At 38.8% G+C, this 136,975-nt stretch overlaps 3 protein-coding genes, 1 long non-coding RNA gene and 2 other non-coding genes across 9 annotated transcripts; 3 read left to right on the top strand and 3 right to left on the bottom strand.

The window, feature by feature from the left end:
* The first annotated feature begins 1,429 nt into the window (after positions 1 to 1,429).
* On the top strand, positions 1,430 to 15,892 carry kmt5c (lysine methyltransferase 5C). The gene is made up of 9 exons (XM_055051719.1): positions 1,430 to 1,741; positions 2,107 to 2,239; positions 3,344 to 3,509; positions 5,592 to 5,701; positions 5,792 to 5,955; positions 7,509 to 7,528; positions 7,658 to 7,794; positions 7,874 to 8,046; positions 8,787 to 15,892. Exons 2-9 carry the CDS (start codon positions 2,127 to 2,129, stop codon positions 13,409 to 13,411), a joined length of 5,508 nt encoding a protein of 1,835 aa, XP_054907694.1. The 5' UTR covers positions 1,430 to 1,741; positions 2,107 to 2,126; the 3' UTR covers positions 13,412 to 15,892.
* A 24,464-nt stretch (positions 15,893 to 40,356) lies between these two features.
* shank1 (SH3 and multiple ankyrin repeat domains 1) lies at positions 40,357 to 98,758 on the top strand. Its single transcript, XM_055051718.1, is given in 28 exon segments — positions 40,357 to 40,374; positions 42,597 to 43,139; positions 52,440 to 52,643; positions 53,495 to 53,566; positions 53,650 to 53,758; positions 56,072 to 56,226; positions 57,249 to 57,416; positions 58,167 to 58,283; positions 58,584 to 58,661; positions 59,582 to 59,648; positions 59,944 to 60,113; positions 60,890 to 61,011; positions 61,979 to 62,142; positions 63,230 to 63,343; positions 64,114 to 64,189; positions 75,827 to 75,909; positions 76,008 to 76,132; positions 78,894 to 79,029; positions 79,115 to 79,195; positions 84,948 to 84,956; positions 85,164 to 85,190; positions 85,289 to 85,345; positions 85,492 to 85,607; positions 86,068 to 86,188; positions 87,292 to 89,397; positions 89,400 to 90,741; positions 91,364 to 92,254; positions 93,775 to 98,758. Coding segments are annotated over 28 exon segments (7,359 nt in total). The 3' UTR covers positions 93,863 to 98,758.
* A 608-nt stretch (positions 98,759 to 99,366) lies between these two features.
* On the bottom strand, positions 99,367 to 100,496 carry LOC129373993 (uncharacterized). Its single transcript, XR_008607441.1, has 4 exons — positions 100,405 to 100,496; positions 99,796 to 99,835; positions 99,570 to 99,603; positions 99,367 to 99,478 (listed from the first exon to the last, which is right to left on the bottom strand). It is a non-coding gene; the product is annotated as an uncharacterized LOC129373993 (long non-coding RNA).
* Positions 99,668 to 99,758, bottom strand: LOC129374051 (small nucleolar RNA SNORD88). Its single transcript, XR_008607451.1, has one exon. It is a non-coding gene; the product is annotated as a small nucleolar RNA SNORD88 (small nucleolar RNA).
* LOC129374052 (small nucleolar RNA SNORD88) lies at positions 99,907 to 99,997 on the bottom strand. Its single transcript, XR_008607452.1, has one exon. It is a non-coding gene; the product is annotated as a small nucleolar RNA SNORD88 (small nucleolar RNA).
* Positions 100,497 to 103,326: 2,830 nt separating the features above from the next.
* Positions 103,327 to 119,230, top strand: si:ch211-51c14.1 (protein kinase C and casein kinase substrate in neurons protein 3). 4 transcript variants are annotated; one of them, XM_055051905.1, is made up of 10 exons: positions 103,327 to 103,503; positions 107,742 to 107,809; positions 111,825 to 111,981; positions 112,053 to 112,288; positions 113,744 to 113,899; positions 114,850 to 115,025; positions 115,885 to 116,005; positions 116,093 to 116,163; positions 116,498 to 116,577; positions 117,184 to 119,230. In XM_055051905.1, the coding sequence occupies exons 2-10, from the start codon at positions 107,750 to 107,752 to the stop codon at positions 117,291 to 117,293; spliced, it is 1,167 nt and encodes a 388-aa protein (XP_054907880.1). In that variant the 5' UTR covers positions 103,327 to 103,503; positions 107,742 to 107,749; the 3' UTR covers positions 117,294 to 119,230. The 4 variants fall into 4 exon arrangements, with proteins under 4 accessions (XP_054907880.1, XP_054907882.1, XP_054907881.1 ...); XM_055051907.1 differs by lacking the exon at positions 103,327 to 103,503 and adding an exon at positions 103,542 to 103,857; XM_055051906.1 differs by lacking the exon at positions 103,327 to 103,503 and adding an exon at positions 106,190 to 106,371.
* Positions 119,231 to 136,975: the final 17,745 nt, after the last annotated feature.

Here is a 136,975-nt window from a genome sequence, read left to right as displayed (position 1 = left end):
TTCTTAAAGTTTCATGAGATTTTTTGTTGAAAGAAATTGATTTGGAAAATTTGATTTTCACTAATTTTGTTATTTTCTTCTTTCTTATATAAATTGTTGTAATTTTGGTTCTTAAAATACCAAAATTTCCACTTAACTTTATATTTTGGTCCATCTGAAGATGTAATTTTTAAATAGTAAAGGATTGGTAATCTCTACTTCAGCAGAGGTTTTACCAAATACTTTTTACTCTATATGTTGAAGTAGCACTTCTCTTACTTGAGTATAATTTTTGATATTCTGTCCTCCAGTCCAAATGAATGTACAACAGGGTGGATTCATTTTCAAAATGTTTTGGTGTATTTAATATTTGCATGTATGTCAACATTTAACAGATGCCAGGAGGAAGGAGTTCCTGTGACACTCTTTTGTGCACCTTGGATGCGGAAAATTAATGCAGCATTGAATGGAAATAAATCTGGTGAGGTCAAAGCCGTTCGTGTTTATAAAGAGATAAAATTCCAGGATGTGAGTTCATTAACTTGTTTATCCTGGGAAAACTGCTTAGCTTCGTGAGACACTTTCTCTTTAAAAAAAATTAAACTATTCTGAACAGAAACTGCTCTGCTGCCAACACAAACTTTCTCCTCCTTCACAATTGCTGATTGATTAAAGGGAATCATCAATCATTCGGTTCATAAAAACATTACTGATAGATCTTCCCTGCAGCTTTCTGGCCATGGAAACTCAAATACTTGAAATACTTTAGGATTCGCAGAGCCGCTACTTTGGTTTTCCAGTTCAAACTTGTTCACAGTATTGAAAAGTGACTTCCTGGCAAACATCCAGATCACAGCAAGTGCTTTTAAAGTTAAACTGTGACTCTACTGAAGGTTAAATCAGCCAAATGACTCAGTATTTATTGGCTTATTGTCAATGTAGGTTTTAAATATGTGATCTGACTGATCCGTTTCCCTGTTTGTGATTATTTGGAACAGGAGTGATGTGTCAGTCATGATTGAGGCAGCTGGATCTGCCGGCTCATTTTGAATGAACAGTCAAAGCTGATTCAGACGGGTTTTCATTTTGTGTCAGGAGTGAGTTCATTTTTAAAATAATAAATAATAATAAAAGCACCTGCTTTCGTAAAAGAAATAAATTAATTAGTTAATTAACGCGCGTCTTGTGAAGAGACGTTTAGGAGCCGACCGATTCAGTTATTTTTAACAAATGAAGCCAAATAATTCGAATCTCAGTAAACATACTGAATTCCCATCACTACAGCTCACTGTACTACAAGAGGTTCTCACCGTTCTCACCGTTCCCCCCACCCCCCAGCATGGGTGGCAACGCCCACTAACCAGCTGGCCAATCAGAGAGCTTGGAACGCTTTCCTTGGGTTACTGAAGTTGGCCTCAGCCAATAGGGAAATCCGTGGGCGTGACCATGAGTAGTTTGGTTGTGCTGGAGGTTTCTCATCAACTTTCGGCGATCTTTACAAAGCTAATTTACGACACATTTGAAACATTTTCCTCCCGTTTTACTGGAATGTCGTGCGTTTGTACTTTTCGGGATTCACACCGGGATTTGTTCGTTTATCGCCATCCAACCAGCCAGGACACGGAGTGACGAGCAGACTCCATTTTCGTTTGCAGCTGATCGGCGGAGAGCTAGCTACTTTATGTTGCTAGGCTAACTTTCGCTTCCAGGCGTTAACTTGTCTACCTGGCGGCACTTTCGTCGACTACAAAAAGACTCCCAGGTGGGTTTCAATTCCCGCATCTTCTATTGAGGAGGCAGTTTTAAATATTATACCGCATGGCGTGTATTTCATCAGCTAAATGATGCAATAATGTTCCGTTAGCTGCAGGCCGCTGAACGTACAGCCTCCTCCCTCCTCTGGTCAGAACACAGCGGGCTTAAACCCTACAGAACTTCATTGGATCTTGTTTTTATTCCACTATTGAACATGCAAATTAAAGATGAACAACATGCTGCATGAAGAGATTGTGTGCTGCTGATCTGAGCACCTAAACCAAGCTCTTCAGCCTGTTCTCTGCAGACTGGTTGTGCAGAAATGCTTCAAATCCCTGTAACGTTTCGTTATTTTGACCCCTGTGATTGCAGCATGCTGATGGTGGGAGGCAATGGACGGCTACACTAGAATGAGTGTGAAGGAGTTGTGTGAGACCGATGACCTGGCCACCAGTTTGGTGCTGGACCCTCTTCTGGGCTTCAGCACCCATAAAATGAACATCAGGTAATCCAAAACACTGACAACTAGTGTGTTAGCAGCACATGTGAAAGACCTGGACCTCAGATAAAAACATAAGGAAACTGAAATGTCTTCGAAATCATGTATAATTAAGATTTCTACGACTGTAATCAGTGAAAAGTCGTTGCTACTGATCATGTCTCTTATCACGACAAGAATATATGGAGATTCAAAAGCTGCAAAATCTGTTATTTTGCAGCAAATTTATTTCCTATCAATAAATTTGAATATATTGTTAACTGTATGCAGGTTAGTGACAAAAATAAAACATTTTATGCAGCTGGTGTCGTGAAGAGCATTATTATTTGTCACATAAAACAACTTGAAAAAGAAGCAAAGAAGAAATAAATTGCTTTTTATTATTATTAAAACAATACCAGTTTCAGATTTCATAGTTAAGATTAAATATCAGCGTTGTTGAATATATTACCTTTTAACTGTATGTAGAATAAAAGCAATTTAATCAATTGTAACAGTTTACTAAGCCAAAAATGTTACTGCATAGTCATTATTTTTACAGCTACAGGTTTGAATGTTATTTTTGCCAACAAAAACACTTACTTGCTCCAGATCTGATTTTATTACTTAACCTCAATTTCTTTTCTAAAAATGAAGGTATAAATGACAGAAAATTTTCTCAAAAAGTGACTTTTATGGCCAAGATACAATAATTTTTGCTTAATTTTGAGAAAAAAGTTGTTTTAGTGAGAAAAAGTTCCTGGAGTGAATTAAAAGGTGAAGTTGGTTAGACACATTTCTGCGACTGATAATAATTTGATGCTGATTTGTTAAGACTAAATATTTAGTATTTTCTGTAAAACTTCAAAAGACTCAACATTCTTCGTTTAATTTTATTGCTTTTACTATTTTATTATCCTAACATTACGACTTTATTCTTGTATTATTTTGCTCTCTGTTGTCATATGACTCGTGATATTTACTGTTGGAATACTTGTTTTTTTGCACTGTTAGCATCAATTCACAAACATTTCCCGCTGATTTTTAGTAAACATTGAAGATATTTAACGAAACAATTCCCTCTGTTTCTCTTCGTTTCTTTGCTTTAACCGGTCGTTATTTCCGTCCCAGTCCGGCACCAGAGATCAGACGGTGGGGCGTTCTCAAGGAGACGCTGCTGCGGTTTCAGCGAACGCACGACTTCAACGCCACGTTTGAGGCGCTGACGGTCGGGGAGCTCGCTGGCGACTACTTCAACGCTCTGGGGAGCCACCGGCAGGAGCTGCTGAGACAACATGTAGGCATCAGAACGGGGACCACACCCTAATTCTCTTTCTCTTATTATCTAGAAGAAAATATTTGTTAAAATCTGCTGTTTTATGTTTCCTTAAATTTACATGACTAACTTTATATTAGTTTTGCATCAACAGTTAGCTTATTTTTTGTGCAAAACCCAAAGACACAAGCTGTTTTTAAAAGAAAATGTCAATTTTAGATGCCAAATATAAATCACAAATTGTGCTTTAAAGAATCTCTATTTAGTGCAGGAGGCATCCTGGATGATTTCTGCAAATCATCAAAATCATAAACAACAAATGAAATCAATTATGAAGTTTATGTAAACAACATTGTCCCTCAAAAACAAAAGAACCAAACTGAAGTCATCCAGTTTTTTGTAGAAAGAGAAAAATAATGAATAATGTAAATAGAAGTTATTGTGCTCGTTCCAGTTTGTCATGTTTGATTCATTTATTGCGACAGGCCAACATATCGACTCAAATTAACAGAATATTTAAAATTTAGTGGAAAAAAATAAACTATTTTTGAGTCTTTAAAAATGTGGAAATCTGATGTTAGTTGTGTGAAAGAGTTTGTGACTGTAGCAGCTATTAAAGAGTCTTCACACATATATTCATGTTTTACACTCGGCTTTACAGATGTGACAGTTTTCACACCTAAACAGTAAAAATGGGTCGCGCGTCGAGTCGTTTTGCATGTTCATGTGGGGCTTCGTTCACACTGCCAGAGCCACAGAGACACATTGAGATAAAGTTTGTTTATTTCTGTTGTTACTACAAAGAGAAGCTGATTTGGTTGAAGCTAATTGGAAAAGGAAAGCAATAGAAAATGGCAACATGTGGCCAAACCTGCAGGTCAGGATGAACCAGCATGTTTGCAGGCTGATTCATGCATATGAACTTAATCATTCATCTTTATAAATGCTTAGTTATTAATGTCAACATAGAGCGGGGCGATGTGGCTTAAAAATAAACTCAAATCTTTTCATACCTCTTTGAAGTCTAATCTGTCAAGAACTGCAGTGTTCGTACCAAATTATGTAATTTGAGAACACCAGATAATATTTTTAAGCTAAATTTGACTGCAATTGGTACAAAATATCAAAGGACTACATCTTGGGATTGTAGGAAAAGGGACAAATTATACAAAATTCACATTTTTCATGTTTTTGTACTTCCACTTGGTTATGAACTGCTTCGAGAAATAGCAAAAGTCCTTAAGAAAAAAATAAATAAAAAACACCCGGCCAGTTTTTAGCAGTAAATTAATGTTTTTTGGAGACTGGAGAATGAGCCGTTTCAAAAACTTCAAGATTAAGTCACATTCTGTGGGCATTGCCCGTTACCTAGCAACCTCAGTGGAATTCCGTCCGTAACCTAGCAACCTCAGTGGAATTCCGTCCGTAACCTAGCAACCTCAGTGGAATTCCGTCTGTTACCTAGCAACCTCAGTGGAATTCCGTCTGTTACCTAGCAACCTCAGTGGAATTCCGTCCGTTACCTAGCAACCCAAGCTGAGCTCCAACACGTTTGCGTTAACCGGTCAAGTGTTTTGTTGTTTACTTAGTATTCAGAAACCACTTTCTGCATTCTTGTTGGGTGTGCAGGAGGTTCCACTTCTGCTTTTCAAAGATGTACGGTTGTGTAATTGTGCACCATTTTCAAACGTAAACAGCAGCTTTATGGAGGCCCTAAAACAGGGGTGTCAAACTCCAGTCCTCGAGGGCCGATGTCCTGCAGTTTTTCGATGTGCCACAGGAACAAAACACAGGAATGAAATGGCTTAATTACCTCCTCCTTGTGTAGGTCAGGTCTCCAGAGCCTTGATAATGACCTAATTATTCTGTTCAGGTGTGGTGCAGCAGAGGCACATCTAAAAGTTGCAGGACACCGAGGACTGGATGTTGACACCTCTGCCCTAAAACACCTAATTCTGAACAGAACAGACTGAAATTTTATTATCTAAGGATGATTTTGTCCAAAAATCTTGGCACACATGTTTTGTTTATTCCATAGAGCTCCGCTGACTCGTTCAAGGAAGCATAAAGGTCACTGTTATGTGTTGTTGGATGTGGCTGCAGGTGTATCGCTACCTCAGTGCCTTCCTGCTGGACAGTGGGATCAAAATAGAGTCGTGTGACAGATACTCATCGGAGACCAACGGAGCGAAGATAACAGCCACCAGGCATTGGTAATCCATCCCTCCTTCCCTCTTCTTCCAGCTGTCGGTTCCAGCCCTGCCCTGAGCTCTCACAGCTGCGTCTGTTCGTCTGTCCTGCAGGTTCGTTGGAGAGCGCGTGGAGGTCCTACTGGGCTGCATAGCAGAGCTGAACCCCGCCGACAGCGCCGTGCTGAGGGCAGGGGTCAACGACTTCAGCGTCATGTACTCCACACGTAAACGCTGCGCTCAGCTGTGGCTCGGGCCCGCAGCTTTCATCAACCATGGTCAGCGTCTTTTCTCTGCTTTTATCTTAGAATTAGTGCAATTAACTGGATTAATTGTGATCAATCGATTGCTGAAATAATCAACTAATTAAGTAATGGATTAATTGTTTACTGAAGACTCAAAAAAGGCAATTTACTGAAAGAACAACACACTCAGAGCAATAACAAAAATATAAACATTTTGTATTTAAGATTAAATCTATTTTTACCCAGATCTCCTCAAGTAGAAGTTTTAGCTTCACCCAATTCCCAGTCTGTAAATAAATCTCCTCTTAACCAGGTTTGGATCCAACTATTAATCAGCTGATTCAGAAAATAATCAATAGATCAGACCCACAATTTATTGAAATTAAGTCAAGCAAAAAGTGCTGAGCTTGGTATTTTTAGAAGTGTTTTTAGCATCTTTTGCTATTTTTGTTTACTAAAGAATTGCTGCTGTTGTACTTTAGACAAAATGCTTTTTGTCTTTGAAAAAGAAATTGAAATGTTTGCATATTTAAATGTATTTCTAATATGAAATGAAAATCCGCAAAAAGTGTCATTTTTTTCATCCGATTAATCGTCAGAATAATCGATTAATCGATTAGACATCAATACAGGATGATCTGGTGATTAAGAGTTGTGAGTTGGATTGATTTAGGCAAATATGTGTTTTTAAATGTATTTTAAATGCAATATTTATATCTATGATTCCTGAAATGTTTGTTTATTGCTATTTTAATCTTGTTGCAGAAATAATCTTATTTTAAAGAGTTGCACCTTTAACTGTGGTTTTAAAACTGCATTACCTGAATGAGACTGCTGGGGGCGCTCCTTTAGTTTTCACTGGAGATAAAGGATAAGGCAGTAAAATTGTAATTTGATATTTTGTGGGATTTCTTTTTATTAAGGTTTTGTTTTTGGGTTTTAAATCTGTCAGAGATTAAATTAAAATTTAGGGGAAAAATGATTTAGATGGCAAAACAAAATGGTAGATTTATTTTTATCAGTTTATGGGTTTTATTAATGAGTTTATTGTTTTTGTTAACATGATATTTTCCCCCATTATTCCTATAAACAATACAATTCTTATCCAGGCTATTTTTCACAGCCTGAAAGATTTACAAATTAATTAATTGATTATTGAAACAGTGATGAACTAAATCAATTAATTGTTTGTATACAGACTTAAAAATTGGTGAAAAGATGATCAGAATCAAAGCTGTAATTAAGCCCAAAACTGTTCAAAATATAGATAAGTTTTGCATTTAGGATGAAACAACATTCTTTGTCTGTGAAAATGTTTTATGCAGAACTTCAGCTGGTTAGCATGCATGAAAGAAATGCTGTTATTGCATTTTAGGCAGTAACATGTTTGTTTTTCTTAAAAAATAAAGAATTTATCAAATAAAAGGCTCACCAGGTTAAATGAAAATCGGTAGAATGCGGTGATTTCTTTATCCCATTAATCAAATACTAAAATAATCGTTATTTGTAACCCTAATTTCCATTTATATGGTGACTTAATTATTAACTGAAATCTTTTTCTTTTCCATTTCTCTCCTGGATTGAAGACTGCAAACCGAACTGCAAGGTGAAACATCGCCGACCTGCGTTATTATTACAGAAATCGCCTTTTATTTAATGTTTTCTGACACAGCTGTTGTTGTTGGACCCACCTTTTGTCTCATCGTTTTTCTCTCCTCTTTTTGCACCTGTCAAGTTTCTCCCCGGTGAGAAGAACATCGCCTGCGTGGAAGTGATCCGACCCATCTCGCCTGGGGAGGAAATCACCTGTTACTATGGCGCCAGCTTCTTCGGCGAAGGCAACGAAATGTGCGAATGCTGCACCTGCGAGAGGTGTGTCCGCCGCTCCGTCTGGCTTTGTCTCGGCGGCGGCTCGGGTGTCGCTCACGGCGCGTGTGTTTGATCCGATCAGGAACGGCGAGGGCCACTTCAGGCACAGGGGGAAGCAGCCGGACAGCGAGGAGGCCAAGGAGGCCGTGGGCCAGAAGTACCGGCTCCGGGAGCGATACCTGCGCCACCACAGGGAGCGAGGACACCTCACCGCCAGGCCCGGCGCCCCGGGAATCCACGCCGGGATCTTCACAGGTGAACAGAAACACAGGGAGAAAATCTAATCCAGAGATTTTACAGCTCTGGTATGAATGAAATAAAATCCGCCCAGAGTTTCATCTGTAAATCATATTTAATTGAACCTGAAATGTTTACAATAATTATTGCATCATCTGTCCGTTTTCATTCTTCTGTCCTTTCTTTATGTATTATTCCCTTTTTGGATCCTTCCCTCCCTCCTTTTGTTCCTGTTTTCAGTCCTTCCTTCCTCCTTCCCCTCTTTTCTTCATTTCTTCTTTCCTTTCTTTATCTTCCTTCTTTGCTTCCCTCCTCTTTTCCTTCCATTCTTCCTTCCTTGCTTCCTTCTTTTCTCCTTACCTTCCTATCTTTCCTTCTGTCTCTCCTTTATCTTTCTTTGTGTTTTTTTTTTTCTTTCTTAACTGATTTTTTTATCTTTGGTGCTTCAATGTCGTTTGCTCTGTGGTTGATAGAAAGATGGTTTTCAATTCAATGTTTGCACGAATGTTGAAGTAAAATGTTAAAATGTATATTTATTGAAAAAAATGTGTTAAAATCTTTCTTTCTTTTTTTCAGTTTCTTTCCTCTGACATTTATTTTGAAGGTTGTTTATTAAATAAATTGCACTCTAGAAAATGGTGTAAAATTAATGATGAAACCCAAAACTTCACATTAATCAAAACTTTTGGCCAGAGCTGTTTTTATTTTTCTTTGTTTTATATAATCCAGCTGCTTGTTTTGTCTCCTTTCACTGCCAGCGATCCCCTCCAGGAACTCCTTCACCCAGCAGATGAGGAGAAACGCTCTGAAGAACAAGAAGCTGAACGACACCAAGAGGTGGAGGCGGGAAAAGCAGAGGCGGTCGGGGAATTACCTGCTGAAACGCTGCCGGACCGCTCCGCTGCCATCGCAGGTCACTCTGAGGGACCTGCGCATCAGAGTGCGGCGCCACTCGGTGGATTTCCTGCTGCACTGCAGGGATCCCAAAAGCAAAGAGAGGGGCTTGCTGCAGGAACTAGAGGAAATGAAGCCAAGAAAAGCGACTGTCGAGGAAAACCCGAAATCTTTGACTTTGAATTCCTCCGCTCCGACCAATCTGAGAAGCAGATCCGCCGTCAATAGCGTGGCTTTGAACATGAAGATCTGCTCAAGAGCCAAAAGCGTGGCTCATAAAACGCAGGAGACAAAGACGGAGTCCAGTAGCACAAACACAGCTAACACTACTACAGTTTGTCCGCCTGTTGAAAGGGACAAAACCTGCAGCGCAATAAAGCAGGAGAACGTAAAAAAAGCAATCACTGAAAGTCAAAGCAGGAAAGTTGAAACCAGGATCGCTGCTCCGACTCTGACCGTGTTGGAGAAGGCTGCCAACAATCCAGTAATCACCCTGAAGCAATACGTTACCGTCAACCTTACCAGGTTATCAATCCCACAACCCCTCGAGACCGGAAAAACACAAGAAGAAGAGGAGAAGGGTGGCGTTTTAGAGAGAGGAAGGAGCCAACCGCCCCCCAAACCTGGGAACCTGCCAAGAAAACAGGTTTCCAGGTCAGACGTCTGCACAGCTACGAGCAAACGAGGAGGGAAGGAAACGCTCCTCAAGGCCACAGATGGAACAGATGCTCACAAAGAAGTCACAGGGAATCCATCTGGCTGCGAGAAAAAGGGGGTTGACAGAGTTGTGGAAATAAAAACGGTGCAAACGGAGCTCAAGGAAGAGAAGAGAGACACTAAGTCAACTGAAGCTGAGAAAGTGGGGAAGTCGAAAGCAGGGACTAATATCCAGAGTGTTAAAAATGCAGAGGCAGTGGAAGTTAAAGTGTCAGGACAGACGAAGAGATGCTTGAATGAGCGTCCTGAAGATGTGGTAATAAAACAGGCAAAGGTTTTGCTGTCGGACATTTTAAGAAAAGATAAATCTTTTTTAGATCAGAGGCTGCAGGGAGACATAAACAGAGGGAGTTACAATCGTTCAGTTAAGGGGCGGTTTATGAAAAAACGAAGTGTGCGGAAAACTAAATTAGAGAAATCACAAAATGAGATGGGAACCTCAAACGACGAGCAATTGGTTTCTGTTTGCACGGACTTGGGTGTACAAAGTACACAGGTCCAGTCCGAACCGAAGCGCAGTGAACTGCCGGCCTCCTCCATTAACTCTCTACCTCACAGGTCGGCCGTTTCTACAAAGGCTCAGCCGCACCCGGACGCCAACCCGCAGTCCAACATACCTCTGAAGAAACGCACTTTTCGGAGCTCCGTGGAGATCGACTCGCAGCGAGGTCCGACTTCCCCCTCCGATCGTGCTCAGAAAAACACGGCCCTGGTGACGTCGCCTCCAGCCCCACAACAGAACACGTCTGCTACCTCTGGAGAAGCCAAGAAAGATAATAAATCAGTTCCAAGGCGGATCCAAAAACAACCGGTAGCTACCAGAGTGCTTCGCTCCAGACCGAACGGATCTCCACGAGGCCACCTGCTGAGGAAAGTCCGGCAATGCAAACAAGAAAATCAGGAGGAGGAAATTTGTGAAGATATGAGTGATAATCCTGCAGCTGTCACACGTAGATCCCAAAAAAACTCCCAAAACAACCTGGAAACATCGTCCCCTAAAGAAAACAGCTCAGAGAAAACAAAAGACGGCTTTGATTTTAAGATCCGCCTCAAGCGGAGAAGAGGGAAAGTGTGGGATGTTCAGGGCGAGAACTTAGCACTGAAAACGGAAAAGCATGACGACTCGATGGCGTGCGATCCTTTCAAAGCAATCATGGATTCTGTGTCCATCTTAAACCGAGAGATGGAGGCTCACGTTCAAGCGAGTCAGAAGTCGAAGAGCAGACTGCATCGATTGAGACGAAGAAACGACAAAAAGAACAAAAAACAAGTTACGGACGTCCAGATGGATGGAGTTAGTGAAACTAAAGTTGGACGAAGTGAATCTGTTGACAAAAAAAGTGAAATTACAGAAAAGTTGGAAAGCCGGCCCCTGTTGAACCTGAACGGAACCACTGAGATGCTTTCAGAAACTAAAGTGGAGGATCGTCTTTTAAAAAGTTGCTGCCTGTTTGAGAGCGCGTCCCAACAAAAACTGGAACCAGAACTGGGTTCAAACGGCCTTCAGTTGCCGGTTCTGAAACTGCGGAGGAAGGTGGAGGATATCTGGGAGGTGGACAGCAAAAAGGGGCTTGTACTGCCTGACCTAATGGCCGAGGTTAATGTCAAAAGAGAGGTCAAGAGTCACGTTTTAGGGAGGCAGAAGAAAGAGGAGACTTGTCTGAGACTCAACAACAATCTTATGTCTCTAAAAACAGAACCACCTCCGTTTTCCCTCTCTCTTTCGCCGTTGTCACTGTCATCACCTCTTAACGAGGGCAAAACCGAAGCTGCACACTCAGCCGGAGAGCGAATCATAGAAAGGTTGGAGACGTACATGGGGGGAAGGAAACAGAGGCTCAAAGTTGACAAACAGCGTAAGAGTGTGCCAATGGAGACGCCCACCCCTTGTCTGAGTCATACACTCCAGCAGATTGACAACAGCCTCTCCAGGCTCTCCGAAGGCCTGTGTTCTTCTCAGACATTGGAGAAGCCCGCGGCGGCTTGCACCACCGCCTCCAGTTCTGTGATCCAGACCCCGTCCCAGTCCCCCCCGTTTGTGGATGCTGTCAATATGCTGTCCGCCGAGCCCAGCTTCACCAACTGCTGCGAAGACATCCTGGACTTCCAGTGCCTCGGCTTTGAGGGATACGACCAGCCGCAGAACATTCTCCCATCCTCCCCATCAGACCTGTGCTCCCTTGACCCACCCACCGACCCTTTTAGCAGTCCTCTCTCCCACAGTCCTACTGACACCTGGTCCACCGAAACACCCTACTTGGGCCCGCCAAGTCCGGGGAATAACTTCACCAGTGAGGATCTGCAGTTTTTCCCGGGCTTGGTTGCTTCCAAAAGTGACTCTGGGAGTGTTCAGAACTGTGAAGCCAAGGGCATCTCCAAAGATGGACTCAACTCTGGTTTTGGGTTTTCAGCTTCTGTAAATTCAGACGTGAGCAAGGAACGTATTATGAGCAAAAATATGGGAGCAAGGCTCTCCAAAGACGACCCCAAAACTCAACCAGCTTTGTCCGTTGCCAGCAAAACTCGTATTTTCACCGGAAATCCAGTTGTTTTAAGCCAGCCTTCCATCAACTTCAAGGCCACCACCAGCCAATCAAAAACGCAGCTCAGTCTCAAAACCCAAGGCCCGTTCCATCGCATGACCATTCCAAGTAAATCCCAGTCATTCCCAAGTAACCAGCCAACTGTGGTCAGAGGAACGCCAGCTCAAGTGTCCAACAGATTCCTTTCCCCTTCAGTCCTCTCAACAAAGCATCCCAACTCTTCTGAAGGTCCGTTCAGCTACCAGGAGAAGCCATCTACGGTAATCCACAGGGTTCTGAAGTACCAGGGGGGTAGCCAGACGCAGAACCTGTACAGCGCGCCGAGCGAGGACACAATAGCTGCTAGTGGCGGTACCCGGATCTCTGCCAAACAAAGTCAGAAATTTGTTCCTAATGTGTCTCAAAAAAGCAACGTATCTTTCCATGGATTTGGAAAGGACGTCGGCCATCTCAGTTCCTCCAGCAACCTCGCCAGCTCCAACCTTCACTTTAGCAGACCCAGTTCCTCTATTTCACAGTCTTTCGGTAAAAACAAAATGGCATCAGACAAACAGGAAGCGGCTGAAACTAACATGGGGTACAAAAACTTTTCCGAGATGCCAAGGCCCTTCTTCTTTCCTAGCAAAGTATCCGACTGCTACTCATCCCAGCAAGACAAAAAGCTGGATAAAACCGACAAACACCAGCCATGTTACACACAGCAGGATGCTTATGACTTTAGCTATTCCTCTCTCTCACCCATCTCTCAGCACAGCAGCCCTCAACTAGTCCACAGCACACCTCCAGGTACACCAGCACCCAAAATTCAGTCCACCGCCTCCTTCCCTTACGGCTACCAAGGTCCTCCCTATGTGCTGAACTTCAGTGGCGACCATTCACTCACTCTAGGCCTGAGGGATGGTTCTGATGGCTACCCCGGCCTGGGTGCTACAAACTACACCTACCACTGCTTGATGGAGCCCTCGGGCACTCAAGGACGATTGGTCCTTGAACCTTGCGGACCCCAACTGTCCAACCCGTCCTCGTTGGGCGGGTTCGCTGGCCTCAGAAGTCAGGATGAACACTGCCGAAAGGACATGCAGCAGCAGTGCCAGCCAGGGGAAAACCAAGGTGCTTCACACTACGTTGGGGTTCCTACATCGCACCCAATGGGCGCCACAAAACCCAAACGGGTGCGACTGGTGGTGACGGACGGTACGGTGGATTTAGACTTGCAGTACTCGGACTGAAAGTGACTGGATCTCTTGAAATCTTTTAGATGTTGGTTGTTTTTCTAAACATTTCCGTTCATTATCTGGTTTTCTAATGAATTATCTTGATGTAGAAATGACTCATGCAGGGTTTGAAATAGCAGAAATGTCCACTACAGTTTGTTCAGAATACCAAATATTAAAGCATTACCTTTGAACCTGCAGGTCAAGTGGAATTCTTTGGAAAAAATTATTCATAGGTCTTAAAGTTTTTCACATTTCTTCACATTAAAACCACAAAACTATTTTTTATCTTCAAGACTTAGTTGGGTTTAAGTCTGTACTTTGATTAGACCATTTCAGTGGCCTGACCACCCATCTTTCAGTGTTCGTTTCAGTTTATCTGGATATAGTTGAGGGATGCAGTATTAGACGGAGAACTTAACAGAAAGATTAACTAATGTAGTAAAATAGTACTTCTTTCACCAACTTACAATCCAATATGGCCACCTTACTTTTAAAATTTTGTAGTAATCAGTGACTATATAAACATTTGAGCTTCAGGGAAAATATAGCAGAGTAAATTGATAATTAACTGAGCTACGTCATCTGTTAATTGCTGGTTTTGCTTATAGCAGTTAGCCTGATCAGTTAGCAAATCTCTTTGTTGAAGTTTAGCTTGAATCTTCCATCCAAACTTTGAATCGAGAATGGAAGTATTATATTATCCACAGCTACCAGCACTTGCTCCTGGTTCACTGTACCACGTAAAGGCAGCTGAAGTGCCACGAGTTGTATGTGTACCACAGTTTGAGAACCATATGTCTTAGTCTGCAGCTTAACTCCCAGAGTTTGGCTCCATCCATCTTTCTGTTAACTCGGGGAAAGATTCTGTGTCCCTGTGTCCCCACAGCATGATGTTGCCACCACTATGTTTTAAAGTGGGGATTATGTTTTCTTGTATGTAGGTCCACAGTTTTAAAATATTTTTTAAAGGCCAGATTTGTTCTCAAGTAAGCATTGGCAGACTTTATCACCTTACTTTGACTAGGCCCTTCTAGAATAATGCACTTTGATTGTAGCTGTTATTTTTATCCTTTTGCAGCTTAGTATATTTCTACTAATAAGTTAGTAGAAACATTTCCCCACAGCATTACACTGTCACTGCCATGTTTAAAGTGTTTTCTTGTGTGTTTGCCAAAATGTTTCACTGATCTTCCCACTTTTGTTTTTATTTTTTGCATCTTTTACAAACCAGATTTGTAGATTGCTCCATTAAGCATTGTCCTGCTGTCCAACTTTACTTTGACTAGGCTGTACTAACACATAAATGTGCTACAATTGTAGTTTTTGTCATATGTTTAGCCTCATCTCTACCCTGCAGCTTTTTCATCATCTAATACATTTGTAGAAATGTACCCCCACAGCATATTGCAGCCACCACCATGTATCATGGTGTTAGTTTTCTGCTATTAAGTCTAAATCATTTTATGTAGAACAGAAACATGCATCAGTATTATATCAAATTTGAAGTTTGTGGTTGTAAAATGACAAAATGTGAGAAACTCAAAGGGGTTTGAAGAGGTTTTTGTGACCCGCTGCACACATTGAAGCCCTTCTTACTGTACTGTAACATAGATGTATGAATTTTTCCATCCCATAAATGGTAGAAGAGCCAGAGTCCACCACAACTGTTTGCCGGTGGAGCTTAAAGAGGCGGTTTGGTGCCTCTTTTTGAAATTCTCGTGATGTTTTCAAGCACCCGTAGAAACTTTTTATTTTTTATTTTATTTATTTTTTTCTTAATACCCACGTTAAGCTCTTGTCTCACTTCGGCGTGTAAACTCCTGAGTTGTGTGCATGTGTCGGATGCGGCTGGAGGTGTGTTTGCATGATCGGTGCAGTGAAAGACTTCCTCTACGAATCCAGGACCAGATCCGCTTTCCTCCATGTTGTTGCATCAGCAGTGTGACAATCCTCTCATCTGCGTTGGTAATTTCTAATCCCTCAGATTAGAAATTCTTTTATAATGTTTCCATGTTTGTAGTGCTTGTTGATGAAGCTACTCATGTACAGATGTATTTTATATTATTTTATTTTGGTTGAGATTGAGAACATTTCGTGCTGGAAGTTGAATCGGTTTGACTTCGTGCGGTGGGAGCGTTCTCGTGCTTACCGTGACGACGTACTGTCTTGGTATGACGAAGAAAAAAAGGCCAATTATTTATTTTAATATCCTCACTTCCGGAAAAGGTGCTTTCGATGTAATTTATATTTCACGTTGATTGTTCAAACTATTAAATGTGTGAGTTTTTTAAAAATGTTATTATTATTATTATTATTGTTGTTATTTAATGGGACATGACGATATTTACATGATGTATTTAATTTTAAAGATCGGTTTTTTTAACTGTTGCAGATGAAACTAGATTGTTTTTTTCTAATTGGCTGTTAGTCCTACTGGAAGTTGTAGAAATGTACAAATGTAGCCTATATCATTAAAGATGATTCTTTTTTCTATGTTTGCCTCTACCTTTTTCTTTTGAATATTTATTTTTCATTAAATGAAAAATAAATATGGTGGTAAAAGTCTGGAAAATGAGCAGTTTCAAAAACCTCCAGATTATCAAGTACATTGCGCTGTTACCTAGCAACCCAAGCATATCTCCAGTATGTTTGGTCAGCTAGTTTTACTGCAGTACAACGGCTGCTGGAAAAGTCAAGTGCTTTGTTGTTGACTTTGTGCAGGAAGCTCTACTTTTGCTTTTCAAAGTTGTAAGGTCGTATAACTGCGCTTTTGCTTGTAGCCATTTTCAAATTATTAGTCATTTAATATTTTAAAATTACATCATCAGATGAACCAAAATATAAAGTTAGTGGAAATTTTAAAGATGAAAATGATAAAAAAAAAAAAATCTAAATGAGTTTCAATAAAAAGCTTCTGAAACTCAAACTGCAGGTGTCTGTCTGGCGAATGTTTGGTTAAAACATGTTTGTTTTTAGTTCACTGGGTCAAAAATCTGGACATTTTCCTCAAGTAAGAGGAAAGATACTTCATATGATTAGTCAAGTAAAAGTAAAAAGTAGAGCGTAAAAAAAATATTTTTTTCAAAAAAGCTACACAAATGTCCGAGTTACTACCCAACAGAAAATCAGTTTCAGATCTTTTGTATTTTATTGGACTTTCGGTCCAGATGGCCGTGATATCTCATTACGAACATGAGATATTACCTTTCAACCTTAACCATGCTGAAACTTCACAACTTTCTTCCTCTCTGCTAATCAGAAATTAAACTGAAGTGTTCCTTTGTGGTTTTGTCTGATGGTGATTAAAGCGTGCAATAAAGGGTGATGATGCTACATCCTTTAGTGTTAAGCTGACTGTTCCCATCGCCTCTAAAATATTCATCTGCTTGATTTTAAAGCTGCTCTCCTTTCTCTTCTTCTGCTCCTTTCATCCTAAGAGCAGCATTTCTCTTTTTACAGCACATGACCCACTTCTGTCTTTTCTTTCTAGCTCTCAGCCAAGCTGCTATTTCCGTTGCCAAGTGTAACATATTTCCCATAATGACGGCAGTGAGGAGAATGAGAGGGAGACGATGCTTCTACAGTAGAGGGATGAAATAGTGGATTTTACAGTCAAGAGCTGGAAAGAGATGATGACAGACACTGATGTTGGAAGGCAGGAAAAACGTTTTTCCTGCTCGAATTAAAGCTGCTGCAATGCACGACAGAATCTAAAGAGTAAAATGATAGCTTCTCCTTCTAAAAACTTAATTTTTATTTATGTATTTATTTCAATACTTATTTATTTGGTTTTTAAAAACGAGAAATCATGCAGACACATAACTAGGAACAAAATAATTAGCTTGCACTGCAAAGACACAAAATCTTACCAAGTGTTATTGGTCTAGTTTCTAATGTGAATATCTTAGTTCACTTACAGTAACAACAAAACTAACTTAAAAGTAACTTACCCACAAGATAGGAGCTCATTTGTTGTAAATATTGAGAACAAAAAAAGAGTCCCACTAGCAGATTATTCCACTCGTAACGAGACATTTTCCCATGTTATAAGTGGAATAATCTGCTAATACTAGTACCTTTATTGTCAAGTCAATATTAAAGACACATTTACTTAAAACAAGCTCCTAACTTACTTATCTGTAAGTTAGTTTTCTTATTACAAGATATTTAGAAACTAGATCTAAAATACTCTTAAGATTTTGTGTTTTTGCTGAGTAAAAAGGAGTAAACATTTAATCTTACCACTTACCTCAGTTTAATTAAATATGACTGATTATTAGAGATCTGTAATTAAAACCATGTTAAGGCATTAATATTCCCTGTTCATTATACAAACAAATAATGTTACATAAGCAAAATGATTACAAGCCAAAATCTATGGACCCAAAATAATAATATTGACAATTATAAATAACAACCGGACCGAAAGATGATAAAAGACCAAATTTGTAATTGTCTTTGTGTTTTTCTGAATATATGAATGCATCACCATGTTCAGATTTTGAACCTGAGAAAAGCTAGAAAAATGATAAATCATGCAAATGAAAATTAAGCCTGTTTTAATTTATTATGCATTTAATTGATTTATTGTTGATTGCGGAAAGCTGACTTGATACAGGACTTTGCATAAATTACATATTTGCTTAAAAAACATGAAATATTAGTTTCACCTTCATCTTTTGGGCATCATCCTTCATCTTCTTCCTACACAGATAACAACTCCAGTAAATCCTTACATGAATACATGTGGCTGCATGTTGTCTGTTCTTCACTCAGGGGATCATAATACACCATAGTGGGGGATGTGCATTTCTCTCTGCAGCTGCTGCCCTGAAAAATGGCTGACTGCTGCATACGGTCGTTTTTTTCCCCATCAACGCTGAAGAAAATTACGTTTCAGAGACGCTGGAGGTTATTTCCCAGGTGAAAGGTGACTTTTCAACAGAGGAGGTGGAGTAACGAGCAGAAATGTCACAGCTTTATTATATAAGCCATCTGGTTATCCAAGCCACCGGTCAAAAGACAGACTTCAACTCCCAAACATCAAAGATACACAGATAAAAAGATCAAGAGGGGAAGGGTTGACGAATTTAGGCCAAATCCAATAAATCAACTGTCTGTCAGTGTTGTAGTTTGACCGCCATCCAGCAGAGGGCGCCGCTGGTTATCCTGAAGCCGCGCCGTGGACCCAAAGATGGCGGCCTCGGAAACAGAGGCAGCCGAACGGAGCCCGGATGTAAGACGGATTTTATGCGGTAATTTGAAAACCAAACACTCGATAAGTTCATTAAGTTTTTTTGTTTTGTTTTTATAAATCCAGCATATTATGAAAAATAAGTTCTTCCCTTTTCATACAAGAGAAAACTTAAGTTTGTAAGAAAATAGTTGATAGTTAATCAGAGAAGCTGTGATGAAACCAGTGGATCAGCAGCGGCTTTAACACCTGCAGACCGGAAGTTGCAGCTGTGAGTCAGAGAGCAGCGAGGTGGACAGAGGGTTTATTTATGTCACCCACATCTGCTGTGAACACGCAGCGTGGGGCTAATAGACGGTATGTTAATGCCACTGAATGTGTCGGAGGCTGGTTGGTATTAATATCGCTTTGAGGAGATGTTTTTATTTGCAGTGTAGGAGCACAGGATGCCTCATCATGCCTGGGATCTGGTGTGGGCACACACTCTGTTCATTTATACACTATATTCAGTCCTGTGGAAAAGTTTCAAACAGTTGGTGACTTTCTGACAGGGTTTCATTGTCATCAATATGTTTTTGCACCATAGCACTTCAGTGAGGTTGACGTCTAGACTTTGACTGTACCAGACGGGCTCACATTTTACTCCAGAGTTGTCAATTTGTCTGAAATGGTTGTTGTGATATAATGTTTATATTTCCATCAGTCTTTTCATGAATTCAGCAGTGAGTCAAGCCTTGGTGCTGTTGCTATGTTCTCTTTGAAGGGGGCCTATAGTTCAAAATTCTCATTTTGCAACTTTTTGTACTAACATTTGGGTTTCTGCTGCATTTAAAAAAACGACCCAAAAAACAAACATCCATCCGTTTTTTAAAAATTATTTTTCGGTGTCTGGAAAACAAGCCCTTTCAAAAACCGTCTGATTAAGTCACATTATATGGGCACTGCAGTGTTACCTTTGGTCAGCTATTTTTATGATGGTTGCTGGAAAAGACAAATATTTTGTTGTTGACTTATCATACAGAAACCAGTTGCTTCATTCTCTTTGGTTGTGCAGGAGGCTCTACTTCTGCTTTTCCAAGATGTATGGTTATATAATTGCGTTTCATTTTCTGTTTTCGCCCAAAACATTTTTTTAAACATGTTTTGTTTTGGCCACAGACCGATCCGAACCTGCTCAAGGAAGCATAATAGAGAAAAATAACAAGAGCTTCTCAAAAAAGAAAAATGCAGAACCTTTTATTTCCCATCACGATGATCTGACTGAAAGAACATCTGTTTTAGTGTTTGAAGGTGGATTTCCTGCACACAGTCGTCCTAACTCTCCTCGCTCGCCCCGGTTTGCAGCTATGAAAGCGAAGGTTAGCTCATCAAAGCGACTGTGGCCACTGATGGGATAATGGAGTTGATATCTCTTTGCTATTCAGTTCAGCTCGTCTGTAGGAAGCTCCTTCTCCTCCCACAGAGCTCCTCTCCTCCGTCTTCCTCTCTGTATGACAATAAGCGTTGCAGCAGCGGCGGCGGCTTCCCTCATCATCTCCTTATCCACATCTTTTCATTTCTAATTCATATTTCTGTGTGAGAGTTCCCTGTTTTTCCTGCACACCGTGCTTCGTTGATTGTGTGAGGAAGGTCTTTGTGTTGTGGTTGTTTTACATGGTGAACACAGGATTGTTTGATGCATCTGAAAGGTTGGGTGGATCCCTCTCTGTTCTTGTAAACGATGAGAAAACATAATATTCTTTTCACAGACTGAACTCCCAAACATCAAAGATACAGAGAGATAAAGGGGGGGTTCGGGTTGCCAGATCTGACTGAGGGTTTCCAGTCCAAAACATAACGTAAAACCCGTCCAAATCAAACTGATTAGCTGATAACACCGAGCTAATCTGTCGTCCATGGACCACTGCAGGCCCGGGACGTAAACAACCGTTTAATTACCGTGACGTCAGGTCAAAGTGCAGCGCTACAGTTAGCTTACCAAAGGATTGTGTTTAAAAATAATAATGGATGAGTGGCTTAAGAACTGAAGAGAAAAGGTGAAGAAACCGGTGGAAAGTTTCTCTGGTTGAGTTGGAAAAATGTTTTTTTTCAACATTATTATGACTTCTAGAAATATTCTGACTGTATCGCAGTAATATTGCGAATTTATTCTTGTAATACTTCTGGGAATATGATGATTTTATAAATACTTTATTGTAATAATAACTTTATTGTCCTTATTACGATTTTATTTTTGTACTATTTCTACTTCTCGTGATATTATGATTTTATTCTCAAAATATTCCGATTTCTTTGTCATTAACATTTTTTTCTCACATTTCAACTTTATTCTGATATTATTTTGACTCTATCCACTTGAATGACTTTATTTTTATACTTCTCATAAATAGTGATCACAGTTTTATTCTCGTATTATTATGACTTTCTTCTCATAACTTTACTGACATAATTTTCTAACTTTATTCTCAAAACATTATTTTGAGAATAAAATTACATTTTTATTTTGACTTTCTTCTTATACTTGCAAATTTTTTGACTTTATTCCTGTAATTTTATTAACTTTTTATGCTCTCTGTCGCACAATTATAGTAATTTGATTATGAACGCTTTATAAAAACCCCAAACTTTTAACAATTGCTGCCCACTGTGCTCAAAAGCAGCCAAACTGGGTGGAAACCCGCCCAACCTGGCAACCCAGGAGGGGGGTATGCTGACTGAAGGAGGGAGGGGTGAGCCCTGTATCCGGGTAACGGAGGAGAGGAGCGGGACAGCCAATCAGGACGAGGAGAGCTGGAGGAGGGGAGGGCCGTGCGGCGAAGGATGGGAGTGTGTCAGATAGAAGTGTTACTACAGAGCTGCTGCTGCAGGAGGAGGAGAGGCGAGGAGGAGCTGGTGATGAAGATGCTGCTCCGCTCCTCTGCGTCCAGGAGCGCCCGGGACTGACCGTGACCTCTTCAACGCCGCGGTCGTTGTTGAAGGAGGAAGGTTTTTAATGGTTGCATCTTCCTGCTGCTCCTCATTTCTCTGCAACTGGAAGCCGCTGGGTTCCCCTCCTCCTCTTCCTCCTCTTCCTCTCTTATCCCCACTTTCTTTCTTCCAGAGGGAATTCTCCATTTTCACCAGGAATTATAAAAGACAGTAAGAATCTTTTCTGTCTTTTTTTATGTGTTCTTCATCTCTGAGTTGCATGGAGACAGAGGAAGCATGGTTTTTGATGAGGGAGTCAGTAGGGGGTCTGTCTGTGTGCAGTAGGACCGAGAGAGAGAGAGAGAGAGAGGGGTTGGGGGGGAGGAGGGGGGTGTGAATGTTCAAGTTAACTGCAATGATGTGAAACATTGCCTCTCTGTGCATGCAGGACGTATACATGCAGGAAATGCGATTGCGGATCTGCTGAGGATGCAGAATATTTTCCCACATCTGCAAGGAGAAAGAAAATGTTTGCGCACCAGATAAAAAATTTAAAAATATCATAGCGCAGATTTACTGTTGTGACAATCTGATAATCCCACCCACATACGTTTGCATGCCTGTCAAAGGATGTGCTGCACAGAGCGTCTCATTGTTCGCGTTGAAACACCAAGCGGTGGATAAAATCACCCTGAATCACACGGAGATTCCCCTGACATGCAGACTGAGGCAGGATAAGGATGAATGAACATGAACACGGATACATGGCAGGAAATATGAGATGAAGCAGAAGTTTCTGCTGAGGATGTTTCTCACTTCAACGGCTTCATTCCTGCACAATGTTCTGACATGATCTCCACCTCTGCACTGTAAAAACACAAAGTCTTTTGTATTTATGTCTAGTTTCTACTGCAAATATCTTATAAGACAAAACTAACTCACAAGTAACTTTTCAACAAGATATAGGAGCTTGTTGTCAGTTAATTTTTTAATATTTGTAAAAAAAGACAATTAATTGCAAAGGTCAATAATTTCCATTTGCATCATTTATCATGTCTTCAGTCTGGTGCATTGGTTTTACTGGAGGATAATTTTGTTTAGAGACTTTTTAAATCATTTTATTTGTTACTTTGTTTATTATTTTTGGATATTTAAAATACCTACCAGTTCTACCGTTAAATTTAAAGTTTATTGATGTGTTCTTGCATTATTACACCATTATTACCATTATGTTACTTGAAAATTGTCTTAAAACAATCATATTAATTATACATTGCAATAACTTCTGGGACAACGTATCATCCAGCAATATTTGTTAAGGTAGTTATAAGTGAAATAATCTATTAGTGGAACAAAACATTTTAACTTATAATATTGGAAAAATGTCTTGTTCCACTGGTAGATTATTTCAGTTGTAACTAATACTTTTTAAATTAATGTTATTGCATTATTTTATTAAAACAAGCTCTTATATTGCTGAAAAGTTACCTGTAGGTTAGTTATGAATTATTTCATGTGTACTAATGTGTTTGCACTACAACTAGACCAAAAATATTTGGTTGGATTTTGTATTTTTGCAGTGTACAGATGCCATTGTCTCTGCTGAAGGTTTATATAATTACACACAAGTGCAGATTTTGCAGAACTTGTAGGTGTTTCGAACGTGACTGGGAGTTGAGTTGAGTTTTTGCAGAATAACGACAATGCAGGGACATCATCGCCCACGCCGACACCTGCTTTGCAGGCTCTGAATGTGAGGAGGGTAATGACAGAGGAGCGCTTCTTCAAACTGCAGAGCATCCAGCTCAATTTACAGCAGTGAAACTGTGAACTTCCAGCCACGCGCTGATGTGGAGACACCATTAGGCGATGGAGAGCTGATGTCGGCGTGGAGTGGAGATGAAGGAGAGTTCAAAAACTCTTTCCACTCACTGATGTCAAGCAGTCGTTACACTCCAGGCCGAGTTGCATACCAACTCAAATTGCTTTACATTTGGGCTTGAGAGAGCCGGGCTTTCTTATGATGTACCGTCTAACTCAGCTCAGCAGCACACAAACTAGATGCAGTACTGACGTAGGTTTGTTTGGAAAGTGGGAGGAAGCTGGAGAACTCGGAAAATCTCAGTGAGAACAAAAGCAAAATACATAAACTGATTAACGGTCGGGCACCAAGAAAAGTCAAATTCGGAGAGCTGAAGAACGAAGTATGTTTTTATACATGATAGTCGGGTAGACTCGGAAACAAAGCCTTTATGTTTGTTACATTTTCAGCTGCTGTGGTTCTCTTTCACTCTGCACTGTCAAATGAACCAATCCCTTTGAAAAACCTGTTCCCCTCCTTGCCTGTGGGGGCGCTGCACCAAGAACCATTGAAGGAAACAACACAAAAATCTCTGAAGAAGACAGTGAACGTAATTCCTTCTTTATAAAATGTAAACAACAGGGAGTAGCGTCAGATTTTAGGGTTGTAGGGTTTCTCTTTTGTCTTTGGTATAAAAAAAAAATACGACCAAAGCAAACACTCAGGTTTGCTTTGGTCGTATTTACCCAGAATGCCCTGTGCTGTAGTCCACTTCCTGCTTTTGGTTTGATTGGCGTTCGCATAGCCATCAGAGTTTAATTACGTGTTAAATCAAATGCAGGAAGTGGACTACGGTACAAGGAATTCTGGGTAATAAAACCTAAACAAATGTGAATCTAATAGTAATGGGAAAAATGTGTTGTGAAATCCTCCAACCACTAAAATCTGATGCCACTCCATTTTTGTTTACATTTCGTGAAGAAGAAAGTCGCGCTTTGCGTCTTTTTCAATGGTTTTTGTGTTGTTTCCTTCAGTGGCTCTTGCTGCAGCGCCCCCGCAGGCGAGTAGGGGAATAGGTTGCTCAAAGGATTTAGTTCCTTTGACACAATGCAGGGTGAAGGAGAACCACAGCAGCTGAAAAATTAACAAATGTTACAGTTTTGGTTCCCAACTGAACCAAGTGTCCCGGACTAGCAGGTGTGAAAACATGTTAAAAGAACGTTTTTGAGAATGGTCTGGAGTGGATGTACGCTTTAGGAGTAACGATGTGCAATTGAAAGCACGTGGCTTCTATTGGGAGTGCAGTGCACCCAATTGCATCCTACTTATCTTTTCTAGATGTGTCATCCTTACTGAACGAGACGCTTACAGGTGGTACAAATTTCTTCCAAACTGGAACCATTCCCTGTTGGTGGTTAAGTTGGTGCTCTGCCTTTTCGTCAGGAAGGGCAGCAACTCTTTTTGGAGCAATGGACTCCCACCTATTTGTATGTCAGTATTCTCAGGTTAACTGTGTTTCCTAAAGTCGAGTTCAGGCTCCAACTAGGGCGTTAGGAATCAGCATGTGTGAAGTTTGAAATTCTCTTCAAAATTAAACTAAATAGCAAAAATGTTGTATATTTATTCTGTAAATCTTAGAAGAGAGAAGATAGGGAATGGAGTTACATCGACTGCAACTTATTGAAAGATTTTTGTGGAACATAACTAAATTCTACATGGAAAGTTTATCTATTTGCAGTTCTTCTCGTATAAATTATCTAAAATATTGAAATGGAATTGCAACTTGGAAGCCAATCAAAGCGCCCCATTCTTTTTCCTTGCTGCTGATTGGCTGAACTGCCAAGAATGAGGAAGACGGTAGATTTGAGCTTCTAAGGTCATGCTAAGATGGTTTCCATTTTGTATATTGTTGCATATTAACGTATACTTAGTGTTCGAACTATTAAAATAGCCATTTCTAGATAATTTAAAGGGACTCTCAAGTATTCTCACATATTCCCTGTTTGTGTTCACCAGCTCTTATGGTAACTTAGGTTCCACTGTATATTTTTAAGGTAATTAAAAAATTTTTGGCTTTCTGATTATATTTTTAGAAAATTTTCTATTATTTGGCTGTTCTGCCTGACCATTTAACAGAAGTAAAGGGTAAAACACAATTTCTTCCTATTTCTTTAGCTGAATCTGTAAGGAATACCAAAGATGTGAACATAAAAAGGATTTGTATTACCTACAAAGTAATTTTCAGTGAGCTATATAATGAAGTTAAACTGAATGATGGTAACTTTTTGCCTGTTTCTTAAAGATGTAACTTTTCCAGACTATTTATCTGCTAGTCTTAGCAGGTATTGGGACACAAATCTTAGGGTTGTAGGGTTTCTCTTTTGTCTTTGGTAAGACAAAAATGCAGCCAAAGTTTGAAGAAAAACTTTGACAGACTTTCAAAAACCCTGGAGAGATTTTAAACAAAACCACTTTTATCGACTGAAATGAAATCTGGGAGTTTGAAATAAAACTAAAGTATCTGGCTGAAGCAAGAAGGAGCGTTTCGGTTCAAACCTAAATGTGAATTATTGAGTTTGAAAGGAGGCATCTTGAGTGGTGCCATCAAAGGTTTATCAAAGCGGCAGTTTAATAGTGATGCATTGTGGGTATGCACCAAGCTAAGTGGGTTATTGTGCAAATTCTCCAATGAGAAAGAAGACGTGATGTTTGAGCCGATATACTCCGGAGTTCAGGTACATGAACGTCTGACATGCAGCGATTTGCAGATGTCGTGCAACACCAACACGCATCCGACTTACGCCAACCAGCCAATCATAACGACTGATGACTTTTCTGTTCATAAATAAGAAGCAGGAAAAATGAGCAAGTTTCTGGATTTTAACTAAAGCTTAGTTAGATAAACACGGGTCAAATTGTGACGGCTCGACGTCAGAGCAGGTAATTTTTTGCTTAGCGCTTCAACTAACTTTAAAAACCTTCAGCTCAGCTTTGCTTCCCCTACATTATTTTTTCTGGATAAATTTTAAATCGTTTATGTAGCAGTTCAGTTTCTTCCTCTGATGTTTTTTCCACAATAACTTTATTTCAAGCATGAAACACAGTTATAGGTGTTACTTTCTTATAGAGTTCTTGCTTTCTGTAGCGCCTTTATTCATTGTCTTCCTAAAGTTTTACAGCCCTAATTTCTGCTTTCATTCCTTGGGAGATAATTTAGCCCAGGGAAGTCGCACTGATCTGGTTCAACAAACCAATTTAGCTGCAGCTGACAGCTGACTGCCATGTCATCTTTGCTTCAAGCATTTGGCAAAGAGACAGCGCCAAAGTCCAGCAAACAGCCCACGCTCGGTGCCAGTAGTTGGAATTGACATTCAAGTCCCATTAATATCAACTGGGTCAGCGAAGTTTAGCCCAGAATGAGAGGACTCTGCAGCGAATCAGCGTTTCCAGTCGTGCAGATCCCTCTATGGGAGTCAGGGACCCACAATCTCTGCAGAACACGCTCTCAGTTCTGGAGAGCACGACTCAAACAGGGCCTAAGAGCACACAGAAGGATTTACAGACATGGTTATTCTATTAAATTAATTAAAGAAGGGCAGGTTTGAAAAGAAAATGAACTGTTTCTTTCGGATTGGTCGTCCATCTGCTCGGTTGTTTCAGTGTTGAAACGTTGCCAGAGTTCGACTTTCTCTAAGGTTTATTATTTCCAGCCTCCCTCTTGGTTTATTTGCTCAACTGCATGGGAGTTTAGCTCGGCTTTCTTCCTGCAGCAAAGCTCGGGGGTGATGCAGTTCATACCTCCAGATTTAGGCTTCTCCATCTCTCACTCCTTTCAGTCTTTTTTCCTCTCTCTCTCACCTCTTCTCCAGCTCTTACTGGTGGTAAGTCTCTGAACTGGGACAGACAGACCTCCCCTGCGCTTTGTCCTACATCAGCCTTGTCCTCTCTCTCTTGTTTCTTCTGATTTCCTTCCCCTCTGTCACTCACCTGCAGCCACCTGTCTTTGAGCGACAGGAACTGTTAATCATATCACCGTCTGTGGGTTCTTCGTCACACCTGAGCGACGGTTCTGTCTGGCATTAATGGGCTGTTGGAGTGTTTTGCAGACACGGGTGATGCCATTACTTCCGGTAGAAAAAAAAACAGTTGAAATTGAAGCCTGTCAGCCTTGAAGCGTGATGGTTCTGAGATTTTTGGGACAAAACTTGGTGTCAGCGAGGAAGGAAATCACACATTGGTTTGGTGTCTCTTCTGAGACATTTGTCCAGTTGGCGCTTCCAAATTGTTGGTTAATACTGAGATAAGAAAGTCAGTGTCAGTAAGGATAGAAAGTGAAATAAGAGAAAACTGGAAACTTTAATTGCAGTAGCATAATTGAACGGCCGTCTTAAATCCCCTGATTTCCATTAAAATGGTGCTACGTTTTGTCCTAAAACATTTCAAAAGGGCAGCCTTTTATCCTCACTGTTTTTAAATCATCTATGTTCCCTTTTTTCAGCTAATGTCACTTGTTTTCTACAGAGTTCAGATTACCTTCAAAGTTGATTTTTTTCTCTATCGAACCATTTCTGGTTGATTTAAACCTCTTGTTGACTTGGTGAGTTCAAGGGATTTGAATACTTTTGCTGCGTATTTAATTAAATGTTGACATTTTTGGAAGTTGATTTGTAATATCGATCCATTCAGATGAATTATTGCTGCTCTTGACTCACTTTTTGTTCATGTAAATTTATTTATGCTGCACATAAAAGCAAGAGACGGTGGCCAAAGTGCTGTAGTTTAATAAAGGGAAGTACTTTTGTATTAATTTAGCGTTAAACGTGTGTAGGGAACAGATCTATCATTATTTTCCAAGTGCAACACCTATCAGCTCTATCACTCTCTCTCTCCGGCTATAACCATGCCAATGAGGAGTCGCAGCATTTTATGTGCTTATAAAAGTTTCAGCACCAGCGGTTTGCCTCAAGCCAACATTTGATCAGCACAAAGACTGTTCGGAGTGTGATTCTGTGTCTTCAGGCACTGCAACATGCTCAGTAATAACAACCCAGTAACACTCTTACTTGCACTCCAAACCAAATCCCATTTATCCCATTAAAACTGTCCACTGATGGCAATTGCAGGGAGTGGAGTGCAGAGAGGGAAGGCAGTGGAGCTTCGGCCAGACTCCTCCATGCATCAGGGATTCTCTCTCGGTTTATTTGGGCTGAATGTGCCACAGAGAGGTGCATGGGGGGATTTTTCCACCGCATCATCATCAACGTGGGGTTGCTATTTTTAGACGGAGATGAACGGCAGCGGTGCAGCGGCACCGACCCAGGGTGGCCGTGATGGGAGGATGGGATGAAGCGCCACATGGTTGTATTTGAGGCAGCAGGAAGGTCTAATGGTGCATTCAGGTGTGATCTATCCAACAGCAGTATAACTTAAAAATACATGTTAATCTTTAACAGTTTTAATGAATGAATTTGTAGTCATTAATACAGAGTAAGTTTCATCCATGAATTTAACTAGCCGGGCCATTTCTGGCTAATTTAAGGGATGCTAATTAGTTTAAAAGGCAGAGCAGGTATTGACTCTTTGCACTTGATCATCATGATCAGAAGTGAGGGATGTAACTACTAGATGGAGAAACTGTCATTGTTTTCCCAAGTTGTTTTGCCAGTGCATGTTTCCTACTCGTTGGAGTCAAGCTAACTTGTCAGTGGAAGTAGCAAACCTAGTTCTGCCTCATAGATGGAGGTATTTTCAAAAGTTGGACATAGAAAACATCTCACCTTCTACCACCTGATGTGTTGACTTTCCCTGATCTTTCTTACTTGTACAGTGAATGAACATTCATCTACTTACCTTGTAAATAGATATTAGCCGGCCAGCTCCCTGTTTTTTATATATTTTTTAAAAGATTTATAGAAGTTAATTTGTGCCTAGGTTATTCTGATGTCCCTCATGGCAGAGTGGACCGCTCTCTGAAGACCAATATGACGCCATCAGACTAATCTGGGTTTCCCCTGAGGGAGTCCCCCTCCTTACCTGTAGGGGGCGCTGCACCAAGAACTACTAGACAATACGAAACACAAAAAAAGACATGAGCAAATTAAAAATGGAGTGCATACAAAAATGGAGTGGCTTTAGATTTTAAGCGCTTGTAGGATTTGCCTTTTGTTTTTGGTGAAAAACCACGAACCATTTCTCCCACTAGCTGGACTCACGTTTGTTTTGGTTGTGTTTACCCAGAATGCCCTTCACTGTAGTCCACTTCCTGGTTTTTGGGTCTGCTTGGTGTTTGCATTCGAACCCTGCATATGTGGTCCATATCAGTGTTTAACTACACATTCACGTCTCCCCGAGTGAACCAGACTTTCGACAAACAGCCTCCAGTTGGATGAAAGTGGACTAAACATGGCTGGTGGTAACGCATCCTCAGTTTCCTGCTTCTGGCTGACAGCTGGGGTTCTTAGCGTTCAACTGGCATAGTATCAGCTGCAAGGTTGAGAATTAATGTGCTTGAAGAGATGGTCTTCCATGTACTACAGGGGATTATTTGAGCTCCTGTTTATTAGTCTCCTGACTTTCAACAAGGTGTTTTGTTGCACATCTGCAGCTCAATACTTTCTCTTTTTCTGAGGAAATGTGAGAGCAGCTTCTCACCATGTCTGGATGCCCAAATGCTGCTCTGTTATTGCCTGATTCATTATTTATTGTAGCAAGTAATTGAACTGGTGTACCCAATAAAGGTCTGGATGAACCAAACGATGCTCAGAGAGGAGAACGGATAAACTAGAGGTTCAAACACATTTATTTCCTTTCCAAACATGGAGTGTAGGTCTTTGTTGTTCCTGTTCTATCCAACAACAGCAGCAGCTTCATGTCCTCTTATTGCTAAGCGGCTAATATGATTGAGTTTCAGTTATAATTTCAGTTGTGCGTCTGTGTTTAGTGCAGTGAGTTTCTGTCGATGACGCTGCCACTCTGAGTGACACGGTGTTTTGTGTAGATTTCACCTGGTGTCAGGTTTGCTTGTGGTGATTGAAAGGTGTTTGAGCTGCTTGGTTTTGTTTCTGTCACAGTGGATCAGCCGTGTTCACGTTCACAGGCTCTGGACTGTTCACTCTTCATTTTCCAGGCCAGTGATTTGCTTTGACGCCACAAAAACTAATCGTTGCTCCTTCTTATGACCTCTTTAAGCAGCTTTTTTATCTCTCAGTTTGTTCTGCCTAATTTAAGTTTATGTAACCTCATTTTATTTACATTTTTGTTGGTCTTTAACCACAGAAATTACCTGGACTGGGAGTCTGGAATTTCCCGTTCAGGACAATGAGGACGAAATCAAAACAAATAGGAAGATAATGAGTGGATGTTTAAAGTGACGGTACAGCATTTTTAAGTTTTTGTAACTCAACAATATATTTGAGAAAATATTCGACTGTGACGCTACTGGTCAAATTGAAATTGCTGAACGTTACTTATGGTGTAAAAATAATAGTTCTAGCTAGACGAAGCTATCGCAGTAGCTAATCTACCCAGAATGCATTGCAGCATAAACAACAGGGCGACGTCCATGAGGCAATATTTTATTTATATTTATAAAAACTAAACAGCCTACTGTATTTTTACAGTTAATTTTAAACCTGAAATAAATGTTAAATCTGTTGTTACAACTAATTGTGGATCCCATCAAATATATTTTAAATTAATAATTTGTTCATGTATTGGTTTATCATTTTGCATTACAGTTTTTTTTGCCTCTCAGTGACAGATAACAGAAACACCTCCACTCATTATTAAGCTGTTATGTTCTAAAAATAAAATATTTAATTTTTTCTGTTTATTTATCTTCTACAAATCTCCAGCAAATTAAACATTTAGCGACGAGCTTTTCATATTCACATCGTGCTAAACGTTTGACCCATTTCTGCAGTTTTTCTTGAATCTTTTGTGTCGTTTTCTTATAGTTTCTTAATTTCATCATACTCTTGTTTCCTTGGATGCAGAGTACGAAGAAGCTGGAAAGCTTTGCACCGTTCTGCGTGATGTCGGTGTGCACCAGCAGTAGTGGGTGTTTGACAGTGCATGGGAGATGATGAGTCGGCAGTGTTCAGGGCCAGAGAAAAAGGTTTGGGGTGTCGTTCTGCATTAATAATGGAAAAACAGCTGGTTGTATTTATAGCCACAGCAGCATGAATGGGTGCATCCTGGCAGCTCGGCTGGACATCACACTGTCCGATCAACTTTAACCCACATCCTGGAAATAATGACAGAAATGACTGAAGTAACAGGGTTGATGTTTAGACCCTATAGGAGGAGGGTTGGTGGACAGAGGAGCACATTGATGCAGCTCGTGGGAGCTGCTTGGAGTCGTATCGATTGGCCTACATTGCAGACATGTGATAGATTTCTCTCACTGCTTAGAGTTTTAGTTCTCATTCTCTGCACTGAAGTCTTTTAACTGCTCATTTGTCACTGATATGCCTTTTTCTGGCCACTTAATTTGCAGAATTGATTTGGTTTCTAGTTCAAAACCTTATAGCGTAACTGTCAAATGAAAATTTGTAACCTTATTTATATTTCTAAAAGTCTTATATATCGTAAAATGCAAGAAAAAAAAATTACAATCCTTAAACGTTCCATCTATACATTCTCTGAAATGATAGCGTCTCCCAATTGTTAGCTTTATTTTGGTACCAACAGAGAAAACCTAAATTAGAATTGCATATGTTATTTTAAACACATACTACAGAAAACCCTGTGGGGCTTATTAGATGTTATGGAGGAGAAAGAGTAATGGTGTATTAGGATCAATGTAGATAGAAAAACGTTATTTTTTGGGCAGAAATTTTCAGGGTTTTTTTCTGTCAAAACCACACCTAAAATGCTGTCACAGAAACAGCTGTTTCGGTTAAATTTAAAGAGAAAAGCTCCTGATTGAGACAACGAGGTCAGACCTCCTTCACTTCTTAAGACAAGACTTACTCTCTCTGTGACAGCTCTGCCTGACCTTTGCCCTCATTCTGGGATCCTATAAAGTGAGTATGGATCCGTCTCCTGCTGTTGTGATTCACCCGCTCTTTAAACCGTCTCCTGAGCTCTGCTTTAATCAGCTCCCTGAAGGTGGGATCACAACCTGCTGGATTCTGACGAGGCTTTAAAGCCACTCAGGTGAAGTAAAATCCATGTAAAGTTGGCTGCAAGGAGGCTGTAAAATAAAAAACTGTTCCCTGGGGGATGGATACCACCATTAGGGCATTAGGGCCATTGTAAACAGAGAAAAAGAGGAGGAAATTTCTGCCCAAAAAAAACTCTGAAATGTTGACATTATTTTCAGAAATCCCGTAGAAAAAACAAGAAAATTTCTGAGCTCTGAAAGTAAAACAAATTCCAGAAAAAACTCAAGTTTTAGATTTAGCTAAAAATTTAGAAAAAAACTTGAGAATTTTTGAGATTCAAAAGTCAACATTTGTTTCTTTTGAAACTCCATTCCTACTTTTTATTTATTGAAAATCTCTGAGATAAATATTAAAATTCCTCAGTTTTTTTCTTGCAATTTTTTTACTTTTGGAGCTCAGAAATTTTCTTTCTTTTTCAAAAAATTTCTGAGTCTTTCTCTAGCAAATTTTTAGCTTTTCAAACCCAAACAATTAAATTTTTATTGTTATTTTTTAGAAAATTCCCAAGATTCTCAAAATTAGATTTTTTCTAGCAATTGTTTGACTTTTCAAAATCCAAAATGTCCCAGTTTTTTCTAAAATTTTTTTTTGGAAATTCATCTAAAATTTTGAGTTTTTTCAAGCAAATTTTTGACATTTAAAAATGTCTGTAGTTAATCTCAAAATTACTGAGTTTTTTTGGCGTAAATTTACTCCTGTTTTCCATCCGCAGTGGTCCTAACACGCCTTTGTATATTTGGTGCTGAGCCTCTTGTTTGCTGCCTGGAGCGATGGAGCAGCATCCACTCTCAATATTTCACAGCTCGTCATATGTTCAGCCGGTCTCCACCCTGCAGCCTCTCCCATTGTGGTTCTTTTATTCATAAACCTCTCCACGTGCTGCCAACTGTTTGCCCCAGCTTGGCCTTGATGCAGCCTCTTCTGGTTCTGCCACTTCGCCCGCCCCGCTGGTCGAGACCGACGGGTCTGAGTGTGATTCGGGATGTTTCTGTGCGAGCAGAGCAGCAGAGCGGGCTCTGTGTCGGCCCGCAGAGATTCGATGATGAATAAAGCTAATTAATTAGCAGACTATTTGAATGTGTTCTCTGTTCTCTGCTGCTCCCCAGATGATTGATTTTCCTCCTCTCCTGTTCTGTAGAGAAAAGACGAGCTTGAGCAAACACTGCAAAAACACAAAGTCTTACCAAGTGATTTTGGTTCAGTTTTTAGTGCAAATATCTTAGTTCACTTGAAATAAGACTAAACTAACTTACAACTTTACAGCTTGTTTAAAATAAATAATTCCTTTATACTGATGTAAAAGTTCTAGTTCCGCTGGCAGATTGTTTCACTTGTAACAAGACATTTTTCTCCCGCCTTAAGTGAAACAATCTGCCAGAGGAACTAGTACTTTTACTAGTAATCTATAATTCCTTAATTTCAATTAAGGAATTAATTTATATTAAGGAATTATTGACATAAAAAAAAGCTTCTATCTTGCTGCAAAGTTACTTATAAGTCAGTTTTGTCTTATTTTTGGTCCACCAGAAACTGGACCAAAAATACTTGGTAAGATTGTGTTTTTTTGCAATGTATATTTTTCTAATGCACCAAGAATGAATGTGAGCTCAAATTATTCAGAAAATGAACTTCTTTTTCAGTCCATTCCTATTTATTCCGCTTTGATCCAACTGTAGTTAATTTGTCTAGACAGTCTGGTTCGTGTGGGGAGGTGTGAACGCACAATTGCACTCTGATCCACTTACAAACATGGAAAAATCATCTCAGTTTTGTTTTGTCTCGAGTGTGCACTGCAAAAACACAAAATCTTACCAAGTATTTCTGATGGAACTGGTGAAACCGTTTCAAGCTGCGCCCCTCCACGGGCCTCGTTCTGGTGTAATATCACAATGCCTGGTTACTTAAGAACATGTGTAGTTCAGGTGGTGACCGTTGGGTCGGATTTCGTCCGGAGAGGTTTGGGTTTTTAATCTGCGCGTGTTGACTCTTTCCAGAGGGACAGCTGTTGAGCCTCAGAGTCTTTGTTTGCATTCGCGGACAGAGCGATGGGACGATTTGTGTCCATTTGTGAGTCGATGTCTAACAAGGAGGGAAGGGAAATCGGCCGTTCCAGTTTCGTGGCACAAAACTGGGGCGGTGTGTTCTTTGGAAGTTTCCCAGTGAAATTTCCTGGGGACTGAGACACTGAAAATATCCGTCTATATACACGCTATGTCCTACATAAAGGAGAGGGTGAAGCAGAGAGACGGAGCATACGGAGATCCGGGTGTGTTACGGAGAGATAAAAAGATGAGCATGGAGGAAGGTTGAATGTCGCTGTGCTGGCTGCTTTTTTTAATTTATTTTGTTAATCTGTTGATGGCATCACACAGACTTCACACTGACTGAAGATCAGTGGAACCGGGTCAAGACTCTGGAAGGAAACCAGGAAAGTTATTGCTCCCTGCTGTCTCACAAAAAGTAAAAGAAAGGCATGAATGCTGCCTCATAACCCTGTTTTAGACACTCAGGAACTGACATTACTAATGAAAAGTGCAGTTTAATGAGGCTAAGTTTGCATGCAGATTTGATATTAATATCTGCATCTGTCCCGATATAAAAATATCTATTCAATCTAATTCTATGATTTGTGCTTTGAGCGATGTCATGATTTATCTATTTCACATTACATTTATAATTTCTATGCAAGCTCTCTGAACCATTTGACGTTTTTACTCTGTTGAAGTTTTAAACTTTGCTAATGTTTATCCATTGCCTTCCTTCGCTTTTCTCCCATTGAAGTGGATTGCTCCAGTTGAATTTCAAAAGGGCTGATTGGCAAACAGAAGGAGATGCTGTAACGCAAAGCACAGAAAAGCCTTGACTTTGAGACCAATAAAAAGAAGGCATTTCAACCAATGCACAAGAGAAATTGATAGAAACAAAAACGCTGATGACGAGATCGATCTGAATGAGACAGAAAACGTGGATGATTTATTGTTGTCAGCAACTGTCATGACGGTTAGTTACGGATGCCTACCAAGATGGCTGTCGGCTACAGACATCTGAGAAGTATGACGTTACATGAAAACGTCACACTTTCAGTTGAAGCTAAGCTTAATTTAGCATTAGCTTATAAACCAACAATTCATATTGTTTTAGTTTAGCTACCAGGCAGAAGCAATAAGAGTTGAGTTTTCATTTTGGAGTTGCATTTTAAACCATAAAACATTCCCTCCTTTGTGACCGCTTTTAACTTGAAATGTAATTTAGTCAAGCTGGCCTGTGATGCTCTTGGTCTCCGTGCGAGGCTCGTCTCTGGTCGCTCGGTGAGGTGAAGGTTGGCCGGGTTAATGCAGTTTGAAGCTGGTAAGAAGACCGAACAGGTTAATGATCTGACCTGGAGCAGAAGCCGTTCTCCAAGGGGAGTAGTCGCGCTTTTATTCCCCTGCCGAGATGTAAAGATGAGCAGATGATTATCATTTGTTGGTGTGATTCAGTGTCTAATCGCTTCATCACCCTCTTCATCGTCGCTCCAAGAGGCACACAAAAACCCTCACGTGAAATGAAGGTCTTTCATGCATGACTCACTACTTTTCTCTTGGGAACTGATTATCACTCTAATTTTCTGACCTGTTCCGGCTTAATGAATGATGAGTGAATCTCTCCTAAGTTTAGTTTTAGGCCTTTTAGCGGCACCTTCATTTTCTCTTCTACATCCCCTGGGATCAGACTAATATCTGCCATGAAAATGTGAATAAAGAGCCAAAAAGGCATAACCAACAGGACTGTCACGCCAGCACCTTTCAGGTGATTATTTTTTCTGAGGTGACGATCTAATCGGTGTGGACGTGAATGGATTTCACTCTGTAAAAACAGAGTTCTGTTTGCTACACTCAAAAATAACAGAAATAATATTACTTATTCAGCTTCTCATAAGAAAAAAATGGAGGTTCAATTTCTCAAAGTTCTGTTTTCACCTGTGATTTAGTCATTACAAATGTAACACTTTCAACTAAATATTCAATTAGCAAGGTAAATATTTAGCTATAAACTAAAAATAGTATTGCTGATTAGATATTTAGATAGTGAGCTAAATAGTTTAAAATTAAATATCAAGTTTGATAACTAATTAATCAACATAGAGCTAAATGTTAATATTTCGCTTCATCCTAATTGCTTAGCTTGCTACCTAAATATTTAGTTTGATGATGAAATATTAACTCACAAGCTAAATATTTAGTCAACAAACTAAATATTTAAGTTTCATAACTCTGTAATCAGCATGAAGCTAAATGTTTATATTTTACTTTTTTTTAGCTCCCTAATTAAATATTTAGTTTGAAGATAAAATATTTGACTTGCTAACTAAATATTTAACCTGCTAATTAAATCTTGATGTTAGAGCTAAATATTTCATTTGCTTACTAAATATTTAGATTGAAGCTGAAATATTTAATTCCATAACTCTTTATCTTAAAACTAAATATTTCTCTTATTAAGTATTTTAAAACTGAAGCTTGATTTTCCTAACTAAATAATTAATTTTGAACTAAATCATTAGTTTGTAAGCTCAATATTTAGTCTGCTAATTAAACATTTAATTTGAAACTTACATTTATAAATTAATGAATAATATGTTAAAAATATGAATTTGAAATGATTAACATATTTTTTTTTAATGACAAGTGAAATAACCCAAATTATTGCTGCATATTTTTTTATTGTAAGGTCAGGATGGTGGAGCATTTGCTAGCAGTGACACCAAGTAGGTTCTTGGTTAAATTCCCAATCTGGCGCCTCTCTGCACGGAGTTTTCCTCCAGATTCTCTCGCGTTCGTCCGACTTCCTCCCAGAGTCCAAAACTTGCCTGTTTGGTGAAGTAGTTTCTAAATTTCCCTGATTGTGCATTTCTCTGTTTAGACTTCTATTTTCTGCCAGTCTATGACTTTCTGCTCATGTCTGATTTGTTTTTGTCTCTTTTTACTCCAGTACATTTGCTGTTGAATTCTTTCCGTTTATGGCACTTAGTCATTGTCTTTTCTTTGCTCCTTCCCTTTAGCTTGTATTTTTAGCCACAAGCAGCAGGACTGCAGGACTGTCTGTCTGTTCCTTAGTCGAACTCTGAAATATTTTTTAATATTAAACAACATCTGTGAGTGGTTTACAAATGGCAGTTTAACAGAAAAATCAGTGAGTATTTTTTAAATTTCAGATTTATCCTTTACAGCATTTTAGAAAAGAAAGTGCATATTTTTCTATTTAAGAAATGATTAGAATAATTGTTTTATTTGCTTCTTTTAATGTTTTTATAATATTGTATGTTAGAAGGCTTGTGGCTAAATTAAAAAATCTACATAATTTGACAATTTTTAAAATTTGATTAATCGATTAATTGTTAGAATGATCAATAAAATAATTGATTACTAAAATAGTTAGTGGAAGCATAATTTTCTTTCTTTTAATTTGATTCTAACAATGTATTTAAAAAAATACTTAAATAAAACATCTGCAGAATGTGACAGTTTTTTAAATCGATTAATCATCAGAATAATTGATTAATCGATAACTAAGTTAAGTTAAATTACTTCTTTTAATTCCCAATCAAAAGCATTTGCTGTCACAGCTCTAATTAGCATCCCAGGATTAACTCTGCCTGTGCTCAATAATGCAGTTTGTTGTTTTAATCCCTATGCAGTCTCTCTCATTGTGTTTGTCCTTCAAGTCTGGGACTGACTCTCCTCACTAGTTTCTGCTTTGCTCCGTCTGCTGGGTTTGTTCTGCTGCTCACCTTCTGCATCCCCCACCGCGCACGCCGCTTCCTCCAAAGCCTCTGCCTATCTCTGATTACTCAGCACTATGCAAAGCGCTGGCTTCTTCACATTATAATCATCTCTTGTGTGTGCACCGTTCTCCGGTTGGTCAGATTTCTGACAGGTCTGCAGAAACCTCCCGGCTTTCCCCCACATCCCCTTCAGTTCGCTCTGACTGCTCCCGTCTCCTTCATTCATTTAATCTCTGTTCTGTCTCTTCTCCCGTTATCTCTTCTCTGTTATGTTTTACAGGCTTGCTTTGGTTTTTATTGTGTTTTCTTATATTCCTCTGGTGGTATTCCTCAGAAACAGCTTGATACTGGAGGGCTCGTTAGCTTTGTTTCTTATTAAAGTCCTGACGACTTGTAATGTAATGGCTGACACTTATGTTTATGTTTTACTTAATTCCTGCAATTAAGGTGCTTCTATTGTGTGAATTTTAGGCCCATAATGTGCCCGAAACTCCAGAAAATCATCTAACTAAGCCTACAACTAATTAATTTGATTAATTAATTGATTAATCGGATTAAAACGTTTGCATATTTTGTGGATTCTTCATTTAACCAACTTGAATCTTTTTTATACAATATTTAAAATACATGAAAAAATACAAATAGTTAAATTATTTTTGTAATAAGAAAAGAAACATTTTGTCTAAAATGCAATAATATAACATTTATTCATTTTAATTCAGTATTTTTTTTTTTACTGAATTTGAACCAGGTGAAGCTAAAACTGGGCCACTTGAGGAGTTTTGTTGAAACATATTTACCAAAAATGATTATTTTTTAAATCTTGTATGCAGTATGTATTTTTTTAAAAATTTTAAACTCTTTTGGCTCTTGGAGTTTTGTTCTTTAAATTGCCTTTGTTTTTAGTCTGAATAATCTGGTTAACTATTAAACTGTTGCTAAAGGATGATTATTTTAATAATCGATTCATCACGATTAATCGTTGAAAATATATTCTGGATTTTCAGTTTTTTTTAAGGATCCTGTAGTTTTTACCATGATGGCCCAAATCGTTGCATTGAAAGAACTTTTGGTCACAAACAGAATTTTATCTGCTCAATCATAAGTAAAAATGAGTCAAATGTTTTATGATTTTAGATCAACGATTAACCTTTTGGGGTTGATTGTTTTCTTATTTGGCTGTTGCCTTGCATTTGAGTAAAAGTAGGTCGATGTTTGTGGTTCTAGTTACTTCAAATCCAAGACATTTGCAGAAAGATCTGTTTTTTGTACCTTAAAGTAGTATTTATTTCTTAACAATGAAAAAGTGTCTTGCATTGAGGACAGGGGGCCACACAAAATCCCTCAAAGGGCCGCAAATGGCCCCCGGGGCCACACTTTGGAGACCCCTGCTCTAGGATATATCTAACATGATGTAAATGCGTTATCTAATACAAAATAGAGACCAGAAATAATCTGAAGTAAGCCTAACAAACTTCTGAAACAGAAGTGACATTTCTCTGCATGTCTGCAGAGTAGATATAATGTCTTCCTTTAAAAAAATAAAATGAATAAATCATCCACTCAGAGCCAAAAAGCCACTTCAGAGTGAGTCAGATTACCGATCTGTCCCTGAGGGCCACTGCTTGGCTTGGCGCGGCGCGTCAAGATCCGCAGAACCGAACAGCTGAATAACAAACAGCCTCAATCCTTCACGGAGGTTCGACCAATCAGAAACGAGACATGTCAGAAATGTCTGCAGAGAAAAACTGAAAACGCAAACGAGGAAGGCTCTAATTTGTTGTAATTACACAAATTTATTCAAGTAGCTGTAATTACAAACCACTTTGCAGCTTTACGTTTTCCATGCAGATGTAAAAATGTCTCATCACTGATCTGGAACTGAGACATGACGGTTTCTCACTTAAACATTCAGGTTCCTCATTGTGAGCAATAATGAGGAGATTTTAAATTGAAATGGACTTTTGATGAGCCGTTTTGAAACATGAAATTGTGCCGATGCGAGATTTTGTTGTTAGAACTAAAGATTTAGCTACTGCTGAAAGAAAACCTTCTTTTGAGCCGATTTTTGGCGAGAAATGCCGTCTGACGGTTCATTTTCCAAAGTGCAGGAGGGGATTCTGCATGTCTGGGACGTTGAAGGTGAGAATTAGCGGCACAAAAGGTTCATTTATACATATGAGGCGTGAATAGTGTGTTATTATGTTGTCTGTTCACATGGAGACCAGAGTTTCTGCTCTGGTCTGGTGGTTGTCTGCATCACTAAAGGCTTTCTGAAGATGGAAGAGAGAAATCCTTTATTGTCCTTCAGTACGGAAATGTTGATACAACAGCATGAAAGTAACAGGCAATCAAGAAAATAAAAAAATCTGAGTTAAGTTACACCTATAGATTCAAACTTGAGATTAATGTCAGATGTCTTCTAGAAAAAACAAACAAAAAAATTCAGAGAACAAAAATTTTTGAGGTTAATTCAAAAAATTTGAAATTGTTAAACTTTTGAAACTGAATTTTTTTCCAAGACATTTTCTGAATCTAAGAAAATCAAGTTTTTCTAAATATCAAAATCTTCACCTTTACAACTTGAAACTTCCCTATGTTTTATAGAAAATTTGAGATCACAAAATTAAATTTTTTCTTTCATCAAAATTATTTTTTACTTTTCTAAATTTTCAAGTGTTTTCTAGAACATTTTTGAGATTAAAGTTTTGACTTTTACAACTCACAAAATTAACATGTTTTCTATCAAACTGAAGGTGATTTTTTTCATCAAATCTTTAAATTTTCAAATTCAAAGTTCAAAACTTCTCTATTTAGATTAATATTTAGATTAATCTCAAAGTTTTTTCTTCTTTCAAGAAAGAAGAAAGAAGATTAATCTAAATATTAATCTAAATATTTGTTTTTCTAGCAAATGTTTTACTTTTCAAACTCAAAATTTTTAAATTTCCTTTTAGAAAATTTATGAGATAAATCTCTTTTTTGCGAGCATTTTTTTTTTCAAACTCAGAAACTGACAAATTTTTCCTATAAGATTTTTTAGAATAATTTCGACATTTGAATTTTTTAATAGCGAGGCTTTTTAATAGTACTTGTTTTTTTCTAGAGGGTATCTGAGATTAACTTCAAACTTTTTTGTACAAATTAAATATTTTTTTTCTATCCATAATGTCTCTAATGTGCTGTTGTTTCACTCGACTGCCTGTTACCTTGATGCTCTCCAAGTCTTTGCCTCCCAGCTGCTTCCTCACTAATTTCGAGCTCAGTTTTGTTTCTGTGACAATGACAGCATATTGTCTTGTTTGTGTTCTCAAAATGAGAAAGAAAAGGAAGCCAGGAAACAGAACAACTGTCTAAAGCAGATGAAAAGCATTTATTTCAACACCTCCTCCGGCCTGACAGATATTGAAGTGATTCAGCTTCCGTCAGCTGCTCATCTGCTGCATTTCCAATCATTTTATCTGTCTGTTAAAATGCTTTGTTGGACTTTTATAGTTCATGCGAAAGAAAAGGGAACAAATCGTCTTTGTTTTAAAGTGCAGACACTGGTTTATACCTGGTGTTACCGCAGATAACGTTTATTTTTTATGAGTTTATGTGGTTTAGAAACACAAAGAAGAGCATAAATGTGAAGTAGAAGGAAAGTGAAACAGGATGAAAATCTGAAACGTGCATTGTTAAAAAGTGAAATGTGTGTTTCCTCTGGTAATTTGTAAAAATGACTTCCATCTGCCATAAAAATAGCCTTATGACTCTCCCACCTGAGCTGTGAATCTGTGCAGCTCCTCTACAGTTACCATTAGTTTGAACCTCTCAGACTTTAACGAAACAGCTGGATTTATTCTGAGAGTACATTAAATAAAGGTGAATTCAATATGTGGTTTAGGCACAGATATTAGCAACGAGCTACACTCTTGTTTGAAGAATTTGAGTGAACAGGGTTGAATATAAAATAGAGAGTGATTCTGAAATGTCTGGCTAAAATTGGTCAATTAATGTTAATGCTGATATTTAATTTATTCCTGCTTTGAGTAAACAAATTTTTTAGAGTCATCACACTTTAGAGCTCTGATTACATTTATGCTTTCTTTCAGTTTCAAAAGTTTTCAGTTTCAATAAATTTCTTCCAGCTTTAAAATTGTTGTTGCTTCAAAATTATTTTTCATTCTCAAATATATAGTTTTTCAGTTTCAAGATAATTTTTCGGTCCAAACTTTTTGGCTCTGATTTAGCTCCGTAGTGACTGGCTTGTTGGTGGAAACTTTTCAGATAATTCTTCACTCAAACCCTAAAGTCGTCGTTTCTGACTCTTCTTTCTTCCGTCTGAGAAACACAAACTTTTCTTTCTTCGTTTTCCCCGTCAGTGACTTTCTGGGAATGATGGTGTTGCCACTGGAACCGCCATCTTTGTCGCCATGACGATGCCATTCAGCCCCCTGTCCAGCGACGAGGAGCAACAAAGGATGCTGGGAAACAGCAGACATCTCTATCCTGGGGCAGAAGACGAGGAGGAGGAGGAAGACGAAGAAGAGGAGATGGAAGAGGATGAACGCGACGAGGACGGGGAGGAAGAGGAGAACGGCGAGCTGGAAGGGGAGGAAGACGATGATGACGAGGAGATGGTGGAGGAGGTCAGGCGAGGAGGCATTCCTCGGATCGGGAGAGGCGAGGGACACAGACAGTCGAGTAAACCGGCGGGACGATCCGGCGGGGATCGACAGATGAGACCAGGAAACCCGGGACACGCCGCCAACCCGTACTCGGCCAATCCCGGACCCACGCACCAAGCAGCAGCCAATCAGCAGCAGAGGAGGCTGAAGGAGCGCACTGCCAACTCGGTGCCATCTGAAGACGCCCACATCGCCATGATGGTGTTTCGCATCGGCATCCCAGACATAAAGCAAACGGTGAGTGCAGTCCACACACAGAACAGGATCACTCAAAACCAAGATGGAGTCCAAGTCATACAAAGCTGTATGATACACACAAACAAAATGTTGAAAATCTTCTGAAAGCTGCACCAAGTATTTCTTTGCATATCTGTTGAAACTGCTACATTGTCATAACAGTATGGTATGAGACAGATAGTCTGGGAAAAAATCGAGCTCCTCTGTCTCCCCAGTGCTAAATAGAAACAACCAATCAGAGCCAGGAGGCGGGTTTCAGTGCCATCAATCACTCTCTGTGTGGCACTGCTAATCAGGCTAATTAGCATAGCCACCGATGATGGTAGATAGACGGTTTTCCTCTAAAGGTAAGTTGTTTAACACATTTAGCAGCGAGAACATGGATTTGATTGACAGCGCAAAGATCTACCTCCTTGCTCTTGATTGGTTGTTTTTGGTCGGGAGCGGTTCTTTTCTTCAGACAACAGCAGGATCTCAAGAAGGAAGTGGAGGAGATTGATTTTTTCATATTTGTAGCCATAGGAAGCGTAGCCATATCTCGCAACCAAAACAAACTCGGTTGTATTTACCCAGAATGCTCTGCACTGGAGGCCACTTCCTGCTTTTGGAGCGGTCTCCGCTTGGTATTCGAACCACGCCAGAGTACACTTCAACCCAGTGCTTGAAAATAAATCGATAAGAATACACACTACGATATTATCTATTAATTAATATCAATAGATAACAGATCCGACTGAATATAACATAATTTCTTTTAACTCAAATCCAGAACTGCATAGCATTCTGGGAAATATAGACAGAGGAAATACTTTAGCTGCTCAAGCTAAGAAAGCTTGATGGAACTCACTCATTCTTTTGGTTACCTAGCAACTCACTCATTCTTTTGGTTACCTAGCAACTCACTCATTCTGTGGTTACCTAGCAACTCACTCATTCTGTGGTTACCTAGCAACAGCCTACCGAGTAACTGGCGCAGCAGCAGTTTAAAGTTCTGCCACTTAGTCTGATAACAATATTTCAGATATTTAAAACAAAACCCTAATCAATCATTTTTTTATATCAATGGATATGAAACGCTGATATTTTTTTAACTGTATTGCTCAGTCTTACGTCAACTGAAACCAAGGTTAGTAGGCGGACCAGAGTTCGATTGCGACTTCACGCCTCCCCAGACAAACTGACTGCAGTTGGATTAAAGCTGACTGAACAGGGCTGGTGAGAATGCACCCTAAAGTTACTGTGTTTCTGGCCCATTCCATCAAATGTGCAAAGAAAAAGTCAAAAGTAAGAGGATGTTTTTCATGAAACACATAAAAGACCTTTGAAGGTGACCTCGCTTCAGGGAGGAGAAGATGAAATGTTTAAAAGAGCCATCTGGATGGGAGGAAGTTGATCCTAAAAGTCTAGCAGAAGGGGAAGGAGTAAAAAACGAGAGAAGAGGGTGAAGGAGAGGAAGCGTAGCCACTTGGTTGATGTTGCCAAAGAGCTTTTAAACGTTCCAGTGAAAAGCCCTTCTTTTTGGGGAGTGACTGGCTTTCAGAGGCATGACATCACAGCGGAGCAAGTTGGAGATGCAGCTGCCTCCATGTTCACAGACACAAACGCTTCCTGCATTTCCCCACTGCTCTCGTCTCTGATGATGAGGGATTTCTTTTCGCTGAATTATGGCTGGAGGCAAACCTCCGCTCATAATTTAACCACAGAGAGCTGAGAATTGAAAAGAAGAATTGTGTTGCTCATCTGTAGATGAAAGCTGACCACCTTTGAGTTAGATGAGCTGAAGGTTACTTTCCTCTGTGATGTGTTCATCAGCTAACTTACAAAGAAGCAAAAGCATATTTTATATTTACCTTCCCGGTGCACCATAAATGCTTCACTGAACACCTCTTTCCTCTGGCTGCTGTGTGATTTATTATTGATCTGAGCGCTGGATGCCTGCAGCAGTGCATGGCTAGTTGTGTGTGTGTTCGACGTATGTAAACCCAGCCATAAAAATTGTACCTATCTCTGTCTATTGTAACAAATCAGCTTTAAATTTAAGTCATAAATATGAGGTTAACTCCAAGATGTGAGAGTTGGTTCGGGGTTGAACTCCAGAAATCAGATGAACTGTCACAAACAACGAGCTTCAGGTAAAGATGGATGGAAGCAGACGGCGTAAAAGACGGAGATAAAAGTTCTAAAAAGACAAAAGTAATAAATATCTCCTCAACTGCGGTTCATTCAGGAGCTTCACTGCAAAAACACAAAATCGTACCATGTAGCTTTGGTCTAGTTTATAGTGAAAATATCTTAGTACAGTAAAAATAAGACAAAACTAACTTACAAGTAACTTTTCAGCAAGAAATAGGAGTTTGTTTTAAGTAAATAATTCCTTAATATTGATGACAAGACATTTTTCCCATAAGTGGCCTAATAGAACTAGTAGTTTTGATCAATATTAAGGAATTATTGACTTAATATTGGTTTTAGCTCCTATTTCTTGCTGAAAAGTTATTTGTAAGTTAGTTTTGTCTTTTTTCAAGTGTACTGAGATATTTGCACTAGAAACTAGACAAAAATACTTGGTGAGATTTGTGTTTTTGCAGTGCTGTTTAAATTGGTGTTTTCCAAAGTGTGGTCTGCGGCCCCAGGTAGGGACTCCAGGGGGCGCTTTAGGGACTTCAGGAAGCTTCCCAAGAATTTGGAAAGAACTGTCAAAATATTATATAAATATTTATTTTAATATTTAAAATGTAAGTCAATCATCTATTTGCATATTTTAATAAATTTCTAATGTTGTATAAAAAGGATTAATTAAAAAATGTGCAGAATTTTTTCTGGTTCATTGATTAATCGTCACAATAATCGATTAATCGATGAATAAAATAATAATTTATTTCAGCTGCTACATTAAAACACCTGTTTATCAGACCCAGCTAAATAATCTAACAGCATGTTTCCTTGTCTGTCTTTGAATTTGAGGTAAACAAACTACTTCCCTTTCTCTCCGGTGTAATGGGAGTTACAACCAGATACCCTGATGTTTCCATTCTGGCTCCTTTGTCTGATTTTTCCCTCTTTTCTCTCTAAACCTGCACCGTTTCTCTTCCTCCTCCTGCTTTCCTTCAGTTGCTCTTTAATGTCTGCTAATACGCCCTCATCCTCCCAGTATATTTGCTCTGTTCTACATGTCAGCTAATTCACCCTCAATAAAATCTAATTGCTGCCTAATTGTGTCGTAATGAGACCAGGGAGCAACTGCAGATGTTATGAATTGAGGGAGGAAGAAAGCTTCAGATTCAGAAGGTAATTAGTGATGTTTTTGTTTTAGGGGCTGCAACTATTGATTATTTTTATCAATTAATCGATTAGTCAGATTTATTTATTTTTTTTAAACTGCCACATTCTACATATTTTTCATTTTACCAATTAAGCATTTTTTATAAAATATCAAAAATGCATAAAAAACAAACAATATTAGAAATATATTAAAATATGAAGGATTTTTAAAGTAAGAAATTAACTTTTAATTCACTAAAATGCAATAAAATGTAGTGAATTTGAACCAGATGGAGCTAAAATCATGCCAAAACCATGCCAGTTGAGGAGTTTTTTGAAATACATAATCAGACAAGTGTTTTTATCTAAGATACAAAATGTATATAATATATTAGTATAATATGAAATTGACTGGATTCTACATATATTTTGTACAGTTTAGGTTTAATTACTGTTCCGAATATTTTATTTTAACCATCAAATTATATTTTTTTGGGTCTGTATGCGCCCGTTAACGATTATTCGATTACTAAATTAGTTGATGATTATTTCAGTAACTGATTAATCCGATTAATCATTTAATTCCTAGTTTATTAAGCAAAAAACAAAACAAAAAAACAGTTGAAATGGTGGAAATTCACTAGAGCATTTTTCAAGTGAGTTATATTTTTTATGTGGATTTCAGAGATTTTTATGAGTAATCTCAAATGTCCAGGGCTGCATCTGTCCTCGTAAAAATACATTTGCCTTCAGTGCTTCGAAACGCTGCTAGTAAAGCTGCTGGAGGAGAGAGGAGGATGGGAAAGAGACCTGGAGGTCAGGGTTTTATGAAGGACATCATTTTGCACTGACAGTCATGTTAGAATGGATCTGAGGATCAGGGCTCTATGCTAACCCTCTAAAGCCAGAAAAAACATCTTCAACCTTCAGACAAAACTCCTTTAAAGCTGAAACTTCCTGATTTACCTGAGCAGAACCTCCTTTGCGGTCATTGGAATCGGTAGCGGATTTGTGTGATGTCCTATTTCACCACTGATCAAGAGGAAATGGGAACATTAACATCATCTGCAGACCCACCATTCTGAGTTATTATCGGATTGTTGGAAAACTCAGAAAAAGATTTTAAAAACATCATAATTGTTTTTAAAATTGATTTTAAGAAAAATTGTGCAACGCTAAATTGCTTGTGACAACACTTCATTCACTGAGCCACGTGTTATATGATATGCTTAATATCTATAGGAAATTTAAATATGAGCTATAAAATGTGATGTAGAGAAATATATTGCAAAATACAGTGAAACTTTTTGAACATATGTAACTTTTTATGTAATTAAGATCCAATAATGAAGCACAAACAAGCAAAAGTCCATCCGTCTGTCCATCCATCCAATTATCCATCCATTTGTCCGTCCATCCATCCGTCAGCCAAACTGTTAAGGTTTTGGACTGGTGGATTAAACCAGAGTCCCTAGAAAGACTCCAGGGCAGCAACGCAGCAGTGCCATTTTGTAGCTCAGTAAAAGTTTTGATATATTCAAATAACGGTTTGCAGTCTGGTCTAACTGGTAAATAATTTAGAAGTTATTTGTTTTCAGGTTGTATTTATGCTAACTCAAAACCACCATGAGGATCATCCATTCGCCATTTCTGAACCATTTCTGTGTTCAGCTCGATGCATTCTGACAAAACAACTTAGATACTCCTGCATCTTTACTGAAACGCCTGTGAGGCTCCAGAGAGGCATGACTCTGGTGTTACATCAGTCTGTATCTGATGACACTGACATGCATAATCATTGCTTTGCTGGGTTTGTGGGCCTCGATGCTCAGCACTAGTCCCTCCTCTTCAACTGGGTGTTCATGTAAAAAGCCAACAGTCCATTGAATCACTTGTTTGCAGAGCGACAGGCAAACGTTTGTGTGTGTCGCAACTTTGGTTCGTATGACTCTCCCACCTCAGCGGGGGGTAAACGCCGAACTGACTGCAGGTTTATTAGATTGTCAGAGTCACGAAGATGCAGCAGAGTCGGCATTTGGCTTCTGAGTGTATTAAACAGCATGAAGCAAATGGGTTTTTCTTTTCTGTGTGACTAGAGATGAAGTCTCTGCAGCAGTTGTAGAAGCTTCCAGCCACAATTTGTGCCCTGAAACAACAAACCTGTCCTCTAAAAATGGATTCTTGAGTAAGAAACGTGAAACGTAAAATTAATATTTACAGTTTCAGTCGAGAAAATTGTAAAACTAGTGATCGTAACACTATAGGCAGTTTTATGTGCTTTGAATGTCATTAATTGGAATTTATCATGACAACAATAAATTTAAATTATCATTCAGGAGATTTATTACGATAAATGATATTCGATGAATGATCAAGAGTTCACTAAATTAATGCTATTTTATAACATTTTTGGCAATAAAGTATCTATTTTCTCACATAGAAAAAGAATTAAATGATGATTTAATTTGCATATTTTAATTTATTAAATGGTTATTTGAAAAATCTGCAGAATGTGTCAATTTTTAAACCCAATTAGTCGATTAATTGTCAGAATAATCAACTATAGTTAGTTGAAGCATAATACGGCTTTAATAAAAGATCTGCAGAATGTGAATGTTTTTTTAAATCGATTAATCGTCAGAATAATCGATTACTAAAATAATACTGAGTTGAAGCATAATTTCCTTTTAATGTGATTCTAATACTGTAATTTAATAAGGCTTAAGTGAAAGATCTGCAGAATGTGACTCTTTTTGTAAATCAATAAATCATCGGTGTAATCAAATAATTGCAGAGTTTGGTTGTTTTTTTAAATCGATTAATCGTCAGAATAATCTAATAATCGATTACTAAAATAATGGCGAGTTGCAGCCCTAATTTCTTGGTGTATTTGATAGGAATATATTTCCCAGCAGAGCTCATTAAAAGCCTCGGGTCCCCCGGCACTCGACCTGCAGGAAAACGGGCCACGGGGACGGAGATGGTGGCAGAGAGGGGCAGCCACTCTTTATTTCAGCACAGATAAGCGGCGGAGCCTCTCCGGGAAGGAGGACGGAGACAGGCAGAGGAAGATGAAGTGCAGCACGGACAGAGAGAGTGGGCGTTTGTGAGTGGGAAAGTGTGATCACGGCTTCAGGAGGCAAGACAGGATTTCACATCTGAGTGATATTAAAAACCCACCGGGGGAAAAGAACTGGGATTAATGCAGCATCAACTTGTTAATGTGAAGCTAGAAATCATATGAAATTCGTACACAAATGCTGAAAACATTATGCACAGTCGAATGTGTGAGTTTTAATGTATGATTTCTTCTATACATACAACTTGTCATACTTACTTGGGTCAAATTTAGTAGAACCCACCTCAGGATTTCAACACTGGAATCATTTTTAAAGCCTTTATACATTTAATTAAAGTGAGAAAAATGATGTATAAATATATTAATTATATTCTAGGACTGCAACTAACGACTGTTTTAGTAATTGATTAATCTGTGAATTATTCTGACGTTTAATCAATATTCTGACAATCGCCTTCCCTAAAATTACCTAAAACTTCAGTTAACCACTTTTACAATAGAAATACCTTAAAATATGCACATTATTGCTTAAAATTATGAGCTAACAACATTGCATACATTCAGTGTATGCTTAATGGTTAGTAGCGAGAGATGCATGTGCAACTGATTAATGATGGATGCAAAAGGTGCTTAAAATGAGAATTTCACAAAATTTGAAGTTGGAACGATCCCACTTAAATTCTGGGTAGAACATATTGACTGATAAAGACTTTTATTTTCATCTTAAATACAACATTTTTGACTTAATTTATGCTCTGATTATGTTGCTCTGTCAGAAAATGGCTTTTTATAGTCTATATATGCAAGTTAGGGATTAATCGATTACTAAATTAGTTGACGGTCACTTCAATAATCGATTAATCACGATAATTGCTTCAGCTCTAAAATATGTACATTTACGTTCAATTAAAGTTGTGCTTCAAACTCATTGGTTTAGCTCAGAAAACCTGAATAATTTGCATCTAAAATACTATAATCCTAATGAACTCCTCTGTTCTTCTCATGTTTTTAATTTGTGAGAACATTAAAGTTGTAATTTTATCATAGATAAGAGAAAGTCTCGGTTCTGACCGTTGCAGAGGAGCATTGCTTTGTCTGTCCACCAGAGGGCGGTCGAGTTGTTTAATTAAGAGCTTGTGTGGCAGCTTAGAAACGGGCTGTAGTGTGAGAAAAATCCAATTTAGCCGCAGAATAAATCAAATTTTCCTGGAGGTATGTTCACCAGAAAGTTTGATGCTTCATTAAGTGCAGATATCTCAACTTTCAGGCGCCGCTATTAGCTTGTATTAGCTTGAGTAGCGTCCCAGTGTGACAGCTGAATCCTCAGCGTTCATCCCCTCCTGCTGGGCCTGACTCACTCCAGCTTCTTTGATGCTACTGTAAATACGCCTGTGTGTGTATTTGATGAAAACCTCGTGTAATACAAACATTAGGATTAAATCTGCGGTGCTGTAAATGGTAAAAAAGGAAAGAAACACACACACACACACACACACCCATTCACACAATAAAACCCATGCACGTGCTCACACAGGCGCACCATCGCCGTACCACATCCCAGGGAACACAGGGAGGTTTCTATGGCAACAAGCATCCTGCTCCGCTAATGAACCGGTTGCCGTGGCGACCGTGTCGGCTGTGCTCAATCGAAGTGGAGAAGATGCACAGAAAAAAAAGAAACAAATAATAAACTGGGAGCATTCCTTTCTCTCTCTCTCTCTCTTTCTCTCTCTCTCTCTCTCTCTCTCTCTCTCTCTCTCTCTCTCTGTGTGTGTGTGTGTGTGTGTGTGTGTGTGTGTGTGTGTGTGTGTGTGTGTGTGTGTGTGATGCTGAGATAAATGACACACTCAATGAGCGTTGCGTGAGAGAGGAAAGTGCGATCCCAGCATCTGACTGCACTCTGCGTGGGCCAGATTCGTCTCGCTGCTGCCTGAAGGTCAGAGGTGGACCGGACCGGACCGGAAGAGACGGAGCAGAACACAGAACTCAAACAGCCGGGCTGCAGCTCCAGAAACCTCCTGAGCCCACCAAGCTGCAGCTCTTCAGCTGCATTTTGCTGACTGAACTCCAGAATCGCCGGGTGTTTTAGCTTGAGCTCAATGAACCAAACGACAGTGGAGTTTTAGGGCCACACTGACAAAACCATAAAAATAAATCACATTACAAGCCTTCAACATTACAAAAAAAATTGTAAAATGATGGGAATAAGGTTGAAATAATGCAAGAATAAAGTCGTAGCATTACGAGAATAAATCATATTACCATTTTATTCACGTTACTTTATTAGGACACCAAAGTAAAGTTGTAATATTTTTTATTCTCATTTTATTTTGACTTTCATTTCATATTATGATTTTATTCTCAACATTTCGACTTTATCCTCGTACAACAATAATCTCATTTTGACTTTATTGTCATAATATTATTTTATTCTTATAATATTTTGACTTTATATTAAGACTTTATTCTTGCAATTTTATTTAATTCTTTCTAATAGTTGTGCGGAACTAAGTAAGTGCGACAGAGTTTAATATAAAAACATGAACTAAAGCTAATCAAATTTTTGGTTTTTGGACATTTAATTTCTATTTGTACAACAAAATATAAAGGCCAGACTGTGATTTTTCTTTTCTTTTTCCTAATACAAGAATAAGATCATAATGGAAGAATGAAGCAGTAATTTAATGAGAACTTCAACACAAAAAAATTATTTAAAACTAAAATGAGGAATGGTGAGCATCTTGTGAAGTTATACTTTTATCAGTAAGGAAAGGAAGGAATCTTTTCACAGATCTTTTAATAAGTCGGGTTTAGATTAAGGTTTTTAATAAAAATGTTTTTATTAGTTCAAAGTTTTTCCATTCATAAAACGATGCTTCACTGTTTTCCATTAAGCAGAACTATTGATCACTGTCTTAATTAATTAGAATATTAAAGCATTTCTGTTGTCTATCCCATAGAAATGTCTGCGGTTCAACCCCGACGCCACTGTGTGGAAGGCCAAGCAGCAGGTGCTTTGCTCTCTGACCGAATCGCTGCGAGACGTGCTGAACTACGGCCTCTTCCAGCCCGCCACAGATGGACACGACGCCAAGTTCCTGGAGGAGGAGAGGCTGCTCAGAGAGTACCCACAATCCTTTGAGAAAGGGGTGCCATATTTGGAGGTACTTCTTCTCCCTGATGTGCAGTACGCTGTGCTTCCTGAAGATGGCACTGCTGTTCTTTAGTACAGCAAAAACAGATTGGATTAAAGCAGTATGTAGCTTGTATGAGGAGTTTGTCAAAACTGTCACCATGTCATGACAGAGGAATATGAAACAGAACATCTCTGAAAATACTGATTTCCCCCACTTCCTCCATGAGCTGCTATTATCATCTGAAGAAATGAACCGCTCCCGTTCAAAAACACCCAATCAGAGCCAGGAGGATGGACTTAGCGCTGTCAATCATCCTCGTATACAACTAATCATTAAAGAAAAAATATTTATCTGTTACTATCAGCAGCTATGCTAAGTAGCCTAGCATTCACAACATGCTATGCTACCAGCAGTGTAGCAGAAAACAAGTGGGGGAGAGAGGATGAGCTGTTACTCAAGACTGCGATATGAGGCATATTCCTAACCAGTTAAGAGTTTCTCTGTTGAAGCTACAATTATCTGCTTAAGAAATATATAAAACGCCTCCATCTTTAAAGGAGTTCATCAGCTAATGAACTGTTCATTGTCTGTGGGGCAAATTTTGACTTATATAATTTAAAATGTAATTTGAATACTGGCTTTATAAAGAAGTATAGCTGAACTATTCAAATATTCTGGTATTTGCATTATGCACAGTTGAGGCAGGGTTTTTTCACATTTCTTATCTTACATAGACAATAAATAAAACAATTGGCTTTACAATAAACTTGTGAAGCCAATTGTTGTGCATGTGGGTCAAAAGTTGGACAAAGGTAAGAATGCTAATGCTAACAGAGGCTCTCCTGTTTGTTTTTCTCTTGTTTCTGTCGCCGGTTTAGTTCCGCTATAAAACCAGGGTTTACAAACAGACCAATCTGGATGAGAAGCAACTGGCCAAGTTGCACACCAAGGTTAGAAATCCTTTATTTCTCATATCTGATATCAGAACAGAACATTAGATCTGACAGTCTTATCACTCCCTCTGCTAACACAGGCTAGTCTGAAGAAATTCATGGATTATATCCAAACCAGCGCTGTGGACAAGATGGCCAAGTTCATAGACAAGGGCCTGGATCCAAACTACCAGGATCCTGACACTGGTGGTGAGGAGAGCTGCACAGCAGATGTTTACTTTATCGTCTTTCTAACAGTTACACTGGATGTAGTGACAGCCTATCCAGAGAGAAAGAGGTCCAGTTAGCCGCCAAGAGTGTTTAATGTGGCAGAGGCAACATATTTACAATTTTTCTAACCTTTTTTTTTTTTTACTTTTTATCATAATGTCGCCACAATTCTTCCTTTTGCCCTCCTGAGACTGAGTCTTGAAATCAAATAGAAAGCTGCTTCAGTGAAGGATTAGTTGCTATTCAACCTTATTATTCCACTTTTTAAACATTTTTGTGTTCACAGTTGTTTCACTTTTAACTTAATTTTACAGGATACTTTTAGAATATGATTTATTGTCGATGAATGATTTATTAGGTTGAAATTAGTTCCAATAGATTAACTAAAAACATCCATGAAGACCTTCGATCAATATTGCAGTTTGGCCTCCGTCCAGTAGAGGGCGCCGATGGTAGTCTTCCTGAACCGGAACGACAGAAACAAAGATGGCGAAGTCTTCGCTGTGTAGCAAAGTGTAACGGTTCAAACCGAGTCCTTTTTAATTCACAAAAGAACTTTTGCGATTCTTTTGTGAATGAAAACACTCGATAAGCTCTTTAAGTTACCGCTTACATCGCGCTGGAGGACGTGATGACAGAAAAGTGGAGTGGATAACTCAGAAATACGGTGACATGTTACAAAAAGAAAAAAAAAATATTTAAAAAAAAATATTTAAAAACTAAACCTTTAAGCCCGGCTAATTTACAGGACTCGTTAAGTTTAACAAGGTGAGAAAACCATAATTTTCTATTTATTTACTCAGTATTTCACTCAGTCGACACACAAACATGTTCAATTTAATGCGTTTTTTTAGATGCAACGCATGAGAAGTTTAGAAAAGGCGACTTCGATACAAAGTTTTTAAAGAAAATGGCCGCTTATTAGTCAACAGTTAGTTGATTAACTTTAGATTAACTCATTAATGATGACTGAATAATCCCTAATGTGGGACGTTTTAACATAAAAAATTGAACATTTTGAGAGCCACTAAAGCAGTGAAGCTGCAGTTGTCTTTCCTTTTTAAAAGGATAGCTTTAAGCCCCTTTGTGACCTGACGCCTCGGCTGTTAAATCTCGACCTTTAGTTTTTCCAAGCAGAAATAAAACCTTCTGTTTTCTGCCCTCGGCTCTGTCGGCTGTTGTCCCAACAGTTGGTTGGAGATCAGAGCCAGGCCAGCTAACTAGTGGCTTTTCCCGGATCCTGCCGGTGTTTAAGGGCCGCGGCAGACGGCTCGTTTACAGCCGAGCCGTGTTGCTCGGAGTCGCTCCAGCCGCTTTGGGAACGGGTGTCAAAACACCGAGAGAGGCCTGCAATCAGGGGTGTGAAACGTGCTGCCGCTGCTGGACACATGGGGGCAGCAGAGAGTTGCGATTCAGAGCTGTTCTTGAAGTCCAGCACAGAGCTTAGTGAGGAACTGACGGATAAAAATGCTTTACTCTACCGACTCGTGACATCCAGATGCCACAGAATGAGTCTTTAATTAGAGATAATTAATTTCTGTCGGTTTCAGTCTGGTTGGTGGCGGAGGCGCCTCATTTCCATCGATGAGAAGAAGAAGAAAAGACGTTCTGAAGGAGAAACACCTGAAGAAGTCTAGTTAATACACGCCAGCTATTAGATTTTTACATGAGATCCACAGAAGATGAGCAAAGACAAAGATTCAGCAATTTTTCTGCTTATCTGATAGCAAAACCTGAAACTTACTGTTACCATGACAACCACATTTCTGCTGGAAATACTTTAAATATTTTCTTTCCTCAAAGTGTAAGTAAAATATATCAATCTTTCCATCTGTTCATATGTTCATCCACCCATCCATCCGTTCATCAATAAATAGGTTCATCCATCCATCCATCCATCCATCCATCCATCCATCCATCCATCCATCATTAAATAGGTCCATCCATCCATTCATTCGTTCATCCATCCATCACCAGTCATTCCTGTTGAACAACAAACTCAGAAAATCAGGTTTCAGCTGTCATCTTCTGCTGCTGGACTGTTTGTTAATGAATGAATGTGATCGATTCGTCGTCCTATCAAACTTCTACATTTATTGCTGTGAAAAAGGGAAGGAAAAACAAAAAGGGAGAAAGAATAGAAACATTTATTGCCTTTAAAGGACGTTACAACTTACTTTTATCCTGCTTCTTGGCAGCAAGTTGAGATCATTCTGATTGAAATCCTTAAAGTGGAAGCCAACAGGTTGATTCGGCTCCTGTGACTGAATGTGCCTCCTGTGTTGTGTTCAGAGACTCCTCTGTCGCTGGCAGTGCAGTGCGAGCCAGGTGGAGGAGAGGCCATCCGGGTGCTGGTGGACGGAGGCGCTCACATCGACTTCCGTGCCAAAGATGGACTCACGCCGCTTCACAAGGCTGTTCGAGGCCACCGCCATACAGCCCTGCTGGTAAACACTCACAACGTCTCCATCCTGCTCTCAGCAAACTGCCACATCACAGAGGCATGGTGCAGTTACACTGTAAAAATAAGAACAATGATATTTATGATTTAACATGTTATTCATGCATTTATAGCTGTTAGCATTCCAGATTAAATATTTGAACTGAGCATTTACTTTTAAAATTAAATATTTAGTTAGGAGGCAAAATCATTTTTCTATTTAACAATATACTTAGCGATTAAGCTAAATATGTAGCTTACTCATGTTGTTAGCTAGCTATTTAACTTACTGACTAAATATTTAGTCTGAAAACTATATTTAACTTTCAGTTCTAGCTCACAAACAAAATATATAGCTTATTTGCTAGCTATTTGTTAGCAAGCTAAATATTTGATATGAATATTAAATATATTAATTTGGAATAGTTTGCAAAACAAACAAAATATTTATTTTTCATACCAAATATTTAGCTTCCCAGCCTAATATTTACCAGAAAAGGTAAATATTAGCTTTGCTACCTAAATATTTAGCTAGCAGCTTAAATATTTAGTTTGCAAGCTAAATACTTGTTTTTTGCTAAATGTTTAGTTTGCAAAATAAACAAACTAAACATTTTATTTTCAAACATTTGGATGGGAATTAAGGTTTTAGTTTACAAGTTTAATATTTAGCTTGTGAATTAAGTTTTGTAATTTGGGGCTCAGACATTACAAATGTAAGAACAACATGATGAAAATATGAACAAAATGAACACTTGTTTTTTCTCTGACAGGCTAGATAATTCAAAATACTCCTGTGTAACTTTACAAATGGCACACCAAACAGAAAAGACGAGTTTTCACTTCCAAAGCGTCAGAAACAAGATTTATTCTCATTTGTACCTCATGATAAAAATCCACACTTGCCCACATGATTCAGAATCAAGCTGCCTGTTTTTAAGAGCCTCTTAGACCCAAACAGAAGCTACATGCTCCTGGTTTTATATTTTTCCAAGTCATCATCGTGAGATCCCTCGTCTCTTACTGCAGGTCCTGCTCTCTCTGGGTGCGTCTCCAGACTACAAGGACCGGCGGGGGCTGACCCCGCTCTACCACACTGTGCTAACAGGGGGCGACACCTCCTGCTGTGAAACGCTGCTGTTCCACCGCGGCAAGCTGGGCATCAGGGACGAGAACGGCTGGGACGAGACGCATCAGGTGCGTTCAGGCGACCCGGACCGGAACATTTGGAGTTTGGGAGGAAACTGAGACGTTTGAGTTCAGATCTGCTCTGTGTTCCAGTTTGTCTCCATCTTTCCTCCACCTTCATCCTTCATTTTAACCGTCCATCCACACTGATCAGAGAATGACAAGAAGCAGAGGCAGAAAGGTAGACGCCATCTTCATCAGCTGATTCATATCACTATCCTAAGTTCATAAGTTCATCCATACATTCATCCATCCGTCTGTCATTCCAACTCATTTCTCCAGAGACTCGTTCTGGATGTTGTTGTTGTTGGTTGAGAAGAATCTCCAGTAGCAGTCAGTCCCACAGTGAATCTGAAAAGGCTTCTGCCTGCAGACTGATGTACAGGTCAGACACAACTATCATTTTCACAGCTCAGTATTCTACATTTTCCTGGATGACACCATCAACTATTAGCAAGCTCTGCTAATCCTTTGCTTTTGCCGCTCCGCCTTAAATGTCTGTTTGTGTGAAATTGACCCCTTGTTACCACGGTTACTCATTATATGAGACTGAAACAAATTACAAAAATAAGAGAAAATTCCTGTCAGCTGAAAACTATTGTCCAAAAATAAATAAAGTCTCTAAAAGGAACAAATCAGAACTAACATAACAAAGATACTCCAACATGGAGATTACAACCGTTCCTGTTTTCTGTGTTTTTTGATTTCCTCGTCTTGGTGTTTCCTCCGGTTCTGTTTCCCGATCCCGACGACGCGCAGGCCTGCCAAAACGGGAACTCGCAGCATCTGGAGCACCTGCTCTTCTACGGGGCGGATTCCTCCTCCCAGAATGCTTCTGGAAACACTGCCTTGCACATCTGTGCTTTATACAACAAGGTACTCAAACGCAAAACAGTGTTCAGGTAAAAACACAAAACAGTGTTCAGGTAAAGAATAAATGTTCAATTAAGAAAACAAGATGGTGTTCAATTAAAAGAAATAAAAGTGTTCATTTCAGAGACAAAGCAACACATGAAGCCGTTTAGTATATAGACAGATTTCATGTTATTTGTGTGAAAAATTAAACAAATTTAATTTAAATGTTCCTGCATGTTTTATTCTATTTATTCCTTGTTATTTTTTGTGAATTATAAATATATTTCTCGGCCTGAACCAGACCTGCCATGTTTGTTTTAGGAAAGCTGTGCACGAATCCTGCTGTACCGTGGAGCCAGTAAAGACATGAAGAACAACAGCGGCCAGACTCCGTTCCAGGTGAGCTGGAAATGAATGAACAGTTCACCAGCTAATGAACTGTTCATTAGCAGGAAGGTTTACAAAGATAAAACCGGGAAAAATTTCTATATTAACTTTCAACCATTATGTGACATAAAGGTGCTGGGCGAATTCTGACCAACAAATCTATTAATGCAGAAAAGAATAAAATTATTACCAATATGTTTAGTTTGGTTATAGTTTGTTAAAATTTTTGTAATGCACATTTATTCGAAATATTATTGCATAAACTTAAATACATTCATAATAAGTTTAACATGAAATATAATTTTAAATAATATTCAAATACATAAAGGCTAATTGAAATAAATCTGGAAATGCAAACATTAAATCATAAGATAATTTTTTTAGGGTGTATTTGATGATCCTTATGAACAGTTTAAATTGTTTCACGATGAACAGAAAAACGGGAAACTAAGTAATTAAGCTTGAAATATTTAATTTTGCTACTTTCAATTACCAATTAAAGAAATATTTACAGCTGTATTTTATGGAGGAGATCTAGGAAATTTATGTTTTTATTTACTTTAATATTCCTGGCTGATGATAATTGCAAAATATAAAATAATAGCTCACGTATATCTAATTTTAATTTTTGTTTTAAATAATAATAAAAACTGTCATCAGTAAATTATCTGAAGTTTTAAGTCAACAAGGAAAATAAATAATGCGACCGGTTGGCTGTTCAGAAAATGTTGAGCAGCAATGCAGAAAAAGTTTTCACCTTATCAAACCTTTTATTTCAAAATTAAAGAACAAAATCATTTTAAACTGTGGATAATCAGGGTCAACTGCTGTTCTGAGTGTATTTGTTTTCTGACAGTTTGACAGTAAAAATGTTTTTTTGTTTGTTTTGTTTTTACATAATTCGTGTTTTATTTGCTTACTGCTTTGTTCAGGTGGCTGTTATGTCCGGCCATTTTGAATTGGGAGAGATTATAAAAAACCACCGGGATACAGATGTGGGTAAGTGCTGCATAACATCTGTTTATGATAATGAAATCTTTAATTTGCTTCCATGCAGCAAGACTTTCTTGTAATATTCTACTTTAGGAGCTTCCTCACACTTTTTGAAGGTTTTTGGTTGTGGTTTGGATTTTGTCTGTTTTTCCTCTTAGTTTCTGTTCTGTCCTGTTGAATTCATCTGATTGTGCAGCAAATTAACGGAGAACAAAAATGTTAGGAAAGAAGTTTTGACTTAAAGAAAGAAATTCATCCTTCGATCATGAGAGTGACGATTTGTTGGATGTTTTCCTCCAAGTTCCCTTTGTGGAGTCTCCAAAGTACGCCCCCCAGAGGAGAGAGAGTACCCGGACGTTGGCCGTGCCCCACCCCCACCCGTTTCTACGGGCCAACAGCGATAGCAGCATGAATCTACCGGACTGGATGGCTGTTCCCAACGCGCCGAGCACCAACATCGTTTCTGTGCAGGTATCTGAACTACAATGGCACATCACAAAAAAAAAGTATTTTTGCTGAAAAATTCAGACTTTGAGATTAATCTGAAATTTCTGAACTTTCAAAATTGATTCACATATTTTATTATTTTTATTTATTGGTTATTTTTCTACTCAGCCACCTTAAAGCTTCCTCTTTTATCACATTTTTTAAAAACATGACTAAAGTTGATAATGTGACAAAACCACAATTAAGATACATTCACATATTTCTCCTTTTAGATTCCATATTGAAAAATTTTGCCCTTTATGTTGTGGAAATATGGTCGGCCATCTTGAAACAAGAGACTTATTGATCGATTCTTCGTCATTCGTTGAGCAATAAGTTCAACTTTAGATTTCTTTTTTTATTATGATTTGTTTCTCAGGAGATTATAGTTATTCACAATACATGCATTTTGCAAAACTTAAATAACTTCTCCAATTTCTTTTTTAAACGTATAAATCACTACAACCAACATAACAGAAAAAGAGAAAGTACAAAATAACTAGACCTCATTAATATACAACACTGGGTTGCTTAATATTTATAATCTATAATATGCAATGTTTCTTCAAACATTGCAAAAAAATAAAGATGAAAAAGTAGAAAAATATAAAGAAATTTAATATTTGTAGGTCTAAATAGCATAAATTCAGGCAGATTTAGAAAACATTTCCTTTAGTAATATTAAAACATAGATCTATGTTAAGAGTAAGCATATTAATTATATTTACCCCCTTTTCTTTTCATTTCGCTGTTTGTCTCAGGGTTATAAACACACAGGAACCCTGCGGAGCTCCAGCAGCCCCAGAGGAGCGAGGACGCGGTCCCCGTCCCGCGGACGGATCGGAGACAAGGAGGACCGGAGCCGGCAGAGCCAGAGACGGGGGTGAGCTGAACACTGGCTGCAGAGGACGAGCAGGACACTAAATCTGACTCTGATTTGAACCAACGATGACTTGAGTGAAAAGACTTTGGAGGAGAATATTGGAAACTGCAGGAGATCGATGAAGTTTTATTGGGAGTCTTGACTGAGATGAAAACTCAAAGTGATGGTTCGGTTTAGGAAGATAGAGATGAATTTTAGAGAAGGAAAGAATGGAGGATGAGACATGAAGTTACTTTCCAGCAGAATATTGTAGCTTTTTAAAGTCAATAATTCCTAAATATTGACAAAAAAAAAAAAAAAAACTACATTTACTTGAGTAAATGTTTTTAAAAAATACTTTGAGGAGTATTTTTACTTTGCTGTACTTTTCACTTTTATTTGAGTAATATTTTTCTAAAGTATTTTCTGCTCTTACTGGAGTAAAAGTTCTGAATTCTCACTATGAGTAACTTAATGAAAAATAAACTTGTTTAAACCAAAAAATTCATCAAACACTCCTAAATAAGACAAAACTAACTTACATGCATCTTTTCAGCAACATAAAAGAACATATTTAAGTCAATAATGTCTTAATATTGACAAACAATGTACTGTTCCACTGTCAGATTAGTTCACTTATAACAAAACATATTTCTGTGTTATAAGTGAAATAATCTTATTTACTTAGAAAACATTCATATATGTTGTTGAAAAGTTAATTTCAAGTTAGTTTTGTCTTAATTAAAGTGTAATGAGATATTTGTAGTAGAAACTATCAAAAATAATTGTGTTTTTTACAGTGCAAAAAGAAGTTATTTGATAGAGTTGGACAATTGTAGTAACAATTTAGATATTCGTGAATAAAAAAAAGATGTAAAATGCTCAAGTAAAGTTTATTACAGATTCTTATTTGTTTAAAGCAAACCAGTTTAAGTGATAAATTTAAAGACCTGTATGTTTTCCTTAATCCTCTCCTGACTTTGACTAGGCCTCCTCCGACCTCCTCCACCACCACCACCACCACCATACAAACTGCAGGCCAGCGCAGACGCCTCTACAGCGCCGTCCCAGGACGAGTCTTTGTCGCTACGCGGTCCCACTCCGCTCAGGGCGAGCGCGAGATCAGCTTCAGTAAAGGAGACAGGGTCAAAGGTGAAGCTCTACCTCACTGTGACATCACTTCCTGATCACGTACCTCCATTTGGGAGTTTGTGGTTTTGTATCTCGTCTTTTATGATCACAAATTCACTGAGGAGGGCAGGGATGTGGGATTAAAAAGGTAGGAATGAAGCGTCTGCAATGCCTTGAAAAAGTATTCACAGCCTCTGAATTTCTGTTTTACTTCATCACAATCACTGACATCAAGTTTTACTTATTAATTTTAATGAGTGACACGAGCACCATATTTTTTTTTCAAATACAAATTTGAAAAATTTTGACTCAAACAAAAAAGTTAGCAAACATTTGTTTAGCTTCAAGCTAAATATTTAGTTAGTCTATCTTCAAAATAAATGTTTAGCTACAAACTACATATTTTGTTAAACAAAATGTTTAGCATCAAGACAAATAGATTCAAGCTAAATATTGGCAACTAAAATTTCTAACAGCTAAAAACAAATACATCAAAATAAATATTCAGTTAGGAAACAAAATGTTTTAGCGTCAAGATAAATAGGTTCAAGTTAAATACTTAGTTAGCAAACATTTGTTTAATTTCAAGATAAACATTTAGATTTTTGTCAAAGCTGAAGCTATTTCATAAAGGACAATGTCTATGAGCCGCTAATAGCTCCAATGTTTGCAGCTTTACCTTTAATGTAGCCAAAAGTAAAAAGGGTGGGAAAAGTTTTGCTGGCAATTGAGGAAAGGGAGAGCGATAAAGGAGTTTTGATTCAGTTAAGCTAATTTAGGGGGAATATGTCCTGTTTTCTGGGTAAACATGAGTTCGTTGAACAATCTTAACGAGAGTGTAAGGTCTCCATATATGTTTATATCTAATGTCTGCAGGTATGAATATTTGTGTGTTTGTCAGTGAGTCTAAAGTGTCGCCAGGTATGTATGTCTTGGTGAGTATGTAGGGAGTTTGCATGTACGTCATTGTGTTTTTTAATTTGCTGTCTGCATAACCCTGGATGTCTTTTTATTTCTGTTCTTGTTTTCTGTGTCTGACACTAGCTGGAGACTAGTATGTGTCTGTTGGGTTTTCTGTATTTGACCTGCTGACCTTTTTTCCTCCCAGTGTTGAGTGTCGGCGAGGGCGGCTACTGGGAGGGGACGGTCAGAGGTCGCACAGGCTGGTTCCCCTCCGACTGTGTGGAGGAAGTGGTGCTTCGAAGTCAGGACAACCGATCAGGTACACAAACACAGAGAGCCAAACATGAGTAAAAATACTGAATATTGTTTAGCTCAACACTAAGAGAAATGTTTGATTAGATTAATTTCACAATTACAGCTGTTTTTTTAATTGTTTTAATTGTTTTATATAAAGAAAAACAATTTATGCTAGCTATGGCTAATTTAGCTTGACAAAGGTGAATTAGCTTTGTTAAGCTAAATTAGCCAGTTCAGACTAATTTAGCTTAACAAAATAATTATACTCAAACTAGATATTTAGCTTATTGCTAAATATACAGTTAAAAAAACAAACACTTTAGCTTCAAGGTAATTAGATTCAAGCTAAATATTTTTGCTTCAAGCTAATTAAACATCTCGCTTGAAGCTAAGTAATAAATTAGCTATAGCTAAAAAAATAATCCCATTCTGAAATCTGATGGTAAAAATTTCCTGCAGAGGCTTTAGTGTTTCAGACTTTTTATTTTTTCAAACTAAATATTTAGTTTGAGGTTAAATATTTAGCCTTAAACCTAAATATTTAATGCTAATTATTTATTTCAAGCTAAACATTTAGCCTAACCTTAATACTTAGTTAGCAAACAAGCTTTTAGCTTCAAGATAATGGATTCAAGCTAAATATTTTGTTTGAGGCCAAGGCTAATTTAGATTCAGCATAGATTCAAACTAAATATATGATTTAAAGCTAGTTAGTAAATTAGCTAAATAAAAAAAAAAAACCTTGGTGAAAGCTGGTGTTCACACTTTGATTCAAGTCATTTTATGTTTCAGAGAGTCGTGGAGAACGAGCCAAAAGGTTGTTTCGCCATTACACTGTGGGATCATATGACAGCTTTGATGCTCCAAGGTAGGAACAAAAAGCTGTTTTTCTCCTTTATGTCTGTAAAAAGAATTGAAAACTGCTGTTATACGGAAACTGCTTTTACAGAAAATTAAGTTTCAGTTGGTGCTGAAAGTCAAGGATGAGTGTCTAGAGAATTTTCAGTGCTTTGTAAAAGAAAAAATATAATTTAATTGCTTGTTTTTTACTGATTTTCATGGATATATTTTGTCTTCTAATCAAGAGGAAAATAAATAAAATTTTCCTTAAAACCAATGTTTATGAAAACCTGTTTAGGTCATTCGAATATTTTTTATTTATTCTTTTTGTAGGATTTATGTTTTACAATCACATGTGATATCACAATGGTATAAAGAAAACTCTGTTTATAAAACCATTTTAACTATTCCATCTTCTCTTTCATAAAAAAAAGAGTTTCTTCTAGAATATGTTGGCTATTTCTGAAACTAATATCCGGGATGATCAGGTTAACATCATTTATGTCAGTGGTGTCCAAACTATTTGCCATCAGGTCCAAAGTCACAACTTGAAAAATCATTTTTGCTAAACAAAACATGTTCATGACAGTTTTTGCACAAAATTATTCTTACTTTACTTTAGTTTGACAGTTCAAAATAAGCTGTTGCTGGCCACACCTCCCCAACTCAACGTTTACAGTCACATGTGAAAATTACTGCAAACAGATGTGCAATTATACAACCGTACAGCTCTGACAAACAACAGCGGAGCCTCCTGCACAGTGAACAAGATTGCAGCAAGTGGTTTCTTGATGGTAAGTCAACAACAAAACACTTGTCTTTTCCATCAACCATTCTACATCACATACAGCAGTAAAACCAGCTGACCAAACATGCTGGAGCTCAGCTTGAGTTGCTAGGTGACGGGCCATTAAATGTGACTTAACAATGAGGACGTTTTTGAAACTACACTAAAAAACAGCTGGGCGTTTTCTGAGTGATTCTGCTGTTTTCAGAAATAGCTGAGATTCAAATCAAGTTAAACACACAAAATGTGATTTTTTTTCTCATTGGGTCTCCTTTTAATTTGACTTGTTGAAACCTACAGAAACCCTGATTATGGTTGGGACAGAATCCTTCAGAGGGCCACAAACGGCCCCCGGGCCATACTTTGGACACCCCTGATTTATGAGTTTCATCGAAGTTTTGCCACTTCTCATAATTATGTCGTGCTGTTGTGACCTGATCGAATTTATCTTGTGTTGTTGACATGCGGTTAATCACTGAACAGAAACCCTGTAATTACTGATCAAACTCTATGTATTATTCATGTTTTCCATCATTCAGCTGTTATTTTTCCCTTTTCACTCACTTCAAAACTTTCATATATCAACATGCTTCATCAACAACCTGCAGATTTACACATGTATGTGTGAATGCATGAGTCATTCACACATTCATAGATGGAGTTCTTTTGGACTTTAAGGCTGACTCAGATCCGCCCACTTTTATCGTTTCACCTATCTCTCCTTTCATCCGTTCATGTTTGGCTGAATCTCTGGACCGTTTCTGCTTCCCGCCCTTGCGCTCTAGTCATCGCTGCACTCCGACCCCCCTTGCACTTTTTAATTTTCTTTCTATCACCCTCGCTTCCCCTGCCGTGTCTCCATCTGGAGGTCAGACAGCGCAGGGCGATCAAGAGGCAGAGGAGAGACAGGAGCTGGGATTGAAGCAGACTGTGGTTTTTGGGGATTGGGATTATGTTCAGGGAAGTTTCTCTGTGACAGAGTTGGAGTTGCTGTCAGGAAAATATTGATGTCTGAAAAAAATTGTGTCGGTTTTGAACCTCAGTTTGTTCTGAGGGAAGAATTTGACTAGACCTTTGGAAATTCCTTCTGTCCAAAGCTGGTTTATCCATCCATCCATCCATCCATCCATCCATCCATCCATCCATCCATCCATCCATCCATCCATCCATCCATCCATCCATCCATCCATCCATCCATCCATCCATCCATCCATCCATCCATCCATCCATCCATCCATCCATCCATCCATCCATCCATCCATCCATCCATCCATCCATCCATCCCTCCCTCCCTCCCTCCCTCCCTCCCTCCATCCATCCATCCATTCATCCATCCATCCATCTCCATCCATCCATCCATCCATCCATCCATCCATCCATCCATCCATCCATCTCCATCCATTCATCCATCCATACATACATACATACATATTAAAATCCTTACTGTTGCAATAATGTCTCCTATCAGTTCAATACTTTAGTATTTTATTCTGAAACCCTTCAGACCTCTGAAGTTCAGCTCAAACTGTATAAAACTAAATTGTCTGTGGTTCCTGGACAGTCTGGACTAAATTCAGGACTTCTTTCTTTTATTATGAATGTTTAAAAACAGTCCTGGCAATGAAAGATGAATCTTTCGTTACCATTGTGTGCCAATGGCTAAAGACTGGATCCTGTTACGACGGATCCGTTTAGAGAACACCATGTGCGAACACAAACATGTGATCCTGTGGACCTTCTGTCAACATTCGCTCCACCCAGCCCAGCTTTCCCCGTGTAGCTCAATCACAGCGGCGGCGCCCGCCGAGCGTGGAGGAAAACAAAACGGCAGAGGCATGAGAGGAGAGCGGGCGACGAGAGCCGCGGTTGAAGGCAGGAGGGAAGCGAGAGGATGACAGGAACGGAGGGAAAATGGAGGGAGGGAGGGCGAGTTGACGGAGGACGGGTTAAACGTACATGGAGGGAAGGAAGGAAACAACGGAGAGATGATGTGAGTGCCACTCGTCTCCCATCTGCATCCACAGCCTCTGCAGTGCCTTACTCATGCTTTGTTTGCACCAGCAAGCAGGAAGTAGTTCATGTTGTTTGAGTACAACAAAGAAACTAGAGAACCAAAAAATTTTCTTTAAAACTTTGCTCAATCTATTTGTCTTGAGCTTTTTACTATTAGCTTTAAAAAATTTGCCAAATTGCTGTGATTGTGTGAATGTCTCTCGTTCGTCGTGTTCAAATAATCCTTTCAATAAAACCTGACGTCAGCTGTCTAATGGAAGCTGAAGATAATCATTTGTTTTGCTAAATCAATCGATCAATCAATTAAATTGTATTTGTATAGCACATTTCAGCAGCAAGGCATTTCAAAGAGCTTTACATCATAAAAAACACAAAGTGCCATCATTAAATTCGTAATTGATTAAGTTTCAAATTCAATTCTAAACAGGTGGGTTTTTAGTCAGGATTTAAAATAAATCAGTGTTTCAGCTGTTTTGCAGTTTTCTGGAAGTTTGTTCCAGATTTGTGGTGCATAGAAGCTGAATGTTGCTTCTCTTTGTTTGGTTCTGGTTCTGGTTCTGGAGATGCAGAGCAGAACCGGAACATGAGGGGTCTGGAAGGTTGATACATTCACAAAACCTGGAAACCTTAGAATTACTTTATCGATAAAGTTTGTTTACATGAGGTTAAGATCAAAATTAAATCCAATAGAATGGTCAAAAAGTGATATGAAACTACTGAATCAAAATTATTACAATATCTAAAAAGGATTACAGTTCTGGAGATGACTGAGCAGTAGGGGTGGACGATAAATCAATGAAAATATACATCACCATAGAAACATGATCGATATCAATAAATAGAGTCCGATAGATATCTGATAGATCCAATAATCCAGGACCGCACTGCATTCTGGGGGATGTAGGCAGAGGAAAGACTTTAGCCAACTTTCCCACTGCCAGCTAAGCTAGGCTGGTGGGATCAACTAACTCACTCGCTCTCTTTTAGTTACCTAGCAACTCAGTCGTTCTTTGGTTACCTAGCAACGGCCTGTTGCGTAACCTGCGCAGCAGCAGTTTAAGGTTTTGGAATTGGAGTTATAGTGATGATGTTTAATCAGAATTATTATCAAGTGACATATAGGCCTAACAGAACAAACAGTAGATCAATTAATCACAGGATAAATGCAATTTCTTCCTCTTTCTACCAAAAACTGGATGATAAAAGTCTAAAGTCTGGTGCTTTGGTCTCAACTGGCTCCTGTTGGACAGTTTTGTTTTTTCTGATTATTTGTTTACTGATGTCTAAAAGTGCCAGCGTTAAATGTTAATTATAATTTAAAGTTAATTTATCTTTCAGAATGTGTTATTTTATGTCATTGAAAGTACATAATAGAAAAAGTACATTAAATTTTTAGTATAAAATTCAAAGTAATTTTACATTACTTTTAAATGGCCTTAAAACAACAATCTTTCATCTGAATAACTTCTAAAAACAGTTATGGCGACAGACGTAATGGTATACGAGAAGGTCCAATCCTAACTCCACCTCTGGGTGTAGAAGCCGATGGATGATGGATCTCCAGTGAATTGGAAATCACGTAAAATTGTTTAAGCGTAAAAAAGAGGAGGCAGCGGTGTGCTCTGATTGAGTCGTGCTGGAAACCCCTCTGAAACATCTCCGTATCTCTTCTACTTCTTTAAGCCACCGTCTTCCTCTCCTCCTCTTCCTCCTCCTCCTTCCTCTCTCTCTGTGCCGCAGTCGCAGCTAACCATCTCAATCCCTCAGTCTCTCCGATTCCTCCTCCTCCTCTCCGTCTTAAGTATGAAGGGGCTGGGAGAGCTTGGCCCTCTCCCTTTCCCTTCCTCTGTCTCTCTCTTCTCCTCTTCCTCCTCCTCTCCTCCTCCTCTCTCGCCGCTCGCGCTCGCCGCTGTCTCGCTGGAAGACGAGAAGGAGAAGGACCAGGAGAAGGAGGAGGAGGAGAGGGAGGGGAGGAAATGGCGATGGGGGCATGCGGCGAGGAGGATGTCTCCCTCTCTCTCTCCCTCTCTTCTTCCTGGCCGTCGCTGGGCCCTGTGAACAGGAGTGTCTGGTTCATTTACAGGTACCTGCCATGGCTTTTCATGCCTCCTCTTCCTCCAGCTGCTGGAGGAAGAGGAGGAGGAAGAAGGGGTATGCATGCATGTAGAAACGGCGGCGGTGCCGTGTCGACCGGATCGGCAGATGTTGCAGAGCGTGCGTGCAGACAGATGTTTGATCCGGCCGTTCCGTGTGATTCGCTCCGCCAACATGTGAGAGTGTGTCGCGTTTCTCGCGCGCCGCTCTGAACAAATGTCCTCTGGCGGTGCTGCACTGGCACAACTGATGCCTGCTGCTGTTACTGATGTGCTGCCTGATTGTGTGTTTGTTTATGTCAGTGCTGAACCAAAGTGTGTGCACCGTGTTTGCTGCCATCCTGCAAAAAACAAGAATAAAAAAGATGATTTTTAAATTATTTAGGTAATATCTCCAGCTGCTGTCATGTCACAGAGGAACATGCAACACCTGAAACTTGGGTCTGGTTTGATGTGAGGCGTGTTGTTTTCGTGTGTGTGTGTGTGTGTGTGTGAAATGTCTCCGGCTTTCAGTGAGGGAGTTTTAGCGATGCGGCATGCGTGACAAGTTCCAGCATCTTTCTGACTCCTCTATGGAAGCCTGCTCAGGCCAAAACTGTGCAGTCTTTGTTTGCTTGTACAAAATTAAAACATTATGTCCCATTTAGAGTTTGGTACTAATTAGTTACTTTTACTTAAGTAACTTTTTGGAAAAATTTTTAAAATTTTTACTGCACTGCAAAAATACAAATTAATACCAATTTCTTTTTATCTTGTTTGTACTGCAATTGTCTTCACATATTTTTTTTTTTAATATTATCAAACTAACTTATTTCTATGTAATATGGGAATATAATCTAAGTGAAATAATTTGCAAATGGAACTTGCACTTTTTCATTAATGTTAAATAATTGACTTAAAACAAAGCTCTTGTGTCTTGCATACGTTGCTTATAAGGTAGTTTTGTCTCATTTCAAATGTAGTAAAATATTTGCACTAGAAAGCACTCAAAAAAGCTTTTTGGACTGGAATGTAATGTTTTCCTTTCATTTTAATTATGTGTATTGCTACTCGCATAACATTCTGGATACTTAGAGTAACAAACAAGTTTGACCAAAAAAATTAACAGACAAAAAAAAACAACTATATGATCCTGTCAGACAGGATTTCATGTCTTTTGTTCTCAAAACTTTTAGTACTTTTGCTTACATTTTTATTTTGAAAGCAGGACACTTGTAATTCTTGTACTCAAAATTTCCCACGCTCGCACTTAGTCTGCTTACTTACGAAACAAAAAAAAATGCAGTGTCGCCTAGCAACCTGTCAGCCAATAGGATAAAAGTGTTGTACTGGGTGCGTTTGTTTCCGTCTCTTATCGATTCTCATTGAGTTAGGAAATAAACTCTTTCATTTAAACTGAATTAAAACTTTTTTAAACAATGAAAAACGTTCTATAAAATTAACACTTTAACAGAAAATGCAACTTTTTGCACGTCAACAGTTTTTATTTTAATTTAATGAACAAGACTCTTGTGAAAATCTATCCTAATTTCCTAAATATGACTGTAAATGTTAATATCAGATGGAGATAATTCATTCAGTACTAACATTAACATAATAACCAGGATGTGTAGGCGTTGACCGCTAACCGGGACGTTCATAGCAGCGGCACTCGAAGCTCCGCCCCCTCCAGAGTCATCGCGTTGCTAAGCAACTTATCAAAACACTTTACATCCGTACAAATCAGTTGCAGGCTGTGCAGCCGATTTGAGGAAGTTGGAGGTATTTCCTGCTCTTATTACGATTAAAGTTCTGAGCATGTTCCAGCCGACTCTAGTTTTGGAACTCTTCTGCCGCCATATTGAATATTTTCTAAAGCAAAAACACGGCACGTGTGCGATACGTCGTCATGGAACTATGTCGTACATTATGGGAACCGATAAGCGGAATCATTAAGCAAGAACCACTGAGAACAACTTCTGGTTGTTGATTCTCGTCCCTACCGGAAACCCAGTGGAAACCCAGTGGAAACTCAGCAGCCCTGGGGAAGCAGGAGACTGAAAGATCTGTTTAGCAAAGTGACAGATTTTTTTTTAAACTCCCATTTGGTCGAGAAGTCTTGTCCAGTTAGTTGGGCCAGCTGATGCTGCTCAGTGCCGAGGCCAGCATCAGAGGGTGAGTCAGAGTCACGCCGTTTGGATGTGATGCAGCCGCTAAACCAGACTGATTATAAGTACAACATTCTCCTTGCAGCAGCCAGCTGAAGCTGTTTCTGTCAGTGTTTGTTCACACTGTGGGGCACGTGGCAGCCTGTGAGTTACACTCACCAAGCACCAAGTGCATTAACACAGATCTGCTTCACTGTGTCATCTTGCTGAATAACGTATGATGCAGATGGAGGTCTGCTGGTCAGTCAGAAAACACAGCGGATTAGTTTGTGTTCTCATTCTGTTGCCAATCAGGGACGCATCATGTAGTTTTTGTTGTTTTTCAGTCAGATTATTTAAAAGGATTGTTTTTGCTTCTACTCTCACATAAATGTCAGTGTGTTTTATTGGGAGTTTTACTGGGATCAGCACATTTTGGTGCAAAAAGTGGAAGGAAAACAACACAGGATGTTTTGTTCTTTAGGGGTGCACCGATTTATTGGCCAGCTGATTTATCGATGCCAATTTCCTTAGTTTTGGGAGATCAGTGATCTGCAGATTTTTACCTGCGAAGCCGATCTTACCCACCTCGGCAAAGGTCTAAAAATCAGCCACAGTCCTCTGCTCTCCTGTGAAACTGACAGACCGGCCCGCCACATCATGTCTGCACGTTTACAGATCACAACAATCACCTCAGTGTTGCCAATTCAGCAGCTTTCGTCCTTCATTGAGCAACATTTCAGACAAAAACAAAATCTTTTTAAAAGATCGATAATCAGCGATCGGCAGAACCACCTTTTACTAAAACAGTTAATTGTACCGGATTTTATTTAAGGGTATTTGATTGAATCGAAGGTAATGCAGTTGCAAGTCTTTTTTTCCAAGAGTTATATTTATAATTGAAATTCCAATACAATACATCAAAGTTATTGATTTGATGTTCTAAATGTGATGTTATTAGCTGAGAGACAGACAGTAGTGTTTAGTAAAGCAGCATTCATCCATATTGATTACATTTTAAATATACTTTAAAATATACTTTAAAATAATTTAATAATCACATTGGTCTGAGTTTATATTACTAATACTTTGGAATATCCTGACTGTTTTCTTCAGTATTTTGCTTTAATTCAAGTTGAATTCAATTAAAAACTAATTTATTTATTCAAATAGAAAATTAATAGTCAGAACTAGTTACTTTTACTTGAGTAACATTTTGGAAATAAATATTTTTACTATGCTCTACTTTTTACTACTCTTACTTGAGTAAAAGTTCTGAATAAATACAAACTTGTTTTGAACAAAAAATCACTTAAAATAAGACAAATATAACTTAAAAGTAACTTTTCAGCAAAAAATAGCCTAATTTAAGTAAATAATTTCTCAATATTAATAGACATTTTAGTTCCACTGGCAGATTACATATAGATTATTTCATTTCTAATTTTACAAATTATAGATTACGTAAACTTCTAGTGGAATTTGTAGATTTTCGCCAATATTAAGGAATTATTTACTTAAAACAAGCTCATATTTCATGCTGAAAAATTACTTGTAACTTAATTTTGCTATTTCAAGTTTAATAAGTTATTTGCACAAAAAATAGACAAAAAATTATTTGATAAGATTGTGTGGGTTGACCTCAGCTCAGTAATGAACTTAATCCTTCTTCCAATTAAGTTTTTAGGATGAAAATTAAACGTTTCACTGAGAACATGAAATAAATTCAGTCGCTGCTTGAGAGAGTTTCAGATTTGAGCCGCTGCAGCAGAAACAGACAAAAAGGGGGCAAGAATAACGCAGCGATGGCAGAGACAGAGTGTCTCTCTAAGCTCATAGACAGAATCACACACTTAATAGAGTGAATGAAAAAGATCTCAGAGGAGGAAATGTGATTAGGGGGGGAAACTAACTGATCGGAGAGGGATCAGGACGGAGTAGCAGCCTGGATGGGAACAAGAGGAAACGAGCGGCCTGAACAGATGGAATGGGCTGGGACTATTTTGGTGCATGATGGGATTATCGGCATGTGGTTACAGTATGGTACAGCTGATACCATATATATGTTGTACTGATTTATATGTTCATTCATAACAAGAGAAGCACAGCAGATATGCTAGATGCTGACCAGTGAACGTAAAGTCAATGAAAACTCTACTATATTAAGTTTCAATAAGGGGTTAATAGGAGCTATTATTTACTAAATGTACTAGAAGTAAAGCCAAAACTTAATGTGTGATATATTGATTGAGGTTCTTCACATATTAGAAAAACATTTCATAGTTTCCCCTGGTGGTTGGTTGGGGCGCTGCAGCAGTCATCCAGCGTCCTGCTGTATTTATTAGTTACAGGAAATTTGAAAATATCACTAAGGCTACGTTCACACTGCAGCCTGAAGTGACCCAATTCTGATTTTTTTGTGAAATCAGATTTTTTATTTTTGCATATTTCCAAATATATGTTGTATGTGATTTCCAGTGTGAACTGCAAACAACCTGAAAGCGTCCCGCATGCGCAGTAGAGGGCGCAGTAACGTCACATATAGAAAGTGTACTCAGTGTTGTACCAACCGCCGTAAAAACTAGAAGTCGTCGTCGTCCTCAGTGTTTGCAGAAGTAAATGTAGATGCTAATGTTGGAGTATATTTTACGACTCTAAGCCAGCACTCTTCACAACTTGATCCTCATTGTCGTAACTTTTCTTCCTGCTAGATTAGTGATGTTTATTCAATATCAATGATTTTCAGGTCTCATTTGGAAACATTGGATCAGATTTCCAAGTGAGAAAAAAATCTGATCTGTGTTGTTCAGACTGTCATGAAAAGATCAAGTACGGGTCGCATTAAAGCAAAAAAACCAAAAAGAAAACGGATTTGTGTCACGTCAGGCTGCAGTGTGAAGGCAGTTTAGGTCATTATGTGTTGGAGGTAGACATTATTAACAATATCTAACCACCAACTATAAAGTCTTAAAAAAGGACAAACATTGAAAAAACCTAAAATTAATACACAAACCACAAACGAAGATTATAATACTCCTCAACAGTACTATGAGTCTGGCGGGCGGCCAGGCTTATAATACTGTTGACCAACCCCTGCATGGCAACCAAGAAGAAAATGTCCCCCAAAATAACTCAGAGATTTTGGCATTTTGCGTGTTTACAAGAAAACTGGAATATTTTCTGATATCAAAAAGTCGTATACATTAAGGAGAAAAAATTCAATTCCGGTCCAGAAAGCATCGCACTTCTACAGCGGTGATTATCCTCAGCGCAATGTTTAAAGTTTCACTCCCAACATCAGGAGCTTTGCTGCATCTGTTTCCCCTCTTCTCCCTTGTCCTTTTTCTGCCTGAAACACTGTGAATAAACTCCACTGATCCCACAAACTCCTATTAAATAAATAACTTCAAAATGTCTAGCACAGCCTCTGGAGGAGACATTTTATTTTCTCTTCTGCTGAAGAACATTAGCATTGCTTTCGTTGAATAAATTCCCATGTCTTTACGCCAGTGACTCCTCCCGGTTTAGCTCAGTCGCTCGGTTAACTCCACCTGTAAGCCTGCAGCTCTGCTGTCGGTGACTAATAGTTCACCAGGACATCTCTTGGTTCGGCTCAGGCCCTGCTCAACTTTCCCCGTGTCCAGTTCTAGCTGTTGCTGCAGCAACAAGCTGCACTGTATATAGCATTTCCTGCTGTCGGGTTTGCTAAAAATAAATAAATAAATAAAAAACTGGCATTCAGGACAGCATCAACATGTTTTACAGTTTTTCTTTCAGTCTTATTTAAGCAGCAGCTTGTTGCTGTAGTTTTAGCTGAATCAAGCTGAGTTATTGTTGTTTTCACAATGCTGTTTTTGGTTGACAGAGACATGCAAAAACATAAATAGCAACATTTCAAATCATAATACAAGTGTTTTTGTTAAGTTATTGTCAGATTTTAGAAGACCTGGAGGTTTGGTTGTCTTTCTACTGTTCATCTAGTTTCTCTGACAGTTCTGGGAAATTATAATGAAAAGATGTGTTTCTACTGGTTATAAAAGCTTGATTGTATAAAGATGAACACTTTTTGTTGTGCTTAACTTTTTCAACTGTAAGAAATTTACTGGTATGTCTCCATCTGCATTGAACTCAAGTTGAGAGCCACACAAAATCCTTTCCAGGGCCACAAATAGTTCATTGGACCTCATTTTGGGCACCTCTCTTTTTAACCTTTGTTTTTCCTCTCATAGTTGGGTTCTGTTTTTTAATATGGAATCCAAGCACCCAGGCTTCTTTACATTATATTTTACCAACTGCTAAATCGGTTTATTTTGTGTCACAACTATTATAATATGTTGACTGGATTAATTCAGATTTTTGTATGAACAGGATGAAGTAACTCTGCCACTCCATTTCTAAAAGACTCAACATTTTCCCTAAATGGTTTCATTGAAATCAAAGCTGTTCTAAGTTTAATAGTTCAATAAAAACAGTACAGACACTGCTTTTTCTCTCAATGTTTTTGGTGGAAAGAAGCAAAGGCATCCATTAAAAATCTGCTTTTTACTTGAAACTTGAACTTGAAGAACTTTCTAATTCTGCATTCCCTTTATTTTCTGTTTTGTAACATCTCTAACCGTCTGACTCATCTCCTCTCTCTGCGATAGCGACTACATAATCAAGGAGAAGACGGTGCTTCTGCAGAAAAAAGACAGCGAGGGATTCGGCTTTGTGTTGCGAGGGGCCAAAGGTAAGAAATCTGAGATGAACTCGGAGTTGTCACACTGATTCATTCTCTGTAATAAAATCGTTTAACGACTTGATCTTAATATTTCATGGTGTCCCCAGCTCAAACTCCCATTGAAGAGTTTACTCCCACTCCGGCCTTCCCGGCCCTGCAGTATTTGGAGTCGGTGGACGAGGGCGGCGTGGCGTGGAGAGCCGGTCTCAGGATGGGGGATTTCCTCATCGAGGTGCAGCAATGATTTAGAACATTCAATAAATAAAATCAACATAGGAAAATTAAAGGTGATCATTATGCTTCCTTAAACAGATTAGCATGGGTCTATGGGAGATACAAAAAATGTTTCTATATTTTTTGTACAAAATTATTTCTCTCTGCTCAGTTCAGAATGAGCTGTTTTGCTCTCTTTAAATATTTAAAGCTGCTGCTGGCCACGCCCCCCCAACTCAACGTTTACTCTCACTTGTCAAATGGCTTCAAACAGATGCGCAATAATGTATTCGCACATGTTTGAAAAGCAGAAGTGGAGCTTCCTGCACAACCAACAAGAATGCAACAAGTTGTATCTGGATGGTCAGTGAACAACAAAACACTTGTCTTTTCCAGCAGCCATTGTACAGCACACACAGCGGTAAAACCAGCTGGCCAGTTGCACTGGAGCTCGACTGAGGTTGCTAGGTAACGGGCAGTTCCTGCTGATTTCTGACGCCACACTTTGGAAATGGCTCATTTTCCAGACATCAAAAATTATGCAACTATTGCAAAAAACTGTTTTTTTGTTTTTTTGTGCTTGGGTTTAGAAGCAGTAGAAACCCAAATTGAAGGATTAAAACGTGTGAAATGTGAATTTTCCATTAGTTACTTTCATTACGTCTCCTTGGACCTTCCACCGAAACCTTGGCAGAATGTAATAAGGGACCAACTGAAACCACAGTCTTGTATTTAAAGTACTAGGAATAACTAACCCAACTTTTACTGATAAATATAAAAGAAAGCTTTACAGAATGTTAACCCTCTTTTAGCTTTTGATGGAATAATTACACTAAATATAAAAAGAAGTGACACCAAAACAGCCAGCACTGTTTTAGGTCTTTCTCATTAGGTTGGAAATTATGTGCTTTTTCAGAATCAGAATCAAGATTTTGTGTCCAAGCAAACATTTTGAGTTCAATTTCAAGCATTACAGACTTTAGATATAAATATATAAACATTAGAAAAAATATATATTTTTACATTTTCCACAAATAACATCCCATAGAAAATGTTTTCAACCATATTATTGCAAACAATTTTGCAAGTATTTTGTTTTTTGAAAGATCATGTAACTTTTGCAGCTGTAAAGTTTTCTTTAGCTGGACTGAGAGCAAAATGGCTCTTTCAGCTATGAAACGAGTTTAAAGACAAAATGTCACGAACGTTTGTCTGAAGCAAGTTGCACCTCAACATTTCTGTAAAGTTATAATTTTGACTGGAAGTTGAGCCGCTGTGACTGGCAGAATTAGTAGAACTCATTTGAACTGATTGGCTTCCTGGCAGGAACCCAACTTTTAAGCATATGTGGCATAAATTTTTAATAGGGATGAGATCTCTGCTTTGAGAAGGCCATTCAGGGAGTCCAATGTTAGCCTGGTTGGTCCAGTTCTGATGTTGTCTTGTTGAAAAACCTAACTGTGTCAAAGTTTCAACAATTCAGCTGTTGATTTTGGTGCAAGTTAAAGAATTTTCAGCCTATTTTGTTATTAATGGACCAATGGAATCTGTTCTTTACTAAAGAATCCTGAAGGAGATCCAGAAAGGAGTTCCTTACTTTAAAAAGGGCATGTTATGAAAAATTTACATTTTGCATGTTTTTGTTCTTCCATTTGTATTTCTATGTAAAAACAGCCCAGCATCTGAAAATCTACCCAGATGTTTTTTGGCATTAAATTAATGTTTTTTGGTGTCTAGAAAATAAGCCGTTTCTAAAACCTCTCGATCATAATGACACAAATCAGCAGTTGCTCTCCCTCAGCTACCAGCTGAAGCCCAGCTCATTACCTAGCAACTCCAGCAGAGTTCCGCCAGTTACCTAGCAACTCCAGCAGAGTTCCGCCCGTTACCTAGCAACTCCAGCAGAGTACCGCCCGTTACCTAGCAACTCCAGCAGAGTTCCGCCCGTTACCTAGCAACTCCAGCAGAGTTCCGCCCGTTACCTAGCAACTCCAGCAGAGTTCCGCCCGTTACCTAGCAACTCCAGCAGAGTTCCGCCCATTACCTGGCAACTCCAGCAGAGTTCCGCCCGTTACCTAGCAACTCCAGCAGAGTTCCGCCCGTTACCTAGCAACTCCAGCAGAGTTCCAACATATTTGGTCAGCTTTTATCGCTGTGTATGTGCTGTACAACGGCTGCTGGAAAACACAAGTGTTTTGTTGTTGACTCACCAACCAGAAACCACTTTCTGCCTTCTTATTGGTTGAGCAGGAGGCTCCACTTCTGCTCACATGTAAGATTGTGCATCTGTTTGCAGCCATTTTCAGGTACGTAGCCAGTAGAAGTTCATTTGGATTTATCATAATAATAATAATAATAATAACCTTTTACTTAGCCAGATAATAAACCTTGTTGAGATCTACCATGTCTTTTCAAGAGGGCCCTGGCAAGATAGCAGCACCGTTTATAAATATCAACTTTGACATTTAATCAGAGATATCCATGTGTTTTAAAAGCATGAAAGCATAAAACAGTAAAAACGGTTTGTAAAAATGTATCTATCAAAAGCAATAATAGTTTAATTTAAAGTGACAAGAAGCCCTAACACAGCTCATTATGAATTTATCAGACTGAAATCTCATTATCTAAGAATGATTTTGTGTAAAAACAGTAGCTGTTCTAACCTGTTCCAGGAAGCGTGCGTGCTCACCTTTGAGTTTAACTTTGGCCTAGTCAAAGTGACTGAATAGAGGGTTGAAGAATAATTTTGATGTTCATAAAAACTTCTCTCTGTGCCTCAGGTGAACGGTCAGAACGTCGTGAAGGTCGGCCACCGGCAGGTCGTCAACATGATCCGGCAGGGCGGCAACAGCCTCATGGTGAAGGTTGTCATGGTAACCCGCAACCCCGACATGGAGGAAGGCGCGCGGAAGAAAAGTAAGAGCCGCCGCAATCACTCTCAATAACCGGCAGCTCATCTGGAGCGGCTCGACCGACCGCGGCTGCCTTCTCCTCTTTCCAGTCCCTCAGCAGAGCAAGAGGCTGAGCACGCCAGCCATCGCCCTGCGCTCCAAATCAATGACTTCAGAGCTGGAGGAGATGGGTAAGAAACAGGCCCAAATTAGCTTCTTTTTTATTTTTTTGGCAGATAAAAGCAGGAGGATGAAGGAACTTATTGCTATGGAGATGTAGAGGAAGAAGGCGGGAGCTTTGCTGGTTAGAAACAGACTCAGGTAATGAGGAGCGATGGAGGCAGTGTGAAGACGGAGACGCTGGGAGTGTGAAGAGAACTTGAGCGAGGGATAAATTTAGACGGCAGTTATTTAGTTGCAGGAACAAGACGGAGAAGGCTGGCGTCGGATGATGGTCTCAATGCATTTCGCTGTGTTTTCAGAGGTGCCACAATGTCACTGCCAGCACTGCCGCTACAGGTAACCCCACCCAGAAACGTGTCGCCTTCCACCGTGTGATCCCTCTCTCACTCCCTGCTTCTTTTAACCTTTAACCTCCTGCACCTCCTGCTCCTCCCCGGCCCTTTACCGTCTGAGGACGACCAAACTGTCACAAACACACCTGAGGAGAAAAACTGAAAAACACAAAATATGACCAAATATTTTGGTTTAGTTTCTAGTGTAAATATCTCAATACACTTGAAATATGCAGAGTTGAATAAAGTCTCCAAAAACTGAACTCAAGTAAAAGAAGCACGACTTCAACACATTTTTACTCATGTAAAAGAAAAAAGTACCAATTCAAGAAATTACTCAATGAAGAGCAAAAACGCATTTGGTAAAAACATCGAATAATTTCAAAATTACATAATCAGACGGACAAAAATATAAAGTTAAGTTGAAGTTTTGGTTTTTTAAAGACTGAAATGACAATAATTCATATAAGTAATAGAAACATAGTAAAATCAGGCAAAATAAAATGTTTGTAAATCAGTTTATTTCAATAAAAAACATATGAAACCTTAACAGAAACTGCAGGTGTATCTCTGTGTTTGGTGAATTTTTGGTCAAAACATGTTTGTTTTTACTTCAGTGGGTAGAAAATCCAGAAATTTTACTCGAATAAGAATAGAAATACTTCATACTAAAATTATTTAGGTAAAAGTAACAAGTAATAAAATTACTCATGAAAGTAAATGTAACTAATTGCTACCCAACTCTGCTTAAACGGCAACATGTAGGACCTTGTTTTATGCTGATATTAACAACCGATATTTGTTTTAATCTTGTTGCTGTCTGTTTCTGGTTTTCTCTCCCAAAAATGTCAAAACAAGTTGAGAAATACATATAATATTGGTAAATATTGGTTATCAGCCAAAACAACATTATTAATATCGGATATTTTTAGTGGCCCAAATTTTTATATCCTAATTATAATCTTTTTCTATAACTCCTGCTGAATTGATTAATTGGATTAACCATGATTAATCGATTATTGAAATAATTGTCAATTACTTTAATAATCTATTAATTGTTAACTGGAGGAAAGAGACTCAAAAAAAGGAAATTTGCTGAAAGAACAACACACACAGAACTGCAATTAAGCAAAAACCTTTTGGATTTAAGATTACATTTTTTTTTAATTAAACTGTAAATATCTTCTGGCAATTTTAGCTTCATCTGATTCAAATTCTGAATAAAAATTGAGTTATTAATTGGTTGATGGGAAAAGCATTTTATGAACTGCAGATGCATCTTTTGCTGCAAATAATCAAGACCTTTATGTTGTTGCAGCTCCGGATATGACATTTTTATTTTCTTACTTTATAAAGGAGCTTAAATGAATCTTAATTTATTTCTAATATGATGTAAAAAGATTTAAGTTAAAAAATTTGCAGTGTACTAATTTTAATGTATCTAATAAATAGATTAATCGTCAGAATAATTGATTAACCGATAACTAAAATAATTACTTGCGCCCTACAGATAAGTAGCACTTTTTCATCAATATTAAGGAATTGACTTAAAACAAGCTCCGATATGTTGCTGAAAAGTTACTTGTAAGTCAGTTTTGTCGTATTTCAAGTGTATTAAGTAATCTGCACTAGAAACTAGACAAAATACTGGGTAAGATTCTGTGTTTTTGCAGTGCACAAGGTGTCCAAACTCCTCCTTTTTCATTATAATCTTATGTTGAACATGTTTAATTCCTCTGGAAGAAATCCATCCAAGAATAAAATTATTGAGATGAGTAATTTAACTTTGCTCCTGGTCTGTTCCTATGGTAACAGCAGTATCTCTATTTGAGGCAAAAATTGTGGGAGGAGAGTGCAAAGCGAGGGATCAACGCCCCCACTCGCAGATCATAATGTCTGCCAATGTTTTAATTGTGGATCGCTTGAATCTTCTGGTGTTTACCGCTTCTGCTGGGTGGTTCTGAGCATGCTCAGTGAGCGCCTGATGATTAACTGGAGAACAGTGATAAACGGAGATGCTGGAGTCAGTCGGCTGGCTTTTCACAACTCCTGACATTAAAACTTAAAGGGGTAGCTAAAGACCTTTTGAATGTGAGGTTCTGTTAAAAGGTTGTGAACAGTTAAATACGTAAACAATATTTTCAATTAAAAAAACATTTTTTCCTGCTTAATTGTTGAATAGATACGCATATGAGCTCAACAACAAAAATATTTACTATTATTTGTCATTCAGCCATCAGATTGCAGCAAAGTGCTAATAAACACTTTTCCAAGTGTGTCAGGGGCTTTTGTAGGAATGTGGACTGCTGATGCTAATGTTAGCATCTGTGTTAGCTGCTACATGCTGGTATGCTAACTCCTTTTAGCAGTGCTTGAACACAGCAGTCGTCATTTCTTGCATCCGGTCAGATGCAAGAAATCAAAGCAAAAATTAACCCAATCTGGGAAAAGAGAGGCGTTTTTGTCCTGTTTGCTAATGTAGCTTGTGCGTCAGATTTACGGTCGTATCAGAAACAAAATGCAATGGTTCAATTTGGGACTTTTATCAAAAAAAAAAGGTGATTAATCGTGAACATTTTTACTGTGCGTTAAAATCTCAATCAATCAAATTTTATTTGTATAGCACATTTCAGCTACAAGGCATTTCAAAGTGCTTTACATCATAAACACAAAACACAAAGTCATGCAACATAGAATAAAATACCAAGTGGGTTTCTTTTTTTTCCCTTTTCTTTTTGTCACGGAATTTAAGCGCCTGTTACGGCCGAACGTTCAAACACGGGTATTTGCCGGGCCCTGATGCCCACAACAGGAAAAGGTCTCAACCCTATGTAGTGTCTTTCCTACAATAAAATTTGAGAACAGGAAAAAAATAATCCAAGCAAATGCAAAAAAAAAATAAAAAATTCTAAAAAGGAAAATTTAACTAGCTTGTTTCATGTCTTCTTTGCAGAATTTTTTAGTCACAATGAAAAGGTTTTTGAACATAAATGTCCCTTTTTTCAGTTTATGCATCTGCACCTCAATCAGATATTTTATAAAACAGTTTAAGAAAATAACACTCCGGAAGAAATCCATCCAAGAATAAAATTATTGAGATGAGTAATTTAACTTTGCTCCTGGTCTGTTCCTATGGTAGCAGCAGTATCTCTATTTGAGGCAAAAATTGTGGGAGGAGAGTGCAAAGCGTGCAAAGTCTGTGTCCAGGATGTGTGGGGTCTGCAGAGATGTCCCACCTATTAACTATATTAATTATAGTTAATTCATGATTTAACAGGACGTGTGTGGCACCATAATCTTTTTTTCTTTTTTAAATTCAACGATTTAAAAACTATATTTGTAAATTTACTGAAATTATCAAAAAACCTTTAAGTGTGTTTTTCAATAAGAAACTATGAAGGAAGGGCAAATTATTTTACTTATCTGTTTACAAAGAAGCGTAAGATTAATTGTATTAAATGTTGTATCATGAGTCATTAATGAAGCACTGAAATCAGAGCTTTTAACCAGAACTGTCTAACAATAATGAAAATAATCATTTAAATCAGTTTTTTTTTAGGTTCAAGTTTATCAGAAGGCTCTTTTTGTAAAAATATTAATAATTTATATTAAATAAAAATGTCCAGTCATGTTCCACAAGTAAGCTATTAACTACTATTAACCCTTCAACAGAACCTCGCCTCAGAAATCCAGCGCTGCCGCTTTAAGATGAACCTTTGACCTAATTGTTTTCCTCTTGTTACCTGCCTTTTCTTGGTGTCGTGACCTCACCTGACCTCCAGCTAAGCATGAACACAGCCACAGGTTTTCTGGGCTCCACCAAACCCCGTTCTCACCACGTACTCAATGAAATTTCCACTTCAATTATTCACAGGTTCATTACAAACTTCTGACAAAACGTTTGCATTTGGACTTAGTCTGCTTTGTCAGTAATTATTTGTCCAGTTTTAATGTAAACAATACTTTTTTTTCACATGCAAACTGAAGATTCATACGAAATCACAATATAAAATAAATATAACTACATTGTATTATATAATCTGAAATTTTTGAGGACTGACCTAAATCCTGACTTTGACTAAAATGTGTAAATGTTTTTCCTGTCAACAACTAAAGAATTTGCAATGAGTCCAAGCTCAAAATATTTAAGTGTTTATTTGCACCTTTAATGTATTTTTAATATTGTATAAAAAGACTTAAGTGGTTAAGTGAAAAATCTGCACAATGTAGTCATTTTTTATCAGATTAATCGATAAAATAACAGATTAATCGATTACTAAAATAATCGTTGCATTGGTCCAAAACATAAAATCCTGATTCAATAAGGTTTGTAGTTGAGGAAAATATATATATCAGTGTATAGGTTTATTTGTGCAAAACACTAAAAGTAAATTTTTGCATAAAAATGTAAATATATGCATGCATTTCAAATAATTGAGCCTAAACATGCCTGGCGAGACAAAGGCAGGCATGTTTTGTTCCTTGAATCAAGGTGAAAAGAGCAGGCTGTGTGATGAACCCCGTCAGCCGCTGCCATATGCTGATTCTGAGGCTAATGAATTCATTTAATTGTTCAACTTTTTGATTGCTGCAGTGTCCCAGTTCACCTGTAAGTCATGCAGCAAGAGAACATTAAAATGGGGATGATCCTGCTGCGTCTCCAAACCGGCTTTAGTTTCTAGGACAATGTTGGTTGGAGTAGCAATAAAACGTGAAAACCAAACCTCTGTCACACCCATGAATGTGAGGGTCACCTCAAATTCTTCCTCTCCACTCCTTTCTGCACTCTTCTTTCACACCAGAGTGAAGTTGGCACCAATCCACTTCATTCAAGTTATAGATTTTTGTTTGTGCCGCTCTCACTTTAAAGATACTAATAAATGTTTCCAGAGGTCATCTAAGGTCAACCAGCCTGTCCAGATTTGCAAAATCAAAAAAATTTGGTGTCAGTCAACTGTGTTACAGATATTTTAGCGCACAAATCAATTTTGAGTTTTGTGCTAAGACCCGCCTCCTGGCTCTGATTGGTTGTTTCTAGAAAGTACTGAGAGAAAACAAAGGAGTTTGATTTTTGTTCCCACAGATTCTCTATCTCATACTGTTGCAATATAGTAATGGTCTCATAAATAAATAAAATATTTTCCTAAAATGCAGCTTTTATGTGGGTTAGGAAGGTTTTTTTGTTTATCTTAAAAATTAGATCAATTATTTCATTTGATTTTGTAAATGTGGACAAGCTTTGATGATCTTATGAAACATTATTTTAATGAAATTTCAGCTCCACAAAAGTTTCACAGAAGCTTTGTTTAATTTGAAGAACCTGTGGCGTCCAACTTCCTTCTGGTTCTGTTCACTGGGTTAACCACTAACTCTGTTTTTCCTCTCTCCCTCGCTGCCGCGCGCCGATGGGATCGTAACCGTCTGACAGTGGAGAGAGGTGGGAATCCGTACCGCTGTGAACGCGCAGCATATGCGTCTGCAGTCTATTTACTGTAACATGAGTGTGCGTGCTGCGTGGGTGTGAATGTGCGTTTTTCACGGGGTGACTCAGTCCGTTCGGCTCTGGGGAATATGATTAGTATGCGCTGTAACGATGCACTTTCACTCCTGCCAAAACTTAAGTCTCCTTTTGTCCTCCTTCCAGCTGCTACCCCTTGGAAAAAAAAATCAGGTATGCTGCGGCGCTTTCCCCCAGTTAACGATGACGCCCCTTTATCTGTCAAAATGACTCGGCACTCTCACCGGCCTCGTTTCCTTCCTCTCTCCCAGAGTTCGAATCCTCACAAGTTTCAGAGAAGAAGAGGACAGTCTATCAGATGGCTTTGAGTAAGGATCCTTCTCTCTTCATCGGTTTTGTCGTCTTTCCCTTCACACTTCTACCTGTTGTATAGCTGTTCGTTTTTCCATTTCATCTCCGTTTGTCTCTTCTGTCTCTCTCTTTTTTTGCCTCTTTACTCCTTTTTCCCTCTCAGATAAACTCGATGAAATTCTTGCAGCGGCTCAGCAGACAATCAGCACCAACGAGGCGTCCGGGACACGGGGACAGGGGCCGAAGCGGGACCGGGGAAGAAGCTTCTATGGCAACGAGGTTTGCATCGAGACTTCGGTTTGAAACAATGAAATTGCTACTCTTTGAAACTGAACTGAAAACCTATGAAAGTCATCTGAAATGTTTGCACTTTTTCAGATGAAGTAGAGAGAAAAACTTTGACTGTAATTTGTGTTTCTGAAATGAATTCCTAATTCGATAAGCATGTCTGCTGCTTTCCAGACTTAAATTTCAAAGCAAGTCACAAAAGAATGAGACGATTGTGAAAAGGAAAAATGCAACTAAAAAGAAATCACAATTTAGGAGTAGCAGATTTAGGGTGAGTCTACATGGATGAATGAATTAATAAATGGAACATTGGAGATATATGTTTTAAGTAAAGCTTCATTCATTGCCTTAAATCTTAAACCTGGTTGCTAATGACTTCTAGCAGCCGTTTTTAGTGTTTCCACTAAAACACTCGTGGAAACGCCCCAACTCGTGTCGTGTGTCTTTGCAGCCGAGCTACGCGGACCAGCCTGGGATGGGGATGATATCGGGTCTGGGACTGGGCTACGAGCGAGGCCAGTACGGCCCGGGTCACGGCCCTCCGCACGGTATTATGCGGCAGAAATCCATCGGTGAGGTTGTCTGTTTCTTCCGTCTGCCCCTCGTCCGCCTGTCTGTCCGTCCTCTGGTTCAGTAAACTCTGATTCTCTGACCCGTGTCTTGTCTGTGGCCCACAGTATGTACTTTACCTGTATCTGTACACTGTACAAAATGCTTCAGTCGTTGTACTTTATCTGGTCTGTTTGTGTGTGCGGATTATTTACGAGTAGTCATCATGTGACATGCAGAAGATTCAGAGAGATGCAACTTGAAGAATCAGGAAGTCACACATCACGGAAAAAACCCCAGCAGGTTGCACATAAACTTCACAATATATTTTCGCATCTTTAGCAGTGCTACGTTCTCATTTACACCCAAAATGCACAGGTGGGTAGTAACTAGTTACATTTACTTAGTTACTTTAGTAATTTCTACCCACTCTGAGTTACTTCATTACTGCCTGTAAGAATTAGTTGCATTTCTATTTTTTTGCTTCCTGAATCATTTATTTTTATTTTGTTATTTACTTGTGTCGTTTCCTTGTTGGTATTTAAACTGCTACAATTTGGACATACATTTTTTCTCTGTCTGATTACATAATTTTTAAAGATCAGATGTTCTGATCCATTACTCTGTTCTTGAGTGGTCTTTCAGCCAGGTACCATGATGATGCAGGAAGATATTCTCAAAGATCAATAAACTTTAAATTTTAGCAAATATTTAACACTGGAACTGGAGAACATTTTAAATATCCAAAACAACAAATAAAATTAATTATGATTAATTTTGAAAGCAAACTTGTCTTTCAAACTTGTCTTTCAAAAAACACACTAAACTAAAGAACAGGTAGAAAAGAGAAAATTGATAAATAATGCAAATGAAGATGATTGAGCCCGTTTCAATTTATTATGCAAGTAATTGATGTACTGTTTATTGCAACAGGCCTAGTGTTGACTCACTTTTTGTTGAGGAATGAGTATGACTGATTGATTTTCAGGCTTCTAACTGAGGAATTGAGGACAGACTTTCTTGGGCAGGCAGATTCAGACACACTCACAACTTTACTTATCCAACACTTTTTTATTTAATAGCTGTTAATTTTTCCGGATTGTTGTTTGTTAATCCTGCACTGCAGGCGTACCTGAGGAGGAGAAGCAGTTCCTGCATCCTCCTGCGATGAAGTTTGCACGGAGTCTGTCGGTGCCTGGTCCGGACGATATCCCTCCTCCTCCCACAACGGCTCCACCGGAGCCCCCGTTCTCCTCCGCTCCACCACTTGGTTGGAGAACAAAGTTGTCCCAGCAGCCCTCTGTCTCTGTGTCCCAGTCAACATCCAGCTCTGCGCACTACCAGCCCTTCTCCCAGTCAGGCCACCTGAGCCAGGGTGGCAGGGAGAGGGCGGGTGGTCCCACCACTGGCCCAGCAGCAGACCACGCGACACCGTACGTTCACGCATCTGCCCATACAGCTCAGAGCAGGACTGCGTCGCGAAAGGTTGCCTATACTGGGGAGTCTGTTGGAGCTGGGACTGGGGCTGGCGCAGGCGCTAAACAAGCAGGCCTGAGGAGAGGCTACAGTACAGCCGTACCCCCGTCCAGCATTGCTACTGTAATGCCCCAGCAACAACAGACTACCCAGAGTCAACCCCAGCGGGCAGACCGAAGCACAGCTGGAGCAGGTGGCCCTAAAGGAGGGGCCAGGAGAGGCAAGGGCCCTCTGGTGAAGCAATCTAAGATAGAGGAGCTGCGTCTAGGGCAGGGAAGCCTGGGGAGCAAAGACTCTGTGGAGAAAAGCTCCATTCCTATCCCCACCATCATTGTCAAGGCTCCCTCAACCAGCAGCAGTGGACGGAGCAGCCAGGGCAGCAGCGTGGAGGCTGATGTCCCCGCGTCAGGGGAGGCGGGTGATACAAAAACGCCTCACGGCCCTCCTCCGTCCACTCCTGCTCCACAGCCACCTGCTCCACCCTCCATTCCTGCACCACCACCTCCATCTTTGCCTTCTATTCGAGCCCAGGATAATCTGGACTTTACCAGCCAGTTCGGGGCTGCCATTGTTGGCGCAGCTCGCCGAGACAGGGAGAGATTCCTCGAAGCCCGACGAAAGAGTGCCTCCTTGTTCATGTCTGCTGAGGAAGATCTGAGTCTTGGGATGAGCGAAGCGCTAGGAGGAGTATCAAGAACTCAGGTGTCTCAGCAGCAGTTAAACACTCAGCCTGAAAGCTCGTCAACACGATTGCGCCCTTCCAAGTCAATTGATGAGGGCATGTTTTCTGCAGACACCTTTATCCAACACACCCGGAGTATGCCTCCAGCCTTCGGCCTACCGGAGTACTCCTCTACGGCCCTGGACTATCAGCCCAAATCTGTGCCTGCTGATCTATACGCAGCAGCAGGTCGACAGCCAGCACCTTCCTCCAACACCACTTTTATTCATCCTCTTACTGGGAAGGCGCTTGACCCCACATCACCTCTGGGCCTCGCCCTGGCTGCCAGGGAGCGTGCTCTGAGGGATGACAGCAGGATAAGGAGGGGAACGGAGCACCTCTTCACCCGCCAGATGTCGAGCGTCGTGTTCCCTTCGTCTGCTGTCACCTCTCAGCCAGTTTCCTCCACGACGCAGTCTTCAAGTTCTTACCTGGTGACCTCCTCTTCTCTGGCAGCTACCACACCCACAGTCGGTCGCCCACCCTCACCCAGAATCCTCCGAGGAGTAGGGAGTACTTGGGGGGAAGAAGGTGGGGAGCGGGAGCGGGAAGGTGGAGGTACTCGCGAGGGTCTTAGAGTGCGGTTTTCGGAGGACAAAACTGTCCACACACACCACTATCAGTCTCAGCCATATCAGCCGTCTTACAAAGAGCGAGAGAGGTCGCGGGAACGAGAGAGAGACCACTCAAGGGAGAGGGACATGAGGAGGGCAGAGCAGGCTGCTGAGAGTGCACCCCCGCAACCCCGAAGACCCTCTTTTCTCAGGATGGAAAGTCAAGCCGATGCCTATATGCTGTCTCTTACCCCTCCCTCTCCTCCACCAACCATTACCCAGCATGCTTCTGGAAGCACAGGGAGTGGTATAATGGTCCTTCCTCCTCCTGCCCCATCAGTCGACGCGGACGATGAATTTGTTTATGCAGATCCCCTCCCTCCTCCCTTAGAGTTTGCAAACAGCTTCGACAGAGGGGGATCGGGATACTCGCAACACGCGATGCTTGCCAACAGCCTGATCCATCGACAACAACAAGTCCCTCCCCACCGCCTCCTCCACCACCTCCGCCGCCCCCGCCACCTCCTCCCCCTCCACAGAAAGAACATTATATAAGTGGCTTTCCTGCCCATACTCCTCTGCCCTCTCCCCAGGCAGGTGACTCCACTGCATCCAGCCTCACGTCGTATGACAGTGAAGTGGCAAATCTGACTCAGTCTGCTCCTTCCCCTTCACAGACATCACCAAATCCTCCACCCCCTTCCTCACCCTCAAACCTTCAGCCAGCCATGGGCCTTCCTCCTCCCCCTGCAGTCTCACCTCCACCTCCCCCTGGTTCCGGTTCCTACCACAGGCCCTTTTCAATGTCTCACCACCTTTACAACAACACACATGCATCCGGGCGATCCTCACCAACACCTCCACAACATGCAGTCGCACCACCTCCAGCTTACAGAGGTCCCCCAGCTCCATCCTCCACTGCTGCCACGTCCGTCCCACATAGGGGCAATGCCTCCCACGCAACGACCGCTAGCTGTGCTGCTACAACCACCACTGCTGCCACAACAAGCACCTCCACTCAGCTCTACCAAGAGCGACCACACCCTGCTCATTCGACATACTCCACTACCATCACAGGACGGACAGGCGAGCACCATCGTCCTCATCCCACTGCCAAAAAAGGAGAGTCCCAGGAAACGGTTGTGGACTCTGGGATTGAGGAACTAGATAGCCGCAGTAGCAGTGACCATCACCTGGACAGTATTTTGGGCCTAAGTGGGGCTGGTATCAGAGGAGACAGACTGGATCGGGGAGAGAGACTCGGAGGTGGAAGTCCACGGCGAATGGGAGGAGGTGCAGGAGAAACAGAACGAGGAGGAGCAGACTTTCTGGAGTCATACATGAGCTACCTGGATGGGCAAACCTTTGAGATGCAGAATGCGACAGCGGCGGCTTCCACCTACCCAAAAACCAGCAGGTTTAGAGAAGGTAGCCGCGCTGGTGACTCACATCGACAGACCAGCACTGCCCCTGCATCCTACCACTCCCACAGGCAAAGAGATGGGCAGGTAGAGGACGACTTAGAGGAGGGACTTGGAGACGACGAGAGTGGTCAAGACGGGTACGGGATGAGGGACCTGCAGAATTTGGGCCGTCCCACGTCGCCGTACTTTGAGAGGCCACGCACTCCTGAGATGAGACCCCTATGGGGCGACAGCCAGATGAGCGGCGATATAGGGAGCCAGTCCGGGTCGCTTTTAGAAGGGAAGAAGATTTACCCCCCTGCATCCAGTATGAAGCCAAGCATTATCACTGAGCTGAGCAGCAAATTGCAGCAAAGAAGTAAAGACAGCTGGAGCAGCCACAGACCATTGACCAGACACAGGTTGGTAACATTGTCATATTACGTTACTGTTTTTCAGATTTCTAGAGATTCTCCTTTCCAGTAGATAAGTGGTATATCTTAGGCATATATAGAATATGTGATGTGAAATTGTGACATCACATTCCTTACAGAATCTCAGACTGTATTAAGGAACTATCGCGGCTCATGGATCAATTGAGAGAGCCAATTTCCAAGCCATCGAATGTAGCATTGCTAGCAATAATACACACTTCGCCCAGTCAATAAATTCACTGTTGTAGTTTCTTTATACATTCCTCCTGTTTTTGGCAGGTATGTAATGTGATGAAAATGCATCTTGGGAAGTTAAATTGTTTTGACACCAGGCTACTTGATAATATATTGGCTGGCATTTGCAAAGCAGCCAATCCAGGAGAGCCATTTGGTTTCCTTTGGCCTGATTAGCTGTAGCTCCCAAATACTCTCCATTGTTTTTATAAATGCATATTATTGTATATTTGGTGTTGGAACTTTTAAAACAGACAGTTAGGAGTTTAGCTGTTGGCCAACACCTGTAATAATGTAAATTTTCTGGAATTCATCTCGCCACTGTCTGATCTCTGGTGTAGTTTTGAGTTATCGTTTTTAATGCTTCTGTTCACAGATTTTCCGAAGACTCCGCCTCTGCTCTGAGCCCGCCCTCAGTCCGCTCTCAGTCTCCGTCTCCAATCTCTTTATCGCAGCCGTCCTTATCGCCATCCCCAACCCCAGCTTCCCAATACCCAAACTGGGGACGTTCCCCATCTCCTCAGCCTCCAGCTGCATCTCAACCTCCGCGCTCACATTCTCCGTTGTCCCCGACGTCGTACTCCCCTTACCCTACGTCTCCCAAGCACAGACCCGTGTACCGGACCAAAGCTCTGGAATTCCAGTTCATCCCCAGTCGAGAGTCCCGCAAAGCAGAATCACACATGCTCCAGCGCCGACGAGCTCCGAGTCCGCTTATCTCCCAATCAGAGAGACCCAAAGTGGCCCCGCCCCGCCCATCGTCACTTCCTCTTCTCCCCACTTCACCCCTGTACAGTGCCATCTACGACCTCCGCGGTTCAATCACCCCACCGTCACCTGGGAATCCTCTTGGAGACCCTTACTTCTCACCCTCTCCTCCCCTTTTTGCCCCCTCTGGAGCCCCTCCACCTCCAAACTCAACCTTAGTAGTATCACGATCCCTTTCTCCAACTCATTTTCTGTCTGGGACGTCGTCTCCACCTCTACATCCCCACCCGCCGTCTACCTGCTTGAGTTACCCCCACTTACCACCGCCTTCCCCCACAAAGCCTTTCGCTTCCAAGCCGCTGCCCTACTGGACCAAGTACGATGTTGCAGACTGGCTGGCGTACCTCAACCTTGGCGAGCATAGAGAACGGTTTCTTGACAACGAGATTGATGGCACCCATTTACCCTCTTTGACCAAGGAAGACTATCTGGATCTGGGGGTGACGAGAGTAGGACACAGAATGAACATAGAGCGAGCCCTAAGGAGTGTAATGGACAGGTAAGGTCACACCTATCTGTCTGGACTAGAGATGCACTGATCCAATATTAATACCAATAAACAAAACAACAAAGAAAATTAATCATGAAGTCTATGGAAGCAAAAATGGCTGTTTGAGACCAAAACAACAAACTGAAGACTTTTATCATCCAGTTTTTGATAGAGAGAAAAGTGATAAATCATGCAAATTAAAATTATTGGGCTCATTTTAATACATCATAGAATTATTGATGTATTGGTTTTTGGAATACACAACCTTTGTTGTGTTATTTATTTCACATTTTATTTAGAGTAACTAATTGCATTTTTTTGGTCTATTTAAAAGTTTTGTTAGTTTATTTTTGACATGTTTGACCAAGGTAGGCAACCTCCTGTTTTGTCAGTTTCGGATCTTTGTTTATTTTACATAAAAAAAAAAAACAACTGAACAAATTAAAGTTGTTTTTACAGGTTTGACCAAACTTGTAAAGCTATTGGTATGTTTAAGTGTCCTGTACCGGTGTAATTATCAGATAAATTTGTAATTTTGTAGATTTAGGTCTTTTTTTTAATGTAATGTGCTAATCAAATCAGTATTGGCTTATACTAAACCTCACATATTAGTATCTGAAGTGAAAAAAGTGGATCAATCTATCTCTCGTTTGATTTAATACCATTGGAAAAACAAAACCCTAAAGCTTTTCCGCCATTGTTTTGAATTTTCTAAACATAATCAAATGTAAGTTGGGGAAGATTTTTGCTCTCAGAAGTCCAAAAACTTTGTGAAACTTTGAACCAATTCATTAAAGGCACCTGGTGGTCCGATAGATTTGGTTCAGTTGCACAGCAAAATTTTAACATTTGTTGCATTTTCAGTTCGCTATCAGACTGCACTCTAACAAACCACATTGCCTGCGCTGTAAACGACCAACCTCCTCCAGAGAGAAGAGTCAATCTGAACAAGATGTCTGATAAACATTAATTCAATATTTGGAAGCGCGGTTAACAGACTGAACGCTGCTGTTACTAAAACTACGGGCAGACTACAACTCCAAAACAGAAAATCAACATCATTCACGACTTTTCCTGCTGTTCGCTGATTGGCCTGATGGAAATTGTGCCGGAGGAATCCGTTTCAGTGGGAGGAAGCCAAGTCGGAGAAGAGAGATGATAATCAGAATACAATGGAAAGGCAATGGTCGATTTTAAGGGGCAACTCAAGATCAATCGATTGGTTCTACTTTGAACACCCTTACTGTAAAGCATTGAGCACCAAAAATAATTTAAACTTTTACAATCTAAGACGAGTCAAAAAAAAGCTTGAATTGTTTCATTCGTTTGTTTTATTTATTCTGCCCTAAACTCTCAAGGAAAAGGAAAAATTCCTTTAGTACTTTGGATTTATTTCAACAGATAAACAGCGCCCTCTTTCTGTTAGAGTTGAAATTCACTCTGTAGAAAATGTATGTTTCCCACTTCTTTTTTTATCCCTGTTCTATGATGAAAAGCATTTTAAATGTCCTGCGTCTCTCTGTCCTCAGGTTGTCCAGCAGCCCGTTTCCCATTTCTGTCCTCTCTCCTCGGGAAGGGCAGCCTGAGAGGAGGAGGGACGACGGGAGTCGGAGCTGAGGCCGCCAAGGAGGAACAGGGAGGGGTTGAAGTTCATGTCGGAGGATTCACACAGATTTCACACGGAAAGAAAGGAGAAGATGATGATGATCTGAAAACACGCCGGCTGGTGCTCCTTGATTTACATCCATCCAAACACAACCACAGCAACACAATCTTAACTAAACCTCCTCTCAGTGAACATAAGAGGATCGTAATGGCAGCAAATTTCAGATTTATTAACTAGAACAATCACAAAGCAGAGGACGCATTCGGTAGGGCTGCAGAGGTGAGTCCTGACAGCTGATTGGTTGTTTTTGTTCAGGTTTAAAGGTGAGAGGATTCAGATTTTAGCTTCCTGTGTGACGTTTGAGGAACATGTCTGCGTGTCAGAAAGTAGGAAGGTGTTTTTTAAAGAATGAGGCTTCGTTTGCGTGCTTTATTTCACCGTAGAGTCATGGTAAAAATTAAACACACTGTGTGTTTTTATTTTAAATGTCAGGGGATGAAATAAGTGATCTGGTCTTTACCAAGTTAAAATCTGCAGTTTCTCCTTGTCGCCGCTCTATTAGCACAAAATTTCCAAACAGATGTTTGGACTTTATACGTTTTAAAATATCTCTGAATGTTTCAACTTGAAGCAATCTGCAAAATTGAAGCAAAAATAAATATTGTTTATAAATTTAAAAATCATCTGTCTTTATGCATTTAATGGCTTTATTGTTATTAAGTGTGGAAATCTTTTACTTTCTTATGAATCGATTAATTTTTATAAGGATTTCAGTTTTAATCTGTAAAGACTGGATCTACTCCAGGCTACTTTGCAAAGCAGAATGATAAATGGGGTCATTAAACTATTTTAAAAGTTTAATGACCTATTATGCAAAATTCTAATTTTGCTTGTTTTTGCACTTTTATTTGGGTCTCAACTGCTTCTAGAAACAACTCAAGCACTTAAAAACTACACCCAGCTGCTTTTTGTCTGGAAAATGAGCCGTTTCCATTGTTGAGTCACATTCAGCAAGCAAAGCGCCGTTACATAGCAACCCCAGCACAACACCAGCATGTTTGGTCAGCTGGTTTTACTGCTGCATTCACTGTACAATGGCACTGGAAGAGAGATTTTTTTGTGGACTTGCCATTCAGAAACCACTTACTGCATTCTTGTTTGTTGTGCAGGAGGCTCCACTTCTGTTTTTCGAAAATGTACTGTTGTACAATTGGACATTTGTTAGCGATTTTCACATACAACTGTAAACGTTTAGGGGTTTGGCCAGCAGCAGCTTGTTTGGATTTAAAGAGACAAGACTCCCTAAAACAGCTCACTGTGAACTGATCAGGCTAAAATCTCAATATCTAAGAATAATTTTGTGCAAAAAATTGAATTAACATATTTTGTTTGGCAAAAATTAATTTTCAAATTGTGATTTTGGACTTAATTGGACCTTTTTTTCTATTTTGCTGACTTACCATTCATAAACCACTTGCTGCATTCTGGTTGGTTGTGCAGGAAGCTCCACTTATACTTTTCGAAGATTTACATTTGTATAATTGTGCATTTGTCTGCAGCCATTTTCACGTGCGGATGTAAACATCAAGTTGGGGGGCGTGGCCAGCAGCAGCTTGTTTGGATTTAAAGTGACAAGACGCCCTAAAACAGCTCATATAGAACAAACTGACTAGAATAAAATATCATTATTTAACAATAGTTTTGTGCAACAAATGTATTGAACATGTTTTGTTTAGACATACGTCCGTCTCAACCTGTTCAAGGAAGCATAAAAGGAACTTGGTAAAGTCCAGATTGTTTTTTTATGTCCTCATCCATTAAACTCTACAATCGAATGAGGATGTAGAGTTTGCTGTCTGCTGTCTTCTGACAACAGCTTCCTCATCTTTCCGGGGAGTCCAGGGAGCAGACCAGTGTCTTCGCTGTCTGTGTGTGTGTGTTTATCTGGTTGCGATTGGTCACGTCTTGTTTTTTACCTCACCAACCGGTAGGGCTCTGTCCTCACTACGGATCCTGTGTGCATTTTTGTTATTTTTCCATAAGAGCTCTTTGTCATCTTTTAGCGACGTACGTACAGACTGGTCACTGTATCACAAATTTGTAGCAAAAACAAGTGCCCAGACCTACATCATAAAAAGAATAAATGGCTAAAAAACATATATTTACATATATATATATGCACACAGTCAGGCACCCATGTTACTGTTATCCATGCCTGCATGCATACACCAACATGTAGATAAACACAAGCACTCTGTGTTTGTGTCAGAGTTTATTTAACAACTTATATATAAAGACGCAGAGATCCGAGACGCACCCGAGGACAGACTGTGCTCTGGATCCAAGAGAACGTGAAGAGAAATCTTTTTCTTCCGGAGAACATCTCTGCTCAGACCTTCTGGGAAGAGGGACACTTGAAAGGAGACGGGAGGGATAAAAGAAAAACTGCCATTATCTCCGTCTTTTCCCTCCCGCTCCTCCCTGCTCCTTCCAGGAGTGGCCTTTCTCCCCCCTTCCTCCCAACGGCGAAACCCAAGAGAGAAACGCTCGAATCAAATTTTAATACTACGATTGTTCTTACAGTTTTTAAACTTTAAACGGGGAAACACTGGAACTGCTGTTGATATGAAGAGATTTGTTGCTACCGCTTATCGTTACTATCATCGTCCTTACTGTTATTCCGGTTTCTTCCTGCGCGGGCTCAGGTGGGTGAGTGCTGTGGAGACGCTGGACCCTCTACATTGTTTTAAAGTGAAAAGAAGCCTCGCGGACATAATGTGAAACACATCGACGGGTATATTTTCCCTTTATTATGTTAACATGGTAACTTTAAAAGCCTCAAACTTTACTTTTCTCCTTAAAAGTTTATTCAGATGCTGTATCGATGTAGCAAATGTTACTCTGGGGAAGCCCAGGACATATCAGTGATGGAAATTTAGTACCGCTAGCCCCTGTTATCAGATCTGTGTGTGCCATGTTTCTCATTTTACTTCTCCATCAGCTTTCATGGCACATTAACCTCTGAGATGGAATATAAGGGCTCTCTCATGACTTCACGCTTTCACTTCTCCTGCTGCTTTCCGAGTCCGAGAACACATCGATGCATCCCATTCGGGAGTCGCTCTCCCCTCTGCTGTCTTTGAGTCTGGTTTTGCAGAAGAAAAAACAGTTTTCATGCATCTTGTTGCACATATTTTCACTCTGTCGATGTAAAATGTGCAAATGGTGATTTCATTTTTGTATCAGCAGAAGGTCAGCGGGGAGATTATCTTAGAGTGCATAATGAAATAGCAATAAGGACGATGAAAATAATGGTCATTAAACACCGTTTAAGATGTAAAAAAAAAAAGTCTCAAAAGTTCTACAGAATCTCTGTCTTCCAAATAATGTTGATCATGAAGATGTATTTATTTAACTGTTCTGCTTTCTATACAGTTTGACCCGTTCTCTGCATCTTCCACTGTTAATGATCCAAGCTGGTCGTTCTCTTTGCTCACGTGTGTCGATGCGATCACGGTGAATTATTTCTGTCATTTTTTGCTTCAGTAACCTTGCAAGGAAATTCGAGTAGCAATGTGTAATACAGGCCAGAACTTCGGTGGTACCAACAGGAATCTCCTTCTGTTCTTGGAGGTCACTTAAAGGGCGCCTGCAGGTGAAGTATCAATGCAGAATCAGCTAAATTATCAACAGCAGATTCTTTCTTATTGATGTCCGGTTCACACGGCAGGATTTTAAACCCATAAAAACTTCCAGGGATGGTACCATTGGGCTCCTACAGATTACATAAGGGGAACCTCAAGCCAGTGTCTCTGAAATCCAGTCCTTAGATCCCCGTGCCCAGCATGTTTTAGATGCGTCTCTGTTCCAGAACCTCTTAATCACCCACATATTCAAACCAGGTGTGTGGCAGAAAGGAAATACCTAAAACAATGCAAGGCAGTGGCCACTGCTACAGGTTATTTATTGAGATTATCTTATAGATCTTATAGAAAACCTATAAGGCATTTGGAGAGGATACCAGTAAGGTCCAGATATGCATAGGGCCCCTATAAGTTACTTCAGGCTGTTTATGGTGGGTCTATGAACTGCTTTCAAGTCACCTTATGGAATAATTACAAGGTACCTGGTGAGTTAATGGGGGTTTCCTTGAAACTACTACTAGGGAACCTATAAGGCACTTCAGGGGTAACCTGTAGGGTGTTTATTGGAAACCTATGGAGTGCTTACAAGTCACCTGATGGGGGGTAATTATGGCATGTCTGCTGGGGCCTGTAGGGTTCCTTAAAGGGTCCTTATTTAGTACCAGATAAACCTGTAGGGTTCCATTCTGTGTTAAATCATTTCATGCTCTCTTGTATAATTAGATATTAGTGTTGCAGGTTGTTTTGGTTTTTATTAATAAAACGTAATGTTAACCAATGAAACTTATTTCTACCACCCGTTAGTTCCCTTGAGGTTCTCGTCGTATCACACGTTGCTACCGGCGTTTCTTAGTGAAAGTAAAAGTTTTTATTAAGCCAGATGTTTCTATCAGTTCTACAAAATGTTCATGTAGTGTAAATTTAGCTCAAAAGGAACTCATCTCTCTTCTTTTGTGACTCTTGATCAAATATTCTGGACATTTTTTCTGGATTTTTTTAAAATCGAGTGAGTGGCTCACATATCAGCTGTCAGGGGTTAAAGGTTACAATCTGAGGGGAATCGGTCCGACTCTATAGAAAGCATTTTTTTTCCTTTAAGAGATCTTTAAAAAAATGAGTATGAACTGAAGAAAGGTATCTTACAGAATATATATATGTATATGTGAAATGCATATACACACATTCATATAAATATATATGAATTTCAAATGTTTTAAGAGATAATAAATTGTTAGAATTATAATAAAGATAAACAAAGCTCTAGTTTGATGGTTTTGTGTTTCTGTGAAGAATTTTGCTTTTCAGGTTTGTCTTCTGCCTTGCAGATTCAGGTAAGCCTGAAAAAATGTTATCCGTGATAATTTCAGTTATCTACAGGGGAAAAAAACCATCTGATTTCTTACGTCATCAGTAAATAAATGGGCGTTCATAAGTGTGGAGTACTGAACAGGTAATTTGCAAGTTTGGGTGAGAATCTGAAAATAAGATGGAGTGAAAAACTTTTTGAGCTTAAAATTCTTAAATTTGTCTAAATATTTTTCACAAAATGTCACTAAGTACTAATAATCTGCCTTTAGATACTTTTACTTTTCCATCCCAAAGAACCTTCATCCTTCACAAATCAGTTTTTTCATCCTAAAAATTTAAACAAGAGTGGTTGTATATCTTAAATTATACATCTTATTTTCAGAATGTCATGTGACGTTTGCAGCTCTCAAGTTTCATTTGGCAAGTCTGAGTAAAAAAAAAAAAAAAGTAAAATATAAAGGCAATTAAACTGGTCTGCAGGCCACAGTCTTAATTCAATGCAAGTTCCCATCAGGCTTAAATCTAAAATTTTAACTGAATATTGAAGAATTTCAAAATTTTAAATCCAAATTTCGGGAATCCAAGTTTTATTTGTCAACCACAATTATATACATAAAGTAAACCTGAAAAAAATGTCCTGCAAATTGGTGAGGAAGTCTGCAGGAATCTTGGTGTCTGAAAAGAAAAAAATGCAGCACAATTAACTTTCACAATTCAACAAGGAAGCAGATAAAAGCATTTCAATGTTTTTTTTTTTAACACAAACCTTCAATTACTCGTTATTCCAAGTGATTCACACCCTATAAATAAAAATAAAAGAGTAAGTTTGACATTGTAATCATTAGGAGGACGTCATAAAGTCATTTTCTCCTCAGAAACTCTGGCTTGTCAAGGCCAAAGTTGCACATCTTCTCCATACAGACTCAGAGCCCAGTGCAAGTCATCAGGGGAGAGGCTTTCAGATTCTCACTGGACTGGAGTGTTTGACCCACCTAGCAGAGTCCATCTTCATTTAAATCATTTCTGCATCACCTACAAATGAAAACAGGATAGAGTTAACTCTATGGTGTATGATCACTTAAGCTCAACATGGTTTAGCTTTTATTTTCCTCAGAAACTCTGGCTTGTCAAGGCCAAAGATGCACATCATCTCCATATAGACTCAGAGCCCAGTGCAAGTCATCACCGGAGGGTCGAAAAAAATGTTAGTCAGAAAACCGTCATTTAAAGCTAACAGACTAAGTCGCTCACCTTTAACTGGCACTTTGAGCATAGCATGCTAGCAGCTTATGCTAAACACGTGGAGTCAGCTCCACGTGGTTGAAAACCAGTCTCCATAGAAAAACAGTCAAATTTTATATTTAACTGCCTTCATAGCGCGTAGTATAAACCCTGGGAGGTAACGATTGTCAAATTCACATAAAGGCTTAAAACAAATTAAATACGGCTCATAATTTATCAACCGAAGTATTTAGATTTCGGGAAACCATCCCAAAATACGCCAATTTACGAGTGATGAGAAACAACTGCAGGTTCGCTAAATGTTAAAGTCTTACAGTGAATATCGTATAATAATTCTGATCTAAGTAATGTTCATTTACCTCCTCACCGAAAAGTGAACCGTTCCCCCACTCTTCACCAACAGTTACTGACTGGTCATAACGGAGGCTGCGCAGTTTGACTACTGGCACCAACGTCACTTCCGCTTTACTTCCCCCTGGTGGACGGGAGGAGGAATAAGATATTTACCCTGAATTAAAAGAAGACAGAAATACTATCTGTGAATTTCCTCTGAGTTGCATAAATTTGAAATAATAAATAAATACATAAAGCTCCTCCCTCATGTAACTAAATAAATAAAAATAAATTTTATTTGCAGGCCAGTCACTCTAAATTTCTTTGAGTCTAAATAAATATCTACCATATAAAATTAAGAATTTATATATATATAAATATATATATATAAATATATATATATATATATATATATATATATATATATATATATATATATATATATATATATATATATATATAATTTTTTTTTTTTTTTTTTTTTTTTTTTTTTACGGTCATTCTTTGTGGAAATTCAATGCAAATATTGCAAGAATAAACAGAAAAATTGGTAAAGACCTGCGATTGTAGTTGATGTATAAATTTACAAACATTTGCTGGTTGTTTTTCATTTTTAGCCAGCGTTATCAGGACCAAGCCCGGCAGAGTGGGTGGGCATTGGGGGGGCATACTATCTAAACGGTTGAATTTTTATTTTCTTAAAAAATAGAACATTTATGAATGATTTATACATTATAACGCCATGCTGTGTACCAGTGTTTATGTGTGAAGTTACTTTCTCTGACCACCAGAGGGCGTGCTCTCCCGCTCCAATATAAAATCATATTCAGTAAATTAGAAGATGCTTCTGATGAGGTTCGTTAGCTTCATTAAAAGTACCTGTGGAAAATTACATTTAATCAGGTATTAAAACTACTTTTCATTAAGCCCACATTTCTGTATTGAAATGTTGTTTTCTTAACTAGTCTGCTGTAATATATTAATCATAATTTTTACAGCGGAAAATCATTGTAATTTCCAGGCATAAAGGCTTGAAACATCAGTTTGTGTGGTATAAACTTAATGACTTAAGTTACGGAAATAAATTCAAATGTATTGATTATAACCATATATTAGAATAATTAACATTAAACTCTTTGTGTAGATAAGTGGATGTTCTATATTAAAAACATGTCTGATTTCTGGATCCCTCAAGCCAAAACCATGTTGGTTTAAGTGAGTGCTCTGGATCAGGCTGCCATGTGTCAGTGGTTGTTTATCTCTTGTGATGGACTGCTGTCCTCTACAGGATGTATTAAATCTACTTGTCAGAGTGACTCCAACATCAGGACAATGTGACATCTGTACGACCAACATGCCGAGCTGCTGCAGCTAAAACCACCTGGCGTCTTAACAATCCTTTCTAGCAGAAACTTGCTTGCTTTCCCACAAAAAATATCTGTATTCTTAGAAAAACACATGCAGTTATTTGTTCTTGTGAAATCACATATTTAATCAGGATTACGTACTTTCAGTTTATTGTGGCCTCCATCCAAGCTTTAAGAATAACATCCCCTCAAATTCCTCATTGAAATGTGGATCATTATTAATTGTAATTTTAATAAAAAAAGTTTTGTAGGTTATAGTCATGGAGTTTGAAAGTAATTAGTGAATTCCTTTAAGGAGATGATCCAAATAAACACAGAAATGGCCAAAAAGTAATAATAATAATAATAATTCAACGTTTTTGCCTGACTCGGGTTTCGGCATGTAAACCAAGATCGATGAATTAATAAAGTCCACTTAGATTTTATTTTCCCAGTGTTGTAGTTTGGCATCCGTCCAGCAGAGGGCGCCGCCGGTCATCCGAAAAACGCCGCCGTTTGATTCAGAAACAAAGATGGCGGCGATTTCCCAGAGCGCAAAGACTAACGGTCCAAACGGAGTCCGTCCTGGGAGATAAAATTCACTTTATCCGTTAATGTTTTCAAATTTTAAACACCCGACAAACTGCGGAATTTCCGCTAACTTCTCAACCACAACCTACAGATTTGCTGCGAAGGTTTGGATGTTTAAAAACGGAGGATATAAAGCAAAAACGACGTAACGTGATAGAAAAAGACTTGGCGCCATTAAAGCAGGGTTGATTTTAAGGTCTGTTTAACTTTAACCAGCTGAAATATCCACATTTCCCTGTTTATTTAGTCAGTATTTAACACAAAATGTTTAAATATAATCATGTACTTCTATTTTAATGCATCTTCTCCGTCGGTTAGAAAACTAGTTTAACTCGTTAATCGAAAGCTTTACTTTTTTTAAACAATATTTAGTGACTGCAATGACTGAAAAGAAGCACATGGGTTTAGTGATTGTGGAGGAAAGAGTAAATTTCAAATTTTGACCTTTTTTCTCCTGCCTCATGTGTCATTTCCTTCTACTGTCCCTCCAGAGTTGATTATAGGTTCCTGAGAGCAGGTTGAGCAGCTGCGTGCGAGCTCTGCAACACACACCTGTCTACATATTTACCTGCATGCCCTGGCAGGAGAAAATGTCATGACTAATTGCCACAAAGTCAGAAATATGTGAGTGTGTGCAGTTGTTTCACTTTAAAGCTTCTCAGAAGTATATATTTATGTACGAAAACCAGAAGTGACATCCAGCTGTGATCACTGGCCTTCCTAAAAATCCCCAGAGGAATGTGGATGAGAGAGGGAGGAAGGGGATAAACTAAAGCACAGATGTGTATTTTTGCTGGTGCACATCCAAAAACTAAATCTAGTTTGGTGAATCAGCTTATTTCAGACACCCAAAGTTCATGAAATCAACCCCCAACAAGTGGTGACATCCAATGAACAGGAGAAAAACCTTTCTACAGCTGTGTTGGTGAGAAAAGGAGGAGATAGGTTTAGCAAAATGGGGGAGGGAAGAAGTGAAGGAAGGAGGAGGGAAAGAACATTGACATTAACAGTGGGGCAAAGAAAGGGGAAGAGCAGCAGCAGCGTTCTGGACGGGTGGAAAATCAACGCTGGAGAGGGTTAAGAGGAGGAGTTGGCTGAAGACAAGACAGCGTGAAGAAGATTTCAGAGACTAACTGGAGAAGAAGACGAAAAAAAAGTGAATCGGGAACGTCTGCTTTGCTGAAAGAGGTAAAGAGCTCTGATGGTTTTCATTTAGAAGGGATCTCTTGGAGTGACGAGACTCCTGCTCCCCGTCCATTTGTTGCTATATATTTCCTGCATGCAACATGTGTGTGTGCGTGTGTGTCATGAGTTATGTGTGACAGATGAAACGAGGACAGAGGGAGGGAACGAAAGTGTGAGCCAGGATTCAAAAGGAGGGAAGACTTTGCTCTACTTGGAGCTTCATATGAACTTTGACAACTCCAAAGATCTCAAGAAATTCAAATGTCTGAATCCATCATGGGCATTTGAAGAAAAGAAGTAGTAGGGAAGCAAATTCGTTTTCTGGGAATGCAAGAAGTGAGGATAAAAAAGTCAGGGGTAAGTTATAAGCCTCCATTGTACTGAAGCAGCATGAAGATTTATTGAGGTTTCTGCAGTGAAAGGATGAAAACTCCAAACATGGTTATGTTTATGCTCGAAAGTTATCAGGATCATGGAATCTGGGTCAGTTCCCTCCTCCTGCAGGGTCTTTAACCTCCCAAAAGAAGCGATGAAGTTCTGTTTGACTAAGACACCAATTTAAGGAGAAAGTTCTTCTTTATTGCTTCTGAAAAGCTGCGTCAAACTTTGCAGACTAGTTGGATGTAATTGGTAGAGGAAGACAAAGGGGCAGAACTCCACGACCTTTGGGTTCTCCTGGGAACCCCACCATACCCCTTTGAGAGACGGCCAACGTTGGGAAAGCATTCAGGAAGTGAAGGTCAGGGGTTAAAAGGCAGCCCGCTCGTTATTTCTGTGATCTCCTGCAGCTTTCTGCGTTGTGTAACCCCCTACCCCGGCGGCGGAGAAGATTGAGCCTCAGCGGCTGAGCATGTGATGTCCTGTGAACAAGCGAGACGTGGAGGGAAATCATTGGATCTAATTGTGCGCCTGAAGAGAAGAGATGGTTGCAGGGAGGAAAAAACTGACTTGTCTGTCTGGGTGGAGTTCAGCTTCACCAGCAACTGTGGGTTGGAAACACCAGAAGGCATAACGACTGCTTGCTCTAATATTAAACTGAAAAAAGGTTCTGTTTTCATATGAGGACAAAGTCACACCCTACAGACCACAACACAAGACGGGCCTGTTCTTCAAAACTTCTGTATCAAGAATATGTGACCAAACACGAACTATAATATGCATAATATAAACTTACTTTATTATTTATGCATTAATGTTGGTAAAATCTCAACCACCATGGTGACTTTCTGTCAGTAAGGTCATAGGTCAGCAGATACAATCTTTCAGTTGATGGAACTTGGGTTACGTTCACACAGCAGGCAGATGCAACCCAAACCCAACTTTTTTTATCCGTGTTTGAATGGCACAAATCTGATCTTTTCACCTCCAAAATATTCAGTCTGTCTCAATACGTGTTCGATTGTTTTCAAAGTGTTAGCATCCTGAACAATTGTGGCATTTTAGCTGACTTTTACATTATTGATGTGAGACATTCGTCATAATTCTGCTCCAAAACAAGTGAGACGCAGTAAGTCCAGATGTAAATGTTGGCTGAAAATTAAAAATTAAGTCAGCTTTAGTCATACTGTTGCTTGTTTGGCGAAAAAGTCCAGCATATAAAAGTCCTACATCAGAGCAATCAAACTCTGATGCAGACCAAAATAGTAAACTCTAATTTACCTATGACCCTCGGTCTCTGTTCAGTTGAAATGTATTCATCAACTTCAAAAGCTTTAATTTGTTTGTTTCAATGTGAAAGAAAAACACAACAGCTGAAAATATAACAAATGTTGCAAATTTGGGCCCCAGTGGAACCAAGTCTACTGGACTGTCATGTGTGAAAACACATTTAGTGTCATGTTTTTGGATTGTGAGAGGAGTACCTGGAGAGAATCCACACAACCATGGAGACAGCATACAAACTCCAAGCAGAAAGATCCCAGACGAGGGTCTTCTTGCAAAATGACGCCACCATGCAGCTCAGATTTAAAGATAAAATAACAATTTGCCTTTGTAGAAATACAATCATGTTTGACATTTTTGCTTCAGATCTTTGTGTCAATACAGAGATAATGTAAAAACTTGGCTCTCAAACCATGAGAATTAAATACCGACCCACGCCTTGTTGAGGTAGATCATACTGAAAGATGCTATATTTTACTTCTTTACCCACTAAAGAACAACAAAAGCTAAAGGCCAACCTGTGATATCGGAGAAAATATCGCAAAAGCACCTTATACTGTCTGAGAATATGTCTGCCTTGGAGAAATCGAGATTCTCTTTCTTATTGTTTGCCAAAGTTGTGCAATAACTGCAAGAAAGAAGATGAAGGAAAATGAAAGGCCTTTTTTAATGTAATCAACAAGAAACTTGGAGAACCTTGATGCAAAATGTGTTTAGTGTGTGAATTACTCCCACTCTACAGTGTAACACTTGTGTTGTTGCCACTTGTTGCATGTCTCTTTTCCAAGTAGTGAAGATGTCCTGGCACTAAGTGACGTTTTTAAATGTTTAACCTCATTTCTGTATCTTCAGACTGCAAATACTGTTTATTTGTGTTTGTAGAAAAAGATGCATGTGCACAACTGTAAACAAGCGGCTGTGAAAGATGGGATGAGTTTGGTCATAGCCCCAATTTATTTTCGGATGGCTCATGTTGCAAAGCTGGGAATGCTGGGAGGCTCCTTTCTCAGTGTAGTCGTCAGAGATCATTATTAGCAGCCTCCCGTTTACTGTAAAGCTCGCCCCGAGGTTCAAATTTACAACGCAAATCATCTTCCAACAGAGCTCCAGCTCTTTATCTTGCACACAGAACCTCCACTATATGATCCAGGGACTGACATGTGTTGCAGCAGCTGTGTTTCCTCATACCGACCCTAACGGAGAGCAATGGTCTGTAAGCTGGATTTCTGATTGCCTGGTGAAGTGAGAAATGGCATTCTGTCAGCTGATGCTTTGAATAGTTGTTTAAAGTTTTAGAGTTGCATTTAGAAAATGTTGGATAAAGAGAGCTGCATGGAAAATATACTCTATACTGGCAGTAGCTCTTATCTTGTAGTTTAACTTCAGTATTTCTGCTGTGATGGTAGAAAAATGAGTAGTGGCCAATAAAGTTTTACTGGTAGGGAAACCAGTAGGTTTCATGACTCATTAGTCAATGTTTTAACCCAGTATGACAGTCTGACACATGTGGACCATGGTGAGGGTTTGTAAAGCTAGTCAAAAAATTAACAGCAATAATTTGGGTTATTTAGTCATAAGAGAGGAAAGTGGTGAATATTTTTAAAGACTTATTTTCAACAATGTTATGTATTCATTTATTAATGTCATAGTTTCAAACTGAATGTTTAATTCGTGAGTGTAATAAATATTTCGTTTGAAGCTAACCATTTAGCTCGCCAGCCAAATATTTAGCTAATAGGACAAATCACTTGCCGTTAACCTGGAAGTGGACTTTCAAAATAAGAGGAGTGTTGCTGTAGACGTCAGCAATGCCAATAAAACGGGTCATGTTGTGTTTTAAGCTCAAATATTGTGTATGACGAGAGGAAAAGAAACAACGATTACACGAGCAACATTAGATGCGAATCAGCCACGCCAGCAGAAGTTACTCCGCTTTTATTTTGGTAGTTGTCGCTCACTTCCGATTATCGGCAACTGAATTAGCATGAGCTAACTATTTAGAGCTAAATAGTTATCTGCGTTAAACATGTAGTTTGTATATTAAATATTTAGCTCAGAAATTAAGTACTAAGTTACTTATGTGACGTTTATAAATGAATGATTAAAATGGTGACTGTAAAATAAACGTATTTTTCTCTGTTATGACAAGCTAAGTATCTCAAAGCTATTTTTTGTCTAACTGCAAATTAGAGCATAATGATATTTTTCTTACGAGTTGGACAATGTGTTATTCATTTGTCTTTTTTAACTAGTTCAGCAAAATATTTAACTAGTTGTGTAATTTCCCAATTTACGATACAAAGTCTTGATCTAGCAGGCAGAAATTATGGTTGATGTCAGAGATATTAAATAAATATGGTTATAAAGCTACATCTTAAATGTTAATACTATAAAAATAAAGACTTAAAATGAATTAAATGTACTTCCTGTTTTATTTTGTTGTATATGAACCACTTTTGTATAAAAATGTTCCTCTGGGTGCAGTTAAACTGTTTCTTTTTTTTTTCAGAATCAGTTTTCAGATAAACATGCAGAATGACAACACAGAACTAATCAGAGATGCTTTTTTACCTTCCCAGAGACCACGATGTCGACGTCCTCATCAGAAAACAATCCCGAAGATGTCAACCATCGCAGCTTCTGGATGGTATGTGCAGTGTGTGTGTGTGTGTGTGTTTGTGTGTGTGTGTGTGTGTGTGTGTGTGTGTGTGTGTGTGTGTGTGTGTGTGTGTGTGTGTGTGTGTGTGTGTGGTGTGTGTGTGTGTGTGTGTGAGTGCGCGCGCGCAGTGCAAGGGGACTGGGAGATATGGTTTCCCTTTCTCAGTCTGAAGGCTGTGTTACTTCCAGTCAAAACAGAACAAATAGTTTTCTTGCTCAAGGAGCAGACCTTCAGAAATTAGGCTTCATCTCCACTTTTAAATGTCAACAGTAACCGCTAGGCTTTCAGAACTTCCTTAATTAGAAGGTTTTTTTTATGATTAATTTAGGCAAATCTTGTGCTTACTTGCAGCAGTGCTGCATATTTAAACAGGATTTAATTTTCACTGTTTTCTACACAAAAAGGTGAAAGTTACACGCTTGAATTAGTTCATTACTGTGCATTTCAATAAAACGTCATCATAAAATGATTTTTAATATCCAACAAAAAATAACTCTAGTTAATAGAATTTTTATATTACGACAGCTTTTCTTTGCTTTATAAATGAAGCGCCTCCTGTACAACCAACAAGAAAGCAGCAAGTAATTTCTGGATGGTATGTCAACAACAAAACTCTTGTCTTTTCCAGCAGCCATTGTACTGCAGTAAAACCAGCTGACCAAACATGCTGGAGCTCCACTTGAGTTGCTTGGTGATGTGTGGAATTCATGTGGTTGTTAGATAACGGAGCAGTGAATGTGACTTAACAATCTGGAGGTTTCTGAAATGGCTTGTTTTTCAGACACTAAAAAATAAGAACTTGTCGTCATAAAACAAGTTTTTTTGGTTTGAATTTTTTTTTTTTTATTAAGTGCCTGGGTTAATTTTATAAGCATTTGAGACCCAAAAAGAAGAAAGAAAGTTAACTTCCCTTAATAGTTCTCCTTTAAATCGCCCAGTAATGCTTGCAAATCTTCTATTATGGCTCAATTTAAACAATTTTGGCCAAAAAAAGAGACAAATTTTCTCCACATTGGTGTAAAACACAAAACTCATACAAAAGCTTATCAGGTTTAGGGGGTAATTAGTTTTTGACATGATTTAAGACATTTAAGAAAACAAAGAAAATCTAAACCATGTCATATTTTTAAACCAGGTTGTAACTGATCGTGGGTGAATATTGAGTGTTTGGACTGGTTTCTGCTGCAGTTTACTGGGATCACTGGGGCTGCCCCACTTTGATCTCTCTCCTCCTGTAATTTAGGAAGGCTCCCGTTGGGTTTTTGTGTTTCCAGACCACTTCCTGTCTGTCATCCTGCTGCCACGCTTTACAGCCGCCTGTCAGTACGATGCAAATGTGAAACAGAGTAGACCAAGTTTGCAAACGTTTAGTTTGATTCAGACAAACTAAAATCATCTCTAATTGCTGTGTTAAGAATTATTTAATCTTTATTTCACCAGGAATATCCCATTGATATTAAAAATCTCTTAAGAAAATCCTAATTTACAGAATGATCACAGCCAAACTAAAACAAATTAAAACCATAATAAATTAATTAAAATATTCCTCAGGTAAAACATTTACAGACAGATTATTACTTCTCAAAATCAGTAAGAACAAACTTTAAAACAGTTGGACAACAACACCTTTAAGTTCATGTAATTCTGCAACTGAAAGCTGAAAGGTTTCTTTCCAAGTTCAGTTTGGACTTTAGGCACCAAGAATACAAAAATGTAATAAGTATAGAAATAAAATATTTCGAGCCATAAAATATGAGATTTTTATCCCCCACTGGTTGCTGTCACTTGTTCACACGATGCAACATTTTGTTATCCTGCAGTTCTTCAACATGCTAGTTAGTTCTTGACTAAATGTTTCAAACAATATTTTGAGGAAAATCAATAATCACAATGATTATCACACAAACCTGCAGTACTGTAAGTTTAAATGCTGTGTTGTATATTTTGTGTAATTTGACACGCATGGTTGTCTTTGTTGGACACGTCTTTTTGTTGGCTGTAGTAGAATTAGATCTGCCTCAGATCTGCCAACTGGGTCTCTGCAGCGCTGCTGTTGGCCTCGAACCGGATTCCTCAGCTGTTTCTGCTTAATGCAGACGAAAAAGAAAAGGAGAGTTGCTGGAAACCACTACAGAGGCAAAGAAAAAGAAGGAATAAATGGGGAGAAAAAGAGAGGGAAGAGGTGGGCATGGATGCAAAAGACCCCAAGTGGTTTCAATTAAAAACGAGGATATAACACAACTTGCTAAATAAGAGATTTGAGTGTTCACTATCGAATACAATAAGGAAGGATTAGTGTAGTAAAGAGAGTAGAATGTCTTTGATTAACTCCATATCTTTGCAGACATATTGAGGATTATTTACATGCCTGGAATTCAATATGGCGGCTATTATTAGCTGTAGGCCAGTGAGTGCCAAAGTGTGCAGCTCCACCGAGAGGCGCTGCGTCACCGGCGTGATTAGGAACATCTGTTGAACCGGCGCGGCAGTCAGACGGACCGGCTCACAGGTCGGTATTTACAGGCAGCTCGATGATTTAACAAACAGTGTCCTTTTAACCAGCTGTCGACTCGTGTCAGTGGCTGAAAGAGTCTGACAGGAAGTGAAGAGCGCAGCGGAGCTGGAGCTGGTGGCGGCTGCCAGGAAAAAAGCAGATATTTCCAAATTCCACATCTACAAACAACAGAAGTGCTGCGGATATGTTATTGCGCTTAGGGCTGGGCCACATGCTGTGGTCCTTTTATGGTCAGTTCACCACAGGAAATGGGGTCAAAGGGCGCTAGTAGGAGGTCACTTGACTAAAATGGTTTGTAATTTTTGTTAATAGAAAGTATTAAACAAAGTTTACTGTTTCCTGAAGGGTTGTTCAGGTGAGCTTCTCTTATCTGTGCAGATTGAGCTAATTTTAGGTTAGCTTAGCTTAATTTGGTTTAAATCAGACAAATTTAGCGTAGCTTAATTTATCTTATTTGATCTTAGCTCATCTTTTATTTGGTTGCTGTATACTTTATCTTATCAAACCTTTGTTTGATAAACAATTATTATTTTAGCTAAGCCTATTTTAGCTTAGCGGATTTTCCCCCAGGCTTATTTATCTGATCTTCAGGTATTTTATCTTTTTTGAGTCATCAATTTAAATGATTTAATCTTATTCTGGGTTCTTTAGTGTAGCTGATTTTAGCTTAGCTTAATTTGGTTTAGCAGATTTAGCTTATTTTATTTGATCTGACCATAAGTAATTTTTTTATAGCATGTTTTTGTTAATCTTATTTTATTTTTGTGTGCTGTGAGTAGGGTTGATCACTTTGGCTGAGTTTAATTGAGCTGATTTAATCTTATTAAATGCTATCTTAATTTAGCTTAGCTTAGGTTAACAGATGGCTGAACTTTCGGCGACATATGGTGGTCGCTTTCTTATTTTAGCTGATTTGATCTTAATCTGGGTTATGGCAGATGATTTTACCTCTGCTAATTTAGCTTATCTTAATTTATCTGATCTTATTTTCCCTGTAATAATAACCATAAAATACTTCAATTTATCTTAATTTGTCTGAGTTTATTTTGGTTAAATTTATTTTAATGAGGCATTTATCTTATTTCTGTTTGTCTTATATCAGCATAGAATTGCTTGGTTTGTTTTTGTTGTAACCTTATTAAAAGAAATAAAAACAATATTTTTTGAGTCATCAATTGTTTTCCAAGATGAGACAAAAAAATATTGTAAGCTAAATTAAAATAATATAATATGATAATAATCTAAATTAATCCAAGCCAATGTTCAGATAAAATAAAAATAAATATGCTGAGCTAATTTTTCATAGAGGCTAATTTAAGTAACAATCTGAAACTCTTTTATGTTTTGGATCTTTGTTGATATACAAATTTGCTAAAAATTAATTGCTAAATTTTAATCTAATAAATTTGGTAGATAAAATTTGCCACTGCAGTTTGATTTGACGTCCATTCATCCTTTCCTCTTCCTCCCCTTTCTGCGTCGTGACAGCCTGGGAACTATCATCCCACCGTGAAACGCACAGAAGATTCCTTCCAGGCCTGCAATGACATCGTGGCGTGTTTCCAGGAGCGAGCCCGCGTGGAGAGGCAGTACGCCCAGCAGCTCGACGAATGGAGCAACAAGTGGAAACCAGTAGTGGACTCCAGTTAGTGTTGCCTCTGCAAAGCAAATAATGAACTCATGAAGTGAAAGCTGAACCCTCTGCTCCTCCGTTAGGTCCTCTATATGGGTCACTACTGAAAGCTTGGCAGTGCTTCCTGTCGTCCGCCGACCGGCTGGCCTCGTTACACGCCTCCATCTGTCGCTCCCTGGTGTCGGAAGATGCAGACCGGGTCAGAACCTGGCAGAAGGACACCTTTCACAAGAAGTTATTTGGAGGCTTCAAGGAGTCCCAGGACATTGAGACCGGGTTTGCACGCGCTCAGAAGCCCTGGGCGAAACGGCTTAAGAAGGTAAAAATCAAATTTAAACTGGGCCAATTTTTTTACAATATGGTTTGTGGAGATGGATAGAGTAGTCAAAAATGTCAGTAAATGAAAAATGGTCATTCAAATAGAAGAAATACAAAATATTAAGGATTTACGTCAAACAAAGTTTGCTTCCTAAAGGATTATTGAGGTACGTTTGTCTTATCTGTGCAGGTTTAGCTTATTTTAGGTTAGCTTAATTTAGTTTAGCGGATTTAAATTTATTTAAATCCACTAAATCCGCCTCAAGTCATTTTATTGCAGTTTGTCGTAGTCGATCTTATCTTTTTTAGTTTTGTGTTCACTGGATTGATTTATCTTATTTAAGCTGATTTGATCTTGTAGGTTGGCTTAGCCGATTTTAGCTTAGCTGAGCTTAGCTTAGCTGATTTTAGCTACTCTTAATTTATCTGACATTAATTTACCAGTAACAACCATAAATTAGCTTTTCTCAAACCTATTTTTGCTAAAGTAAATTTACAGAGTAGTAAAAATAGCCCTAAAAGCAAATTTTATCAAAAACTTTACTCAAGTAAATGTAACTAGTTAGTACCAACTCTGTTATTAGTGTTGTTTTACATGTAATAATTATTTTCTTCCTGCTTGAATTATTGCATTAAGTTTGATCCATGAGGTTGAAAGCGACATTTATTAATTGCTTTAGTTTGCAGCTCATGTTGTTAAGCATATGATGAATTTAATCTTTTATATTTGCTCTGAAAATGACTGTAATCATTCTTGAGCTGTGTCACCATGAGCTTGGCCTTTTAAAAAAGTTGACCTTTGCAATGTATCATTAAAACCTCCCAGCTGATGTAAATGACATTTCTTGTTAACGAATTATGTTTATGTATTAATTGCCTCTCAAATCATGTAGTTTTCTCTTTCAGTGGACATGAGAACATTGAATGTGCATTCTGTGCAAAACTACTCAAACTTCTCAGCTTGGCACATTATGTTAAGATCCCTCTAAATTTAGTTTTTTCAGCCTTAAATTTTATTCAAGGTTCTTTGATAAAGGGCTCAAATAGTCTTAAATTTGATTTTCTGAAACCTGCAGGTGAGATGAAAAAAAGTGCAGTTGTTTCAGCATAATGAAAAATATCTGTAAAACATGTTGCCAAAGAAAACTGGGCTGAGTCCAGAGCCTTGAGGAACACCCTTGATGCATGAAGTACATGTGAAAACTAGAATCCACACAGTTCCAGATTTATTTAAAACCTCAATGAATCTGGTTGTAGAATACAAACAACGCATGATTGCAGAAATTGATCTCTTTCAACTATTACTGTAAAATAACTTCAATGTTTAGTACTATATTTTCATTTTACAGGTTTTCTTGGCTACATTGGCTTCTCTTCTAATCAAAGTTATGCTTTCGTACCTTATGCAACAGTTATGTGACCAAATGATCCGTTTTTATGTATTTTTTGTCCACAGCTGGACAAAGCCAGGAGGGCGTACCATAAGGTGAGCCGTAAGGAGCACGCCGCTAAGGAGAGAGACTTTCACGCTCAGGGAAACCCAGACGTTTCTATCGACAAGCAGAAAAAGATCCAAGAGGAGCGAGAACTGGCCCAGCAAGAGGCCGAGAAGGTGAATAATCATCCCCTTTCTTTTCACTTTAAATTTAATTTAAAATGTGATTCATTGCCATCTGTTCCACTCATTTGCCTCCTAACTTCAAAATTCAGAGTCCTCGTGTGGCGTTAAATACACACTGTAATTTCCTTTGAAGACTGACGCGATTAAAGCTGCGGAAGGACAGCAGGTTGTCCATTAATTTCACAGATGGGGGTTCAGCCGGAGCTCCCACTCGGCAATAAAAATGGCTCATAACAGCAAATCAAGTGCTCCAAAACCAACAGGGGCTAATGGCTGAATGGGGGGGGCAACATGTAAACAGTTTTTGTCTGTAACAGCAGTAAAAGTCTCTTCTTTCTAATTAGTTGGTGTTTAAAGTTTTGTTTTTTTTTTTTGACCCTTTTCCAAACCATTAAACTTTAATCTGAAATTAAAATGTTTGTCTTTCTGTTATTGTACTATTGACTCGCTACTTTTAAAGGTGCACTAGCATGAATGTTGTGTCTGTATTTTATCTTTATTCCTTCTTAATTCATCATATTTACAGTTAAAACATTTAAGGTTTGCCTGAAAAGAACTTAAAAAAACACTTAAAAGCACAAAAAATACAAAAAACAAATGTCAAAATAAAATTTTTTAGCCTCTAATTTAAGACTGCAACTAAGGATTATTTGAGTAATTGATTATTCTGATGATTCATATGATTAAATTTTTTTTTTTAATTTTTTCTTTAACCACTTATGCATTTTTATTCAATAAATTGCAAAATTTATAATTATAAAATGTATAGTCTGTGTATAATTTTTGCTGCTCTGAAAATGTTATTCTTTTAGCGTATTACGCTTTTTTTTGTCTTTATACTCAGTTATCGATTAATCAATTACCATAATTTCAACAATCAATTAATCACCATTAATCGTTTCAGTTACATGAAACTTGTTGCTGCTTTGGCTGAATCTTAGGTCCGCGCTCGCTATGAGAAAGTCCTGGAGGAGGTGAACCGCTACGTGCCTCGCTACATGGAGGAGATGGAGTCCGTTTTCGACCAATCCCAGGAGGAGGAGCGGAGGAGGATCGTGTTCCTCAAAGAAGCCTTCCTGTCTATCCACAAACACCTGGACGTCACCACCAACGAGAGGTGAGCTGCCCTCGCCCCAACCCGATGGTGAGGCCCGAATGGTTTCATTACTGAGCTTTATTCAGCACTCACTGGTCAGAATAAAACAAGAAAGCACATCTAGATCCTGAAATGACACGCTAACATATGCTAACAGGTCAGACGCAACATTTAAATAATCACATAATTTTATTTATTCAAATAAAATTTGTTGTACGTTGTAAATATATACTGACTTGTGTGAAATAAACATTTTTATTATCTCAAAGGCTGTGCTGCGTTCAAAGAAAAGCTGCAAAAAACCCATAGTAGTGCACTGCTAAACAGGAAGTGCTAACTCAGTGTCTTCCGGTTTCCTGATTTTCAAAATAAAACAAAAAACTTGAGAATTAAGATATAAGATTTCTAGAAATATGATATCCACATAACTTTATTATTATTATTAGAAAACTGACTTTATTCTCTAAATATTATGATTTAATTCTCATAACTTTATACTTGTACAACTTTATATTGGAAATGTTGATTTTATTGTCGTTATTTTGACTTTATTGTGTTGCGTCTGGTTCTCTGATGTGTCAAACATGTAGTTGTGATTTATTTGTTTTTGTTTCTCCACGGTTTGTTCATGATGGTGGTGACTTTAGATCAAACTTAGCTCAACCTTATTAAAAAATTGTTCCACTTCATGTTATTGCCCAAGTGTTTCTCAGTGACTCCACGTCTCTTAATGGAGAACCACAGATAAAACAGCCATTCAATTAGTTCTCAAAAATTTATCACAGCTGCAGGGCGGAAATAGGGGAGATACTGCATCAGATTAATGTTGTTTAATTTCTGTTTCACGATGATCCATTCTTCTCCCCCACTTGTCGCTCAGTGTGATTGCCGTGTACAGTGAGCTGCACAACACCCTGATGGCCATCGACGATCAAGAGGATCTCCGCTGGTGGAAAAACACTCACGGACCCGGCATGCCGACCGACTGGCCTCACTTCCAGGTGTTTCATCCACTCCAACGTTTATGTGTTTTAGAGCAAAGTTCAGTTCTGTGGCTTTAAATGAAACTTTATTCAAATCTTTCAAAGGATTATTCACCTGAGAAGAAAAGCAAAAAGGGGAAGAAAGAGGTGGAAAAGAAAGGAACAATAGAGAAGAGGTTAGTGGATCTGTAGGGGGTCAGAGTTCAAACTGGTTGGTTTCTTGGTGTTTAAATTTAATCCAGACATTCCTCTAATCCTGTTCAGATCGGGACAACGGTAATGTTGGCTTACTTTATTTATACTAAAACCAGTTTTGATGTTTTATTCAGCAGCTATGCTGCTGAATAAAATAAAAAAGTGGAATTTAAAGACAGGTCTCATTTTATTCACTTTGGGGGAAGGAAAGAAGGATAGATGGATGGGTTGGTTGGTTGTGGATGGATTGGGGTATTGTTGTATGTATGAGTAAATTTTTGCCTGTGATCAAACTTTGTGTTTCTTCCTGCTCAGTGTGATGATTGGCGGCGTGAGAGTGAGAGCTCTGTACGATTATGTTGGTCAGGAGACGGATGAACTCTCCTTTAAAGCAGGTAAACATGCAGCATCACAGCAGCATCATTCTCCATCATTGGAAACACAAACAGCAGATGTTACTGGTTTATACATTATTCAATGGAAAACCTTCAAGCTTTTTACTTGAGGCTCTGGGTGATCCACAAAATCAAAAAGATTATTATTTTATAGATTTAAAAAAAATGTAAGTAAAGTTTAAAAATTAGAGATTCTTCTTGTAGAAGTTTAAAGCAACATTATGTCAGTTTATTCTGTTTCTCTTTCAAAACACGTTACAATAAAGAGGTTAACACAAAAACACAACTTCCAATGTCTGTTTAGTCCATAAATGTAACATATTATATTGATGTTAATTTTTTACTACACCTTTAGATGGAACAGATTTGAGTCGTTTAATGAAAGATTTAACTTTTCAGTGACTTCAGTGTAAAATGAAGCAAAGCTCTTCAGAATCAAAGTGTAGAATGCCTCCATTTTCAGTCTCTTCTATCTAACCTGACAACTCAAAGTTTCCCTTTTTGCACCAGATTTATTAAATAAATCTGGTGCAATTATGAAATAAATCTGTGAAAATTAAAGGAAACAGTCCAGAATATGAGAGTAAAAAGTTTCTGTCTCTGCAGGTGAGGAGTTTCTGAAGATCGAGGATGAGGACGATCAGGGTTGGTGTCGAGGAAAGAAGGACGAAGGCTGGGAGGGGCTTTACCCGGCGAACTACGTGGAGGTCGTATAGTTTCCACAAACAGGATGGATGTGGGCCAAACAACCCGGTGCTGCGTCTGGTTCTGATCAGAAACATTTAGAAAATACATCAGAAATTATAACCAAACACAAAAACCTTTTTGACCTATTTTGACAAACAGATTTGTAAGTTGTTGTTTTTTTAACCTCCTGAAGGATTTTAATGAATGTTTTAAGACAAAAATACAAGTGAGCAATCCCTTTATGTAACCATGACAAGCATATGCTGGAGTATTAAGTCACGCTGTTTGACATTACAAAACAAGACTCAGATTTTGTTCTATTAAATTTTTTTCTGCTGCTTTTAAAACTCAAGCAGCTGCAGAAGTGAAGGTGAGAATCGTTAGAAATGTTTGCAGCTTCCAAAACACAAAGCTCTTCAATGACGGGACACTAAAAACGTCTTAATTTGTGGGTTTTAATACTTGCAGTGCGTTTCACCTCCACTTTCCCACTTCGCTGCTTGAAAGGGAACAATCACATAAACCAGTCAATTATTGCAGCTTCTCTCTTCTTTATGGAGCTTCATATGAACTCTGATCGCTTTATTTCTCCATAACGTCTCCAAATAAGCAGCAGATTTCTACAGTAATGAGAAGAATAATTACAAACATTTTCATGTTTCCAAAGACTGTTAGGAGAAAATAAACACAATTTATGCAAAGATGCAGTTCATAAAGTGTTGAGCCTTCTTCTTCATACCTGGTGTTCTGTCTGACAAAGTAAATGAAACATTTGGACTAAATCCTAATTAATGGCGACACATTCTGGTTTTCTGCACTTGGAGTTGATCACAGGTTCCAAAGGAAGTTCAGATCTTTCTTACCATAACTCAGAAATTTAAACATTTTGTGCATTTCGTCCTGCAGAATATGTTGGTTTTCTTGGTTTACATTTTCTTAGGTTTCTGCAGAAACAGCATCACTGTTCTGATAAAAATCTCCTTCAGTGCAGCGAAACATTTCAGCATGAACGTTTTAAAATCTGAGAATCTTTTCCAGAAGGAACTTTTTTTATGTTTGTCTTTAATGCCGATTAATCAACATTCAAAAAATTCCTGAATAAACAAACACTCAGAGCAGTAATTAACCCGAAACTCTACAAAATATATTAACATTTTGCATTTAAGATTAAAAACAACTTTGTCTGTAATGCATTTTACCCAAAACTTCTCATAGTTTTAGCTTCACTTGGTTCAAATTCACTAATTGCTGTATTATTGCATTTTAGGCAATAAAATCTCTTTCTGCTCAACCATCACCGCTTCATGGAAAAGAAGCTGAATGTGTCGCCTGCTGTTTGCAAAGATTAATCGTCGCCATGACATCAGATTAATGGCCATATTTCTGGCTTTTTTTCACTGCAAAAACACAAAATCTTACCAAGTAGCTTTTCATCCAAATCTCTTAGGATGCTTGAAAGAAGACAATAAACTCACAAGTAACTTTTCAGCAAGATATAAGAGCTTATTTTAAATCAATAACTCCATAATATCAATGAAAACACATTAAAATGGCCGATTGTTTCACTTATAACAAGACATTTTTCTCATGTTATAAATGAAATAATTTGCCCATTGAACTTGTGCTTTTTCATCAACACTAAGGAATCTTTTTATTAAAACAAGCTCATTTATTGCTCATGTTACTTGAGTTTCTTATTTCTCGTTTGAGAGATTTTCACTAGTAAAATCCTGTAAGATTTGTTTTTCCTTTTTTACAGTGTTCAAGATTGAGCTAACAGACTTTCTGTAAAACAGAGACAGTCTTTACCAAAGTAAGGAAACGCCTGTCATTAAAAGCTTCCTTTGCCTTGCTTAGCTACTCCTCTCTATATATACATGTTTGTACTTTTTATCTTTGTCATGTGAGAATTATACATTCGTAAACTCTTCATGTCTTTTGGAAATAAACTCCGATGCTAAAAACAGCAGCAGGTGTGTTCATTTTATGTGTGTGACAGCATCATGGCGTCGGTCCCCTCAGGATCCTGAGCTTGTGTTTCGATCCGACACGGAGCCAGATGTCAGCAGAACCACCTGCCGCGCCGCCGTTCAGGTGAGCCGAAGTGACGCTGCCTTCACATCAACTGCAGCAAAAGAAAGAAGCGCAGGAGAGCAGAGCCAGTTGTTTTGGTTTGGAGAAATGGAGGTGACGATTTCCCCCTGGAAGGGATTTTCACACTTCAAGACATTTTTGTTGCTGCTTTTTTTTCACTACACAGTTTCAGGTAATAGAGAAGTGAACATAGAAACTTTTAATAATTAGGGCTGGATAATTATAATTATTAACTTTTTTGTTTTAAATATCTGAAATGCAGCCAAACTGATTGCGTGACCTTTTCCCTATTTGTCATATTTTCACTCCACACTGGATAAACTGCTGCAAATCATTCCACCAGGCTAGCTTAGAATCAGCTAAAGTCTTTCCTCTGCCTACATCCCCCAGAATGCTTTGTGTTTCTGGCTTGAAGTTTGTTGAAATTATCTCACATTCTATAAAAATTTATATTGATCAGATGTATCATTATATATTGCTATTGATTTATTGTCCAGCATTATGCTTAATTGCTATAAGGTGGAATAAACCCCTACAACATTAGGAAAATCCAGAATTTAAGTTTTGTTTTTGTTTTTTTATCTTTGGCTAAAATTAAGTCAAAAGTTCTCAAGAGCAAAAAATATATAAGTTTTAAGAATTGGAGTCAGAGATTTAGATTAAGACCAATGATGTGAGGACGCAATATTTAAGCTAAACAGGATGAGTTTTCTATGTGGAAAAATCTGTAAGTGAAAAAGGTTTCGCACTATAAAAAGAAAAGCTTACAGGTATGAACTCAATTGAAATAAACAGAATTGGAACAAGTTTTGAATTAGTCTTTAAAAACCCTTGTTGTTGAGCCAAGTCTAGTAAACTAATAAAGATTTCAGTGCAACAAAATTACTTTTTATTAAAAGACATGGAACAGATGTTTCCTTTTATATGAAAGCCTTATTTATATTTGTAAAAAAAATCCCTAAAGTACAAGTTACTTTTCTGCAAGATCTTGTCATTAATTCCTCAATGTTGGTACAAAAAAATGTGCCTCTACTAATAGCAGATTATTTTATGAATACCAAGACATTTTCCTTGTGCTATGAATGAAACAATGGCCACACGCTGTCAACCTTTACACTGGCATGTGAAAATGGCTGCGAACTGATGCACGATTATACAACTGGAAAAGCAGAACTAGGGCCTCCTGCACAACCAACAAGAATGCAGGAAGTGGTTGTCAACAACAAAGCACTTGTCTTCAACCAGCTGACCAAACTTGGGACCAATGTTTGGGTTGCTAGGTCACAAATTTTGAGCAGTTTTTGAAACTGCTCATTTTCCAGACAGCAGGAAACAGCTGGGTGGTTTTTAAGTATAAAAATTTTTGTTTCGCATATGGAAGCATATATCTGGAGTGTAATAAATAATGCTCCTTTTAAGGAGATCACCATTTATCTTACTTCCAGCGAGCAGAAGAACATTTCTGAGGGATGACGAATCAAATTTTGTCCCTCTGCAGGGAAGCCTCTGCCAGCTCTTTTATGAAGACGTCTGAGTTTTATTTTGGCGTTTGTCCACGGATCAAGTTATTTCCATAGTGATCATCTGCTTGGTCTCTTTTTGTTCTTTTGGGAAGCAATTGCTCCTGATGCTTTGATTCATGTCAAAGTAAAAACAGGCCAAGATGAGAAGAGATGAAGAAGTCATGAGGTTTTATTTGGCAGCCTCCGCGCTCGGCCACTTAGACACAAAGCCTGTAATTGGTGATGCAGAAAGTTGGTCTGAATCCAGTGCATTACTGAGAGCTGCAGGCGAGCTTTCTGCTTCGGCTGGTTAACAAGGAAACGAGAAAAATGCCAAGTGCATCCCCGATAGGAGCACAAGTCTCAGTTAAAATCATGACATTTTCTGTAAATAAACCACTTTTCAATGCAAACCTCTCCGCTCATTAACTCTTCCTCACTCTGTTGTGGAGGCCGAATGTAAACGCGCCATTACTAGACTCCTGTTTGTCACTGCACATAATGAGAGAGAGACTTTGCATGCTAATAGCCACATTATATTCAATTAGTTGCCACTTTGCTGCAGATATTTCATAGCTGGTTACATCGAGGTCAACATGTGGACGCCCACTCTCTGACCGGAACCCCATTTGTGACGCACAACTTTACACGAGCTTTTAAAGCTATTCATGAAAATGTTCTTCAAACTTGTATGATGGAGTATTAATATAATAAAGAAATAAAATTTTGAGAATAATTTCTAAAATTAAGAGAATAAAGTTGAAATAATGCAAAAATTGACTTTATTTTTTTAATATTATGAACAACAATTATTTTTTTTCTTACCAAGTGTCTGTCCTTGCATGTCTTTTATACATTTGTATTATTATTTCATTTTATATCTTTATTATAATTTTATTTAATTTAGAGAGTGATTGGGGATTCAGGTTTAATTAATTAATTACTTAGTGTATTTTAGTACACAAATGACCTTGCACTTTTATTTATTTATTGTCATTTTCTATGACTGCAATGTGAAAACACTGAATTTCTCTCTAGGGTTTATCAGGTATTTTTATATAGAAAAGGGAGAAAATGTAGAACCTTAAACAAACCTTTGTTGTCCGACTTTTAGCTCTTTACTAAATCTTTTAGTAATCAGCACAACTGATTTTAAAGTGTTTTCACCGAGGTTGTTGGTTTAATTGGGGGCCAAAAGTGCAACATTTCAGTTCGCTTTCACACCGCATTGTCAAACAAACCAAACCCATAGAAAAAGCTGTTCCCCTCCTCGCCTGTGGGGGCGCTGCACCAAGAACCACTGAAGGAAACGACACAAAAACCTGAGAAGAAAACTATCGCCACTTCCTGGTGGTTGTCGCAGAGAGAAAAAACCGTGTTCGTTTATAGTTAATGCCATTTTCTTTGTAAATACTACAATTATAACTTCCTTGTTGTATTTCTGACATGTTGGTGGAAATGTGTTGATTAGCAAACATTGATGCTAGCTGAGGCTACAGACACGTTAGCTTGGATTTAAGCTTTAAAAACGGATGAAACGGACATATAACATCTCCTCAGTGTTTGGGAAGAAGGCGCACAAGGTTTGTTTATATATGTTATTCTGCATGTAAGCTTTATTTTGGTGCCAAATGTTCAGGTGTCTGGTTTGCATCCCACTGCAAAAACACAAACATCTTATAAACTACTTTTCCAGTAACACAGGAGCTTGTTTTAAGTTAATAATATTGAATATAGACCAGATTATTTCACTTACAGCATGGGGAAAATTACTTACTGTAAGTGAAATTATCTCCCTCTGGAACTAGTACTTCTGTAAATCAATATTAAGGAACTATTGATTTAAAACAAGTTCCTACAGCTTTACATGTGATTTTTCTCTTATTTTAAGTTTTCTAAAGTATTTGCACTAAAAACTAGACCAAAAATAGACTTTGTGTTTTTGCAGTGTAGCTGAATATTTAGAGTTAATCTGAACTTGGATTAGATTGTTGACTCTAATTTATATTGTTTAGGATGGTCCAGTCAAAGTCCAAACCTAAATCTAATTAAGGAATTGTAAAGAATGTGGTTCTAAAAATGTACCTAAATTAAGTTTATTGGAGTTTATCATTTCAAACACACTGTCTTTTGTATGACTATCATAAGGCAGTGAAAAAGGTGAATAAGTATTCAGTATTTCTGCAATGCACTGCAAAAAACAACATTTTATGAAATATTTTTGTCTAGTTTCCAATGCTAATCTTTTAGTACATAAAATATGACAAAACAAACTTAGAAGTAACTTTTCAGCAAGATATAGCAATATTTGAGTCGGTAATTATTTAATGTTGATTTTAAAAAGAATTCGTTCCACTGAAAGATGCTTAAAATATAATGTCTTGTTATAAGTGAAATAATCTGTCAATGACTTAAAACAAGCTGCTATAGCTTTTTGAAAAGTCAGTTGTATGTTAGTTTTGTCTTATTGCAAGTATAATAAGCTATTTGACCAGAACTAGACGAGCATCCTCAGTAAGACTTTGTGTTTTTGCAGTGCTGGTCCACATTCCTCTGATCTTCCGGTAATCCTCAGCAGAGGGAGCTAAAACATCAGCGCCACAGCAGGCCTGATTGAGGGGAGAGACGTTTCCGCCGGCTGCATGATGTAAAAAAAGAAAACCTCTTCATACCCTCATCGTTTGCGTGGTGACAGGCAGGACTTGGGGTTTCCATGGTGAGCAGCTTGTGCGACGGGTCATAATTAATAGAGCCACAGAACTCGGGTCCGTGACTCATTGCATTTCGAGAAGTTAATGAGGAAATCACACAGATCCCCAGGGGCACATGACTTCATATGTGGATAATGTGGACATTTAATAAATGTTTAAAATTATAGTAGGAGGTGATTAGCTCTGTCTGCTGCAGCAGCTGCTGCAGCAGCTGCAGCAGCTGCCTGTGTTTGTGCTGAAGGAACGACGAAACCTTCTGACGAGAGTCACGCAACAAGCAAACCTTTTCTGAGGCGAGTCCCCAGGAATGTTTAAATCTTTTAGCGCTGCAAATAACAATTAGTTTAATTATCAATTAATCTGTTAATTATTTCAAGAACTGTTTATTCTGATGATTGTTTGTTCTTGTGAATAATCTATCATTCTGACAATTGATTAATCAGATTTTTAAGAAATTCCATATTTTTTTATTTAACCACTTAAACCCTTTTCATACAATATTAGAAATTATTTAACAGATGCAGATAAACAAATAATTATATTACATTTATTCAAATAAATTCTCATTTGAATTTATTTCAATAAATTAAAAAAAAATTCTTGCCTAAAATACATCAAAGGATGCATCTGCAGTTAAAAAAATCATATCTAAAATTTCAGAATGTTGCCTAATAAGTAGATAACAATTATTTCACTAATTATTTATCTTGACGATTAATTGATTAATCAAATAAAAAAATATTACACATTCTGCCGACTTTTTAACTGCGTGAGCTCATCTTATGCAATATTAGAAATGCATAAGAGAAAGCAAATAAACATTTGAACAAACTTTTAACATAGCTTTCCTTTCGTGTGAAAAGCTCGGTCCATTCTGCTCTGTTCACTATTTCTTGGATTAACTGATTAGTAACTGAATGCAAAAGGTGTCCAGGTGGAGCTGAGACGAAGCCACTTGAGCAGAATTATATTCTGGGCAGAATATATTTACAAAGAAGGTTTTTTATATCTTAAATAAAAAATGTATATTTTTTTTGTACAATTTTGGTTTAATTAATTTCCTATTTTTGATTTTGTATATTTCAGCTAAGAATAAGTCAATTACTGAATCGGTTGACGATTATTTCAATAATTGATTAATCGTGATTAATTTGATTAGTTGTTTCAGCCGTGGATCTTTTTTTATCCAAGAAAACTTGTTTCTTTCACATTTGGTTCTGGGGACGACCCAGTCAGAGCTGCAGTCCAGTAGCGGCAGACTCATTGATTTCCAGATAGGAAAAAGCAAACCAGCCACCAATTTGTCATCAGGATCTCTGGAAAATTCTGATAGTTGTTTACGACTGAACCTTCTGGAGAGAGAAAGCCTCCCTGGAAATGCAGAGGCAATAACTGAAATGGTGAAGGGAGTCTGAAGCACAGAGCAGAGATTTATTTAGCATCCAATCCACCGATCACCAATAAGTCTTCAACAATAAGGTTTCATGACAGCAACGTGGCTGGAGTGAAGTCTGTTTAACTGATGGGGTTTTAGGGTCACGAACGCGATCATGTTTAGGTCTGCAGTTTTACTCCAGTCCAACAGGTGGCAATATTTAACTGGTTTGTTCACCGAGAAAAGAAGACAGGAAGTTTTTTTAAATGGAATGATTTACTTGAGTAAAATAGGTTGTTTGGAATTAAGATAAATGAAGGTTCTCTGGATTTCACAGGTAAAATAAGATCAGATAAAGTAAGCTAGGCTATAAAATCAGCTAATACAGCCTAGAATCAGAGAATATCAGCTAAACTAAGATAAATCAACCCGGCATACAGCACACAAAGCTACAGTAAGTCAAGACTAATAAGACAAACTGTAACAAAACAATTTAGAATCAGATGAAGTAAGCTAAGCTAAGATAAGTTAAGCTAATCTAAAATAAGCTCTACCTGCACATTTATGACAAGCTCACCTGAATGAATTAAACTGTTCGATCAAAATGCTTAATGTTTGGTATTTATAAGTATTTCAAACTATTCTTAATGATTGTAAAAGTTTTAGGAGCCACAAAACTTTTATAGCAAAACAACTAAATCCAGGTCGCTGGATGTAGTCGGCCTCTTAAAATGCCAAAATGTCCACAACTTTATATTTTGGTCCATTTAATGACGTAATTTTCAAATATTACGTGATTGAAGTCCTGAACAGTTACTCAGTACTTGGTTAGCCTTTTTACCAAATACTTTCTTCCTCTTCAGTGATTTCTTGGACGGCTAATTTTTACTTTTACTTGAGTAAAAATATGTTGAAGTTGTGCTACTCTTGAGTTCAGTTTCTGGATCCTCTACCTTGACAAAAGGATGGAAGTATTGATGGAAATAATAAGAAAATGATTAAAGTGTTCACCTGAAACCATTTACTCTCAACACACGTTTCTTAGCGTCAAGCTAATTGTGTATTACTAAGCTGGGCTGCAGAGGACAAAGCCAGAATATGTCAGAAGACAAATGCATGGCGGTCAAAACGACTGCCAGACGGACATGAATTACGCCTCAAGATCCAGAGTGGAGCAGCCAAAAGTCTTCTGCACCAAGCAACAGGGTCATCGTGTCATCCAACTCTCAGGGGCTTCTGGTTGTGTAAGCACGCTTTTCATTTTAAACTGTCCAAAAAAAAAAAAAAAAAAGAAACAGCAATCAAGAAAATGGTTATTCTCCCATTTCAATTAGCCTAATTAAAGTGGGGTCAGCGGGCTACTCAGAAGAATGACGAGCGCTCTACGCGCCAGTGTGTGTGAGAGAGAGAGAGAGTGAAAGGCTCTCTGAGGGGTTCAGCTGGAGCACTGCATCAGCAGTCAGAATGAGAAATTAACCATTTGCTTTCTTGCCTCCGCTGCCTGAAGCGCACACACAATCTGGTCAGCAAACATCCTGCCAGAAAGATTCAGAGCCACTCAGCAGCCATTCACATCATTTTGGTCAATAACTGATCAGGAGCTCGCATAAAACATTTGAAAAGCAAGTAAACATCGACCCGAATGCTTCCTCAGACATTCTGGTCTATTCTTATCCCACATAGGTGGAGCAGACTCTGGCGGTGAGGGGGTTAACTTTAGGTTCAGCCTGACGGTGAGAGCCAGATGGTCATGTAGAGCATGAACGGCGACATGGGTCTACACAGCTCCCTCTGCTGGAACACGGATACACGCACACAGCCCCATCTGTGTGCACACCCGCCTCATTTGCATGCAAATGCACGCATGAACATCCCTTGAAGAAAACGCTGCCTGTGATTCCCGGGTCGTTTAACTATTCCCTCGTTCCTCATAACCTCCAACTTCTTCCCTCACGTCTCTGCTTTCGTTTACCTCCGTCTCAGTCTGATGGGCAGAGTTAATTGGCAGCCGTCTAATTGCCGCTCGTTAGCTTGAGTAACCAAACATGAGATGCAACAAACAAACCTTTTCTCTCTGCTCTGATTTTTGAAACAATTCCCATTTCTAGTTCCTTTCATCCACTCTTCCGTGTAAAGTTTTTGTTTATTGCCTCATTTTTCCTTCTGTTGCTTTCTTGAAGATGCAACATGAAAACATCCGACACAGAGAAGTGAAAAAATCCATAACAGGTTATTTATTTTATTGTAGACTCAGATGAACAGAAAAACTCAACAGATTGTTGATTATAAACATAAAACTTAAAACACATCTGACTTTAAGGATGTTTTTACACCTGACTTTGACTGGGGACCAAATCGCAACATTTGTTACATTTTCAGTTGTTGTGTTTTCTTTTGAGAAATTTATCGCAATAACTAATAAATGATACAATAAATGTCACAGAAATATGAAGCTGTTCTATGGATGTATACTGTAGTGCTCCATAATCTAAGCCAATTAAATTATATAAATGTTGAATAAGAATGGCCCGGGTACAGTGCCTTGAGGAACCCCTAATATGATTCTCGATTCAGATCTTTATCTTCCAAATGACAAAAAGTCACCCAGTTCTGTCAAAGAAGATCTGATCCAGTTTAATACAGTCGTGGACAATCCTGGCCATTTTCCAATCTGTCAGTCAGGATCCTATGATTAGCTAGCTAACACGGCACAGAAACTCGGTACAATAAAGAAGAAATGACTGGAAAGCATTAAAAATGTCATTTTACGTTTCCAACGGGTGAGAAGTGGGTCTGTTATTAACTGTTATTGGAATTGAAGCCGGGGGCGTTTATTTTTTTAAATGTTTTGCATCGTTTTTGCATGTGATCAACACGTGCAGAAAGACTCGCAGAGAGACGCAGGCGTGTGAATGTTTTCCTCTAGAAAAGAAACCCCTCATAACGCATTCAAACTCACACCCACGTGTACAGACATGCACATCAGCAAAGGCCAGCCTCTTCGCCCACGCCCTGTTGGCATTTGGCAGGTTTCTCTATATTTGGGTGGCGCCCCTCCCATGAGTCGAGCTTTCTCTCTCTCATCCCCCATTTAATCTATCTTAGAACAACCTCGGGGGTTTAATTTCTCTCAAGGCAAAGTGCTCTGCTGGCATGGCAGCCGAATCCATACAAGAGGAGTGCATCAAGCTTTAATGTGGACATCTCAACGGTGGGGCAGTTTAGTCAAAGTGACATGAAATATAGACCAAAGCGTGTCACTGCTGAACAAAAAAAATTAGTCTAGGCCGGCTGCTGTCCTCTGGGGACGCAGACTCAAGATTGGAAAGAGCGAGACGGAAAAACTCACCGACACACAAACAGTGTGATACTGCCAACTAATTATTGTAGTAATTCTAAGAAATTATTTTTCAATCAAGAGCGAGTCTCTGAATTATTAGATTAATTAGCCGACTTCCTGGTTCCTGCAGCGCCGAGGGACAGGGTGGGGTGAGACACGACAGAGTCGGTTATAAAACCATAATAAAAAAACCGAGCGTCTTACTGAATACTGCTACAATCAGCTGCAACAACATTCAGTGAGTCAGACCTTTTTGCTCCCAAATGCACAAACTCGCATATCTGTAACCGAGACGGAGAACGTCCAGCCAGGAGAGATTCATGCAGCTCCTTCCAGGGTTTCTGCCCCTCCAATCATTAATTAAATGAACTGGAGGAAAGTGTTGTACAGTCCAGGTGATTTAAAGGTGCATGAAAGCTTGACAGTCGACGTAAATCCACAGAAAGTGGGTTCGACGCACACGTTTGAAGGGAGCTGAGACAATCCTGTGCAATATTTTTGGTCCATTGTCACGGTAACAAGTTGTCAGCCCAACCAAAAACGCTGAAAGTTTCAAGATGTTTGTAAATTCATATGTAATTCAACTTTCTGCTTTTCCATTATGGATGTGCGCAAAACCTCACAATGTTACAATTGAAGTGTGTGAATTAAATAAGAAATGGGATAAAAGTCACAAAAGAATGCTTCTTCATGTGAAAGTCATGAGAAATCATGTAAACAAGACGTTAATATTTCATCCTCAGCAGGAATGAGCAACGTCAGCGTTGCTCCAAAAATCCTCAAAGATTTGAGGATTTTTTTTTTTATATAATTTGTGAAATTACGCTTTGAATTTGAGTTTTTATTAGCAAATTTTTAACTTCAATTTCAGAAATTTCCAAGTTTTCTTGAAAATTTCAGATATCAGAATTTCTGATTTGTTTTAGAAAATGTTTGTTTGAACTCGGACATTTTCAAGTTATTTTTCTCCAACGTTTCTGAGAGTAATCTCAAAATTTAAGATTTCACTCGCCAACTTTTGACTTTTCAATCTTAAACATTTCCAAGGTTTTTTCTAATAAATGTTCTGCTTTTGGAGATCAGAGATTTCCTTTTTTTTATTATTATTTATTCCTCACAAATTTCCAAGTTTTTATAGATTTCAAAGATTATTCTGAAAATTTATGATTTGTTTTAGCAAATGTTTGACTTTTCAAGCTCTGAAAATGTCTATTTTCTAGAACATTTCTGAGAGGAAGCTCAAAATTTGAGATGTGTCTTGCTAATCTTTGACTTTTCAAACATTTAAAAGTTTTTTTTCCCTCAAATTTATGAGATAAATCCCAAACAAAAATTTTTCAAGGTCAAATTTTTGACTTTTGCAGCTCAGGAAAATTTCAAGATTTTTTCTACAAAATTTTCAAGATTAATTTAAAAATTTGAGGGTTTTTTGACAGAGATGTATACTTATTTTTTAATCTACAGTGTATGTCAGAATTGAAAGACATGCCTGTAGAAAACGTAGAGATGCTACAAAATTTAAGCTTTTAGAAATATGACACCTGGTTGTGGCTTTTATCCATCATTTTCCCAGAGTTGTCTTTTCTGTTTTGGACTTAGTAGGAGAACTTTCTGCTGCAGCAGAACATAGAAAATGAAAATGCAGATCCGGAGATTGAAAAATAATCTTTATAACATCCCATCAAGTTCGGAGGAAAGTGATAAATCCCTCAGCTGTTGCGTTCAGTCAGTTTCTGTAAAGGAATCTTGTTCATCAGGGTAAAGGAGCGGCGCTGGTGAACTGGTTAGCCCTGTCACCTTGCAGCGAGGCGACTCCTGGTTCCGACCCGCTGTCTGTCTCTGTGTGTTAGTGTGATGGACTGGCAGCCTGTCAAGGATGAACGCTGCTTCTTCCCCAGCAGTCTTAGAGAAGCATGGAGCCTCGTTACTGCAGCAGGGATTTATGGGATTGGAGATCTTGTTGATGGACTCTAAAGAAAGTTGAAAATGTAAAATAAACAAACACCTAATGTCGGCTGTGCGTCTTTGGAAATCAGAGTTGTGTCTAAAGGTTCTTGTAAGGATCACCAAACGATCTTCAATGAGTTAATCCTATTAGAAATAATGGCTGACTGCATACATCCTTATTATTGCATTCTGCTTCAGTTGGTCTGGTATTAGTTCATTATGAGTCTATTTCTGTGTTCTGGGTTTTTGACCTTTAAACCCTGAGCATAAATCGACATTCCCCAGATGAGACCTGCTTCCCCGAGCAAGAAACAATTCTGTCTTTAAATGAATATAATAATATATTTAAATATAATCAAGCCAAATATGGGGTTGTGCTAATTAATACTGCACTTCTATAAAAACAGAGTATCTGTGTTTCCGTTGGCACAATTTGACTTTTTGAAAATAAATTCACTTAATAGAAACATGCCAAATTGGGAAATTGAAATTGGTTTATTTCACAAAACTATGATGGAAAAACTTTTTTTTGCAAAACACAGGATGTTGCTGCTGGCAGAAACCACAAAGAAGATGATGACAGGAAGTAGTTTGAGGATGTTGGCGCAGCATGTTTTTAATTACTTACTGGGTGAACAAACTTGTTCATGTGTGATTTTAATCATATTCCTTATTTAGTGGAAACAGTAATTGCAAAATTTTTACATTTACTGAATATTGACAAAGTTTTGCACACATTTGCAATGGAAACTCAACTACTAACTGCAGTTTTGGGAGGGAAACCTATTGCCTTGGTTCCCTCCGGACTATCTGTCATTTAGGTTGCATTCACAGCAGCCATGTTTGATTTACTTTAATCAAACTCTAGTTTGTTTACTGAGAAAGTCCGGTTCATTTGGGAAGGTGTGAACGGCTAATCAGACTCTTGTGTGGACCAAAAATGTGAACTGTGGTTTGGTTAAAGTGAACTCCGGTGTGGTTTGAATGTATGTGTGAATGCCTTGTGAACTGAAGACCCCTCTAAATGCAGGAAGTAAACTACAGCGCAGGGCATTCTGGTTAAATACAACCAAAACAAACGTGTGAGTCTAGCGCTAGTGGGAGAAACAATCCGTTGTCTTTTACCAACCACAAAAAAGAAATCCACTAAAATCTGACGCCACTCCAATTTTGTTTACATTTCATAAAGAAGAAAGTTGCGCTCAGTGTCTTCTACAGACGTTTTCATCTTGTTTCCGTCAGTGGTTGTTGGTGCAGCGCCCCCACAGGCCAGGAGGGGAACTGGTTTGGTTCGTTTGACTCAAATCAGTGTGAAAGAAAATCAGGGCAGCTGAAAATGTAGCAAATGTTGCAACTTTGGTCCCAAATTGAACCGAGTCTAACATACTGTCAGGTGTGAAGAGTCCCATGCATCATCTATACTTGGCTATTCTTACTTGGTCGTAGGTGTTTAACGACTATTTCCAGCAATAATTGGATTGTTCTGTTGCTTTTTCCCAGTCAGACAACATGCATGCTAGGTTATATAGCTAAATATTCATCCACACTATATCAATAAAAGCTCTTTAATCTGAATTTATCCCTATTGCTGACAAAGCAGCTGGACTCTGATGATCTTTCACCCTTTCAGTCCCTGTGACCCCAGAGCTTGACCTTTGGAGACGCTCCATGTTGCACCAGTGCAAACTGCTGCAAGCAAAGGGCAAAATGATTGGAAAAAATCCAGTGCGCTTGACTGAATTGACCTTACTGATCCTTCGCTGGGGGGATCCTGGGACGGGGGCCCTTTACCGTGGCGATCACAACAAAAGGAAAAGACGAGAAAAGCAGAGAGAGATTCGGTTGGGATCCTCTGCCGGGAAGTCAAAGTGTGTGAAGCCATCCGCTGATAGTCGTGTGGGCGTCACGACAAAGAAAATGAAAAGCAGCAGAAGAAACAGAGAGAGAGAGATGTAGTCATAAAGAGGAAGACGAGGAGAAGTGGGCGATCAATCCCATGAGAGAGTTGTTATGGAAACAAACATTCATGATGAGTCTGATGATGATCAGAGGCGACTTTTGGAGGGAAACGCATGAAGAAGTCAACTCACGACGTTATGTGTGAAGCTTAATTTACAGTGAAACGGGCAGCAGTTCCTCTCCCAGGCAGGAGGAGAAACCCTGTGATAATAAATAATTAAAGGCAGTTTCATAAAGAAATGGCCTCTCTGAGCTGCTGTTTACTGCTGAACGCCACAGCTACTTTCGCAATCAGCTCTAATTATATTAGCGAAAATATTTAGTCTCCAGTAGAATCACTGGCTGCAAACATAAGCAGCGCGTCTCATTCTGCTGGTTTCGTCTCCACAAAAGAAGTTGTGCATTTACTTTCTGAATAATGGAGCCAAACGCAAGATGTGAAACAAAGATCGTTGGTCGGGAGCCGGAGCGGCAGCTCAAACGTGACGCCTGAAATTAAAGCTGCAAACACCTCAGATAAAATATCACTGGGCTGCAGGATGATGGCCTTTCAGCTTTACTCCCTGTCTCACAAAGACGGAGAAAACACTGCAAAACCACAAAATCCTACCAAGTGTTTTTGTGCAGTGCAAATATCTTTGTACACTTGAAATAGTCCAAAACTAGTAAGTCACTTTTCAGCAGGAAATATGAGCTTGCATTAAGTGAATAATTTCTTAATATTTATGAAACGTTCTAGTTCCATCATTTCACTTGCATCATAGAAAAAATGTTTTAAGTGAAATAATCTGCCAATGGAGTAAAATAATCTCATATTTAATGCTGATAAGTTACTTGCCAGTTAGTTTTGTCTTATTTCAAATGTACTAAGATTTTTGCTGTAGAAACTAGACCAAAAATAAATGGTTGGATTTTCTGTTTTTGCAGTGTAATGCTCCATATTTGCTTTTTCCATGCTGAAAATCAAAAATTCTGGTTGTCAGGAAGTCCTGAAAAGCCTCTAAATTAGTGAAGATTTTAATATCAGCTGCAGGACTCGATTTAGATTTTCTCAAACGTTTCGTGTTGAAGCCTGAAAATGTCTTTTTCTCCGATGCACACGTCTCAACATGCATGCAGCAGTGCAACATGGAGTGACAGAAAAGCAGGAATAGAAAGTGCTGTGACACAGAGTTTGCCACCGCCCTGTAAATCTGCTCTCTCCTGCTCGTGCTGGTGAGAACATAAACTTAGCGACCTGTGGCTAACTGCCTGTTCCTTTCAGCAAAGACACGACGAAGAGAACGGAGTCTTCCTTTTTGCCTGCAACTACAGCAGAGAGATACAGGCTGATGCTGTTCTCACCGTAACAACATGGCTGATTCATAGCCGCGGGTTGAAGGTTTTGCAGTCGGCAGGCAGAGTCAGACTGCCACACATGTTGAACCTCGGTTGTTTCTAAACCTGTTAAAATTACATAAAATTTAAAGGTACCGTACGATGCTTCCTTGAACAGATTAGGATTTATGGTCTCATAAAATCGTCCTTGGGTGGTAAAACTTTAGTCTGGTTAGTTGTGTTTATTTTGAATGCTTCACAACGAGCAGTTTTAGGATTCTGTCACTTTAAATCCAAATGAGCTGCTGCTGGCCACACCCCCCAACTCAACATTCACACGTTAAAATTGCAAACAGATACACAATTATACAACTTTGAAATTCAAATTCAGTTCAATTCACAAATATTTATTAATCCCAAAGGGAAATCACATTTTGTTGGACCTCAGTCTGTATTACAGCAAATTTGAAGAAGCTTCTGACTAAAGAAAGGCTCATGGAGAAGATGGTCAGGCTTGTCCATAATTTTCTTGATTTTATGAAAAATCTTTCAGAGCCTGAACAGAACCAGCCTTCTTTATCAGGCGCTTGGACCTTTGTAGGTCTCTGGTTCTGATGCTGCCGCCCCAACAGATGTCAGCAGGAGAGACGGACTGATGCTGCAAACACTGAGGAATCCAATCATCTGCAAAATGTACAATCTGCTTTGTCTTTTCTTGTAGTCTTGTAGAAAAGCAGAAGTGGAGCCTCCTGCACAACCAACAACAATGCAGCAAGTGGTTCCTGGATGGTGAGTCGACAACAAAACTCTTGTCTTTTCGAGCAGCCATTGTACAACACATACAGCAGTAAAACCACCTGACCAAACATGCTGTAACTCACCTTGGGTTGCTAGGTTACAGACAGAACTCTGCTGGGGTTGCTAGGTAACGGCACAGCGCTTGCTGATCTGTGACATCACATCTGGGACACCAAAACTCATTAAGTTATTGCCATAAATGTGCCAATGGAACAAGTGAATTTTTGCACAAACGAATCAAATCAGCTCTTGTAGCAGGATGTGTAACGTGTAAATATATTCAACAGACGGCTTTAAAAATGTCGACTCTGACTCCGAATGAGGGAATCTTGGAGGTTTAACCTGGGGAACTCTACCTCAGGTTATAAAAATCTTTTGAAAAATTTATTCATTTTTGCCTGCAGTCAGCTCCAATAGATGTATTTGGATTTCTGTGCGGAAGAAATATCTGAATGATTGGTCTTTGTGCCAATAAAAGGATTGATGGAAAAGAGGAGATCTGAATAGACTTTGAAATGCAGCAGAGTCGGCCCACAACGACCTCGAGGTTCTGTGTCAGAGCCACTCGTGAAACATGAAATGAGACAGATGATTCGGACCTCCTTGGATTTGAATGGTTGGCTCAACATGACGTCTAAATCAGCAGAAAACCGACTCGGACAACAGCAGAAGTCATTTCATGCTGTTGGAAAAAGCTGCAGCGCTCTGTCTGGAAATCCACACAACTGACTCTGTTCCCTTTTATTTTAATATCTAAAATTATATATCTGTGAAACACATGTTTTTAGAAAATCAGGAGTAATTCTCTAACATAACAACTGGACTTTAAGTTTTGTCATGATATTTTGTGGTAATATTGTGATAAAGGTAAAAATGAGGATAAGGACTAACTGGAAATCACAGCCACACAAGCACAAATACTGTTCTTGAAAACCATTTGCAATGAACACCAGTCACATAAAAAAGTATTATTTATATCACTAAACTGGTCACCGTGACTCAATTTAATCGTTTTCAAATTTATTGATACTTTCTCCACCATTTTCAATAAAAAATAGTGGAGAAAACTAATAATTTTGAGAAGTTTTAAACATATTTATTTGTAAATTATTGTGAGAAAATGTGAATCACAATTCTTATCATGACAATAACTTTATCATATTAACTTTATCCAACCGAAATAATTAAGGTTTTTGTTTGACATGTACACCGGAAAAAGAAAACAACTTAAAAAATTAATTTTGTTACAAATAAATCACATTCATTCAAGTAAATATATGAAGTTTATTGCCATGTTTAACAAATGTAAGAAAATCAAGTTTGATGAACTTGCATGTAACAAATTGTTTTTTTTTTAAGCCATTCTCCTTTTTGCAGTGTAGTTGAAGTTGGATCCTAAAGATAAAGCAGGTTATTATTATCAAAAGGTTAAATTTCTGATTTGCACTGCAACTATTTTAATATTTGATTATTCTAACGATTAATCGGATAAAAACAGCCACATTTTTAATTTAACCACTTAAACCTTTTTTAACAATATCAAAAATACATTAAAAGATGCAAATTAACAAAAAAATTAACATAAGAAAATAAAGATGTTATTGCCTAAAAAACAGTAACGTAGCATTGTGTTAGTGAATCTGAACCATGTGACTCCAGTTAGCGACTAATCGTTTACTAAATTAGCTGATTATTTAAATTGACGATTAATCTGATTAATTATTTAATATTTTTTGATAAAGCCATTGTAATTAAGTAGTTTAGTAACTAATTACTGAACTAGTTGAAGATTATTTAAAAATCTTTGATTAATCATTTGGTCTTCTTTGATAAGGCCAGTTAAAAATCCCTGCTGTCGTCGTCATAAAGAAACAGAAACTCTGAGCTTTGCGATATTTTTCGGTCAGTGCATTAAGCATTCGGCCACGCTGGCACAAAGTGCTCCCTGTGGCAGCATTCTTCTTGTTTCCATTAACTTCCTGTTTTGGACTTTATTTAAACTGCAGCCATGTTTGAATTTGGACTGATTATAGCCTATTGAGTTGACACCAATAGTTTTAGTCTTGTAATCTCTCTTTGGCTCTTCTGTCCTCCAGCGTCTCTTGGTCTACTTTAAACGTTCATGTCTTAAGTACTTAAGGGTGTGTATGTGTGAAATGAAGACCTCAATCTGTCTTGTGTGCATAAAAAAAGGATTGTCCCACATAAAAAATAGATTTACAACAATTTTGTTGATTTCTGATTTGACAGTGGCTGCAGCCGCCGGCAGAGCTTTTAGTTTCTCCCCCTCAACAATCCTATTTGTTTACCTCTCCTCTCCTCTCCTCTCCTCTCCTCTCCTCTCCTCTCCTCTCCTCTCCTCTCCTCTCCTCTCCTCTCCTCTCCTCTCCTCTCCTCCGCTGTGACAACTAGCAGAGGTCAGTGTTTACTCTCGTTTATCAGTCATCATCCTTCGCTGCGGGCTGCATAGGCAGCTAGTTTCTCCTGAGGCCTGATTTACCATCAGTGCAACCAGCCCAGTGATGGAGCCACATAATTATAATTAACCACACAGAATAAACTCAGATTTGTGCTCCCCCCTGGAAATGCCAAGTCCATTTTAGCCTTTTTTCCCTCCTAATACGAGATGACAGTCATGGTTTTATTTCTCTAGTCGTGGGAAAAACAG

The sequence above is a fragment of the Poeciliopsis prolifica genome, unplaced genomic scaffold (genome assembly GCF_027474105.1).
Source record: "Poeciliopsis prolifica strain line A6 unplaced genomic scaffold, Auburn_PproV2 SCAFFOLD034, whole genome shotgun sequence".
NCBI classification, from domain to species: domain Eukaryota; kingdom Metazoa; phylum Chordata; class Actinopteri; order Cyprinodontiformes; family Poeciliidae; genus Poeciliopsis; species Poeciliopsis prolifica.
The sequence above is the reverse complement of the archived record's forward strand: the minus strand, read 5'-3'. Positions and strand labels throughout refer to the sequence as shown.

Bases quoted from the DNA above. Each gene is read 5' to 3' on its own strand.
- kmt5c (XM_055051719.1), top strand. From the start codon at position 2,127: ATGGACGGCTACACTAGAATGAGTGTGAAGGAGTTGTGTGAGACCGAT. The intron at 2,240-3,343 runs GTAATCCAAAAC...TTTCCGTCCCAG, and splicing joins ACCCATAAAATGAACATCAG to TCCGGCACCAGAGATCAGAC. The intron at 3,510-5,591 runs GTAGGCATCAGA...ATGTGGCTGCAG, and splicing joins AGGAGCTGCTGAGACAACAT to GTGTATCGCTACCTCAGTGC.
- si:ch211-51c14.1 (XM_055051905.1), top strand. From the start codon at position 107,750: ATGTCGACGTCCTCATCAGAAAACAATCCCGAAGATGTCAACCATCGC. The intron at 115,026-115,884 runs GTGAGCTGCCCT...CTTGTCGCTCAG, and splicing joins GACGTCACCACCAACGAGAG to TGTGATTGCCGTGTACAGTG. The intron at 116,006-116,092 runs GTGTTTCATCCA...AATCTTTCAAAG, and splicing joins CCGACTGGCCTCACTTCCAG to GATTATTCACCTGAGAAGAA.